At 51.1% G+C, this 121,896-nt stretch overlaps 2 protein-coding genes across 3 annotated transcripts in view; both read right to left on the bottom strand.

Moving 5' to 3' along the window:
- Positions 1-297: 297 nt before the first annotated feature.
- Positions 298-66,616, bottom strand: MGAT5B (alpha-1,6-mannosylglycoprotein 6-beta-N-acetylglucosaminyltransferase B). 2 transcript variants are annotated; one of them, XM_068530809.1, is made up of 18 exons: positions 66,549-66,616; positions 62,600-62,712; positions 53,709-53,856; positions 42,196-42,311; positions 41,587-41,660; positions 40,406-40,576; positions 39,383-39,547; positions 38,506-38,675; positions 22,310-22,441; positions 20,797-20,930; positions 16,334-16,464; positions 15,861-15,866; positions 8,362-8,517; positions 7,160-7,306; positions 6,855-6,971; positions 1,682-1,756; positions 1,025-1,281; positions 298-496 (listed from the first exon to the last, which is right to left on the bottom strand). In XM_068530809.1, the coding sequence occupies exons 1-18, from the start codon at positions 66,614-66,616 to the stop codon at positions 298-300; spliced, it is 2,379 nt and encodes a 792-aa protein (XP_068386910.1). The 2 variants fall into 2 exon arrangements, with proteins under 2 accessions (XP_068386910.1, XP_068386909.1); XM_068530808.1 differs by lacking the exon at positions 15,861-15,866.
- A 46,772-nt stretch (positions 66,617-113,388) lies between these two features.
- MFSD11 (major facilitator superfamily domain containing 11) overlaps positions 113,389-121,896 on the bottom strand; it is a 22,748-nt gene continuing 14,240 nt past the window's right edge. The window contains exons 10-14 of the mRNA XM_068530635.1: positions 121,425-121,490; positions 119,808-119,933; positions 115,565-115,739; positions 114,712-114,847; positions 113,389-114,037 (exon numbers count right to left, since the gene is read on the bottom strand). Of these exons, the coding sequence (XP_068386736.1) occupies positions 113,873-114,037; positions 114,712-114,847; positions 115,565-115,739; positions 119,808-119,933; positions 121,425-121,490 (668 nt within the window). The 3' untranslated portion in view covers positions 113,389-113,872. The remainder of the gene's footprint in view (positions 114,038-114,711; positions 114,848-115,564; positions 115,740-119,807; positions 119,934-121,424; positions 121,491-121,896) is intronic.

Here is a 121,896-nt window from a genome sequence, read left to right as displayed (position 1 = left end):
GGCCTCCAACCACCTGCTCCCGGGCCAGTGGGACCCTCTCACCAACCCCCAGCTGCTTGGCCACAACGCTGCCACGAGCCCTCGGGGTGAGAACGAGGAGCCTGCCTAGGGCGGGCACCAGGCACTCGGCAGAGTTGCCTCCCTCCCCAGACCTGCGCACCTATCGGCTCGGCCCACATCCCCGCCAAGAAAGGAGGATCCAGCCTGGGGGCGTTGAGCGGGTAGGGCGGGTCGCTGGAGCTCGGAATCTGCTGGTGCTTTCTCCTGCGGCGGGGAGGGCCAGCTGGGCGGGCACCCTCACAGACAGTCCTGGCACAAGGCCACCTGGCCCTTGCGGAAGTCTCGGCAGGGGCAGAGCCGGCGGTACTTGGTGCTGGAGCCGGCGCAGCTGAAGAGCAGAGGCTCTTTCTGCAGGAAGCACTCCTGGCCCGGCTGGGCAAAGGCCGGGTACAGGTGGTTCATCTCCGACTCGGTGCCATCACAGGGCACCTGCAGCCTGGGTGGGCACCAACGAGGTGGTCACTCAGCGTGCGGGGTGGGGGCCACTCCAGCCTGGCACTGCCCACTCCCTCTCCCTGGCCCATCCCATTCCAGACCCAGGGAGATGTCTCTAGGAGGCGCCAGGACAAACGCTGGGCTGCAGCTCCTTCTCCCCGCTGCTGTGAGAGAGGAGAGTGGGCAGGAGGGCGGGGCCCCAGGCTCACGCATCAGGAGGAACCTGGGGCAGCTTCTGTGGCCTGGACCTAGAGGATGCCCAGACAGGCTGGGCAGGGGGCTGAGGGAGGGATGAGGAGGTCAGGGACTGGGCAGGGAGCTTCCCCTAGTGGTCTGGGGCAGAGGCTTTGCCAAGAGTGGGCAGCTGTGCTGTGGATACCTGCCCGGAAGGTCCCTTCTGGACCCTTCCTGACTCACTGGAAAGCACTGCATGCCCCCACCGCTGGCAGGGCCGGGGGCAAGGCGGCCACGGGAGCAAAGGAGCTACAGGTGAGGTCAGCTGGACCGGGTCGGGCCAGGGCTCACTCACGTCTGGAAGGCGTCCTGGCTGTTGAGGAAGGGGAAGAAGGAGGGCTCGCAGATCAGCCCGTGGTCCAGGCAGGCGTCCGTGCAGGCCCTCCCAGCGGCGGCCAGCCAGGCCCGGAGGGAGTGCGCTGGGGGCCAGGCCCCGGGGGCCAAGCTGGCGTTGCGGGCCCACTTGAGGTGAGTGGCGTTGGGGGCCAGGATGAAGGGGCTCTCCGGGGCTCGGGCCCCTGGGGGGGCAGGGCCTGGGGCTGCACAGAAGTCCTGCCCAGAGGAAAGCAGTGTCAAGAGGGGAAATGGAATACCTCACTCCCAACTCATCCTGTGGGTAGGGGTTGCAGGGGGAGGGTCTTCCCTACTCCCCACTCACTCATTACTAAACTTCTAAACAACTTTGTAATAAAAATGAAAAATGAGTCTTTGTGTTTCTGTGCTGTGATATGGCGGTTGGGACTCGAGCTGGTGGCCCAGGGCAGGGGCGCCCCAGGCCTGGTCTCTGAGCAGTACTGCTTGCCCCCGCCCATCTCCAACCCCGCAGGGAAGGAAACAGACTGGAGAAGGACCTGGAGGTTAAAGCATGCTGCACCCTAGGCAGAGGTGGGTCCTCAGACACTGGAGCCAGCTCGGCCCCTAGAGAGAGACAGAGAGCAGGGGACCCACCTACCTGGTGCTGGATGTAGGCGTGGACCCGCTCCAGCATCCCCTCACACGTGTACTCGTAGGGCAGGTAGGGGTCCACCTGTGCGAGAGACAGGCAGACACATGGGGCAGGAGAAGCCCTGGGCCTCCCCAGACCTGGCTGCTCGGGCCTGGGCGCAGAGATCTGGGGGCTCTCACGGCCTGCACCCGGGAGCCGACCACCCTATCCACGCAGATGCCCGCTCCCCGGTGCGCCCTTCAGTGGCCCTCGGGGGGCTCACGATAGCTCATTCCCTCCCTGGCCCCCTCCCAGTTCCACGGAGCTTCTCCTCTTTCCGTAAAGCTCAGCATGCCATCCCCTCCTCGGCTGTGATGCTTGCTCTTCCCCAGCCAACCACCGGACGCACCCTCCCCTCTTAGACGTCACCTCCTCCAGGAAGCAGACCCAGAGCTCCACCCCCACTCCTGTTAAAGGACCACTTTCCTTTGCACCCACCCCAGACTTCCCCAGTAGAGAATTGGTGCCTGTGTCATCATTTCTGATTTATCCCTTGTCTCCCTCAGGTCATAAGCCCCATGGGCTGTGGGACCACGACTTGTTCACCATTGAATCCCTGGTGCCTGGCACAACGCCTGGTACACAGTGGTCACTGAGGAACTAGTCATGGAATGAAAAAGCATCCCCAGCTCTGCCTGTGTTCTGCCCAAGATGTGGAAGTTTCACGCAAAGCAACACAGGGCATCTCCCAGCCTGATGGAATGAGATGACATTTGTAAAGCTTCCTGCCCAGACCAGGCACCCGGCAGCTACATGAACTAGGTGCCCCCAAACGGAGGCCACATACCGTCAGTCTAAATATCAGAGTTACAGAACAGCGCACGCCGGGGCTGACGGGAGCATATGGATTTGGTAGCTGGGGCGCAAGGAGCAAGGGGGACGGAAGAGGTGATGAGGAGGCCGCCTCCCCAGCGCGGGGACCCCCACCTCCTCTCCACTCCTCTTACCTGGCCACCCCCTCCCTGTTCACAGCAACGCTCGGTGGCCCAGCACACAGCCTCCTTGGAGGAAACTGTCGGCCAGGTGGGCGGGAGGCGAGATCGTGGTGACATGGGAGATGGTCCATCTCAGACTCAGAGGAAGGTCTGTTTTAGCCTTTGACCCCACCTCCCACTCCCCAACATGTGTGTTGGCACCATACCCAGCCCAGCCGCCTCCTGTTAATGCCGTTTCCCTGCCAGCAGCTCCAGAAATCAGGCAGTTTTAGCCCAGGTAGTGAAATCTTGCTGGCCTGCCCAAGTCCTTTCTCCTCATCAGAGATGGGTGTGTCAGAACCCAATCAGGCTGCGCTGGGTCCTGCCTCCTGTAGACCCCAGCTCGAAGGGCTGGAGGCCCACCCTGGGCCCTCTGGCCAAGGGGACATCCCCGACTTCAAGCTGAGGAGGGTCTCAGGGAAGCAGCAGCTGCCACCAGGACCGATTCTCGGGACAAGGCCCCACCCATCTGACCTTGCCCCGGTTCTGACTTCACCTACACTGTGAGCAGGTGTCCTTAATGCTGGGGCAGTTCCGGGGTCCCAGAGAATCCCCAGGTCCACATCCAGCCACCACTTCACAGCCCATCAACCAGCACAGCCTTTCCAGCCCTGAGCTCCACACAGCCAATCCCAACCCCAGCGGATGGCCACCGAGGCCCCGGCCGCCGGCTGCTGCCCCAGGGGATCCCCAGTCACCTCGGGTCCAAGACTTCAAGTCCTGGTTATAAATAAACCCCCCAGAGAAGAGACTTCCCCTCCAAATATCACTCTGCCTGCTCCTGGCGGCAACCAGCGAGTTATCCCCGCGTGGTCTGAAGCCCGTCACGTGGTGATTCTAAGCCCCCCTTCACCCGTGCGAGGGAGGGGACCATTCGCAGCAGCCACCTGCCGTGGCTCTCCCACCGGAGGAGCCAGCCTGCCTGGAAATTACCCCCATTAGGTCTAATTACAGGTGTGCACGGTGATCCGTCTCGACAGAATAGCAGGTGCTGGTCCTGCCGGGATTGCTGGCCTGTGATAATGAGAGCGGAAGGGGGCGGGAGCAGGTGCTGGCATCCCTCCCCCCCCCCACCTCCTTCCTCTCACCTCGAATGGCCTCACCCTAGACCGAGGGCAAGCCCACCCCCACCTGGAGCCGCCTCGCTGCTTGCTGGGTGGGGGACAGCTGGGCTGGTGCCTCAGGTCTCTCTCACCCCCTCCTCCTCCCTCACCCCGCAAAAGGCCCCATGACTTGCAGCAGCTGCGTCCCCTGATGCTGGCCCTCATTCGCTCTCTCAGTTCCTGCCAGCTGTTTCTAAGTCAGTTTTCTAAAACAGGATGATCAGAGTTACCCACGGTGCTTGTTTAAAACGCAAACTCCAAGGCCGCACCGGTCCTTTTAAATCAGAAGCTGGGGATAGGCCCAGGAATCTGCATTTTAAACACCTCCCAGGCAATTCTTGGGTAAAGGGTTAACTGACCAAGAGTCAGGGTCGGGGGGGGCGGGGGATGGCTAAAGGCAGGGGGGACCACGGGCTGGTTTGGGGTCCAGCTGCAAGTCAGCCTGACGAATTTGCAATACCTTGGTTCCTGGGCCCTTTTGTTATTGATTTTTAATTAACTAACAATTAACAGATGTTCACGTTTTAAAAAATCAAGAGAAAACAAGGCAAAGTAAGTTCTCCTCTGACCCCAGATGCCCAGCCCCTTCCCCAGGGCAGGCACTGTTATCAGTTTCTCGTGTGTCCAACCAGAAACAACGGGTGAATAGATGATCATGCTCACACGCACGGACGCCCCCCAACATACACCCCTGTTTGGGTCTGCAGCGGGGAACGTGGCCCTCCACAGGGCTGGGATCTCGCTCACTCAGCCTCACAAGGGATCTTGAAGGTGGAGCCAGACCTGAGGCCTGGGGGTGGACAAAAGCCGTCCTGGTCCCCTTCCCATGCCGCCCCTGCCCCCCTGGGGTGGAAGCCCCAGAGGGCTGCTTTTGCAACGGGTGGGGAGAGGGAGCAGGAAGAGAGTGCAGGATGGGGGTCCCCCAGGGCAGCTTCCCACAGCGCCCTCCCCCGTACCGTCTGTCGGGGGCTGGGGGGCTTTCTCTAGCTTGCTCAGCTCAGTGTTGAGAGCTGACACCTGGCCCCCCCGGTTCAGCCTCAGCCAGCGATGGATGGAGCTGGGGGAAAAACACCCCGGTTTCCTCATTTCTCAGGACAATCCGGGATGCGAGTACCCCACCTCTCGGAGGTCCCCGCCGGCATTGAGCACCAGGTGCCTGAAGGCAGGGGTAACCTTCTTGATAACACACCCTGACTCACTGGCACCCCAGGACCTTCCTTCCTGAGATCACCCCCCAAATAAACTACCTGTGCTCAAATCCCTGCCTGGGGTCAGCTCCGGGAAGAACCCAATCTCAGTCCTGGACCCGGAGGAACTTCCAGCAGAGGAGGATTTGTTTAAGCGGATGCTTAAGAGGGGGTGGAGGGCTCTCCCTGCACCACTGGTGGAGGTTCACGGGTTCAGCCGCTTCGCGGGTCAACCTGGCCACATCTGCCACAACCAGAGATGCACCTAGGCTGTGACACAGCACTTTCCTTGGTACTTTCACTAGAGAAACACTCACACCCAGACAGGAGGGAAGGACGAGGGTGGGGTGGGTAGAGGAAGGGAGTGGGCAGGGTGGGCAGGGATTTTCTGGGGTCATTTGCTGAGGGGGTGGGCTAAGGCTGGGAGTGCTGAATGGGAGGGACTGATCCACGGGATGCAGGAGGGTGTTAAAAAGAAAAAAAAATGCAGGGACTTCCCTGGTGGCGCAGTGGTTAAGACTCTTGAGCTCCCAGTGCAGGGGGCCCGGGCTCAGTCCCTGGTCAGGGAACTAGATCCCACATGCCGCAACTAAGAGTTCGCATGCCACAACTAAGGAGTCAGCGAGCCGCAACTAAGGACCCCGCCTGCCGCAACTAAGACCTGGTGCAACCAAATAAATAAGTAAAATTTTAAAAAACAAAACTGGCAGTCCAGTGGTTAGGACTTGGCACTTTCACTGCCGGGGCCCGGATTCAATCCCTGATCAGGAAACTAAGATCCTGTAAGTTGCATGGCACGACCAAAAACATATTTAAAAAAATATGCAACCCTGTCTCACGGTCAGGACAACCAGGCAGGGCTCTGGACCCAAAGCTAAGCCCTTCGGACTGTATAGGGCATCGATGCGCGCTGGCCTCTGCCCCGAGCCCGGCAGTGTCCCCAGCTCCCCAGACAGCTGTGTGTCCTCCTGGGCAGGGCTCTCCCTTGTCGTGGCCCCTGCCCCAGCAGCCTAATGCTCTCTGACTCTGCCACAAGTCTGCCCAGAGCAGCACAATCACCCCCAGCCCCCTGCCAGGGAGGGCACGCTCGGTGACCTTGGTGACGGGCAGAGAAGGGGACCTGACAGGAGTGGGATTTTTTTGCTCAGCCTGGTGTCCGAGCGACAGCAAGAAATGGGTCCAGAGGGATCACGGCAAGCAGAGCCGCCCCTCCCCGTGCTCACACAGTCCGACCGCTTCTCAAAATGAAGGCCCCACAAGAGCGCACACGCACAGGGAGCCATCAGAAGCCACGGAGGTGCCCACCGAGGAGAGGAGCTGCACAAACCCCTCCTTGCCCTCCGCCCGCACCCACCAACACTTACACACTTGCTGGAGGAAACGCAGAACGCTCTATCCACTTGCTATGCAAAGGCGGCACCACCCAGACCTGGTTTGAAATGCAGAGCTTCAGCCCCACCCAACTTGCTGACTCTGAACCTGAGCTTTAACAAGATCCCCAGGTGATCTGTGTGCACATTATCGTCTGAGAGGTGCTGCTCAAAGACCACAGAGACAGCGGAGTTCGAAGAACCTTCACACATTCATCCTGAAAACATTTACTCAGCACTTAACCTGTGCTGGGAGTGCTCACAGGACCCGGCCCCCAGAGACGCGCTATAAATGATTCTGGATCCAGGGCTGCCGTGTAAGGTTGTGCAGGTTGCTCACGGCACAGAGGCAGGTTTTCCCCCCACTCCCTCAACAAACACACACGCATCCAAGTTGCCAACCCAGGCCTGCAAGTCTGAATTCACCGAGAGGAGCATCTTTTTCTAATTATAGCAAAGACCCAAAGTCTAGGATATTGGTGGTCCCGACTGGATCCGAGTCTCACCTGGGTTCTCATGATGGCCTTGATGGCCGCTTCAAGCTCCTCTGAGTTGTTGTAGTTGACGGTCCACACGTGGGGCTTGCCAATGAACTTCTCTGCGTAGGGATGCTGGGAGAACACCTAGCCAGGGCACAGAGACGGGACGCTTCTCCCTCTGCCTGCCAAGCTGGGCTGCGTGAAGAGCAGGAGCCCCCCCACCCACCTGTCCCATCTCTCCCTTCACCCCATGTCTCAGTCTCCCCCTTCCAGGAACTGCAGGGGTCCCATCTCGGACCCTCCCGATGTGGGACCAGGCCCTTCCCACTCACCTCTCTGGAGGTGGGTTTGCCCCGGAAGAACTCATGGTTGAGTGAGCTGTGGGGCGGGCTGAAGCGAGACTGCAGGAAGACGCAGCCGTTGGCGATGGCCTCTAGCGGGGCAGGGCCCTCATAGGGGAAGCCAAAGCCTATGAAGAGCTGCAGAACCGAGGCGGCACAATGGTCAGGGAAGGTTGGGTATCACAGCCCAGGAGCCCCAGGAAGCTGGGAGCGAGGCTGGGGTTGGGACATTCACAGGAGGCAGCTGGGGCAGCAGAGAGCCCAGAGCAGCTATGTGCCTCAGCCATTGTGAAATCAGGACGTCTAGTTAGGTCATATCAATGGCCTCCTCCTGCTCTAAAGGCTATGATTCTGGAGGGGAAAAGAACAAGGGTTCCCAAGCTTAGAAGGCTTCAGGCCACTCCTACAGCTGACCTCAAAGGACCTTTACTCATTCACCCAAAAAACATTCATTCAGTACCTGACTTGTACTAGGAGTGCTCATACGGTTGGCCCCTGAAAGGTGATCAATAAGTGATTCTGAATCTGGGGTTGCCATGTAGGGTTGTTCAGGTTGCTCACTGCACAAAGATACCCTCTCTCCACCCCGACACACACACACACACACACACACACACACACACACACACACACACATCCAAGAGGCCTGAAGAAATAAGTTATGGTGAGAACAGGGGAGGACCTGGCAGCTGGCTAGAGACCGTCCAGCCTTAGCTGATGCTTCAGGGCCCAACAGCAAGATCACGCTCCAGGGACACACCTCAGGGAATTCCCGAAGCAGTTTGTCAGAACTAGTGGCCCGATGGAACTCCAGCCATTTGCCCCCAGCCTGCCCTTCCACCCTCTCAGTGGCTCTGAAAGCCAGGTCCAGGAGTCAGCTGGGCTGGACTGGTGTTAAGGGAGGTGGGGGGGCAGGTGGGCAGCCCAACTCCTCTTCATCATCACTGAGCCCCACTCAGGTCCCTTTCACTGTGGGGCCTCCCCTGCCTGATGGGCATCCCCATCTCTGCCCCCAGATCTGACCAGCCCCTAAGAGGCCCGGACACGAGGCTCAGGGCAGCAGAGTGTCCTGCGCGTGTCCACACGTAAAGGGGGCCACAAGTGATGGTGGCAGGCATGGCAGGCACATATGGGCACCTCCTGGACATCTATGGCCGGGCTGGGGTGAGGATGGAGGACGGGGTGGGGCTCACTTTGGCCTTGCGCAGCAGCTGCTGGAACTCAGGCTGCGGCAAGAGGCCGTGGTTCTTCACGAAGGCCGGGACTTCGGGGGGCCGCTGGCTCTCGTAGTACACGGTGCCGTGGATCTCCATGTACTTGTTCAGGATGCTCAGGAACTTCTCCTTCCCCTGGAAGAGGAGGAGGAGGGGATGGGAGCCTTGCTCCAACCTCAGATGGCAGAGCCAGCTGAAGAGACACCCCTGGTCAGGAAGGCGGAAAACATGGGGCCAGTCTCAGGTCGGCCCCTAACCAGCTGTGTGACCCTGAGGAGGCCCCTGCCCTCTCTGGTCCTCAATTTCTTTATCTATGAGTTACAGAGGTTGGATTAAACCAGAGGCCTCCGGACTATTTTTAGCCATGGAACTGTTTTCTTTCCAAAGGTCTCCTATAGAGACCAACATTTAATTGTATCCAGCTGGAGCTACTTGGCCTCCCCTGAATCCCTGATGACCTCCAAGGACCTCTGAGGAGGCATGGAGCATAGGTGAATAGATAACACCTCAGCGTCTGGGCACCCATCTGACCCTACGGCCAGGGCCCTGAGCTGGGAGCTGTGGTCAGTGTAGGACCTCGACAGGAATAAGCATGGGATCGGCTGCCGGGTTCTATTTTTTAGAGCTTTTCTGAGGCTTGCAGAAGAGAGGGAGGGGAAAGTAGCTTCGAGATCACGGAGAAGGGTGGGGCGTGGGGCTCTCTTCAGGAAGGATTAGTTCCCAACAGGCCAATGGGTCAGAGGAAAAGAACTCATGGTTCCCCACGTCCCGCCGGCCAGCATGAGATCAGACCACCAGGAGATCCAGCCCAGGTTTACTTTACAAACCACAGCTCTTGAAGAATATTATCAATGGACATCAGAATAATTGTTAACAATTCACATTTTGAAACTCAAACTGTATACATTTTTCACAAGGAGGCCTTCCACTTTGGGTAATGCAGATCAGCCCTGCCTCTGAGAATGACCAGGAAAAACGGGAAAATGTAAAAAACATCTATGAAGGCCCTGAAAAATCTAACAGAGAATGAAGAATTACAAGGCCAAGACCTGGGAGAAGGAGGAAAAGAGATTGCTGAGGCCAGTGTTGGGGTTGGTTTTCCTCCTGGGGGCACCTGCTGATTCCAAGGGCAGCATCTAGGCAGCTAAGCAGACCTGGGAGACAGAAGTCAGAGTTCGGGGCCCGCCAAAGATGGGGAGCCCTGACGGAAATCCACACTTTGGGTTGGAACTCTGAGGAGTTACATCCTGGAAGAAAGGGCGGACCAGAACTAGAGCAGCTCTTGCAGGGGCTGAATCCTTTTAAAATTGTCTCAATCACTATCATTGGTTGAGGTGATCTGGGATTGCTAGGGCCCCAGCTGTAATCTAAGAATCAAAGTAAATCCTGGGGCTTCCCTGGCGGCGCAGTGGTTGGGAATATGCCTGCCAATGCAGGGGACACGGGTTCGAGCCCTGGTCTGGGAGGATCCCACATGCCGCGGAGCGGCTGGGCCCGTGAGCCACAATTACTGAGCCTGCGCGTCTGGAGCCTGTGCTCCGCGACAAGAGAGGCCGCGATAGTGAGAGGCCCGCGCACCGTGATGAAGAGTGGTCCCCACTTGCCACAACTAGAGAAAGCCCTCGCACAGAAACGAAGACCCAACACAGCCATAAATAAAATAAATAATTAAAAAAAAAAAAAAAGCTCTATGCAAAGGTCTTTAGGGGTTGCAGCCCACTTATTAAAAAAAAAAAAAAGAAAGTAAATCCTCTCTGGAAGAAGAGAGCATCATGCTTGACCTCAAATTATTTCTACAGTTTTTCATATTCACTTTCCAGAACTACCTAGAGGTAGTTTTTCTCAAAAAGAAAAAAAAAGAAAAGAAAAGAAAAAGGAACCAATAAAATCCCAATCAAAATCCCAGCAGGCTTTTTAAAATGGGAATTGACAAGCTAATTCTAAAATTCATTTGGAAATGCAAGGACCTAGAAGAGACAAAATAACTTTGAAAAAGAAGAAGTAATTGGGCAGACTTATATCACCTGATTTCAAGACTTATTATAAAGCTACAGTAATCAAGACAGTGTGATATTGGCACCGAGAGAGACAGATCAACAGAACAGAACAGACAGTCCAGAAATAGACCTACACATGTAGGGTCAATTGAATCCTGACAAAGATGCAAAGACATTTCAGTAGAGGAAGGATAGTCTTTTCAACAAACAGTCATGGATCACTCTATATGCAAAAAAAAAAAAAAAAAAGGAAAGGGAAGGGAAAAAAGGACTTCAACCTATACTTCATACCATATATAAAAGTTAATTCAAAATGGATCACAGACTTAAATGTGAACCTAAAACTATAAAACTCATAGGAGAAAAATCTTTGTGACCTGGGGTTAGACAAAGATTTCTTGGATACACCAAAAGCACAATCCATAAAAGAAAACACTGGACTTCATTAAAATTAAAAACTTTTGCTCTTTGAAAGATGCTGTTACGAGAAAGACAAGCCACAGCCTGGGAGAAAAGTTTTGCAAAGCATCTATTTGTTAAAGAACCTATATCCAGAATATGTAAAGAACTCTAACCACTCAATAATAAGAAAATAAACAACCCAATCTTTTAAATGGGCAACATTTTTGAAGGTATTTCACCAAAAAAGATAAATGGAAGACAAATAAGTACACAAAAACATCTTCAACATCATTAGTCATTAGAGAATTACAAATTAAACCCACAATAAGATACTACCACACACCTGTTAAAATGGCTAAATTTAGAAAGACTGACCATGCAAAGTATTGATGATTTTGTAAAGGAATTGGAACTCTCATACATTGCTGGCAGGATTGTAAAATGGCAAAACCACTTTTCTTAAAACGTTAAACATAGTTCTACAATATGACCCAGCCATCCACTCCTAGGTATTTACCCACAAGGAATGAAAGCATATGTGTGTACAAAGATTTGTACGTGAATGTTCAAACAGCTTTATTTGTAATAGCCAAATACTGGAAACAACCCAAATGTCCACTAAGAGGTGAATGGATAAATAAAGTGTAGTCCATCCATTCAATGGAATACTACTCAGCAATAAAAAGGAATGAACTATCGTTACATGCAACAGGATGAAGGAATCTCAAAATAATTACACTCAGTGAGAAAATCCAGACAAAAATGAGTATATACCATATGATTCCATTTATATAAAATTATATTAATAGAAAATGAAAACTAATCCATAGTGACAGAAAGCAGATCACTGGTTGCCTGGAGATGAGGAGGAGAGGAGAGATAGGAGGAAGAGATGCCAAAGGGAAGGAGGAAATTTCAGGGGTGGTGGATCTATTCTCTCTCATGATTGTGGTGATGGTTTCACATAAGTCAAAAGCCATAAAATTATACACTTTAAACAAGTTTAGTGTATTGCATGTCAATTTTCCCCAATAGAGCTATTAAAATAGATTTTTTAATTTAAAAATTTAAATACCTTGATTTTTTTAAAAAAATCACGTACATAAAGAGACAAGACTATATGATCAACACCCAAGAGAAACGACAATAAAAACAGATTCATACGAGATCTATATGCTGGAGTTACCAGGCACAGACTTTAAGATAAATATGCTGAATATAGTCTAGGAAATAGAAGATAAAATTTGAAATCAAATGGAAAAAAAAACCCACAGTGGCAGAAACTAAAGACTAAATGGATGGATTTAACAGCAGATTAAACACAGCTGAAGAGAAACTTCACTTACTGAAAGAACAAAAGAAAACATCCAGAATGAAGCATAGAGAAACTAAAGGATGGAAACTGCAGAAAAGAATGTTGGAGACAAGGGTATATAATGAAGATTTAATGTCTGTGTAATTGGCGTCCCAGAAGTACAGGAGAGAGATTGGGGCAGAAGCAACATTTAAAGAGAGAGTAGCTGAGAGTTTTCTAAAATTAGTGAAAGATCAAACCACAGACCCAAAGAGATCTACAAACTCCACTCAGGATAAAAACAGAACAAACAAGCAAAAAACCACACTGAGGCTTATCATAGTAAAGCTTCTGAAAACCAAACGGAAGCCTTAAAAGCAGGCAAAGGAAAACACAAAAAGGAAATTACCTTTAAAGGAACAATCAGACCTACACTGACTTCTCAACAGAAATGACAGAAGGCAGAGGACAAGCTAGAATTTGTACGTAATGAATATATCCTCTGAGACATTTTTAGAAAATCAAAAACAGCAGTCCCAGACTAAGCTGGTTTCTTCTGGAGACAGACAATGATTCCAAATGGAATCTCAGAGATGTAAGAAGGAACACAGAACAATACAAAGGGTAAATGTGGGTAAATGTAAATGAATATTGACTTCGCAAAACAACAGTAGCAACAACAACAATAATAATAATAATATATCGTGGGGTATAAAATATTTGGAGAGTATTAAAATACCATAAAACATATAAGTCGGGGCCGGATAGAAGTAAAACATTTTAAAGTTCTTTTATAACCCAATGAAACGTAAAAGTATTGGCTTAGACTTTGATAAGTCAAAGGTGCGTGTTATAACCTTTAGGGTAGCCTAAAGAGTATAAAAATATTAAGAAGATCAGAACGAAAAGAATATGCGAATAAAATTAGCTAAAGGAAGGTGGATTTTTAAAAATATATCAATGTAAAAAGATAAGAAATGAGCGGAAAAAGAACACGGAACAGGTTAAAAAAAAAAAAAAAGAAACCAACTAATAAAATGGTAGATTCAAAGCCAAATAATATCAGTAATCACACCAAAATTTTAAAAGGACTACTTATTATAAAACTGAATTATGGCCCTAGAAAAAAATCAAATCAAGGACGTAAAGTTTTTAGAAAATGTCTCCAAAGCCCCCATTCAACTTCCTGATCCCATTACCAGAGCAGCTATTATTAACAGTTTCTTGCGTGCCTTCCTCAGATCTTTTATGCATTATAAGCAGATGTACATTTTCTTTAAAACACACACATACATGCACAAATGGGTTCACGTTACATGCAATGTTGAGCAACTTTTTTTCACCTAATCATACACGTGTGTGTATTTATGTATGAAAACTTAAAGTTTTACAAAACAATAATTACTCTTAATACATGTAAAGTCCTCTGATATCCTTTTATTCTATTGTTTCTATATTATTCTGCTTCATCTAAAAGGCTAATCAAGACTCTCTGAGTTAAAAAAAGACAAATACTGCATGATCTCACTAATATGCAGAATTGAAAAGAGTCAAACACATAGAAAACAGTAGAATGGTGTGTGTCAAGGGCTGGGCGGGGGGGTGGGGTGGGGTGGGACATATGGGTTAAAGGGGACAAACTTTCAGTTTTAAGATAAATAAATTCAGGGATTTAAGGTCCAGCATGGTGATTATAGTTAATAAACCTATATTGTATACTTGAAATTTGCTAAGAGTCAATCTTAAATGTTCTCACCACACACACATGATAACTGAGGCGGTGGATGTGTTCATTAGCTTGATTGTGGCACTCGTTTCACAATATAAATGTTTATCAAGCCATCATGCTGTACACCTTAAATACATACAATTTCTCTTTGTCAATTATACCTCAGTAAACCTGAGGAGAAAAAAAAAAAAAGAAAAACAACCAGAGCCAAGTTGCAGTTTGAAAAGTCCACCTTAGCTCCCCCAGAAGCACGTCTGATGTCTGGAACCTTTCCTCCAACAGCGAGGCTGGGTTTGCTGCGTCCGGACAAGCAGCCTCTCTCGCACCCCTCACTCCCGCTCCCTGGGACAGGCTCTTCTAAAACAGCGGCATCTAAGCCCTAGCCTCCGGCTCTGGGGACCCAGGATAAGACAAGCCTCCTCGGCACAGCATTCACCAAAATCCTCTCCCTGATCCCGTCTGCCGCTCCCCTAAGGATGTGACGACCTCATACCCTCCTCCCTCCTCCGCTTCTCGCCACCTGGTCCCCTGAACTCTAGATGGCATTTGTCCCAGGATGCTGCTGTCATTCCTTTCTTCATCTGGCCACCTCTGCCTTCCTTGGGTCACAAAGACCAGAGCAAAGATGTCTTTTTTTGGAAGCAGCTGCTTTGAGGTCTCTTGCTGTACAGCGTTGCTCCTGGCTATCCCAGAAGCTCCTGAGCTAGAGATACAACTGTTCTCTTCCCGGTCCTCATAACCTCTCATTCTCTTGGGGCAGTTTCTTAACAGTATCTTCTGGTACAAGCAGACACCGTCTGTGCTCACTCCCTTCCTTGCCCAGCACCCCGGGCATCCTGGCAGCCAGCTCATTTGGCATCAAATGAGGATGACTCCTCGCCCCTCTCCCCACACCTGGCAGTGGGCACTGATGTCTCAGCCAGGGCTTGGACCCGTAGTCCAGCTTAATCCAGAGCTTCTCTCTGCCTCTATCCAAGGCATCATAACCGAGGAGGCTATGTAGAGTCGGAGTTAAGTGTTCTGGCTCTTAGATGTGGGTTCGAATCCCAGCCGCACCACTTAACTAGCTTGTCACTCTAACCTCGTAGTTGATGGTCAAGTGAGAAAATATATGCGAGCACCTGGCAATAGTAAGCTCTGGATGGACCAGTATTAGCCATGGCTATGACCTCATAGGGTTGTTGTGGCACAGACCATGAGATGTCCCATAATATCGCTTTCCTCCCCCTTCCTCAGTCACAGAACTCCAGGGCTGAGCTGGGCACCTGGTTGCCAGGGGCACAGCCACTTCCAGCATCCCCTGAGACTGGGCATGGCCATGGGACCGAGACCCAGCCACAGGGCCATATGAGGAAGAGATGCGCATAATGGTCAGGAGATGTCCCTAAACCTGACCTTCCCCTGCCCCTTCTTCTTCCCCCTCCTCCTCCTCCTCCCCCACCCCCTCCCAGCTGGAGGGCAGATGTAATGACTGTGCACTGTTTGTGGTCATCTTAAACGATGAGGCAAGACCAGGGTGGGAACTAAACAGGGCGGGTCAACCAGGGGAGAAGAGCCCCAGGTGTCAGGCCAGGACTGACACCTCCAGAGTTTGAAAACAGAAAAGAAGACATACTTCCATCTTGTCTCAATCACTATTATTCAGGGTTTTTCTGTGACAGCTGGACTTAATCCTAATCAACACAGCATGAGAATCATTAACTAAGGTGGTCATGTGACAGGCTTGACATGGGGTACAGGGGCTGCTCAATGTTCCCCACGATCGGCATCTTTATTCTTAACCTTTAGCCTCAGGCCGCCTGCCTTAGGTCAATAGCCCATCCCTAGGAGCTGCCCTGCGCCACGCGGAGCTGGACCCTGACCTCCAGGGCCTGCCTCCCCTCAGAGGGCCCCGGGAAGAGCCTGAGACCCCGCTGTCCCCATCACCCTCCTTCCACCTAGGTCTGGTCCATCCACAGGAGCCACAAACCCCGGAAAGCCCGCCTCGGGAGCACCCCCAGGGGAGACCCTATAGAGAGCAGAGGGGGGCAGGAGGCGAAGGGAACACGCGGCATACCTGGAGCTGCCTCGTTGCCAGGGGGGCAGAGAGAAAAGAGGAGAGAGAACAAGTCAGTGGCCGGGTGAGTGGGTACCCTCCCATGCTGGTGGTGCTTCTCGCGGGACCCCCGCCCTGAAGATGGGCTTCCAGCTCCTAGTCCTCTCCTGCTTCTCCACTGCCTCCCATCCCACAGAATCCCCACGTCTAGCCTAAACCCCCTTTGCGGGGTTAGAGTGTCTGTTGATCCATCCGAGGGAGGGTGCAAGGTTAAGCCATTTGAATTTGTTGCAAAGCGTGGGAGCAGGGAGAGGGGTGAGGCATGAGCCCCCCGGCTGGTATTTCCAAAGGCAGTTAGAGGCCTCTTTTCTGACCCATTAGTGGGGGCTGTTTTCCACCGTCGCCCAGTGCTGGGGGCGGTGGATGGGAGCCGAATCCTGGGGCTGGGAGCCCCGGGAGGCCGAGGGCTGGTGCTTGCGGTCAGCGGGGCTCACCTTCCAGATACTCGCCTCCTTGCCGTACACCACGGCCATGTTGCTGGCCTTGCCGCCTTTGATGAGCCGCTTCTCCGTCTCGTTGAGCTCCTCGGACACGAAGCCCATGAAGGAGTTGTCCGGGGTGTGAGCTGCAGCCAGACCACGGGGTCAGGAAGAGGGTTACCAGACAGCCAAGGGCACGCCCTGGGTCTACCCGGCCCAGTCCCATCGGAGGGCTCCCTGTTTGGCACGGATGGGGAAGGGGGCTGGGAGGTAAGGGGTCCGGTTTGGGGCGGGGAGAGCATCCACCCATCAGTGCCCTGGCCCCCTCCCACGGCATCTCTTACCACCTCCCCAGCCCTCTCTCCACGCAGCTCTTTGCTCACAAGGCCCTGCTGAGAGGTCTTTCCTGACCCCAATCCCACTCTGTCTCCTTTCCCTGCTTTATTTTTTGTCCCAGCACTCACTGACCAGATGCGATAGTATATATTGATTTGGTTGTGTATCATCATTAGAATCTAAGCCCCATGAGAGCAAAAGCTCTGTCTGTGTTCCCGGCACACGGCCGGCTGGCTCACAAACGCACAGAACATCTTCCCTTTCACACCTGCCAGCTTCTGCCCTGCCCTTCCCTCTGCCTGGAGCGCCCACCACCCTTTTCTAGGATGAGAAAATCCTATTCCGCTTCAGGGTCCCACTCACACGTCACCTCCTCTCCTCCCAGAAGCCTTCTCTGGGGCCCACGTGCCCTCCCTTGTGGCCCCATCCACTGCAGTTAGGTCTCCGGCAAAGCGCGGATCGCACCCTGCCTCACCTCCCAGAACCGAGCACACCAGGGGCAAGGAATGCGTTTCAGCTAGGGCTCCAATTCCTCGGCCACGCTGCAGGAATGTCACTGATTAGCTCTGTCTGCCGTGGCACAGGGTAGAGGTGTAGGCACAAGTGCCATCCATTTGCAAGTCACATGATCCCTCCCTTCAACGTACAGGACCTTGAATAGAATGCTTATGGAACCCAATTAAACCTACTCTACCTTCCCAGGTGGGAGAGGCTGCGGGGAGTAGGTTGGTTACAGCCATACACCCTTGATTTCCCAGAACAGCCCCGACGCCAAACACCCTATTTCTTCATTTCAGATGCACGTTTTTTCACATTTTAGCATGTCTGAAATTGGGATGCATACTTTAATCAAATGTGTAGATTTAACACAATATGTCTACCCATCCCTCTCAATACCCACAAAACTTATAATCAATATCTGGTGCACCTTAGAAGAGGTGGTGGTTTTCTGTCAAAGTGCCCCAGAAAGCTCACGGATTCTTGAGTCTGAAAATCCGACCACTATAAGGACGGGCTGCAGAACAAAATGATCTCTCCTCTAGGGCTTCAGAGGCATAAGTGTGGGGGGCGGGGGGCTCTGGAGGCCTGGAGTTGTTTCTGTGATGGTCAGAGCTCAGGCAGCTCTCCTGTCTCAGGAGGCTCTGCCAGGCCAGGGAGAGGCCCCAGGAGGGTAGACCAGACCCTCCCTGACCCAGTTTGCCTACCCAGCCCCACCCTGGCCTCTGTCCCTACCCTCTGGCTCTAGCTGGGGCTGCACCCAGGTCTCTCTCCCATTCGCCATTTCCTCCCTATTCTCAGAGATGGAGAAAATCTTATTCCACCAACTCCACCAGAAGGGACAGGTTTAGAACAATTTGCTAAACTAGTGGGCGTGGGACAGCGAAGTATTGCAACCAACTAAAATAACAGGGACCATTAAGCAAAGAGCTCCTGGGGGCAGGGCAAGGCAGGGAGAGGCAGCCAGTCTCCCAGTTAGCTCTTTGGGGAAATCAACCAGCTATCAATAGATGGGGAAAGAGGTCTGCTCATGAATTCCTTCCTGGACTTGGTATATCATTAAGACAGGCAAGTCTGTTTTTTGTTCTCTCTTTCTTTAATTGATTCAGTCAATTAACATTTTTCTGAGGACCTCGATAGGCTCCAGGGAAATAAAGATAAATCAGTCAGTGGCTCCTTTTTGAGTGATTCATACATAATCTATCAGTGGAAATAAATGTATAAGCAAATAACTCTATTTCAATGTATGCTTTAACAGAATTAGGTTTAAGAGTTATAAAAACATTCTGCCTGGAATAGATAAGGTGATCAGTGAAAGTGACAGTAAAAAGAAGAGACATTTGACATGGGGTTTTGGAGGATGAGTAGGAGTTTGCCAGGTTTGGAACTCTAGATCCAGTGGGTTTTACCCCAGGGCAACTCCTCATTTTCTCAGCGTAGATTATCGCAGAGGGCTCTTAACCCATCTCCTGCTTCCCCGTCCTCTACCACTGTCCCTTTGGCCATCTGCAGTCTGTCAGAACAATGTATCTCAAAAAATTTGTGGGGGGAATTCCCTGGAGGTCCAGTGGTTAGGACTCCGTGCTTTCATTGCCGAGGGCCTGGGTTCAATCCCTGGTCAGGGAACTAAGATCCCGCAAGCCGCCCGGCGTGACCAAAAAAAAAAAAAAAAAATTTCTCCATGATATTCCCTAGCTCAAGAACCTACAGTGAACCTCGAATTACCATATCCAATGTGAACTCAGGAGTCTTTGCTAAAAGACCCCACCCCTCTGCTGCCAGATCCTCGATGGTATTTTTTCTGCTCTGCTATCACATATGCTGTTTCCACAGCCTAGAGCATCACCACCACTCCCCACCCCCACTTCCTTTCCCTCCAGAAATCTCCTCAGGACCCATCCCACTCCAATCACTCTGCTGGGAGCACAACGCCACCAGATGACCCGTTAGGACAGTCACTCTTCTCTTGGAGAAGCCTCATACAACCTTGCAACGGGCTATGGGGAGGGAGTCTGGTCCCCACAGAGCCATGTGACCTCAGACAGGACATTCCACCTTTCTGGGCCTCAGTTTCCTCATCTGGGCTCCAAGGAAACTTCCCACCTTCCCAACCTTCTGGGATCCAATCAAGCCGTTACTCATGTATTATTCAGAAATCTTGTCTGCCTCTAATACAGCCTAGAGCCTGAAGAGTAATAAAAAAGCAGTCCCTAAGCACCCAAAAGGGATGCATTCATTTGACAGGCTCAGCAGAGATCAGCTACTTTACTTACGAGCAAGTTCCTCGGGACCCTGCTTGGAACCAAGCTCACTCTTAATTTAGAGACAATCCTAACGAGGGCGCTTATCCGGCTTTCTGACCCACAGCCTTCAAAGAGCCGCCAATTAGACATCCAAGATGCTGCTGGATGCAGATAGCTTGACGACGATTAAAAGTGACAGCTGACAGTCTCCCAAGTAGGAGAAAAGGCGCCACACCAAACAGCGACAGGAGAAGGGGCCACTCAGCAGGGGACGCGGCTCTGCACACCTCTGCCGGCCCTGCAGGGCAGGCCCCACACCAGAGAGATAGAGCATTGACCCTCAGTTGTCAAGAAAAGGTTAAATTATTTTCAGCACGCTGCATGTAAGAGGGGAGGTCAGTGTGTATATATTTTAAAGTCTCATTAAAAATCGCGAAAGCGGGCTTCCCTGGTGGCCCAGTGGTTAAGAATCCACCTGCCAATGCAGGGCACATGGGTTCAAGCCCTGGTCCGGGAAGATCCCACATGCCGCGGAGCAACTAAACCCGTGCGCCACAACTACTGAGCCTGCGCTCTAGAGCCCGCGAGCCACAACTACTGAGCCCACGGGCCACAACTACTGAAGCCCGCGCGCCTAGAGCCCGTGCTCCGCAACAAGAGAAGCCACCGCAATGAGAAGCCCACACAAGAGAGTAGCCCCCGCTCACTGCAACTAGAGAAAGCCCACGCGCAGCAACGAAGACCCAAAGCAGCCAAAAATAAATAAATTAAATAAATAAAATTTTTAAAAAATCGCGAAAGCTCAGCTCGAATGGCATCCCTTGCCCGAAGCCCGTCACCCACAGGGGCCCCAGCCACCCCACCCCCAGCCTTACTTCCCATCATCCCCAACGCTGGAGCCTCCCGGAGCATTTGCATTTCCAGAACCTTCCGTTCTTTCCATATCCATCTTCACTACGTCTGTTCCCTCTGCTTAGAAAGCCTCCCTATGCTGCCCCCTCGCCACTCACTGAAGTCTCCCTCCACGTTGGAATGTCTCTCTTTCTCAAAGGCCACGGAACCCTCTTTGTTCTGGAACCCTGTGCTGAGCCGCTCTCGAGGGCAAGAGAGCAACGTGTGCTCCAGGAGGACAAAGGCTGCGTCCTCCGGGTGTTGGAAAGGTCACCACGCTTCCCCCCGCACCCAGGCTGCCCCCTCCCTACACACCACCGGAGGCTTCCTCTGTGGCTCACACATTTGCAGAAAGGGGAACGAGGCTTTCCCGTCCGAGGGGACACGCCAAGGGGGTGTGTTCCCCTCCCCGCACAGGCCCCAAAAGGAAGGAGAGGAAGGAATGGGACCTGCCTCCTCCCGGGCCACCTCGGAGAGGCCCCCACCGCCGCCCAGCGGCCGGACACTCACGGAACATGGTCATGAACTGCTTAGGGTTGAGGTTCCAGTAGCCCCAGTTTGTCCGGTAGCCGTGCAGCGTGGCGTACTCCTCGTGGTTGTACGCAGGTTCTGTCCCGAAGGTGTCGATGACCCGGATGCGGCACCTGTCCACCCCCCCGGGATCAGGAACCAGGGTCACCAACCTCCCTGTGTCTCCCTGGGCTGGGATTGTGCCAGCCGTGGGCTCTGCAACCCGAAGGTGGCTGGTCAGGGTAGTGTGATGTGTGGTCAGGGCTTGGGCTCAGACACTAGCTGGCTGTGTGACCACGGGCAAGCGCCTTAACCTCTCTGGGTCAGCTTCCCCATCGGTCAAATGGGGATAACTGTCTCAGGGTCTTAGTGATACACCTGAACCAGGGACCACTAACTCAGAAACTGTTGTTTTTACAGCTGCCCCAAGGGAGCCTAGAAGGGGAGGCCCAGCCTGGAATGGGATCCCTCCCCACCGCCCCAGGGGTCACTTGTACGATTTCTACTTTCCTGGGCAGGGAGTCCACAGTCCCTCTGCCCAGGAGCCTGACACCCGCAGTATGTGCCTGGGTTATCTGGGCTGAGATGCAGAAGAGCAGGGCCCCAGGGGGACCAGCCACTGCCACGGGCCCATCGTGCCCATCGTGCCTCAAAGTCTCCTGCAAGTGTGGCCACTTCAGGTGGGCCTCCCAGCCGGTGGAGGCTGTGTCCCACCCTTTGGCCCATTGAGGCTGCTGTCAATGGGCCAAAGCCCGGAACCTCTCCCTCCATCTGGGCCACCCCGGAGTGGGCACCTGAAGAAAACCACTGAGACTCAGATGCCCTACAAGGCGTTCCCTCACCCAGAGTCCTTGCCGGTGACCCATAATTGTCCAGACTGCTGAGGTCGGCACTCCTCCCCCGGAAGAGGCGGGGATGGCAGGAAGAGGCCCCCAGTGCATGGAGAACATGCATTAATAATAAAAGTAATAACGCTGCCTGTCACTTTTTTTTTCCTAATAAAATCATGTGGGATAGTCAATGAGACTAGAGCAAACGTAATAAATAGCAGGGCTCTCTGTGCTAAATTAAACCCCGTACCCAGCTGGCTGCAGAGAGACAGAGCTATGGCATTGTCTTTCCTCCTGCCCTGGAGGGGGTGGGGTGGAGGAGGGAGTGGGGAGGGGGCTGCTGGGTCCCCACACACAGAGGTCACGCCCCGTTACCTGCCTTGTTCCCCTCCACCACTCCCTGCAATTCCTCTGCCCCCTCCATCTGGGTCAGCTCTGACCCTGCCCCCCAGCCTGTCCAGCAGCAGAGGGGCCTGGATCGCCTGGCTGTGGTTTATTAATTGTCATCTGAGTCAGCCTGAGTCAGGAGGCAGAGCTGTCAGAGAAGGAAGGCAGTGGGGGAGGGGGAGACTTCTCTCCACCGCGGAACCTGGGAAAGTGCAATCCCCCACCTTGGGGACCAGCCGGCAGCCAGACCCCAGGGGCTGCCATGGGCCATCACCACCATCCCGCTGCCCTCTCACCGGTACTTCTTGAAGGAGAGTCCCATGTGCTGCTTCATCTGCTGCAGGCCGTGGTAGTCGGTGTAGATGAGGTCGAAAGGCAGGGGCATGGTGAGCGGGCAGTTCCCCCGGCCTGGCGGCACCCCTAAGTTACTGAGAGAAGAACCCTTCAGAGTCTGAGCCCTGAGAGGGACCCACAGACAGCAAAAGCCCCTCTTCCCAAAAAGGCTTGCGTTGGGGGGACCTGGAGCCCACCCTGGTTCCTACAGCCCAGAATAAGTGGCGGGGAGAACACTGTAAAGGAAAGTGAGGTCAGTGCATGAATCCTGGCGAACTCTTGGAGAGGAAGCAAACAGGGCAGCCATGTACGGTTGTATAGGTTTTTTACTGCACAAGAGACTCCAACGAGGGGCAAATGGGACTGAGATCCAGCCCCGGCTAGCTTGCCAAGACTGTACCTGGCCTGGGCTGCCTGCCAGAAGGAAGGAGCACCTTCTGCTAATTTGCACAAACTTGATCCCTGCAGGGCTGTGTCCACCCAGAGGGGGTACCTTTACCCAATGTTCACAAAGTGCCATAAACACCCGCCGAGGTCCTCAGCACAGCTTCAGCATTTGTTAGGAGCTGAAGGGTCCCCAAACCTGTGCCCCAGAAGATATAATCCCGCTCTGCTGACTGGCTCCTGGCCCACGGAGATGCCTAGCCCTGCCCCACAGGCAGACCCTGCCTGCTGGGTCACACTCGCAGGCTTTCATATGGGAACAGGGCTGCCACTGGTGACCCAGGGTGGAGACTTTGGATCATCTCACTGGAGCCTGAAGGACACGGCCTCCCATCTGCCCAGTCCACCTCCCAGGAGGCAGGCTCAAAGCCCCCTGCCTGGTCCCCACAGTGCCAGCGTGAACTTTGTCCTGGATGCCCCTGCCCACCATCCGGGAGCCTTTGCTAAGCCTGACTACACACCCCCTGCAGAGGTGATGAGGCTTTTAGATCAATGACTCAGTAAGTCTGTACTGAGCGGCTGAGCCAGGCAGGGAGTAGTGTCGGCCCCCAGGGAAGCCCCCCCAGCAGCTGCCCACCTCCCCCATTCCCGCCTCCCTTGGATTCGTGGTCCAGATGCTGGAAGGCATCCACGAGACCTCCCAGGGAGCCCCTTCAGGGATCCACATGGCAAAAGGCCACGGTTATCATCAGTTCCCTGGGTCGCATCTCCGGCTCCTTGAGACAATTCAAGCCACGTGGAAAAGGAGCACCTGGACGCCTCTGCACTATCTCACTCGCATTCAGCAAGACACCCACAGAGGCTCGGTAAACACTGTCCCCTGAGCAAACTGCCCTAACGCGGCCTTTTCAGCGATGCTTATGATAACCTGATGACAAGGCCATGATGGAAAGATGTCAAGGGGAGCTTCGGGTGACGGGGATCAAGGCATCAGGGCTTGGCCTGTGGCCGGCAGAGAAGGGCATGCCCTCCCCCAGCCAGTGCACCCAGCCTCACTCATCTTCCCCATGCTGGCTCCCCCAGTGGTAGAACCTTTGCTGCTAAGTGGGGAGAGAGGAGTGCAAAAATCTTATAACCATTTTCTCCCCATTTCTTATCTATAAACTTAAAAATGGCCAAGCACCCCCACCCCCACCCCCATCTCCACCCGTCCAACCCTCCAGTGAGTCCCTCTTTCCAACCAGACGGCCACATAGGATTCTCAAACCCAGGGCTTCTAAGGCAGGGCGTGCTTCTTCAGCTTTTTTGCTGAATTACTCAGAAAGCAAAGGGGAATAAGCCCAGGACCCCAGGGGTCTGGAGCCATCACAGGAAACAGTTCCCACAACCTGGAGACTTCATGAAATATTTGGTGGTATTTTTAAGTGTCGAGCAGGTTTTACATTCTCCCCTGTAGGATCCCTGTTTTCTTTCCAGTGTGGCTGGACCCCAAAGTCCTCCAGTCAGATGGAGTATCGTTTTTGTCCTGGGCTATAGAAGCTCCGGGTTTAGGACAGACCCTGGTCCCCCTCCCCACTTCCTCCACTCAACTGAGAACCGCAAATAGAAAGACAAAGTGATGATTCCTCTTGCAGAAGTGAGGAAGGGGGTGGCGGCTCCTCCCTCATGGAATCTGGGTCTGGGAAAATTAAGACGATTCTGAAAATATAAACCGTAGGTGGGTCTAGTTGCTGCTACCTGCACCAGTCACATGCTTGATTTTCCCACACTGCTTTTCCAGCTGGTTACCAGGCAACATGTTGTCCCTCTGTGGCCATGGGTGGTGCCAACAAAGTCATGGGGGCTTCCTTTGGTTGCCTCAACCCTGACTACACCTCTGGCCCCAGCCCCAGACACCAGGGCCACTGAGAGGCCAGATGAGCAAGTCACAGCCCTCTCCTGGGAAAATGACCCCACACTGACTTCCTAGAGCCTGTGTCGTCTTCCTCACCTTCATGGCTACCATTTTGAACACAGGCACCATTCTACGTGCTTTCAACTCATCAATTCTTCAATTCCTTTCATCTGGGCAACTACCCTATGAGATCAGACCCATTCCCATCCTGCTCCCCTCTTTACAGATTAGGAAACAGAGAGGTTTAGTCATTTACCCAGGATCATACAGCCAGGAAGGCGTGGAGCTGGGATTGGAACCCAGGCAGTGGGCTCCAGCGCCCACACTCCTACCCACTGAGCTCTCCTTCCTCCCCAGGGCCACCGGGCATCAGACAGCACAATGGTGGGTCACTGGACCACAGTGACATCCTGAAATTGGAGCCCCAGGCTGCCAGCAGAGATTGGGCCCCAGTCCCAGTTTTGTTGCTAACTTTGGAGGGGCCATAAGTCTCTAGGGATTTCATTTTTCTCATCAGCAAAAGACAAATAAAAATGCCTACCTCACGGGGTTCCTGGTAGGATCAAGTGAGGCAAGGAGAGTGAAAGTTCCGTTGATTATTATTACTTTAGTCATCAGGTTCACCTTCTGAATTTCTGAGTCTGGCAACTCCTTACCCCATCCCCACCCCCAACACACACACCCCTCACTTAAGGTCCCGGTCATTTTTCAGCTAGAATCTTGAGATAATTTCCTCTCCATTCTGCCTCCCTCCTGTCTTGCCTGACTCTTTTCTAGAGAGATCTTTCCACGATGTCAACCTGGTCAGTCATCCCTGGCTCCATCTGATCCTTTCCAGAGACTTCTCACCTCCTGCTCCTGGACTCAAACCTTGCCTCCTCCTCCAGGAAGCCCTCCTTGGACCTCTGGTCAGAGTGAGACGCCCGTCTCCCTCAATCCCCCTGCCCCAGCATCCCACTCCCCTCCCTACCATCCCTCTGCACTGCCCTGAGTCACCTCCTCACAACCGGGGCCCCTCCAGGCCAGGGCCAGGTTATCTTTGAAAGCCCAGAGCTGGGACAGGATCTGACCCAATAAGTATTGTTGAGTTCATAAACGAATTAACAAGGTAATGAACCAGGGGAACCCGCCCTCCCCCCACCCCCGGAAGAACTGGTTTAAAGGTTGAAAACATGGTCAAGAAAAGCATGTTAGGAGAGAGGGGGTGGGTGAGTGAGAGGGGCCCAGAGCTGATGGGCGTCGCCGAGGGTTATTAGCTGAGTAGCCTCCTGGTCTGGACTGGATGCAAGTGGCCCCACGGGTCCCAAAAGGACATCACAACAGGAAGAAGAGGAGGAGAGACAAATTGGTCCAGAGATGGCAGGTCCCCTTCCCAGGAGGAGTTAACGAGGAGGCCCACGGTCCCCCCAGCCCTAGAAAACAAAGATTTTCAATTTACGGTGACTGCACTGGAAATGTATCTGAAGCTTCCTCATTCCTCTTGTCACAAGGAATCTGAGCTCGTCCCGAGGAGAGCAGAGAGGGTCAGCCGAGGGGAGAGGGGGCTGTGGTTTTATCACTTGTAATTTAAGTTCACTTTTATGGGCAATTTTACTCTAAGTGGTTGGTTGGAGCAGTGACATGAATTGAAAAACGCTGTCTCCTGACAACCTTCAGACAAAGGTGCCCAGGGAGGCTCAGCTGTACAATTCCACCTTCCGTGCTGATTCCTCAAAAGGCCCCTGTCCAGACATCTTCCTAATTCCAATGTCAAGTTCACTTCTCTTCCGACTCTTAGCCCAGGGCTGTGTCGGGAGGGGCTCACAGAGCCTCCCCACCCCCCTGGCCCTGGTGAGAGGGGCACAAGCAGCCTCTCAGCATGAGGGGACTTCAGATGCACCCACTTAGCCTCCCCTGCCCACCCACTACCACCCCCAACGCTTGGGAAGTTTCCGTGCAATTGCCAAATTGGGTGGTTGGAATGAATTTCCAAATGTCCCCAGGCCACCTGAGTGTGAGTCTAAATACAGATGAAGGGGGTGTGGGAAGGGGTGATCTAGGGAAAAAGAGCCTTTCTACAGGTCACTTGGTCATATGGTCCTGGTGCCCAACCCAGATTAATCCACCCTTGAAAGCCAACCTGTCAGGGGCAGTGGGGGATGGGGACCATTTCAGTTTGGGAAGAGGAAAAGGCTCTGGAGATGGATGGTGGGGATGGTTGTACAACCATGTGAATGTACCTAACGTCACTGAACCGCACACGGTTAAGATGGTATATTTTACATTGTATGTACTTTACTACAATTTTTTTTAAAGAGTCAAAACCAAACTGTCCACACTCATGGTGTCTGTGCCCAGACGCACAAGTGCACGCCCAGCACTCTGTCTCCCAAAGGCACCCATGTTCCCATCTTCTCCAGGGCCCCCCACAATGTAGGGGCTCAACAAATAGCCAGAGCAGGATGGCTGTTACTCTTTGCTAAAAGATCAAAAGGTGAATGGGTAAATGGGACAAGGCAGAGAAAAAATATAATCTACGCCCAAAAGAAAAAAAAAAAACCTCAGCTAGGAATCAAAATGCTGAGTTCTACACGGTGAAGAGCAACCCTGGGCGCCAGCTCCAGCACAAACTTGCTGGGTGACCTTGCACAGACACAGAATCGCTCTGGTGTCCACCTCCACTCCCATTCCATGACACATGGACAAATCTCCACGGTTCTAGGCTAAAAATTCTCCGGTTTTATTTCTCCCTGTGCCTTTGGTCTGTGGCTAGAAATAATCTCTCCAGGTAGTGCTCAAATTCTGGAACAAACTATTCTCTCTCCCTCTCTGTCTTCTCTGTGTGGGATGGACCTAATTAAAAAGAATCCTTACCAAGCGCTCAAAGATCTTTGCCTCCAGGCACTAAGTGCCCATGGGGAACTTCTGCTTCCCTGGATCCATCTCATTACTGGGAGCACCCCGCCTGGGCAGCCCAGGACCTTTGTCTCCTCTGGGGCCTGCTAGCCCTCTGAACCCGTCCGGTGCACACTCCCTGACCACTAAGGCACTGCCCCCGTCTCTCTCTCACGGCCATTGTTAGAGCGGCTGCCGCCCCTTCCCCAGAGCGTGAGGACCACAGAGAAATAAACCCAGAAAGTTAACTGGGCTTCTAACGAGCTGCTTTAGCAGGTAGGTTAGGATCACTAACAAGGAAGGAATTAAATTCTCCTGCAGGGTTTCCTTCTCTTGCCCAGCGTGAGCTGACCTTCCTGAGCCAACGAAAGCAGCCTTATGAAGCCCTCACGATGGGCTCACCCGCAGCTTCCGTCTCCCGAAAAGGCAGGTGTCCCAGTGCCCTCGGAGGGTCAGGGATCACAGCTAAAGAGAACGGTCAGGTCCCCAGTGGAGTCAGGGCTCAGAGGAAAAGGGAGTTCAAAGGAAAAGCCACTGCTCAGCCAAAACCCAAAGGAAACACAGGCAGAAGGATTCGGACATGGAACTGGGCGGCCTGCGTCGGGCCTGTGGTCCAAAGCCGACACTTTCTTCCCCAGCGTTCCCTCCTAGTAAGCAAACTCAGGGCTAAAAATATGGCTGCTGCTCCCAGGAGAGCTGGATGAAACGACAGACTCATTCTTCCAGCTCGCTGGGGGCCGCCGGGGCAGGGAACACATCCCTCTGGCTGTCCCCTGCCTCCTTCCCCCTTTCATGTAACAATGCACGTGAATGCGGAGCACGAATCAAGGCTTCTCTCATCCAAGCCAGGATTTCAGTGAAGGTGCATCTCAGGCCCGGGTGCAGGTTAGGGTCACCGAAGCCCGTGTTGGCTCTTGATGGCCAGGTCGGTCCCAGAGGTGCCACCTCTTCGCTCTGCCACTGGGATGTTGGTTTTCAGTTTTTCCGGGGATTCTCAGGTCCTAGGGGCTCTCGCTGTTCTATCCAGTTCCACAAACCTTTGTGAGGAACCAACCCGTGGAGGAAACAAAGATGGGTGAGACTCTGCTCTCAATCCCACTGGAACAAGCCCTGTGGGGGACTTGGGTTAAAGGAGAGACACAGCCCTGGAGTGCCGCCACGAACCGTAGGGTAATCTGGGTCCGTTCCAGAACAGCCAAGGAAAGAACAGTCTGGCTTCCAAGATCTTGACCAGAGCCCTTTTATGATTTCAGGGAAGTCAGAGGAGTGCTAGGGGTTATTTGTACCATCCTATGCTTCTGCCAGCTTCACTAGGAATAAAAAGAGTCCCAGGCCAGCCCTGCCCCTGCTCTGAGCCCAGAGCAATGGAGTTTTATCCCTCCTGTGGGGGGCACTTCAGTCTCCAGGAAGTTCATCCCACCGTCTGCCTTCCTCCTCTCCAGCCGCCATGGGACAAGACCTCCTCTTGCTCAGGACCCCACCTCTGTTTACAAGAACCCATGGCTCCTGAGATTTGAAGATGTACTGATGCATCCCTCCCGCCACCCCCCGGAAGGAATCCCACCTCCTTACCCTTCCTTCAAAAGCCTTCAGAAGCCAGCCCTCCTCTTCATTTCTTCTCTGACTCCCCCCAAGTTCTCCCCACCCCACTTGGGTTGCACGGACCTTTCCTGAGGGCCTGTGATTTCTTTTAAATCGCTCTTCCTTTGCAACCTCCCAGCCCCAATGTGGACCAGGCCAGAGCTGGAAAAGGCGCCTAGGCCACTACATCCGTGAGGTCACACTTACGGGCCAAGGTCAAGCCTTAGGGGCCTTGATTTGCAAGAGACAGACTCCCACTCTTTGTGGCTCAGAGCAGCATGGAGCGGGAGGTGCAGGGAATCATCCCTCCTGGATCCCGGGGAAGGATGAAGGGCAGGGACCAGCGAGGCTCTGGGCCCCCAGCAGCAGAGGCCCTCATCTTCCTCGGTGTTCAGCTACACCGAACATGATCCTGCTACGCGGATTTAAATGCCTCCTTGGAACCCAAGGAGGAAGAAGGCAAAAGAAGGGAGAGGCGGGAATTCCCTGGCGGTCCAGTGGTTAGGACTTCACGCTTCCATTGCAGGAGGCACGGGTTCGATCCCTGGTTGGGGAACTAGGATCCTGCAAGCCACATGGCACAGCCAAACAAACAAACAAACAAACAAACCAGAAGGGAGAGGGGATGCAGTGTTTTAGTGTTAATTAGTCATTTGCCTCTCATGCCTCCTCTGGGAATAGGTGGGGGAGAAAGAACCACTGTGTACAGGGTCTGCTAAGTGCCAAGCAGATGCTGGATGCAGCTCTTCCTCCCCTGTTCTAATTGAACAATAAAGTATTTCGAGCATCCAGAAAGTTACAGAAAATAATACAATGATAATAATGAATACCTGTGCTCCCACTTCCCAGCCTTGTCATAAGATTTTGCCATATTTGGTTCAAACCTCTTTGCTAAGGGCTAACACATCACAAATCCGGGGCGGCCTTCAGGGTGTTCTGGTCTCATCCACTCTCCTCACACCTCCCGCCCCCTCCACCTCACTCCCAGCAGATGGTCATCCCTCCTACATCAAAGATAAAATAAAAAGCATCAGTGGGCATGCTCCAAGCCCTGCCTCCATCCCTGTAGCCCCATCAGTACCCCCACCACATCCCGCCCTCTTCTCCTTCCTCCTGGGGGCCATCCTCTCGGGCCACCATGCATGATACTATCTTCCCTCCTGTGGCTTCAACTCCTCCTTTTTCTGGTTCCTTCACACCAGCATTTAAACACGCTTACAACTCTCCCATCTTGAAAAATAAACATGCAAACCTCTGTTATGGGTTGAATTGTATTGTCCCCAAAAGATGTTGAAGTCCTAACCCCAGTATCTGGGATGTGACTCATTTGGAAATGGTCTTTGCAGATGGTCAAGTTAAGGTGAGGTCATTAGTGCCCTCACAAGAAGGGGAAATTGGACACAGAGACAGACACAATAGAAGGAAGATGGTGTGAAGACCCTGGGAGAAGACAGACATCTACAAGCCGAGGAAAGCCTGAGGCTCCCAGCATCTAGAAGAGGCATGGAACAGTCTTCCACCAGCCTCAGGAGGAACCAACCCTGCCGACACCTTGATTTCGGACTTCTGGCCTCCAGAACTGGAAGACAATAATCCCCCAGTTTGTGGTGCTTTGTTTCAGCAGCCCCAAGAAACTCACACACCATCTACGGCTCCACTGTCCCCCCACTTCTCTTTCTCTCTCCTCCCGCTCACGGCTGAACTCCTTGGAGAAGAACCTAACTCGCTGCTGGTTTCCTCAGCAGCCCCCTCATTCCACAACCCACAGATTTCTGGCTTCTGTCCCCACAAATCAACCAAAATGGCTCTTTCTAGGGTCAACAGTGACGCCCATGTGACCAAATGCTTTGGACATTTTTCAGTCTCCTTCTTAGTTTTTGTGAGCATGTGACATCATTGGCCACACCCTCCTTCTAGAAGCATCTTCTCCATGGGTGCCCACTCCTTCTCAGTCCCCTCTGCCAGCACCTCTCTCCCCAAGAAGCCTTTCAGTGTTGCTGTTTCTTAAGGCTTTGCTCTCAGGCCTTTTCCCCTATCACTTGGCAGTTTTATTCATGCTTGTGTTCAGTTACCAGTGGCTGCCGAGACGCTGTCTCCATTCTGAGCCCCCACGGCCCATCACTCAGCTGCCTCCACATGGGCACCTCTAATTCAACGTGTCTAAACCCAAATTCAAGGTCTTCCCCGTGTGTCCCCCCAAATCAGTGCTTTTCTCTTCTCTCCCCTCCCGCCACTCCAGAGAATGGCAGCACCATCCCCCCAGTGGCTGCCTTAAGCTGGCTAGTTCAGGCCAGTTTGAGCCAGTCACAGACAGATCTGAATGGGTTCAAACACTGAGGCTTTCCTGGACTGGCTCTTCAGAGGGTTTACTGGCTGCAGCTTGGTCAAGCTGGGCTGAGCAAGAGGGACAGGATGTGGTCCCTGCCTTGGTCATTCTCCGGGGACCCTCCCCAGTATTTCCCTTGAACAAACACTGAACAGACAAAAAGGCCAGGAGACCGATTTCCACAGGGGTCGGGGCCGAGCTTCCCCTCCTCGTCCTCCTTATTTAAACATTCTCTTCTCAAACTTTCATTATTTCCCAGTTAAGTCAACTAATTTTCTCCTAAACCCAGTTTCACTCATGGAGGGAGGAAGAGCTTGGTAATTTCTCCTCATGCCAATGTACTATTAAAGATGCTTGAAATTATGCAAATAAAATGGGTGAGCACAGTCGATTCTGGGCAGGCAGGAAGGGAAAGGCTTCACTTTAGAATGCCCACCGTGGATCCGGGCATCCATGAGGATGTCTCAGATGCAGCTGACGGGAGCTCTGGCTTCATCATCTCTCCTCCCGTCTCACGCGCAGGGCACGGGCGAGACTGTCTGACATGCCCGAGCTGCAGTCTGATCAGGGCCCATTGTCCCTGCACGCCACCGCTCTCACCCCGGAAACAACTTGCAGCAGCAAAGCCAGATGTAGATTCTGTGCATTGCCCCAAACATCACTCCAGTGAGTCGGTTAATTAAAACACCAAAACATGAGGAGCAGAGAAAAGCGGCTCATCCGTCCAGCCTCGTTGTTGAGTCAGTGGCCAAGACATCTGCCGTGAACATCTGTGAATAAACTACAACAAATGTACAGGCGGCGTCTTTGTCCTGCTGTCTTCCCCACGCGGGGCATTTTGCCAGCCCAGGGAGACGTTCTATGGCAGGAGCCAAGCTGCGACTCTCAGAATTCGGATTATCTTCACATCCCGTTGACCTGTTTTCACGTTACCCTGGTGCCACCTGCATGGAACAGCTTGACAAGGCTGGGAGATGGGGCCCCCGGATGATCCCACCTCCCGCAGAACCCATGGCAGTGCCATGCCTGTATTCAATGGTATCTCTGCCCACAACCCCTTTCTAGGCTCAAATGGTCACCATCTTGTTATGGGTTGCATTGTGCACCCCCCGCCAATCATATTTTGGAGTCCTAACCCCCAAAACCTCAGAATGTGACCTTACTTGGAGGTAGAGCTTTTACAAAGGTGACCAAGTTGAAATAAGGTCATTAGTGTAGGTCCTGATCTGATATGACTGGTGTCCTTATAAGAAGGGGAAAATTGGACCCAGACACATACACAGAGAGAATGCCATGTGCAGGTAAAGGCAAAGATAGAGGTGATGCTTCCACAAGCCAACCAACGCCAAAGATCACCAACAACCGCCAGAAGCTACGGGAGAGGCCTGAGACAGATCCTCCTTCACACCCTCAGAACCAACCAACCCTGCCAACACCTTGATCTCGGCCTCCAGAACTAGGAGACAATACGCTTCTGTTGTTTAAACCCCCCCCCACCCCAGTCTGTGGTACTTTGTTATGGCGACTTTAGCAAACTAAATCACATCTGTGTTTTAATCTCCACTCAAGGAAAGGCCTGCATTTATGCAGCGTCCGGGTGGTCCCAGCAAAGAATCAGTTTGAGCAGCTCATAGCCCCAGCCGACAGCTGTCACCAGGAAAAAGTACATCCAGGAAAGGGCGTGGCATGAAGTACATTCCAGGGCAGAGGTTCGCACGGATGTCCTGGGCGGGCTGCGAGAGGCCTCGCTACCTGGGCCACCTCCAAGGAGTGCCTGCCTGGCCTGCCCCTCCACTTGACCCCGACCCTGCAACCAAGGGTAACATTGGCACTTCTGAGTGTGCAAATGCAGGCTCGGGAGGAATCCACACATCTTTAAGGCCTTGAGCCCTTACCCCAGGCCCCTAATCCTGCTCCTGGGGCCCGTGCACACATTCTGCAATGTCCTAACCCCACAGCTATCCTGCTACCCAGACTGGGCGGGGGCGGGGGGTGGGGTGGCGTTGAAAAGCCACAGCCTCAACTTTTCTACTTCCCAACGGTCACTGCTCATTAGATCATAGATTGCCTGGGGGAGCTTTGAAGACTTGATACCCGGTGCCACCCCAGATCAATTAAATCAGAGACGCCAAGAATGGGGCCCAAAGGTCGGTATATTTCTAAGGCGGTTTGGCTACAGCCAGGGTTAAGAATTCCCACCTGAAACGAATTTCAACACAGCGGGTGCTGTTAATTTTATAGATATAAGTGTGTTATGTCTCCTGGGGAAGGTGGTTTTCTTTTTTTAAATTTTTATTCGTTTAGTTGTTTTAAATTGTACCTGCTAACAGATTTAGAAAGAGCCTTCCTGAGACTGTTTCCTGAGGTGACTGAGTTGTTTACACAGTTCTGCCCTGTCTGAGCAAGAGTCTTTGCTTGCACCTACACCCCACAGGGAGCCAAGGGCAGAGCTGTCTGGGCACAGCCTTGGGCCTGCCCCTTTAACACACTGCAAAGCGGAGGTGGGGCGACCTCTCCCTAGAGCCCCTGCTTCTGGGAATTTCAGGTCCGTACAGGCTTGGCAGGAAGTGGCACACTGGTGGAAAGATATGGATTCTCTGTGGGGTGTGTGTGTGAGTGTGTGCATTGGGGGTGTGCCTGTGTGCACGTGTGTGCATGAGTGTGCCATGGGCTGCATGTCATGCACAGGGGTATGTGCATGTCCATGTGCAAGGGTGTGTGTTTGCGTGTGTGTGGAGGCGTGCACCTGTGTGCAGGGGTGTGCATGTGTGTGCATGCATGGGGTGTGCACATACAAGGGTGTGCATGTGTGGTTGTGTACAGGGGCATGCATGCACGCATGTGGGTGCATGTGTGGAGTGAAAGAAATGGCAGCAGGGGCATATTTCAGATTCTGGCATTTTCACCAGGGCCTCGCTTTCAGGGCCTCCCAAGTGCAGTGACCCCCATCTTCACTGCTCTGGCCCTGCGATGGGCAAAAGCAACCTCACTGACCACAGGCTCAGCTCCAGCCGGGCCCAGAGTGGCCAGAGGAAGAGGAAGCACTCTGGGCAGGTAAGGACTCAGGGTCCAGGTTGGAAGAGGAGACGCCCCAGCACAGGCTGAGAAGCAGAACAACTGAGTTAAATTCCTGCCTCTTAGGGAGACTTGTCATAACCTGCTCTCTCACGGAAGGACGGTTCTCTAAGTGTGATGTTGGGCTGTCACAAATGCATGGGATCCTTCCCATTCCCTGAGGGAGCAGTAAAGGAAGGAAGTTCTCACCTCTCTGGCCCCAGAAGATGCACGGTCAGAAGGGAGGAATCCAGCTCAGCGCTGTTTGGTAAACGTGAATTTATCTAACCCTTGAGGTGGAGCTAGGTCCGTGGTGTTGATAGAAGGATGCTTCACACTGACAGAGAACTTGTATGCGGCAGAGCCTGGGATGAGGGCTCTGGACAGTCCCCACCCCCAGGATTCTTCCCACTGCATCTTGGGGTCTCTGGTGACCCAGGGGACAAGGGTCCCCCGACCCTTGCCTGCTGTTCTGCCTGAGGCAGGTCTGGCTTCTCACAGCACTGGCTGTGCCATCCTAAGTTGCCTAAGACTTCTTTGGCTTCCCACACCTCGGGTCCCTTTTCTCCTCCCTCCTCCTCCACCACCACCACCCCATCTGAGTTTCCTGTAGGAAGCTTTGAGGCCAGGGCGAGACACCTCTTTTCATTATTTGCGAATGTTAGCTGCCTCTGCAGTGTTCTGCTCCACACACAGTGTGGACACATCTCCTGAGCTCTCTGTTCGGAGGGAGCAGGGGCGGGCACAGCTCAGCGAGCAGCAGTGCGTGCTGGTGGGCAGGGAGAGGGCACACCGCTCTGCAGTGGCCCGCACAATGGGAACAGCTTGTCTGACAACAAAATGCCACAGGGTGAGAGCCAGCGTGAGGGACGTGCCGGTTCCCTCTCCCAGCACCGGGTAGCTAGTTTGAGGGTTCAGCACCGGCATACGGGGACAGCTCCCAGCCTAGGTCCTTCCCACTCTGGTGACATTCAAACAGATGGGGCAGAGGTGCTATTTCAAGGTGGCACCTCCTCCCCCAGAACCTTTTGCCCCCCCAGCTGGGATGGGCTTCGCAACACTGCCACAACCATGCAGCCCCTTCGTCAGTCCCTGTCGCCTTCTCCCCCTTCAAAGCGGACCCTCTTCCACATCCACACTTACATGTTCCATTCCCCTCTGAAGACACTTTCCGTCTTTACTAGGCCTACTGGAGACAAGCGCATCAACTTAAAAGGATGACTCCAGAGGGCTGAATTTCAAGCCATGGGGATGTAAACCTTCAAAGCACACCCCAGTCTCAGCCTCCTTCTCCCCCTACTCTCTCTCCGACTGAGGCCACAAGAAGTTCTACCTGAGTCACTGGCAGACTTTAAGCCGCAGGGGAAAACTGCAGAGGCTGATTAGCTGCCCGAGGCCAGTGCTGCCTGGGCCCTGTCGACCTAGGATTGTCGATGGCTCTGTCCCCATCGGCATCCTCCTCTCTCCAACACGTCCACGCTACACAGCATCAGCACTCGTGGTCGGGACAAAATGCCAATCAGAAAAAGAGAACGACTTCTAGAACAAACAGACCATCCAGCTGGTGGGAGGGCTCTGGAGAGGAATCACATTCTAGCTTGAAAAACCACCTGAGAGTAAGTTAATGGGCTGATGGAGAAAAGTTCATTTGCAGGCAAACAACTCAGAGGCCTTCCTTAGTTATGCCCTGGCACAAAGTTAAGACAATCTTATCCCAATGCCAGTGAAAGGAATAGGAATTCACCAAGCACAAAATCGCAGGCCGTAAAGAAAATACTTGATAACTTTGACTACATTAAAATTAAGACCTTCTGTTCCTTAAAACAAAAGACCATAAAGAAATTACAAAGACAAGCCACAAATTAGCCTTAGAAGATTTTAAAACACATATAACATACACAGGATTTATACCCATCATATATAAAGAACTCCTCCAACTCAATATGGAAAAGATAAACAACACGGCAGAAAAGTGAGCAAATGACATGAAGTGGCATTTCATCAAGAGGAAAGAAGGAGGGCCAAAAATATAACAAACTGCTCAGCCTCATCAGTTGCCAGGGAATACAAGTTAAGACCATAACAAGATATTCTACCACTCCACACCCCTAATGAGAAAGTCCGATAACACTAAATGCGGGTAAGAATGTATCCCACTGGGAACCTACACACGGTAGGACTGGACTGGTACAGTCACTTAGGAAAACAGTTGCCATTTTCTTGTCAAGCTGAATTTTCAGACACGCTAAGTCCCAGCAACTGTGCACCAAAGTCTATACCAAAGAAAAAACTCAGTCTATACCCAAGAGAAACTCTGACCCAGGGACACCAGGTGACATGTACAAAATGTCCACCACAGCATCATTCAGAATAACTTGTAAAGGACTCCCCTGGTGGTGCAGCAGTTAAGAATCCACCTGCCAATGCAGGGGACACGGGTTCGATCCCTGGTCTGGGAAGATCGCACATGAAGCGGAGCAACTAAGCCCGTGCGCCACAACTACTGAGCCTGCGCTCTAGAGCCCGCATGCTGCAACTACTGAGCCCATGTGCTGCAGCTACTGAAGCCCACATGCCTAGAGCCTGTGCTCCACAACAAGAGAAGCCACCGTAGTGAGAAGCCTGTGCACCACAATGAAGAGCAGCCCCCGCTCGCCACAACTAGAGAAAGACCGCACAACAAAAGACCCAATGCAGACAAAAAAATAAATAAAATTAAAAAAAATCATAACTTGTAAAAACAGGGGAAAATGTCCACACAGGAAAAAGTGATAAATAATTATGGTACATTCGCACAATGGAATATCATACAGCACTGAACATGAATGAAATAGAGCTACAGGCAGCAATGTGGAGAAATCTTTAAAACCTAATAACGGGTGGAGAAAACAAGTCTTAGAGGTTACAGACAGCAGATGTCATTTTTACAGAGCTCAAACCAAACGAAAATAAAACTAAACAATATATTGTTTATTGATACGTGAATTTGTAAAAAAAAAAACTAATTTTTTTTTAAAAAAGCAGAAGAGGGACTTCCCTGGCTGTCCAGTGGTTAGGACTCCGAGCTTCCACTGCGAGGGGCAGGGGTTTGATCCCTGGTCAGGGAACTGAGATCCCACATGCTGCACGGCCAGCCAAAATACATAAATAAATAAATAATAAAAAGCAAAAGAATGATAAACACAAAATCCAAGTTCCAGGTTTCCTCCAGGGTCGGGGCGGGGGGGTGGGGGGCGGCGGGCAGGACAGAGGGATGGGCAAGAGGAGTCCCCAGGCGAACATGAGAGCCCTGGTAATATTCTCACTCTAAAGGTGGATGGCAGAATCATGGGCGATCACTCCATTCTTGTACTTCATGACATACGGTACGTATATTTTTGTATGTATCAAATATCATAGAATAAATATTAATAAATAAAAGAAGAAAAATCTTACATATTTCTACATCCCACAGATACAGCGGTTAAAATAAACCCCATCATACACACACACACACACACACACACACACACACACACACACAAAATCCTACCCAGTCTAATCACTAGTCTCCCACCTCCAACAATATCAGAGGGACCCTGGAAAGCAAGCACTGGAAGGGGTAGGCATTGCTGGCCCACCTCACCACCCTCCAGGTCTTCCTGGCCCCCAACCCCCAGAACAGGCCCAGGAAGGAGCCCCGTTCCAGAAGGGGACTCCTGAGGCTGCAGCAAGTCCACCAGGACAGCAGGCAGAGGGGACCCCATCTGCATGACGTGGCTCAACTCCACAAGCCAGTAGTGGTCAGTCCCTGAGCACAGACACTAGGACCCCTGTCAGCCCTGAGATGGGGAACAGGACCCTGTTTGAACAGCACTATGCAAATACACGCCCTTGGTGCATCCCCCAAAATGACTAGGCATCAGCGCTGAGGACGGAAGGGCAGGAGGCAGACTGAGCAGCTGGAGGAGGGAATTAGGAATGTCACCATCCGACAACAGCAGGAGCCCAGAGCTCCTGGGTGACGAGGGACTCCCCTTCCTCCCCTCCCCTCCCCCGGCACTCACCTCTGCAGCTCCTTCAGGGACACTGTGATCCGGAGGCCGTGGCCCAGGACGTAGAGAGCAGCCAGGATGTCTGCCCACTGCACCATCTCCCCCAGAGGCCCGCCCTTCAGCACCCGCGGGCTGAACACGTCCCCAGACTCCTCGGTCAGGAAGCCGATGTGGACAAGGATCTGGGGGTGGGGGGGGACACAGAGGGTCGGCACAGAGGAGCAACAGCCCTCAGCCCTGCCACCCCCAGGGAGACCCGGCCAGCAGAAGACACTGTCTCCAGGCTGTGCCTGGAAGGGCGCTTTCTGGCACCAGAGCACAGCGGAGGGACCAAGAGGCAGAGTGACCTCGCTGGAGACACAGGTGAACAAGATGGTCACATCCTGCCCTCTAGGCGCTTAGGTTCCAGATGGAAGAGGTAGACAACAGTAAACACAGACAAGAGATAATTTCATGAAATGATAAGGACTCTGAAAGAAATAAACAGGGTGATGAGAGAGTCAGGTAAATATTTATTGCATGGACGGATGGATGGACAGACAGATGGACGAACCAATGAACCAAGGAACTTCCCCCAAACAGGCTACATTATTCCCAACATTCCAGGCAAATGCCATGACTCTTCTGCCTGACAAGAACAAGATGTCTACAGACTGCAGGACTCTTAAGGCAGAGGGGGTATCACTCTGCCCCAGACGTGAAAAGGGCCAGGGCTACCACATGCATCTATCCAGACTCTGCCTCCCCATGCCCGCGGCTCAAATTCAAATAAATGCAATAAAACTTTTGTAAGGGTAGACCCCGTGTCCACTTGGCAGCCTGAGGCCCTGAGCTCCCTTCCTAAGCTCTCTGAGCTCAGCTGCTTCAATGCACGTAGAGGATAAGGTACCTGCTTCTGGTCCCTCCGGACGCCCCCCAGCTTCTGCGCCAGGCGCTGGGCAGCCAGTGCCCACTGGGCCGTGAGCCGCTTGGTACGTTTCTTCATGAAGATTAGAGACTCCTTCCCGCTGCCCATCAGCTCCAGGAGGTGGGATAGATTGCTCCGGAAAACTGCCTGGAGGAGGGTCCAGACCTCAGTTCTCTAATCCTCCACCCAGCAGCCACGACACCGCCATCACCCACTGCCCTGGGCACAGGGGCTGGCACCTTCCCCGTGAGGCTGGGCCTGTTCTAGCTTCTCCAACTTTTTCTGTTTTCTTGTTTTTTGTTTTTATTTTTTGGCTGCGACCGCCCGGCATGTGGGATCTTAGTTCCCTGACCAGGGATCGAACCCGCACCCCCTGCGTTGGAAGCGCGGAGTCTTAACCACTGGACCACCAGGGAAGTCCCTCCCACTTTTTCTAAGACGCCCACCAGTTCCCACAGTCAGGGAGCCCAGGTCTCCTCCCCGCAACACTCACTCCCCAGCCACATCGGTCTGTCCCGGTCCAGCTCCAGCCACCTGTCCCAAGCCCTTCGTGAGGGGGTCAGCTATGACAGTTCCCAGGATCCCAGCTGCGACAAGGAAGCAGTAGGTAGTGGTCGGAGCCGGGGCTCCAAGGGCAGGGAAGCCAGGCCGCCTTTCAGTGGAGCCAGAGTAACTATATGCCTCGAAGAAGTTAACTCAGCTCTCCAGACCTCAGATCCATCATCTCTTAAATGCGATTGCATAAGGACTGCTGGGAGATTTAAGTACAAATAAAGTGTCTGGCACACAGGAAGCCCTCAATGAGTGACAGCTATTATTACCATTATTCCAGTGCATTAAGGGGGCACCTCCAGGGCCCCAGCCGGCCCCTTAAGCAGTCTCAGCTTTGCAGCATCCTGCAGAAGTTGGGACGGGCACCCGCAGGCTGGCAGGCTGGGACCAGCCCACCCACCTGGCAGAGCTGGCTGGCAGCCCCGTGCCGGCCCACTCACCTCCCACACCTACCTGGACTTTGGGGAGGGGCTTGCGGGCTCTCTGGGTGGCCGTCTGGTTCCTCCAGGGCAGCGGGGGGCAGAACCACTCGACCTCACTGAGGTAGATGAGGAAGGAGCACTCGGTGCCATCCACCCCGAAGAAGGCGTAGCAGGGGTCAGAGGTCCAGCGGGCACGCATCCACTGTGGAGAGGGCCAGCCTGGGCCAAGGAGCCAGCGCCAGCCCCATGTGCACCCTCGGTGAGCCCCCTGCATGCATGTCCCTGGGGACCCCGAGGTCTCTGGGGCCCACCCTAAAGATGCAGCAAGGCTAGAAGCAGAGAAGAGAGACTGGACCAGGGCCCTAGGTCCCAGCCCTGTGTCCTGGCTGCTGAGAACCTCAGGGAAGGCCAGACAGGACCACCATCCCCCAGGCCCAGAAAGAGAAGGACCCTGGGGGAATGAGGCCAGTCCAGGACACATGCGGCCAAGGTTCCAGGGGCAACAGTGGAGGTGCAGCAGCTCAGGGCCTGGCTGGCCCCTCTTCCTTTGTCCTCCACCCGTAACCAAGAGCAGGGTTCAGCTGAAGCCAAGGTCAGGGAGCAGCCTCTGAGGGAGGCCAGGGCTGCGGCCAGGGCAGGACTCATCCACAGTGACCCCCACCTGGTCCCCAAGGAAGGGGTCTGCAATGCCAACAGCCCACGCTCTTAGGGATTTCAGCACCAGTGAGGGGGCTGGCTTTTATGCCTGTGGACTGGCTCCCCGGATGGACAGACTTCAGGCAGCCAGAGGTAGGACCCTGGAGGTGGGGACAGGGAGGGGCTCTCTCCATCCAGCTGGTCAGCTGGGCCGGGAGGGAGGGGTAGAGAGAATGAGGTCCACACCTTGTCTGAATTTGTTGGGAATCAGGCTGCTGGTGGTGCCATATGTATACTTAATAGTTCGTCTGCTGTAAGAAAGTACTGAAAACCCTGCAACATGACCCATCCTGGGACATTTGGGTTGGTGCCCCAGGCAGATGGCCCAAGCAGAGAAGTGGTTTCCCTGAGGTGGGCCTCTGCCAGCTAGTGCCAGGTTCAGGGTCCAGAGGTCAGGCAGAGAGGCCCTTGATGGTGGATATCCCTGCCAGGAGCAGAATCCCAGAGCTAATCCGGGGTATGGCCTCCGTGGAGGAGGGGCCCCTGGTCATCCCCACCCTCAGGCCCAGGCCTCACCTCTACCTTTCCTGAGCAGTCAGGGAACTTGGGGTCACTGGGTGCCTCACACTGGTCCCGCCGGCCTTCAGACACTGCAGGGAGAAAAGGTCACCTTGCTGAGGACCTGGGTCCAAGGAGGAGCCCGGTAAAGAAAGCGTGAGGCAGGTGGGCTGGTCTGGGGGGGGGGGGCAGTGCAGGAGCCCACTCTGCCCTTGGCCTGAGTTTTCTCCCCTGAAAGGCCACCACCAGGGGGTCCCTGTGCCTGGGGTGTCCCCTCTTCCAACACGCCCACCCTCCTTAGGGGGTGCAGAACCAGTGCGGAGCTGGTCTGAACAGCTATGAACCAGCTCTCTGGACGGGCAGACCTCGGGCATCCACCCAAATGTACTCCTGACTTTTGGATGGGCGCAGAGGTAGGGCCTCCCAGCCTGATGCCCCCATATCAAGAGGAATGGAAGGAGCCACCTAGGGACGGTGGGGGGGAACCCTGAGGTACCCCACTGAGAGCCCGACGCAGGGCCCCCGGGAGCCAGGGCAGCTGCCGTGAGGAGAAATCAGGGCCCCACCCCGGACGTCCCACCCTGTACTCTGGCCTCCTGGGAGTAGAAGGGTGCCCCCGGCCCCCACCCTTGCTGTGCAGGAGCAGGCTGTGGCGCAGGAGCTGGTCCACCTTCACGGCGATGTCCGAGACGTTCTGGGCTATGGCCTGGATCCGCTCCATGAGGCCGGCCCCGGGGGGTAGCCTAAGTGCGAGAAGCCAAGGTGAGCCTGCCACGGTCTCCTTCCCGGGCAGGGCAGGCCTCAGCCTGCCAGCAAAGGCAGCGGGACTGCAGGGCCCCCGGCACCCAGACACCGCCCCGCGCCAAACGGAAAGGTAGCGATGGGTAAAGTCAGGCCAGGAAACGGAGCCGCTGCTGCCCCAGCCCGGGCTGGAGGGGCTCGCTAACCATCAACGCACCCACGTGGCATGCATCTGGGAAAGCCCACATCTGCAGGTGCCAGGCGTGTCTGCACACGTGTGAAGGACAGTGCCTGAGGCTGACATGGGCAGAGGAATTCCATTCAAGAGCCTGGTCAAGATCTGTCTAGGGATCTCCAGGTGACGGAGGCCCTTTTCCTGAGCACAGCCGGCTGCCCTGAGTCTGTTTCTCTATTTTCTCCCAGAGGAGTTGTATCTTGCCAAAGTAAATTCCACCCAGAGCAGCCTGGGGACTTGCCAACTATTAAACCTCTAGTAAATTATTGTTGGGTTCCCGAGAATGAATTCTTCCCAGGATCTTAAATGAGTTTAGTGCCATAAACTTCACAGCCCTCCACCCCATCATCAATACTCGTGCTGCCTTTATTTTTGGAGAATTTATTTCCTGGTGTTGATTACTACTCCCCTCTCAGAGAAGTTTATTAGACATCAGATGCAGTATTTATCTCATTGCAAAAACTTCTATTGAGACAGATCCCACTCGGCTGGCACGTGGGTCTCAGAGCAAGGAAGGCTCTGGAGGCCCTTTTCCGGGAAGCTGCTTACTTTTTCTGAAGACAATAATTCCATTTCCTTTGATTTTCACCACCTCCTCTGGCTTCGCAGGCCCCGTTTAAGCTCCATTTATCCCTTTACAAGGACTTTATTGTAAGGTCTTTATTGCCGCACATAATGAGAATTATACGAAGGAGGATTTTTCCAACCTGGGCTCCTCTGGGGTCTGTAAACCCCACCTCTCACCAGAGGAGGCACAGTGGTGCCCCTCGGGCCGCCCCCCCGCCTCCCCCCACCTCTACTTTCTGTAAGGAGAGGAAGGGCGTGGCCCCATCCACAGAGAAAGGCAACTGGTATGGGAGACATGGAGATGGGGGTGGGGACAGAAGGCAGAGGTGACAGGAAGGGGGTGACAGACGAGCCCTCCACACACACATACACACATGTGTACACACATGTGCACACACATATACACACGCGGACACACATATACACACGTGCGCACACATACACATGTGCACACACATACACACGTGCACACACATATACATACACACATTGCACACACATGTGCACACACAGTCCAGTCCACCCTCTCCAAACTCTAATGGAAAATGGCATTGCCTTTTATTCACTTCCTGCTGTAACAAATGACCACATACTGGGGGGGCTTAAAGCAACACAAATGTCTTCTCTCACACTTCTGGATGCCAGAAGTCTGAAATCAAGGTGTCGACAGCGTTGGTTCCTCCTGGAGGCTCTGAGGGAGCATCTGTCCCAGCTTCTGGCTGGGACCAGCGGTCCTCCGCGTTCCCGGGCTAGTAGATGCATTACTCCAGTCTCCGCCTCTGTCTTCACTGTCTTCACTTGGCCTTCCTCCGTGTGTATCCGAATTTCCTCTTCTTATAGGGACACCAGTCATTGGAGCAGGGCCTACCCTGATCCAGTATGACCTCCTCTTAATTTGATTACATCTGCCAAGACCCTATTTCCAAATAAGATCATATTCATAGGTACCGGAGGTTAGAAGGTCAACATATCCCTTTGGAAGATACAATTCAACCTTCAACAACCTTCTATGAAATTACAAATAAGAATGAGCAAAGACATATAAGATGATGTTTCCTTTGCTCAAAAAAGTCCTCAGGCAGGAAGTAGCAATATTTCTCCTTGGTCTTCAGATTGTCAAGGAATGCTGTAGGGAAGAGGACAATCAGCTCATCTCCATTTTACAGTAACACACAAGGAAGTGAGCTGAAGCTCTGCCTCTCATGAGCTGTGTGACCCTGGGCAAGTCACTCAGCCTCTCTGTGCCTCCAGCTCTCATCTTTTAAAACGGAGGAGAAAGGAACTTCTCTGGTGGTCCAGTGGTTAGGGCTCCGCACTTTCACTGCAGGGGGCCCGGGTTCGATCTCTGGTCAGGGAACTAAGATCCTGCAAGCCGTGCACACGGCCAAAAAAATAATAAAAATTTAAAAATAAATAAAAAATCAAATAAAATGGAGGAGATAGTGGCACCTCCCTCATTGCACTGGGGGACTCAGTGAGGAAAGGTGTAAGGCACACAGAACAGCGGTGCCTGCGTGAAAACAGCCCCGTCTGTGTTAGCGATCATTATTGCGGAGGTGGGGTTGGAGCTGCAGCAGAAGGGATTTGGGCTGGACCATTGTTTCTCAACCTTTTCTCATTATCACTCCCTTAAGGAGCCTCTTTAGACATTGTTTCCCCTTCTCAGCCTCCCCCCTTGAAATGTCAACTCCACGGATATTCTGCAGATCTGTTTACACACTGTAGCCTGTGGAGGGCCACAAACCATTGTAGTAGCTAAAATTACAAGAGCCAATTTTCACCCTTTAGGGGGTGATACGCACCCACTGACAACGCCTGGGCTGCAGCAGAGAAGGAATGTGATGACCTTGATGTCCCCTGGGCTCTGAAATAATTTCTGAATGAGGGTCGTGGAATGCTTTCCCCACTGACCTCCAGGGACAGGATGGACACGGCACCGCCTGGAAGGAGCATTCTGGTGATGGAGGGAGGCGGCCACAGGGCAGAAGGCCAGACCTGACAGCTGCTGGGTCAGGGCTGGCCCAGAGCACGGGCGGCCGAGGCCCAACAGGAGGGGCTCCCAGGTGGAGAAGGACTGACTGCGTGCCCTCCAGCTTCTAATCAGAGAACTTAGGGCACAAGTAACCCCTGTCTGGGACCAGTGGGGGTCCTGCCAGGTCCCTGGAAACTTTGGAAGGGACTCCACCTCACTTCAAGCCTTCCTGACGGCACCTCTCCGTCCAGGCTCTGCTCCATCCACCTCTCTGAGCACCCCCATGCCTGGGGGTGGTTATGGGTGGCTGGTTTAAAACCCCCAAAGGAGTCCTGCGCCTTCAAGAACAGGGATTTGCTTTCATAAGTGGAGCCTGGTACTGCCCCACACGGGCCACATGCCCAGAGCTCCATCACTGTGCTGGGTTGAATAGTGTCCCCCCAAAATTCACATCTACCTGGAACCTCAGGATGTGACCTTATTTGGAAACAGGGTCACTGCAGAGGTAATTAGTTAAGATGAGGTCACACTGGAGGAGGGTGGCCCTAAGTTCAGTTACTGGTGCCCTTATAAGAAGGCCGTGTGGAGACACCCAGGGAGAAGGAGGCCACGTGACGATGGAAGCAGAGACTGGAGTGACGTGTCTACAAGCCAGGGACACGTGAAGCCACCAGAAGCTGGAAGAGGCAAGGAAGGATCCTCCCCCGGAGACTTCAGAAGGGGTGAGGCCCTACTGATACCTAGATTGTGGACTTCCAGCCTCCAGAATGGAGAGAAAATAAATCTCTGTTGTTTTAAGACGCCTGGTTTGTGGTCAGTTTTTACGGCAGCCCTAGGAAACGAACACAATCACCATCTGCAGAATTGAGGGGAAACGGTTTTTAATCCATTACAGAAAAAGAGCCCAGGTTCTCCTGCCACCCTGCTGTCAGGAACGTCTTATCTCCCACCCATCCTCCTCTTGCAGAAGTCCAGCCCCCATCCTGCTGCTCCTTTCATGGGAGATGAAGAGCAACGGGGGGCGGGGGAGCCCTTGACTCCTCACACTTCTAGGTCCATGACTCTCCACATTATTCGGAGACTTATTGGACCAAGAAAGGGCCCCAGAGTCTGAGGTCCTGGATTCAAATCCTGGTTCCACTGGAGAGCTGTGTGACCTTGGGCAAGTTATCTAACCTCTCTGAACCCCAGGGTTAGCTCATATAAAATCTGAATAATCTCAACTACCTCACAGAGTGATTAATTGCAAGGATTAAACATGAAGCTGACTGTCAAGTGCTCAGCATACAGTAAGTGCTCAATAAATGCTTGAGATGCTTTCACTCCCTACCTATAGTGGTCACCCCATCCCTGAGAGGAAGTCTCATGAGTCTAACTACGGAGCAAAGCAATTTACTTTTGGGGAGATTCAGCAATTTTCATCTGATAAGCATTTCTTGCATAAAACATATCACCAGCCCCGGCTTTAAAACAGTGCAGATGGCATCTGTCTGATTTAACAAGTTCAACTTGTTCAAAACAGAATTACTTGGCGTCACTATTATTATACTGGACTTAGCATTTGCACAGCACTTTCTATTTTCAAATAATATAGGATTAGGCTTCTCTCCCTGGGAAGCTTTTTTTAAAATGACAATCAAAGTAGATGTCGCGACACCTCAAACCACAGCACATCTATGACTTGGGAAATGCTTCCGTGGAAAAGAAAAAGGGGGGATGGATTGGGGAGACGGTATGCAGCTGCCTGCAGCTAACAGTGTTGTCACCATGGGGTCAGGGTGGTGGCAGGGGTGGCTTCTCCATCAGGCCCAGGCAGTTCAGTACCAGGGCCCATAGTGATTTTAGGGGTCTGCGGAAGTGTTTCCATTTCTTTAAACATCGGGAAACAATTGTAGGTCAAAGAAAAGGTTTTAATATGTAATGTTACTATATGCATCTTTATGCCAATGCAGTCATAAAATATTATTTTGCTATTGGTTAAACTGGGTCCCCCCCGGTCCCACCCAAGTTTGCCCAGGGGATCAGCCTTGCGCTGTCCCCCGCCAGGCCCGGGACTCTGTAGGTGCCTGGGCTCCAGGCTGAGGCAGGTTTGGCCCAGGCCTTGCACTTCCTCCAGTAGCAAAAGGTTCTTCCTGAGCCAGTGTGGGAGGGGCCCCACGAGCACCCCAGCAAGAGAAGTGAGGTTCTCTGGCCCCAACCTGTAATCTGTAGGTGCCAGGCAGGGGCAGAAAAGCTGGGGACATTCTGCATTATCACGCCAGCCCTAAGGGTCCCGCCATCCTCTCAGCCGGGGGAAGATTCCACCTCGCACCCCTCCCCCACCAATGTGATAGCCACGTGGTTGCACGGCTCTCAGCACCACGGGGCAATGCAGACAAGGCAGGCAGGCTCAGCCCCCTCCAGCCCTAAGACCTGGGCCAGTCCTTTTCCTGTCTGAGCCCAGTTCCCTCAGATCTGTCAAATGCAGACCTGAATAGGATCTTCCTCATTGGGCCGCTGGCCAAGGTCAAAGTTCATAATATGTACCCAGTAGGGGGTAGCCGCTTTTATTATTCTCATCATTAATCATTATTACTGCTACTTCAGTCAGCTCTGAAATTGGCCCAGAGAAGGTAAGATGATTTCCCAGGGTTGCACTGCAGGCTGGGGACGGGGCGGAGGCTCAGACACTGGTGCTCTGTGCCAGCCCTGCTCCCTCCCACTGTATTTGCAAAATAACTAAACATGCTCAGACTGTGAGCCCTGGGCCTCTGTGCACACATACTAAGTACCAGGCATTCCACCAAAATGATCAATTCTTACTTGGAAAGTAAAAGAAGGCCAAGACAGGCCCCTGGTCACCCGCCCACCCCACCCCTCAGCCCCAGGGAACCCCGCTGGGGTATTCGAAGCATTCATGGTTCTCTAAAGCCTCGAACACCTGTCTGAGCATCCCTCACTCACGCTGACAGACTGGCCACCAGCCCCTCCTACTCGGGCGTAAGTGGCTTCCTGGAGCCAGCCAGCCTCCAAGGTGCAGCCAGCCTCGCAGCACTGGCCCAGGGTCCCCTGAAGAAGCAACCAACACCACAGGCCACCCAGTGGCCTCAGGAGACTCTACTCCCTCCACCACCCAGGGCCAGGTGCCAGGGCCCAGAGCCAAGCCGGGAGCTCTGGCTCCAGCTGGTAGCCAGTGGCCACCTCCCCCCAGGACACCAGCTCCAGGCATCACCTCCCGTCAGGCCAGGCCCCCAAAAGGCCCCCTTGAGGCTCGGCCCCCTCCTCCCAGCCCCACGAGGCCATCGCTGATTCCAGCCCTCAGTCCCCTGGCCCTGAGCGCGAACTCTCCAGGAAGCCGCGGGAAGGAGGTTTAATTTCGAGTTCCTCCCGTGATTTATGAGGGTTGCATTCAATTAATGAGATATTGATTTCTGCGCACCCAGCCAGCATGCTTGCTGGGAGTTGTTATTTTATTATGAAACTGATCGCTTTCCTTTTAAAACACAGAGACTCACGCTCACAGGTGCCCGCAGACACACGTACCAAGACACAAACACTACAGCCAGAAACACAAGCACCACAGACAGGACATGTGTGCTTTCTGGGTTTGTCTGTCTGTCTGTCTATCTGTCTACCTCTCACGCATACCACACAGGACACAGGAAACCCCCAGCCTGGTGTCCAGCCTTCCCTGCATTTTTACTGCTCTCCTCTGCTTCAGCCCCTTCCTCATTCCCATCAGAGGTCCTGATGCTGTGACTGCTCCCAAGAGATGACTAAGGACCTGCCTGCCCCTCCCCAAGTTAAGAGCAGGGAGGACTCCTTCTCTCCTGCACCAAGAAATATATGTACACGTACGTGTACACATATATATTTATATTAGATAGACAGATGTAGATAGAGAGATGTCTTCCCACTATTGATAGGAAGAGAGCTGGAGTTGGACTGCGTGTGGTTTCATCACTTGGGGAAGGGAGTGGTACCCCATGGGCGGGGCAAATCCGGACTATGGGGGACGGAGCCCCCACTCACACCCCAGGGCCCAGACTTCCCCTGGAGGATTTTCCTTTTTAACATCTCATATGTTTATTCTATTTAAGACACATTGAGATCCTGCTATATACGCCTTGTATCTTGCCTCTTTTACTTAGACTGTATGAATAAATACGTTGCCAGTCAGTAAATATGTTTTAAAACATATTTTTTAGTGGTTACATTTTATTCCATCATGGATAGCCCTACTGTACTGGCCCTTTTCCTATTGTCTTCTTAACAGTAGTACTTTTAAGTCTCTTCAAAGTTCATGTGTCTATTTGGCTGCACCCTCAAGGATAAAAGTCTTATAATTAAAACATTCTTGTCAGTTTGATAAGTTAAACCATTTCTTAAGGGTGGGATTTTTATTATTAGTGAGGCTGAATTCTTTGTCCTGTTGAACGTTCTTCTGCTTCAAATTCTGCTTTGTTTGCTATAAACATTGCCATCGAAACTTTCTTTCCGTTTGTGTGTCCTGGATACCTTTCCTTTTATTCTTAGTTTCTGAGTCATTTGTTTTTAGGCCTGTCTTACAAATGGCATATAATTGGCTGTTGAGAACCTCTGTCTTTGTTAGGGATGTTTAACCCTTCACACTTATGTCACATTTGACAGGTGTCTGCCCTGGAGTGACCTTCTCACTCAGCCGACAACCACCCCCCACCCCCACCAGTCTGACCTCTCCCCAGCCCAGGAGCCAGACACGCTCCCAGATTTGTCCTGTTAGGAAGGGGCAAATCCAGAGGCTGGGCCCAGCACAGGGCCTGAGAGAAGTGAGGCATATCTTTCAAAACTGAGCCCGAAGTCATCTTAAGCGGTAGTGTCTCCCCACCCTCACACACAGAACCCCAGGGAAGCTACGTTCCCCGGCACCTGGCCCCGCCAGCACAGAGACGGCCAGGAATGTCTAGAAGCGTTTTTGAGTTTTTAAATAAAGCTATAAAAAAATTGGGAAAAAAAACCTCAACTCCTTACCCACAGACAGGAATTTTGATGTATCTTCCTTCCTGCCGTCTCCTCTGCACAGGGACAGGGTGCTGGCTCCCTCTCCCTAAGAGGCTCGGACACTCTTTGAGGACAGAGCTCTGACTTCTGTCTCCTGGGTCTTCTCCACTCATTCCTGACGCTCCAGCCCAGACCCCGCACACAGTAGGCACTCAACAAATACGGACTGGCTTGAGCGCAGACAGCCTCAAATCCCGGCCGTATTTGCCGCTGCAGAGAAGCCTTATGGAAAATTCAGAGATCACTACTATTTGGTTTTAGGATACATAATATGATGCCATTTGCAACAGATCTGCAAATAATCCCAAATTTTGTTTTCCTAGGCTAAAAAAGGCAAATTTGTTTTCCCTGAGGATAAACCAGCCATGAGTGGGAGGCACAGCCCAGAAGCTTCCAAAGGGCAGAAGGAGGGCAGTGGAGGTTGTTCTTTTTTTAAGCCACAGATAATTGTAAAGTGAGAAATCCAAGTGCAGGTCACTGAAGAGTTTGCTAGAAACACAGCAGGGTGCGTGTCTGCAGGATTCTCGCCCGCCAGCTCCATGTTGACAGCCCGGAAGGGGATAAGCTGGGGAGGGGGCTCCGGTGTTTGTGCACATAGGAAGTGGGAGCAAGCAGCCTCAGCGTGCCCTGGACACACCCACTGCTTCTCGCCCTGAAACCAGAAGCAACAGTGTCCCTGAAATTTATGGCTCTGCCCTTGGGGTTTGATGGGCTCTGCTGGTCATGATAGATTGTTGCTATTTCCTGGGATGGAGCTGGAGGGGGTGGAGATGAAGGGCAGAGCATGGGAGGGAGGGAAGGCCAGGACTGGAAGAAACCAGAGACACTGAATATGCTGGCAGGAGCACTCCCAGCCCAAGGAGGCAGGCCCGGACCCTCTGCCCTCACCCTGATGAACAGACCTGTGGACAGAGGCTGGATCCGCAGCCCAGACAGGTGGGAACACAGCTGGGGCAGCCGGGAAAGTGGAAAGGATGAGAGGGGGGCGAGGGGCTGAATCAGAGGGGACACAGCAGCATGGGAGAGAATCGCCCTGTGCACGTGGAGAAGAAGCAGTCTCACGCCTCCGGGGTGGGGGGGTCCAGGGGAGCCCAGGAGCTTTGCCTCCATCTCCTGTCTCTGCCACTGGCCCCTCTGCTTCCCCTCTTCCCACCCCGCTAATCCAGAGACTCCCCGCAGCTCTAAGAATAGTGTCCCAATGCTACTCACCACAGCTGACCCCTCCCAGACCCCACCACGCTCTGCCAGGTTGGCCTTCACACTGGTTCCTCTCCTCCAACACACCAAGCTTGCTCCTACCCCAGGGCCTTTGCACTTGCTGCTCTCTCTACCTCAAATTCTCTGCCTCCCAGCTCCTCACGTGGCTGGCTCCTTCCCATCGTGCAGAATTGAGCTCAAATATCACCAACCCCCAAGGGCCTTGCCAGACCGCCCTGTTTGAATAGCCCCTTTCCCAGTCACCCACTGCCTCATCCTTAGAACATGGCTCAGTATCTGACTTTACCTCATTTCTTTCTTTTTCTCAGTTACTGTCTGTCTTCCCCGCAGGAATGAGGACAAGGCTCATCACGGTGTCCCCAGCACCGGGAGCAGTGCCTGGTGCTTAGTAGGTGCCAAGACGTATTTCATGAGCAGACAGATCCCTTTAGTTTCTTCTGTCAGATGCTCAGTCCCTGGAGGGTGAGAGCATTTAACCGGGGACCCAGCACACAGCAGCACAGCCCACCCAGGGGCCCCGACTTCCTACGGGTGAAGAGCTCCCACCTGGAGCCAGGCACTGAGGTGGGCTCCTCACACCCACAACTGCATTTAATCCCAGGCTCCAGGACTGTAATTTTAGTGCCTACATTTTCCAAAACAAAAAAGTCAGAGCAAAGGTCTAACAAAGGATTTGTTTCCCCTGAGCTGTGAATTAATTGATAAGAAAAGTCTTGCAAAGGGATAAAAATGAACCCCTACGTAGCCGCATATTTAATGAACGGCCATCAAGAGCACACTGGTTAGAAAGGTGGAGCTCTGGGGCCATCTGACCTGGGCCCCAGCTCCTCAGCAGCTGTGCAACTTGGAGCAGGTTCATGAACATCTCTGTGCCTCAGTTTCCTCCTCTACGCAACGGGGATTAAAGCCCCCCATAAGGTGGCTGTGGGATTGACAGGATCACGGAGGTAACTCAATAAGGTGAGCTTTCAGTAAATGGCGCCCATTATGAGGACAGGGAGGCTGACATCGGCTGACCTGACTGGGCATCCAGAACATTCGATCAGCAAGGCCTGTTTGAGTTGGGACCCACGGCCAGTAGTCCAGCCCAGGCAGCCTATGGGGCAAAGGATCCCCCACTAGACCAAAGAGGTGGGCTGTGCTTCAGGATCCACCCAGCCAGGGCCCCTCAATGACCAGGACTCACCACCATCACTTTCTTTGATTTTGCCCAACACCGAACTTCAGAAATACCTGGAACTTTGGCTTTTACATCACACACACTGGCTGAGGTATAGCTTTCCCATAAATTGTCTAAAAGTGTGGATTTCAAACATATTTTTCAGCAATAGAACACTTCTAGCAAATCACCCTGGCCGAGGTATAGCTTTTCCCAAATTGTGCAGAAGTGTGGGTTTCAAACTAATTTTTCAGCAGTTAGAACACACTGAGTAATTCCATCTCATCAAGAACCTCAACATATAAAAGGTCAGGTGCAGAGTGCCTCCCTGGGATGGGTGGGGTCCAAGCCTCCTCCCTCCACATCCAAGTCTGGGGGCCAGGACTCCCAGCTGGGACGGCCCTGACTTCACGCCCCCTCATTCTCTGGGATTCAGGAGAACCCGACACTTAAGATGCACCACCTGGGTCCCTGGGGCTGCACAGAGGCACGTGGGGCTGCAGCACAAAACCTTGGGGAACTTTGCACATTCTGGCCTCAGTGGGGGAATATTTAGAATGAATAAACCAGGAAATTCTTCTTGCAAAGATGGCCCATGTCGGGGCTTCCCTGGTGGTGCAGTGGTTAAGAATCTGCCTGCCAATGCAGGGGACATGGGTTCGAGCCCTGGTCCGGGAAGATCCCACATGCCGCGGAGCAACTAAGCCCGTGCGCCATAACTACTGAGCCTGAGCTCTAGAGCCCACGAGCCACAACTACTGAGCCCATGTGCCACAACTACTGAGACCACACGCCTAGAGCCCGTGCTCCACGACAAGAGAAGCCACTGCAATGAGAAGCCCTCGCACCACAACAAAGAGTAGCCCCTGCTCGCTGCAACTACAGAAAAAGCCTGCGCGCAGCAACAAAGACCCAATGCAGTCAAAAATTAATAAATAGATTTTAAAAAAGACAGCCCATGTCCACGGGAGGAGGACAGATGATCACTATGGCCATCACAACCAAGTGCATATCCACACATGCCCATCGACATGGACAGAGCTCAAAATCACCACCGTGAGTGAAAAAAGCAAGGGCAACATATGTACAATGGGAAGCCACTTAGGGAAGATTTATAAAAACCACACAGTATGCATTTTGGGTGTGTGTGTGTATAAAATGCATTTTGAGGCCAAATCCCCAGCCCAGCACACAGTGGGGTGCCCCTCTCCCTCCCGGGGCCCCCTCACCTGTCCACAGGGAAGTGCCTGTCGCCGGCAGCCCGGTGCAGCTCACTGCTGTTCTCCAGTCTGGCCAGCGTGTCCATGCGTTTCACCATCAGCTCCAACAGGTCACTCATCTTGCGGAGGACACCACGGGACTCCGGCCCACCCATCACTGCAGGAAGAGTGTGGGTGCAGTCAGGCAAGGCCCAAGCAGTCCGGAGGCCATCTGAGACCACCTGGTGTCTGGCGGGGTGGCTCAGACCCCGGCCCCACCCCCATCTTCTCGGGAAGGGGAGGGGTCAGGATAGTGAGCCCCCCCACCCCTCCCCCCTGCAGGACAGGAATCCAGAGAGGCCTGGGCCCACCCTGCTCCCTACCAGCTGTGTGACATTGGGATGAACTTTTAACCTCTCTGGGCCTCAGTTTTTGTCACCAGCAAAATCTGGCTTTAGACATAATCTCAGGTCTGTGAGAAGACAGGGAAGGCCCAGTAGTGGGAGAGGAACCCCAAAACCCCCCAACAGCAACTTCCAGACAGAACCTGTAAAACAGGGTTTCTAAAAGTGTGGTCAACCATCCACCTGCACCTGAATCTCCTGGCCAGGCTGATAAAGTCCAGATTCCTGGGCCCTCGCTGTCTAGATCTGCCAATTCAGATCTCTAGGGCATGGGGCCCAGGACCCTGCATTCTGCTTGCTCTTCACGTGGCTCGGATGCACAGGCTGTGAGCCTGTGTTCAAGGGGTTCGGGGCCCCAGCCACCTCCCGTCCCCACCCACTCCCCCAGCCACCACTCTAGAAAACCCACTGTGAATTTGTCCTGACTCTCAACCGGGTCTTTGGGTTCCCAGAGATCAACTCCAGGGTTGAGGGGCCGGGAGACCTTGTGAAGAATAAAATTAAATGAAAACGAGGTGCTTCAACCAAGATCCCATTAACCAGCCCGAGATTTTCCACAATTTCCTTTCTAATTACTCCCGATCATTAGCACCGCACGTGCCAGTGTGGGAGAGCAGCTCTTGCCTTCCTTTTTAATTAAATTTTGTGACGGTTTTAAGCAGCCCCTCCAAACCATCCACAGGTGCTTGGTTCCAGGCACTACAAGCCCCAACCAGGCTGCCTGCAAACCCCAGGGGCCAAGCTCTGAGCCACTCTTAATAAATGAGCTGAATCCATGGGGACACAGGGACTCCCCAGGCTGCTGGAGGGCCGGGGGTGTCCGGGGGTGCCTTGGGTGGGGCTCCCCAGAATCAGACCCTGAGACAAGGGTTTGAGGGCAAGTCGTTATTTGGGAGGTGAAGGGAAGTGGGGAGGTGACCCAGGGACGGGGAGGCCGCCCAGAGAGGGCATGTCATCAACCTGGGGAAACCAGCAGGTGTAGAACCGGCCTCAGAGTTCTCCCCAAGGGGGCGAGGGGGCCAGGCATGTGCACACCACCTCCCGCCAGTCACTGCTTAAGGGCTGCTCCCAAGGACGGCCATGTTCTGGTACTTTCCACCTGCCGTGGGGTGGCAGAGCCGTCTCCAGCACGTGACAGGAATCGTGAGGGCTGAGGATGTGAACACCAACAGCATCTGCTTCTCAGGAAGGGTCAGGGCCCAGCAGACTGAGAGGGGCTACAGTGGACACCTGGCCTCTCACCTGCCTCCGCCAGCACCCCCTGCATGGCCACATGGCCAAGGGAGTCGTCACACTGCTCTCAGCCTCAGTGTCCCAAACCCAAGGCAATTAACACCAGGCCCTGTCTGCAACCCAATGTCAAGGTGCCAGGAGCGGGGCAGGAGAGACCACGGCTGGCCACTGAGACCCAGAAGCAGAGACGGGGGTGGGGGGGGAGAAGTGGGGAGGGGGGCAGGAGGGGGCCGGTCTCCTCTGCTCCATGCTTGGGACCGAGCCAAGGAGGGGGGCCTAGAGAGGTTGCACGTCACCAGGGCTGCTTGTGACATTTCTGCTTTGCTTGTCCCCCATATCCCCTGGCACCAGGCCCGTTCCAGTGACTGCCACCGCTTTCTCACACCAAGTCACCTCCTGGCTGGGTTCCCCTGCCAGCTGAGCCCACCTGAGGTCAGATGGGAGGCCATGGGGAGCGGGCGGGGGGAACCCAGCCAGGCATCAAATCCAGAGTAGGGAGGAGTTGCAGGTTCCTCAAAGAGCCTGGATCCCTGGTTCCGAAGAAAAGAATGGGCATGAATGGGGGGGTGGGTAGGGGCCAAGGGTGGGGAGAGCAGAGGAAGCGGAGGAGAGACACAGGGTGGGGTTGGGTACTGGAGAAACTGGGCATCAGAAGGAAGGAAGGAAAGAAACTGTCTCCAACCCCTCCCACCCGAGTAGTTGAAAGAGCTAATGGTCTTCCCACTTTCCCCTCAGAAAACTGGATGGATTTTTCAGTTGGGATCAGGAAATTTCCCCATACTGTTAAATGAAGCAAAACTGAGGTCTCTCCCACCACTCGGCCCCTCCCGACTCACTCATGGCCTCAATCCGTTAGTCAATCAAAAAGCAAGATATAAATAGCTCCTTCTCTCTTTCAACTCCACAGAGCTGGGGACAACAGTTGACTCTTTCAAATCACTCTCATCCTGAGGACACCCCCCAAAGCCCGTCATCCAAACACAATACCTTGCTTTCAACCAGTGCTTGGAGCACAGAGTAAAACAAGAGGGGAGTTCCCTTCATTTCAGCTAGAAAAATAGGAGCCCATCAGATGATCTGGCCTGGCAGCACTTTGCACAGCCCCAGGGGAGCCGCTCATGCTGTGGGCCACCTGACGGATGTCCTGGAGTTGTGCAGTGCACAGCCTGGCCGGCCTCCCTGGGCTGCCCTGATCGCTCGTAGCTCAGGCTGGGGTGGCCCCTTCCCCAAAGGAGTGGGATGAAAAACAGAGTGAGGCATGGCTGGGAACATCCTCAGGCCAGAGCCTGAGAGGCCCCCCAGCCACGCACTCAGGCCCAGCTGGACCACAGAGCCTGGGCGGCAGCTGGAACTTGAGACACAGCACTCCAGCAGTGCTGAGCCACATCACTGCTCCTGGGGCGGCGCTGCGTTCCCACGATGCCTCAGGCCTGGCACCTGCCCTGACGCACGGCTGCCCTCTCTCCGGGCTCATCCCAAGCTCCCTTCTTCCCCTCTGAGCTCACTGCCCACGCCCCTCCCAAGATCTCACTGACAACCATACCCCACCCCCACTCCCATCCCCATCCCATTTCAAAAACTGCAAAATAGCTGATGGAGCCAGTAACTGCAAGATCTGGCCTAGAGCTACGGTGGCCCCAAGAGCCAGACAGAGCCTGGGGGCGAGTGGGAGTCAGGAAGCCTCGACTCCAGACCTGCTCTGCCCCCACTAGATGGGGGAAGGGGCATGTCACTTTCCTTCTCTGGGCCTCAGCGTCCCTGTCCCCTCCGGTAGAATGCGAGGGTTTGACTTACTGAGCCCCAAGGGTCTATAGCCCGGGACTCCGGTTTCTGCTCTTCCCCTAATTGCCCCCAGAGATCAGGGTAGTAGAAAAGGAAAGAAGTGTTCCTATAAAAGCCGTCAGAATCTCCTTAGGGAGAGAGCTCTGTTTTGTTTTGCTAAAACCCCTGGGTGGGCCAGAGCATCATCTAGAAGCCCGGAGCAATGAGACAGAGAGAAACCTAAATGACGCTGCATATTCAGCTAGGAAGACTGGAGTTTCCCAGCCCAGCCTAGGGAGACCAGGAGAGAGGACAAGGCCTGCGGACATGGGCAGGGGGCAGGACAACGACCCAGAGGGGCTAAGCAGGATGGGGGAAGCTCCGCTGCCATAGGGATGACCTGTGGGGAAGCGTGGGGGGCGGGTGCTGTGAAAGGCAAGGGTAAAAGAGAGAATTGTCATCTGTTTGCTGTGCTGAGCAGTGGTCCGAGCCCCCACCCCTGTGGAGGGTTTAGGGAGGAAGGGGTGTCCTTCCCACTAGGTCAGTGTAGGGGACACAGAGGAGGCAGGAGGGGAGACATCCAGTAGGATAATTCAATAGAAGCAGGGGATCAGAGCCAGAGGTGACCAGGGAAACATAAGCCCCCTAGAGTATTTGGAGATATCTGGGGGTTCTGGATTGCCCTTCATACAAGGGATGAAGCCAATTCTTTAAGAATGTCAACAGAGGGACTTCCCTGGCAGTCCAGTGGTTAGGACTCCGAGCTTCCACTGCAGGGGGCACGGGTTTGATCTCTGGTCGGGGAATTAAGATCCCGCGTGCCACATGGTGTGGCCAAAAAGAAAAAAAATAAAGTCAACAGAAAGAGGGACCCCAGAAGACCTGGGGCTTATAGACTGGGGCTAAGGAGACAGATCTCAGATGGGTCTGTAAGGCCACCTCCATCAGACTGGACGAAGGCCACAAGATACCCTCCCAGCACCTGGGGCTCGGGGGCCACTCCCATTATCTGCAGATGGTGCAGGACTCCAGGAGCTCCTGAGACCTCAGGCCCCCATCAACCCTCCGCCCCCATCACTTCCTGAGGAGCTCCAGGACACTAGGCACATCTTCTGCCCTGGACGTGGGTCCCGGGAGGGAAGCAGGCCACACACAGCCAGTCCAGCCGCTCAGCCGCATGATGGCTCCCTGGATGCCACCGCCGGCCAGGACCATCAGCAGAGCAGCCTCCTGACGTGGCCTGCCCTGAGTCACCGCACCGCTCTCAGCGGCGGCTAAACTGAAATGTATTTAACGTGAGGCCCCAGTGACACATCTCAGAAGTCACACAGGTTCCCTCCATATTTCCATATAAATAAGGAAAGCTGGGATGCTGAGAGATACAAATGGTCCTCACATATATCGACAGCGGTGCTTTATCACCCACCGAGGCCCCATCCCCTCCCCAGACGTGCTCTCTGTTTCTCTCTCCCGTCTGCTCTTGTCCCCTTTCTTGTCCCCACCCGCCACCCGTTCCCACTGGTTCCTGGAAACTGAAGGAGCCCCCACCTTGCCAGACAGAAGAGACCTCCCCGGCACTTGAGAGGGGGCTGGGACTCGGTGTTTGCACAGCTGGAGGAGCGCATACTTGTCTCTGCACACGGCCAACGCGGGAACCAGCTGAGGCCACGGGAGCTCTGGGCAGCGTGGGAGACAAGGCCAGGCCCTGGCTCACCCATCCCCTGCCAGCCTCTGAGAAGAAAAGCCCCCTGAGCACCGAGATCCAGGGCCAGAGCCAACCACAGAGCAAGGAACTACGTCTCTGATATTCCCCAGGTTCCAAGGCTGGCCAGGGTCCGGGATGCCCAGCAGGGCCAGTCCACGGGGGAACCTCAGGGCGGACACAAGCAGCTGAAGCAAGGACCTGTGGCCTGCAGCCCTCTCCCCAGAGACAGCCTCTGACCTCTACTTCAAGACAAGACAGAGAGCCAGGAACAGCCACACAGGCTCTGGGGGATCTGCGGGGACCCCAGGAAAGAGGCCTCAGACGTAAGTTCAAGTCCCCTCTCATTAGGAGGGAAGCAAGTTCCTCTTAGGACAAGAGCAGGAAAGCAGAGGCAGGAGGCAAGGAGGAGGGACTGGGGTGGGGAGGGAGGACTGGAGAGGGAGCATATATAAAAAAAAAATCCTCCCCCAAGGCCCAAGCTGGGCCCAACTGCAGCAGGAGGGACTTAGGTTAGCCGTCCTCCCACTTATGATTCTCTGCTCAGTCTCCTGCTCTCCTGAATCTTAAGATGAGTGTGCAGAATATACAATGAGATGTCTGTCACATTTTTATCCCCAAACTAGAGAACTTTATCACAAAATAGGAACCGGCCCACAGGGGAAACCAGAGCCTCCCCCGGGAGACCACAGTCTGAAAGAGGCTGTGGAAGGCTCTCCGCTTTTTAGAGAAAACCTTCACCCTGCCCCTCCCCTCCAAGCCATGTCCTTCACGTCCTCACAGGCTTGACAGGCAAGGAGAGGAGAGGTTATTTCCCTATTTGTACTCAGACAGTTTTATAGACCAATGGAGGATTTTTCTTTCTAAATCTTTTTTCTAACCCTTAGTGGGTTTCCTTCTCCTGGTTCTGCCTTGGGGCTTCACAGACCCCCCAGAAGAAACATTATCCAACATCCAACCCCCACTGTGACCTCCAGTATCGCTCCCCAGACCCCTTCACAACCGCCCCCCACTTTCAACCCCATCCTTCCCTGGGCGGCTCCTAGGTAGAAATGCTGGCACCTCCTAGGTTGTCTGCAGGGCCACCCCAGGTCCGGGGTGGGGTTCTCATTTGAGGGGTCATCTGTTACAGGATCAGGATTCTAAACCCACAGAGTCAACTTAGGACTTTTCCAAGTCTCTGCTTTGGGTCTGTCCAAGCAAATCAACTTAATCCAAGGGCATGAAAAAAATTGAGGGGACAGTGGGACCTGGGATGTGAACCGAATTGGGGTCAGTTCCCAGGGGCTCTCAGAGGGCTCCCTCCTTGTCTAGCTCCTCCTCCTGGCCTTGACTTCCATATTCCAGGCACGAAGCTTCCAGCACAGGGGCCTGGGAGGTGTGAAAAGACTTGAAAACACTTGGTCTGAGAACTAATGTCACAACACACAGGAGACCCGGCAACTCCACCCCAAGGTGCACCCAACAGAAACGCCCACATGTGTCCACCACAGACATGTGCTGGAATGTTCACAGCAGCACAATTCACAAACGCCCCAAACTGGAAACAGCCCAATGTCCGCCCCAGGGCAGAGTGGATAAATATATTGTGACGTATCTGCACAATGAATGCTGTGCAGCAGTGAAAACAAACGTCTGCAACACACACCACGAGACGGATGAATCTCACAAATGTACTGTCGAGAGAAAGGGGGGCACGCAATGGAACACCTGCCATAGGATTCCATTCTCATAAATTCAGAGAACCAGGCAACATTCCTCTGTGCTATTAGAAGTCAGGGTCCCGGAGTCCTTGGGGAAGGAGTGAGTGGAAGGAGGCCTGAGGGCACTTCTGGGGATGGATCACGCTGTTTCTTGATCCAGGTTGCTGGTGCATGGATGGGTTCAGTTTCTGGATACTATACTCCGACAGGAAGCTTAGCCACGTGCACGTGCGCGCGCGCGCGCACACACACACACACACACACACACGCCTCTAGTCTAACTGCATGACCCTGGGCAAGTCCTCTGCCCTCTATGGCTCTGCCCACCCCTTAGACACAACATCTAGGTTGGAGTTGGACCCTTTCTCCCTCTTCCAGGCAAAACTGCACAGCGCAGAGCATGGCAGGACCCCCACAAGCCCCCGGTCCTCTGGGCACTGGGACCACCCCCTGCCAGGATGGGGCCCCCATCCCCCGCCTCCGCAGGCAGATGAGCAGAAGAAACAGAGCCCAGCCATACCCCCCTCCTCCCCCAGTCCCTGATTCCCACCTCCTGGGGCCCTGACCTTGCGGAAGGTCAGCTTGCCCAAGCCCCCTGCAGCAGCCCACCCAGACAGACACGCCCCCTTGCCAGGGGTGGCACCCAGGTAGCCTGAGCATCGCTCCCTATACCCCCTCCCCCACTCTCCACCTCCCTCCGCACCTCCGCAAGCTTCCCCTCAAGTGCACCTTCACAGCCGCACCCCCACCCCCATCCTCAGGAGTCTTCCACGTAGAGACAGACGCCGGTACCTCCTTGGTCCTCTTTTCCCTAAACATCCTTTCCGGCAATGCCCCCATCTCAGACTCACCACATCCAGTAAATGTTTACAGAGCTCACAGTATTTGCCAGAAGCTGCTCGAGACCCTTCATATACGTTATCTTCACACCCCCTCATGACAATCCTGGGGAAGAGGGTATTGTTAGCCCCGTTTACCAGAGGAGAAAACGGAGGCTCCGAGAGACCGAGGGATCTCTGGGAGTCAGAGAGGGGATAGATTCGTTTACATTCAGGCTAGAATGTCTAATAAATGTGAAATTCCTGCTGGGAGCTGTTGCAAATTTAAAGAAGTGCGTGTTAAACCAAAGGCATGAATCTAAGGAGACACCAGATGGCAGAGTAAGTGCCCCTCGGAGCACCGACCCTAGATGACAACCCATCCTACTGGAGGGTTTATCCGTTGCTGGGAAGAGGGGAGCCGGATGAGGCCTGCGGGTTTGAGAAGGTGGACTTCAAACGGAGACTCCCCCAGAGGGGCAGGGGAAAGCCCACAGAGCAGCCCCCTGAACAGTTCCAGAAACCCCCTTTGCCCCAGTTTCCCCACTATGTGTCTCCTTCCCACGGTTACTGGGAGACCCCCATGACACACTGAGCAGTTCTGAACTGTTCTCCATTCTTCCTTGAGTAGGATGAGGGGGGAGCGGGACCCACCTTCAGGAGGAGGTCTCCCAGGCCACCACCCCATCACAACCCCATGCCACGTGAGCCCGTTTAATCCAGCCCCTGAAAACGGTCACTGCTTTCCTTCTCTGAAGGTGAGTTAAGTGATGTGGCCAATGGCACACAGCTAGTAAATGATGAACCAGGGTACAAAGGTCCATGTGGTCCCCACAGCCCATGCTCTGAACCTCCATTCCACTGCCTTGTAAGTATCACGTGGGCAAGAATGAAGGACCAGAGAGCTTGGAGATAAGACACGTGAGCCCATGGCAGGCCTGCCCTCTCCCCTGTGCCTGGGCCGAAGGTACAGAATACGTGTATCTCAGAGAGACAGGTGTCATATCCAGAAACCTCAAACCACCCAACTAGAGAAGCAACACAGGCAGCCTCTTCTGATGCCTGGGAGACCCTGGCTCAAAGGCCCTTCCTGGCCTGAGAGGCCTGATTACCACAGCCAGGACAAGAGCCAAAGCAGTGTGCAAGGCCCCCACCATTCACACATCCACCAACGAGGTGGCCAGATGCCCAAGACAGAGCCCCAGAAAGCCTCTTGCAGGGTTAGGTTCAAAGGCTTCCCTCTCCTCTGACCCCCAAACCCCTGCACCCCTTTCTGACTCCCCTTTCCCCACCAACATACCTTCTGTGTGGACAGTGAAGGGGGAGTCCCCCGGGCGCCGGGCTGAGAACTGGCCTCCCAGAGACGTCATCAGGAAGCAGAGTGAGAAGAAGCCGATGCCCAGGACAAAAAGCCTGCGGAGAGCAATAGGGCAGGTCAGGGTTAGGTCAGCACATGCACCCCTATCCTGTAAGGGCTCCCTACGAATAAATGAGTGAGGAAGGGATGGATGGATGGAGGAACAAAAGACCAGGGGGTTGAGCTCCCAGACCAGTAGGTCTCCCATCACACAGGATAAAGAGAGCTGGACTACAAGGAAGTGGCCACACGCAAAACCATGCAGGGCAGTGAGGTATCCTTAAGGTACAAGGTTGGGCAAGTTCTAGCCTCCAGACGGAAGCTGGCTCATTGACAGCAGAGGTCCTCAGCGTGTGGTCCCCAGACCAGCGGCACCAGCATCACCTTGGACATATCAGAAATGCTCGTTCTTGGGCCCTAGTCCCAGGCTTACGGAATCACACACTCTGGGGGTGGGATAAGCAGTGCATTTTAACAAGCTCTCCAGGTAACCCTGATACACGCTCAAGTCTGAGAACAACTGGTATAGATGGAAACAGCAGGACCTGGTGCCAGCCAGAGGGCAAGTGATTGGTCCAGACAAAACCCACCTGGAGCCCATCAATCACCTGGGCCCTGATCAGCACTTGTGTACACAGGCCTTGCTGCAGCAACCAGCTTGAACACATCCTGGTCATGTTCAGGGCAGGGGGTGGGGAAGGGCTCCCATCACTACCAGATGGTAAGATCTAGAAGGGCAGGGTCCTGTGGCTGCCTTCTGTGTCCAGACTCCCCCTATCCACATCTTCACCAGGCAGGCACACGGTAGATTACACCACGGCTCAGAGCGAGCCAACACCTGTGCATGGGGTGTCATACAAGTGTGTGCCGTCACAGCGGTCAGGGGAGTTGGCCAAAACACGACTGTTTATACTTCAACACCTAGTTTTTGATTACATCCCAAGTGCCAAGAACTAAGGTATCCCCAGGGGGACAGCAGGGAACCCACCCTCAAGTCTGGCCCCAGGCTCCTGCTGCTTCTGTACTAGATTCTGGGCCAGCACAGCCTTAGGGCAGCAGAGGTGGCGGCTGTTCTGGGATTCTGAATCTACCCGAGGACTTGATGAACTGGCAGAGCTGAAAGGGGAGCCCCCCCAGGTCAGGGTGAGGAACCCCATCCCTGGTGGAGCCAGGCTCACCATGGGGGGCCCCCCCAAATCATGCCAGAGACCTCCAGCCTTCCCACCTCCACCTCCATCCTCAAACCCCACATTTGTTTGTATCTCTATGCAAGACTTGTTTATGCATTTTAATCTTCATTATTTGAAACTGGCAGAGCACTATTTAATTAAAATTTGATTCATTAAAGAAAACACATAATTGTAGAAGAAAATAAAAGCACAACAAAATTCCCAACCCATATTTAAAGGAAGCTGTTAGAGATTAAATCAGAGAGGGGGGCAGAACCCCAAAGCAGAGATGGCACTGGGAGCTTCTCCCAGGAGATGGCACAAGGAACACTGCTCCCTCACCTCCCAGGGACCCCTCACTGAATTCCACCAAGCCTGGGGGTGGGACTCTAGCCCTGGGATCCCCAAGATAAAGTCAGGCTGGTCTCAGGCTAGCAGCCAGAAGGACAGTGTAGGGGGAGGGTGGTCACACATCCAGGAAGATCCTGGGGGAAATCAGCAGTTTGTCCCCCCAGCCTGAGAACAAGGATGGGTCTCTCCAAGTTTCTCGTCCCCACTCCCTCTCCCCTTCCCCAGCTATGGGGTACTTGTATTTAGAGCTGGGGACCTGAGCTGCCAGTGTCCAAAAACCTGCTGCGAGAAAGATATCTAGGCCTTTGGCCCAGAACCTGAAGCCCCAAACACCTCATCTGCGTCTCTGTCTGCCAGACCCAATCCTGGGGCCATTTACAGTAGATTCAAGTTAAAATGGTTTCGTCCACCCATGCATCCATTCAAGCAACATTCCAGAAGCAATTATGGAATAAGGACCCTGCCAGAGGCTCTGGGAAAACCATCGGGAATAGGGCTCCCAGCTGCCCTTGAGGATTAACAAGGGCAGCTGGGAGTAGGGCTGATATGGTTGGAGGTCGTAAACACCCCCCCTCCAATCTGAAGGGGACTTGAAGACTTCACTGGTGGCTGTGGGTCTCTGGGAAGCCTAGGGATACCCTGAGAGGAAGTTACATAACCTGGGGGTGGGGAGGGGAACCTATGCAACCCCACCTCTGCATCCTGCTTTCAGAAAAGAGCCTGAAAGTGCCACAGGGGCAGGACCCAAAAGGAAGGAGCGCTAGGGAGCTGGCGCTGTCCATGGTGCTGGCGCCAGCCACTACCTCCAATTGCGCCGGGAAATGTCCAGCCAAGCTGGGGTCAGAGGCTGGGCTTCCCACGGCCTGGAGGGAGGGGTCAACACTGGGTGGGAGAGACAGGGCTGACGACGGTCTCGGTTGGCTAGGGATCTGAGGATTTCCCCTGAAGAACAAGGCCCTTTCCAGAGATGCTAGCTTCCCACCTGCTTCCCATGGGAACTTTAGGGCGTGGGGGCTCCTGACACCCCCAATCACCTGCCCAAGGCTCTATTCTGGGGACCCCCGGGTCTATTCTGGGGACCCCCAGCTCTATGGTCGTCCCGAATCCTCTGGACATTGGTGGTCCAGCTTGACCCCTGCCGTCCTAAAGGTTGTCTCAACTCTGCACCCTACGCAGGAGGATCCAATAGCTGGAGGCAATGGCGGGGCGGCAGCCACGTGAGCCACGGTCTTTCCATCAGAAGGAAAACCAGCGGGGGGCATGGAAGAGGCCGGGTCTCCGCCTCAGGTCTGGAGGGGAGGGCCTCAAATCTGGCCCCTCCCGCCCCCCAAACTTCGGGCACCTATGCCTGTACAGCTCCTGCCCTCCCGCGCCCGGACCCCACCTGTGGCCGCATCCCGAGTGCGGCCCACCCCCGTCCCCCGCTCCGGGCCCCGCCGCCCCCTCGGCGCCCTCCGCCGCTCAGCCCCTGGGCGAGGTGGCATCCTGACTCCGCTGGGCACACATCGCTTAGCGCCCCTCCCCAACCCCGGCTGCAGGCCCGGCTCCGACGGCGCTTGGGAGGAGCGGGAGCTGCCCCGGAACCGCCGGGCTCTGGGGGCCCCTGGGGTGGGACTAGCAGAGCCCAGGCAGACCCCGACGGCCGTAGCCCTGCCTGGCCTTGACCGCCGAGGTTGGGGTGGGGGGATCGGTCTTCGCTTCCATCCCGCCTCCACGCCCTCGTCGCCCTTCCGCCCCACAGCGTCGCCCCTGCCCCAGCCTCTCCAAGGCCCGTGATCGGGGATCGAACTCCCATCAGAGGAGGTCCTTGCCGCAATCTCGGGGACCCTCCCGTTGGACAGAGGCCCGCACCCCGCGGAGAGGAGTGCGCGCAGAAGGCGGGGTCAGAGGGGGTGGGACAGGCAGAGGGGGTGGGCGGGCCGACTCAGGGCTCCACTGGCCCGCCAGGTGGGGGTACCGCCCCGCACAGAGCGCTAACTTTGCCGCGGGGGTTGGGCCGTCCGCGAGGTGGGGAAGGACCGGAGGGGCAGGGAAGGGGCACCCTGGCTGGGGCGACTTCCAGGGCCCAGGACCACAACATAGGTGACTTCTGTCCCCATTCCCACCTTCGCACCCCGAGTCCTCTCCAACCTAGACCAAACTCGGTACCCGTCCCAGAGTTACACACCCTCCCCACCCGAACCGGAACCCCAGCTCCATCCCTCTCCCAGCCCCACTAGCCACCACCAAGGGTTGAAGCACAAACCGCCCCCTCTGCTAACGGGACAGGCAGCCTTGGGACAGACACTCTCTCCGGGGCTGACCTCGCCCACCCCAACCCACGCCCCCTTGGAGAAAAAGACCTCCCCGCGCCAACCGGGAAACAACTTTACCGAAAGGGTCTCAGGGTGACCAGGCATCTTCTGACCATTATCTTCCCATCGGGGTTGACTGTGATCATTGTTCAAACTTGTCTGGGCGAGGAGCCGCGGGCGAGGCCGGACGCACCGTCCCGGGCCCTGCTCCTACCACGTCCGGGCCACGAACCCGCTGCGGGCCGAAGCCGGGTCCGAGCGACGCGGGGGACGCGGGGGCTCGGCGGCTTCGCTGCCCGGGCCGCGGCCCGCGGAGTCGGCGCGGCCTCGGCGGGCAGGGGAAGGGGAGCGCGGCGCGGCTGCCGGAGGGCGGCGAGGGCGCCCGGCCGGGCCGTCTCTGCGTCTCCGCCCTCCCCGCTTCACATTCTGGGGGCCGGGAGGCGGCGCGCCCCCAGACCGCCGGCCGCGCGTCTGCCTGCTCGGGCTCGCTCTCTGGGCGGGACGGCGCCGCGGCGCGCAGACGGGCTCCCCGCCGCGGTCGCCCTCATCCCCGGGCCCGCGCCCTCGGTGCCGGCTAGAGGCGGACCCGGGCCCGTGCCCCGGCCCCCCGCGCCTCCGGGCCGCGCCGCTCCCGGGCCCCGCGCCGCGCCGCGCCCATGGCTCCGGGCAAGGGCGCCCCGCGCCCGCCCTGCCTCCCGCTCGCTCGTCTACCCGCGCTCGGGTGTCCGGCGTCCGGCCCCGCGCCGCGTTACGCCCGGAGGCGCCGCATTGTTTCCTCGGAGGAGGCGGCCAAGCAGCGGCTGCGGCGGCCCAGGAGCGGCCGCCGCGCTTCCTCGGCGCGCAGGCGCCACCTCGTGGCTGCGGCCCAGCAGCGCGCTCTCCCGGCCCGGGGCGGGGCGCCGGGGGCGGTGGGCGGGCGGCGCGGTGGGCGGGGGTCCTTGAGCCTCCCTCCAGCTGTGCAACTTCCCCGGGCTGGATTTCGGAAGCATCCCGGGTGCCACCAGCTCTGAGGGCCGAGGGCTGCTTCGGCTCCTGCAGAGCACAGAGGAGGTCGGCCCTGGGAGGAGAGCCCCCCTTCCGCCCGGTGCCAGGGCCCTCCCTCCGGTCGCCGCCGCTGCCTCTGCCGCCGCAGTGGGCTTCTGCAATGGCCCCTTCACACCCACAGTGATTTCGCTTTGCAACCTTCGCCCATCCTCTGGCCCTCTCTGAACAGAAACTGCAGCAGCTCCCCTTTGCTTTCTGGTTTCAAACTCGGCCTGTGACACTGAGGCTCTTCCACTGATCCCAGAAGCAGTGGCGCGCTCTGTGGTCTGGGTTCTAGTTTCAGACCCTCCCTTGACCAGTGGGTGATGCCTGAGAGTCAGGGGGACTCCCAGGCCTCGGTCTCTCTGCTATGAAATGAGAGTGATCCGAGGTTCACTAATGCTCCTTCCAACTCTATAAAGCATGCACGTCCCCCCTTCACCCCCACCCCACCCTCCCTCCACTTCTTGACTCTGGAGAGGTGTTTGCCACTGCAGAGAGGGGTCAGCGGCCCCTGTGAGCAGCCAAGGCAGGGCAGCTCCCAGAGCCAGGCCTGGATCTGAGGGTGCTGCTCAGTCAGGAAGAGCACTTGCCAGACCAGCTTGGCCAGGCACAGACGGAAGGCCCAGGCTGGGAAGAGCCCAAGGCCTCAGGCCACGTGTAAAATGACATGGATGGCACAGTGGTTGAGAATCTGCCTGCCAATGCAGGGGACACGGGTTCGAGCCCTGGTCTGGGAAGATCCCACATGCCGCGGAGCAACTGGGCCCATGAGCCACAACTACTGAGCCTGTGAGCCACAACTACTGAGCCTGCGCGTCTGGAGCCCGCGCTCCGCAACGAGAGAGGCCGCGACAGTGAGAGGCCCGCGCACCGTGATGAAGAGTGGCCCCCGCTCGCCGCAACTAGCGAAGGCCCTTGCACAGAAACGAAGACCCAACACAGCCAAAAATAATTAATTAATTAATTAATTAAAATGACATGGATGATGCTGAGAGTCTTTCCACAAGACAAAACCTTTCTTCTGGTCCATCTGGTCCTTGCCTGGTCCAACTAGGCCCCCGGCCCCCAGCCCCTTCGCTGCCCGCCTAGCCCACCTCCCAGCCCCTTCTGAGCCATTTCTCACCAGCTGTGACTCTTGTTCGGCTTTTCCTGCTCGTTCCTCATCAAAATTCACCTGCCCCACGTTCCATTACCTCATCGCCTTGCTCTCCGCTGATATGAAAACCGATGGTGAATGGGTGTTGGCGGATTAATATGTTAACTCCAGCTAAGTAGCCAATTTACATTGAACAAGGACACGCTGACCAGGCCTTCGTGCCGAAGAGTGACAAATGGTGATGGGTAATTTGGGCATCACGGCAGGCTGGCCAAGGAGATCTCTGAGGGCAGGGGGGGTCTCTGCTGGGGTCCCACTTGTCCCTGGGCACCTACATCTGCTACACACTCAGGCAATAACTGAAGCCTTGGATGTCAGGGCAAAAGCCACATCTACACTCGGGCATGAAATGCCCCTTCCCATTGTGTGCACCTCTCCCGTAAGTTCAGGGGGTCACATTTGCTCCTGGTTGGCATTTAGGCCAAAAGGGAAGGGAGAAGATGGGGGTCTCCCCAAAGGCACAGCCATGTCTGGTGTGGCGGCCTTCTCTCGGCCGAAGCCAGATTTCAGAAGGTGGGAGAGGGTACCCCATTGCAGGCTCGAGCCAGGCAGGGAGGCTTGGGGCATACAGTGGAAGACATTGAACCAGACCACCCTGCTTTCTCTTCCTTTCAGAGTCCATTTCCCCTTTGTCAGCCTCTTGTCTGGGGCGAAATTCAGTGCATGTGGCCCTGCTTGCTCTCCGCTGTGCTGCAGACATTAGGAGAGAACTTGTGAATTGCCGGTCATGAATTGCCTGGCACCTTGGAGCCCTCCCAGCAGGTGGTTATGATTTTTCTTGCTATCGTCCACCTGTAGCAGCCGCTGCTGGTGCCTCGTCCTACTCCCCGGGCATTCACCTCTACATGCCAGCAGGCAGGCCACTGAGAATACATGCAACGCTGCCTGAGGCTTTTTGCCTGGCTGTGAGAATATGCTCGAACATGCAGGGGCAAGATAGAAGTATCAGGGAGTTCATGCCCTGGAAGCAGCCCTCAAGGGCTCCCTCTCCCTCAGGTGGGATACTCGGTTCCCAGAGTTCCCTGAGCTCCCTCTGCCCACAGTGGGAACCGGCTCTGTCATGTACCCCATGTTGGCTTCCTTCCTTCCCTGCCTCATCCCCCACTCCTCCATCCATGTTCCTGAGGCCACCTCCCAAATAAACTACTGGCACTTGAACCCTTGTCTCAGAATCTATTTCTGGGGAACCCAAACCAAGACCCTGGCCTATAGGCCACTGGTTCTCAGCCCTGACTCACAGCAGAATCACCTGCAGAATGCAGTCCTTATTTTGATTCGGTACCTAAGACGGGCCCTGGGCATTTTTTTTTTTGGCCATGTTGTGTGGCTTATAGAATCTTAGTTCCCCGACCAGGGATTGAACCCGGGCCCTCGGCAGTGAAAGCACAGAGTCCTAACCACTGGACCGCCAGGGAATTCCTGGCACATTTGGGGGGTTTTTTGGGGTTGTTTTGTTTTGTTTTTTAACATCTTTATTGGAATATAATTGCTTTACAATGTCACATTTGTTTTTTAATGCCACAGGTTATGCCCACATAGCTGGCCAGGGTGGAGAACCATTGGAGAAACACCCACATTCTAGATACGTACCCACAGCCTTCAGATAAGAAGCAGAGTGACCCTAAACAAATGAGAGGAGAATAGGGGCCACTTCTGCTGGGGGGCACTTTCAAGGACCCAGGATGCCGGGTCACACCAGATTCCCAAACCCTCCCCTTTCTACTGTTTTTCTCTTTTAAGGCTATAAACAGAACCACAAGCTAGCCCAACGTGGGGGTCGGGTGAAGACCCTGCATCAGCCTGGGTGCTCTAAATGTGGCACTTCCTGGCTCTCTCCCACTGCCCTCTGCATGACCTGATGGTCTGGCTAGAGGGGTCAGGAGAAGCTCAGCACCAGCAGGAGGCCCTGGCCAGGCAGGGGAGGGCCTCTGTCCGAAAGGGGAGCAGGGCCCCAGGGAAGGAATTTGGGGAAAGTGGGTGATGTACTACTGCTCAGGGGCATCGTACTCAAAATACCTAGCTGGTGGGCCATGCAAAGAAGGGAGGGGAGCTACAGTAGTCTCCTAGGGATGCTGTCACAAGCGACCACAGACTGGGGGGACTTCAAACCATAGAAATGTATTATCGGGACTTCCCTGGCGGTCCAGTGTTTAGGACTCGGCGCTTCCACTGCAGGGGGCCTGGGTTCGATCACTGGTTAGGGAGCTAAGATCCGGCATGCCGTGCAATGTGGCAAAAAAAGAAAAAGAAATTTTTTCTCTCACAGGTCTGGAAGCCAGAAGTCCTAAATCAAGGTGCTGGTAGAGTCAGTTCCTTCTAGAAGCCCAGAAGGAGACTGTCACGTGCTCCTCTGCTGGCTTCGGGCGGGGCCCAGCACTCCTTGGCATCCTCGGCCTGTAACTGCATCTCTCCAGTCTCTGCCCCCGTCTCCGTGTGACCTTCTCTGTGTGTGTCTCTCTGTGTCCTCTCCTCTTCTTATAAGGACCCCAGTCATTGGATTCGGGTTCACACTAATCCCGAATGACCTCATCGTAACTAATTACATCTGCAAAGACTTTGTTTCCAAATAAGGTTATGTTCTCAGGTTCCCGATGGACATGAATTGGGGGGGGTCAGGCACTGTTCAACCTACTTCAGGCACCGGTAGAAAGGGGCTGGAGTGATCAGAGAATGCCAAAGACTGGAGGTCCCTGAGGGGACGTGCCGCCATTGCTTTGTGTGACTCTGGGCCCAGTTATTTCAAGGGAGTCAGAAAACTGGGCTTCTCACGTGTGGCCACAGAATTTTAAAATGCAGACTCAATATTTTTAGAACACTGCAAGACCGATAAAATCCGTTGGAGGTCTGCCATCTGGGCCCTCCTGCAGATGTCACCCAAGGGCAGAGCAGGGAGCCCACCAGCCCTGCCCACGCAGCAAGTCCAGCTTCCCTGAGGCCAGGTCCCCCTCCCCGCAGCAAAGACACAGTGCTGCCCCCAGGAAGGTCAAGACTCCTAGGGGCTCCCTGGGGACCTCCCTGCCCCCTCGAGGGCCCCCCTGGAGTCTCCTGGGGCATCACAGCTTTGAGTACACACCCACCTGCCCAAGGCTTCAAGGTTGCTTCTGGAGCTCACAGCGGCCTGGGGTGGGAAGAGGAGAGGAAGAAACGTGGTTTACGGTGTTTGAAATCCCCATTTAATGTGCTCCGACTGCCGCAGCAGACAGCACATTAAGAGGCAATAGGCCATTGTCCTTTGTCGGAGAGCGGAGCATTAATAATGTCATAACAGCGTTTACTGACACTGTGCACAAATCATCAGCAACCTCGCTGGGCGGGAACAAGCAGCCGCACGCAGCCTAGAGCCGGGCAGGGCAGCTGAGAAGTGGGGAGAGCTATTGCTCCAATTCATCTTTCATGCTTTCTGTTTCACAGTTAGGCTAATCCTCCGATTGAAAAGCAGCGTCTGGGGTTTATTTTTATTTATGACAGAAGGCCATTCTGCCGCACAGCTTGTGAGAGCAGGGAACACAGCCATTGTACTTCCCTGTTCTACAGGGAAGTTAGCTGCTATGGCTGTGTCTGTGTCTGTGCGTGTGTGTGGACAGGCAGGGAAGCCCAGGACAGACTAGACAGGGGACCCTCCCAAGTGGACCCCATCCCAGTGCTGGAGACAAAGGCAAGCTCTTCATTTAACATGACCTTGAGACTCCATTTATTGAGCACCTACCAGGTGCCCAGAAATGACTCAAGGATTCTAAATATGTCACCACAGCTATATGGCTATTTTATTTAAATTTTCTTTAGCAGGGCAACTTGAAAAAAATGACCCCCAGGACTTCCCTGGTCGCAGGGGGCACGGGTTCGATCCCTGGTCGGGGAACTAATAAATAATAAAAATTTTTAAAAAAAGACCCCCTTTCTTTCTGGGCAGTTTCTCCGGTTGCATCACAGGTCACTGCAGGAGTACGGGAGCAGCCATCTGGGGTGAGCAGAATCGTGGTCTCCCAGAGATGACCATGTCCCAATCCCCATAATCTGTGAATATGTTATGTAACATTGCAAAAGGAGATTAAGGCTGCAAGTGGAATTAAGGTTGTAAATCGGCTGACCTTAAAATAGGGAGATCATCCTGGATTATCTGGGTTGGCCTAATGTAATCACAAGGGTCCTTAAATATGGAAGAAGGAAGCAGCATGAAAAAGACTCAACCGGCCACATCTGACTGTGAAGATGGAGAAAGAGGCCACAAGCCAAGGAATGCAGGTGGCCTCCGGAAGCTGATTCTCCCCAGAGCCTCCAGGAAGAACACAGCCCTGCTGTCACCTTGACTTTAGCCCCAGGAGATGCATTTTGGACTCCTGATCTCCAGAACAGCAAAATGATTGATACATTTGTGTGGTTTTAAGTCATTACGCGTGTGTGGTTATTTGTCATAGCAGCAATAGAAAACTGACATACCGTTTTTTAGAGCCACCACTGCCAGGCACTGCAAAGGTTGATGCTCCCCGCACACAAGCTCATATCTACACTTCACAGATGAGGAAACAGAGGTTCACAGAGGTGAAGCATCTTGCTCAAGGGATCACTGCAGATCCAGCCTCCAATCTCAAGCCCAGCAGACCTCAGAACCTATGTCACACATTGTGTTCAAAACCCTGGTCCAGGGGTCCTGGGGGGCAGGCATGAGCAGCTGTCCTCCAAAGAGTTCAGCCCCCAGGAAGAAAGCTCCCTCTCTCCAAGAGCTGCTGGTGGACATGGGAAGCCGCCCAGCTGCCTCGGTTTCCCCCTTCTTCTCCCCAAATACCTCTGGATCATCTCAAAAGAGCAACTGCCCAAAGGCTCCCCTCTCTGGTTTCCATTCAGGCAAGGGTGAGGCAGGATTTCAAGTTTCGCTGGGTTGTGTCTCAGACCACCTTGGAATCTGTCCCTTTTTAGCAAGATCTCCTGGCATCCAACCCCATGTGGACCCATCCCCTACTGAGAGGCAAGGACTTCCCAACACCCGGCAGGTGTGGAAAGTGGTCCCTCTCCCCTTCATCAGTCCCACTCTGCCTCTGCTTCCCATGCCCCAGCTTGTGGTGGGAGAGCCGTGATCCCTTCTAGGTCACTTGAGAGGTTTGAGGAGGAGGCAGATGAGGGAGCGTGAAGATGCACTCCCCCAGCTAGGAGAAGGATTTTTATCTCTTGTTTACCGATGTGCCCCAAATGTCCTGGACAGTATCTGACACAAGCTACATCCAGTAGAGAAGTTTGGGCAGGGAAAAGTAGAAGGGCTGATTCTAAGGACCCCCGTTTCTAAGCCCAGTCTGACATGTCGTCAGCTGGGGCCATTTCTCACTTTGCCTTCTGCACCCCACTTCTACTTCGCAGGCCCCCTCCTCTCATGAAGTATTCACTCCCACGCCATCCAAAGAGTTCTTGCCCCAAACCTTCCCTACTTTCCACTGTCACCAAATCTGGTTCCTTTGTGCAAATCCCCATTCACTCTGAGTATCACCCCCAAGGTCAGCCTCCCCGTGCTATTCCTGGCTTTTTGGGGTGTATATACACATAGCTCCCAGGGCATGGCCTGACCCCTGCCCTGCATGCTCACCTGTGCACCTGAAGGGCAGCAATGTCTGCAGGGTAGGGGGTGGGGGTCTTCTCAGCCCCAGATCGAAGCTGCCTCATTCTGGGAATTCCCTGGTGGTCCAGTGGTTAGGACTCAGCTCTTTCCCTGCCGTGGCCCGGGTTCAATCCCTGGTTGGGGAGCTAAGATCCTACAAGCCACTGCCTCACTCACTGCAGGAGTCTGGAGTTCGAGGGGCCTGTGCTCCAATCCTGCCGCCCCATCCCTGCGTTAATCGGGCAAATTACTCTCAGAGCCTCAGTTTCCTCATCTCTAAAGTAAAGATTGCACCTACTGTATAGCACAGGGAAATATACCGAATATCTTGTAATAACCTATAACGGAAAAGAATCTGAAAAAGAATATATATATATATATAATCCTACTGAAAACCTGAATGAACTTTTGGCCAACCCAATATGTGTGTATGTATAACTGAATCACTTTGCTATAAAACTTGAAATTAACACAACACTAAGTTATCTATACTTCAATTTTTTAAATGGTTAAATAAATAAATAAAGAGTGAGGATTGCACCTAAGGACTTCTCACGGGGCCTGATACATAGTAAGTGCTGATTTTTGTCTGTCTCATTTTCCTACTAAATTATAAGCTCCTCAAGGACTAGATTCAGGCACAGAGAAAGATAAAATCATTGTTATTATTAGCTCCCATTTCTTGAGCACCCACCTTGCACCAGGTACGTGTCTCATCAATTTACACTAAGCCTGCAAGGTCACAATTACTATTTCACGAACAAACACTGAGACTCAAAGGATGAAGTAATTTCATTCCTAGGTCTGTTCCCAAGAGAAACAAGAGCACACAGCCAGACACAAGCCAGTACACATGGCTTGTGTACTGCCAGCATGATTCAGAATAGCCAAGAAGTGTAAAAACCCCAAGTTGCTCATTGATGGATGAATGCATAAACTGTGGTGTGTCCTTATGATGGAATGCTATTTATTCAGCCTTAAGAAGGAATGATCCTCAAAAATTAAAATAGAATCACCATATGATCCAGCAATTCCACCTCTGGGTATATACCCCAAAGAATTGAAAGCAGGGTCTCAAGAGCAGTGTTATTCACAACTGCCAATAGGTGGAAGCATCCCGAATGTCCACTAACAGAAGAAGGAAAAAATAAAATGTGGTCCATCCATACAATGGAACGTTATTCAGCCTTGAAAAGGAAGGAAGTTCTGACACACTACAACATGGATGGACCTTGAGAACATTATGCTAAGTAAAATAAGCCAGTCACATATTGTATTATCCCATTTATAAGAAAAGTACAGAACAGGCAAATCTATAGAGACGGAAAGTAGATTAATGATTACTATGGGCTTGGGGGAGGGGAATGGGAGTGGCTGCTTATGGGCAGGGGGTTTCTTTCTGAGGTGATGAAAATATATAAGACTGGATAGTGGTGATATTTGCACAGTCTTACGAATATACTAAACCACTGAATTGTACACTCAAAAGGGGTGAATTTTATGTGAATTATATCTCAATTTTTAATAAATGAAATAACTTGCCCACAAGTACACAGTTAGTAAGGGGGAGAACCGAGATTTGAACCCAGATTCCGTCTCCAAGCCCGAGCTCCCTGGTTGCTCTGTGCTCTTGTGTATCTGCAGACACAGCACAGAGGGCGCTGTGGACCAGACACCAAATAAATGCTGCTCTGACTGGCAAATGCTTAAGAAGTGAAGGACGGGGACCAGGCCCCAGGATTCCCAGCGTGAAGACAGCCCTTGTTCCCGGCCTGTGACCCACCAAGCCCCCCCACCGAGGGTCTCCAGCATGTTATTGCAAGTACTTAAAACTTTCCTCCTAGAATATGGGTCACAAGCCCTGTCTCCCCGCCATCTTCTCTTCTCCAACTGATGAGAAAGAATCTTAATTAAGTGCCCCTTGGCTGCTGGTTTAATTCCATAAATATAAAATTGAAGCAAGCTAATAAAGCCATCAGTCATCCCAAATCCCAGCAGTTCTCTGAGCTGAGGGCTTTTTTTTTTAATAAATCCATTTTTAAGATGATAATGAATTGAGTCTTGTTTGGAGTATCCGAGAAAGCTGTGGCCCAGTGAGGTGACACTGGGGAAAAGGGACTTGTCACCCCTGCATGAAATCTCTCACAGGACCCCAGAGGGCACACACCCCTTCCCACCCCCTGTGAGGCCAGGCCGCCACCTCTCCACGGGGCCCCATCCCCGCAGCCTATTCCTTCTTGCTTCTGCCCAGGGCGGCTGGGGCCCGGGGTGGGGTGGGATGTAGAGGGTGAGGGTGGAGGGGTGTGGGGAGATGGGGGGCTAGAAGTGCGCCCCCTCCTGGTCCCAGTCTCTCACTTCATGGAAGTCAGAGGTATTTTGTGTGACTTTCCAGGAACACGATGAGATGTCTCAGATGTCTCAGAGAATCCTGCCCTGCTCCTGAGCTGTACTCAGTCCCACCTGTCGGCACCTGTCCCACAGGTGTGGTCAGCCCAATCTTAGACTTGCCCTCAGGTGGAAAGGGGGGAGCTCAACGAACCCAGATGGTGAAATTTTTCGGTTTTGTCCTTCAAGACAGCTCTTGACTTGAAGAAAGAATGGAGCCAACACAGGTAGCTACCACCCAGACACAGGGGAGCTGACCCCGAACTCCCCATTTTGAGCTACCCAGGCCTCTGACAGCCTCTGACATCTGGCTCCCCAAGACCCCTTGCTGGCCCAGAACCATTCTCTTCCAAAAGGCCTTCACTGGCTTTTTGATGATTCACGTGGGATGTTTGAAATGTATGGAAATTCCACCTGCACATGGTTGGGGGAGGGGTCACCATCCTCACGCTGACCTAACCCTGAACTCCCAGCATCATGTCGTTTGTAAAGCTGAGATTCTGAGTCAACAAACCCTGGGTCCAGATCCTGGCGCTGCCACTTGCCGGCTGTGAGGACCAGAGCACGCCCCCCGCCCAGCTGAGCTCTGGTCCCCTCCACCACGTGAGAGGGTGTCCTGAGAGGCCGGCGCGGGGGGGTTGGGGGAGAGGGGACGAGAGTCGATGCGGGTCAGGGGCTCAGTGCGGGGCCTGGCACCTCCAGTCAGTCCTCAGGGAATGAGTGTTACCATCTCCCAGGGAGGCCCCAAGGCCCTGGTGCCGTCTCTCCCCAAACAGCTAGGACCCCAACCCTGATGGCAGGAAACCTTACCCCAGCTGGCAGGCTCTGTCCCTGGGTGCTGATGCCCCTGTCCTAATATGGTTGGTTTCTCAACCAGGCCCGGTGTGGTCCTCCAGCCTCACAGATGCAGATGAACATGATCTTTCTTCCTGTCTCCTAAGGACGCAGGCGCGGAGCCAGGGGCTCGTGGTAGGCTGGACTCACCAGACTCCTCCGTTAGCCCTTTCCATCTGCCAGCTGCCCAGCCTGGAGATGCTGCAGGCCTGAAGTTAACAGCAGATTTTGTCATTTCCTTGTGCATTTTGAAAACACAGTTATTTGCAGGGTACTGGTCGGAGTTTGCCCCTAAGTGCCATTTTTGTTGATTGCTAGCTGGGTCTGTATGTGGTGCATCATTGCACTTAACCTGCACAGTAGAGATGTACTGTTCATGTACTCCCACTTCGCCTGTGGCACCCGGGAGAGCCAGATGCAGAACAGGTAATGAGAGGCACGGGACACAGAGGGCACTCAGCCGGGCCCCAGGATCCCGTCCCTCCAGAACCTACAGTATATGGACAGAGTCTTTCCTGCTGAGCAGAATCTTCCTGGCATATATTCTATTTTTTTTAATCAAAGTGAAATTCATATAATACAAAATTAACCATTTTCAAATACACAATTCAGTGGCATTTCGTACATTCAGTTCATTGTGCAATCACCATCTCTATCTTGTTCCAAAACATTTTATCTCCCCAAAAGAAACCCCACATCCACTAAGCCTTATTCCCTATTCTTCCCTCCCTCCCATCCTTGGGAATCACTGATCTGCTTTCTGTCTTTATGGATTTGCCTTGTCTGGATATTTTATACAAGTGGAATCATACAATATCTGTGTGGTCTTTCGTGTCTGGCTTCTTTCACTTAGTATAACGTTTTCAAGGTTCATCCATATTGTAGCATATAGTATCAGAATTTTCTTCCTTTTTATGTCTGAATAATATCCCACTATATGGAGGGACCACACTGTGTTTATCCATTCACCTGTCGATGGACATTTGTGTTGTTTCCACCTTTCAGCTCTTGTGAATAGTGCTGCTGTGGTCTTTCTTCTCCTTCTCCTTCCCCTTCTTCTCCTTCTCCTTCTCCTCCTTCTCTTTTTCGTTGTAGTTAAATTTTGCATGAAAAAGTAATCCTTGCATATAGTACAAAATTGTAAAGGATCTCCAAGCATATAAAGTGCCTTGTCTCCCTTCTGCCCTTCCCCCCACCCCAGCTACCCTGTCCACTCCAATGGAGACAATCAAGGGTACCAATTTCTTGCATCTCCTTCCATCTTGTGCACTGTTTGTAACACACAGTCATAGATAAGTACACAGGCACTTCCGGCTCTGTCCACTGAAGGTTCGTGGAAAGCATCTGGAAGAGGTATTCAGCCAGAAGGGGGTCATTCTCTCACAGGCTAGAACCCCCCTCAAGGAAGATGCCAAACCATCAAAGTTGAGACCCCCTCATGGAGGTATGAGTTAGAAAAATCTATCCAGTGTGGTAGAAATGGTTTGAATATGGCTCTAAGTTAACAGTCGGCAGTGAAGATGGAAGAATAACTAGTGTGTATTGGGTTGCGGGTGGTGCTTTTCAAAGCAGAAGCTGCAATGCCCGTTCAACATCTGATGTACAATGGAGGTTCCACAGCAGGGAGCCAGGAAACTGGGGTCACAGCTGATGGCAGAGGAGAGGAGCTGAGAGTACAGCCATTCCGAGGTACAGTTGTTTGTTTATAGGGAGAAGTTAGCCACCTGAGAGGGCCTGACTAGGTCCTGGCCACTGTCTCTAGAACAGCTTGCTTGCAAAGTTGGTTCTGATACATGCACCCCAATGTTCACAGCGGTGCTATTTACAATAGCCAAGACATGGAAGCAACCTAAGTATCCATCAACAGATGAATGGATAAAGAAGATGTGGTATATATATACAATGCAATATTACTCAGCCATAAAAAGGAAAGAAATAATGCCATTTGCGGAAACATGGGTGGATCTAGAGATTATCATACTAAGTGAAGTAAGTCTGAGAAAAACGAATATCATATGATATCACATGTAGAATCTAAAAAAAATGATACAAATGAACTTACATAAAAAATAGAAATAGATCCACAGACATAGTAAACAAACTTATGGTTACCAAAGGGGAATTGGTGCTGGTGCGGGGCGGGGTCGGGGGGGATAAATTAGGAGCTTAGGAAGATATACACACTACTATATACAAAATAGATAACTGGCTACTTCCCTGGAAGTCCAATGGTTAAGACTCCAAGCCTTCAATGCAGGGGGCATGGGTTCAATCCCTGGTAGGGGTACTAATATCCCACATGTGGGGGCTTCCTTGGTGGCACAGTGGTTAAGAATCCGCCTGCCAATGCAGGGGACACAGGTTTGAGTCCTGGTCTGGGAAGATCCCACATGCCGCAGAGCAACCAAGCCCGTGGGCCACAACTACTGAGCCTGCGCTCTGGAGCCCACGAGCCACAACTACTGAAGCCCACGCGCCTAGAGACCGTGCTCTGCAACAGGAGAAGCCACCGCAGTGAGAAGCCCATGCACTGCAACGAAGAGTAGACCCCCCTCGTCGCAACTAGAGAAAGCCCGCGTGCAGCAACGAAGACCCAACACAGCCAAAAATTAATTAATTAATTTTAAAAAAAAAAGATCCCACATGTGGTGCGGTGCAGCCAAAAAATAAAATACATAAATAAATAAAATTTAAAAATAGATAGCCAACAAGGGCCTACTGTATAGCACAAGGAACTATATTCAGTATCTTGTAACAACCTATAATGGAAAAGAATCTGAAAAAGAATAGATTGAAACTAACACAACATTGTAAATCAACTATACTTCAATTAAAAAAAAGAAAACTTTGAGTGAATAAAAACCCCATTTATTTTACTCTAAAAAAAAAAGTTGGTTCAGGGCTGGCATCTGGTCATTTTGCGCTTGAACCGTCCCTCCCTTCCCTTGTTAATCAGGCAGGTTCGCCGTGCCTGCACTGCTTGTCCAAACGATGTGGTTTATGATGAGGGTCTGTCGTGCTGAGAGGACTCTGGAACTTTGAAGGTTGCTCAGCATAGATGTCCCCGTGAGAAGCCCCCAGTGAAAACCCTGGGAGCTGAGTCTGCAATGGGCGTCCCAGGGCAGACACACAGTACACGTGTAAGTGCATTTCCGTTGTTGAGGAAGGAGCACACTCCGTGCCCCCTCACGGGAGGCAGTGGGGATGGGCTTCAGAAGCCTGTGCACAGATTTCTCCTGACTCCGCCTGCATCTTTTTCCCTTGGTGATCCTACTGTGTGTCCTTTCGCTGTAATAAACCTTAGTCTTAGGTACAACTCTGTGTTGAGACCTGTGAGTCCTAGTGAATCACCAAATGTGGCGGCAGCCTCAGGAACCCCAGACACAGGGGAACCAAAGAGAAAGATGGGGACTAAGTGGAAATCCAATAAAAACTGTCTCCATCCAAAACAGGAATCAGTGTGTGCTATATTGATGGGTTACCTTGGCTACAAATAATCTGAAAACCCAGAACTCCTTCAGCATAACAGTCACAGAAGACTGGAAGGGGCTGGCCTGGGTGAGGGTTGCAGTGCTGAATGGGATCCCGGAGAGGCGTTGTAGGGAGTCAAACCCTCAGAGAACTGCCCAACATCCCAGGAGACAGGCACGGCCTCCACAGTCTGCTGGTGATGGGCCACCCAGAATGGTTAGGATAGGGGTGCCCCAGGGCAGAAATCCTGCTCCCCACCCGTAGTAAACTGGACAGCTCCAGGCCCTGGGGCCCTGACCACACCCACCCTCTCCAGGCCTTGCCAGCTCAAGTCACACCCTTTTCCAGGGCTATAGATGCCAATCTGTCCCAAGGGAGGCCTTCCTGGTGACTTGTCTCCACTTCCATCCCCCATCCTTCCTCCCCGTAATACATTTAGGCACCCATGATTCCTCCTGAGGGTGTCTACTGGGCCATGCACTGTCCAAGGGGAAGACTCACCTCTCTTCTCACCTTGACCCACAATGCAGTTAGGGCATCAGGATTTGGCAGCGACCTTCAGAAGTTCTCCAACAATGAGAGCTGCCGGCAGGCATGACTGGGACACAGGGAGCTGAGTGGCAACAGCATGACTCAGAGTCCCAGCGAGCGCCTTGGCCTGAGGGTGTTGGAAGCCATCCATCAGCTCCACACCAGCGCTGCTCCTGTTTCTCTCATCTCAGAACAGATGATCCAGGACAGCCACGCTCAAGGGAACAGGAGCCAAGCTTGGCTGCTCCTGCCCTGACCGGACACTGATTGATATTCTGACAACCTCGTAGAAACGGCATGCTGCAAAGGGGACGAAAGAGAAAATAAAGTGGGGTGACATTAATCTAAAAAGCTTCTACATAAAGAAAAAAGAAAGCTTCTACGCAGCAAAGGAAACCATCAACCATCAAATAAATAAATAAATATTTTTTAAAATAGCATGAAAAGGCAACCTATGAGATGGGAGAACATATTTGCAAACCCTGTATCCAATAAGGAGTTAATAACCAAAAATAACAAGAAATGCATACAACATAATAGCTAAAAAAGGGACTTCCCTGGTGGTCCAGTGGCTAAAACTCTGCACTCGCAATGCAGGGGGCCAGGGTTTGGTCCCTTGTCAGGGAACTAGATCCAACGTGCTGCAGCTAAGATCCTGTGTGCTGCAACTAAGACCCGGCACAGCTTAAATAAATAAATAAATATTTTTTTAAATAGCAAAAAACCCCCAAATAACCCAATTTTAAAATGGGCAGGGCTTCCCTGGTGGCGCAGTGGTTGAGAATCTGCCTGCCAATGCAGGGAACACGGGTTCGAGCCCTGGTCTGGGAAGATCCCACATGCCGCGGAGCAACTAGGCCCGTGAGCCACAACTACTGAGCCTGCGTGTCTGGAGCCTGTGCTCCGCAACAAGAGAGGCCGCGATAGTGAGAGGCCCGCGCACCGCAATGAAGAGTGGCCCCCACTCGCCAAAACTAGAGAAAAGCCCTCGGCACAGAAACGAAGACCCAACACAGCCAAAAATAAATTAATTTATTTATTAATTTAAAAAAAAAATGGGCAAAGGAAAAAAAAATGGGCAAAGGACCTAAATAGACATTTTCCCAAAGAAGACATACAAATGGCCAACAGGTACATGAAAAGAAGCTCAACATCACTAATCATCAGGGAAACGGAAAAACAAACCCACAATGAGATATCACCTCATACCTGTTAGAATGTCTAGCATCAAAAAAGGCAAGAGATAGTGTTGGTGAGGATGTGGGGAAAGAGAGCTTTTGTGCACTGTTGGTGGGAATGTAAGCAGGTGCAGCCACTATGGGAAACAGTATGGAGGTTCCTTAAAAAATTAAAAATTTCCATGTGATTACCATATGATCCAGCAATCCCACTTTTGGGTATATACATGAAGGAAACGAAATCGCTATCTTGAGGAATTATCTGCACTTCCACGTCCCTTGCAGCCTTATTTGCAATAGCTAAGGTATGGAAACAACCTAAGTGTCTATCGACAGATGAAGGATAAAGAAAAAATATATGGGGACTTCCCTGGTGGCGCAGTGGTTAAGAATCCGTCTGCCAATGCAGGGGACATGGGTTCAAGCCCTGGTCCGGGAAGATCCCACATGCCGCAGAGCAACTAAGCCCGTGTGCCACAGCTACTGAAGCCTGCATGCCTAGAGCCCGTGCTCCGCAACGAGAAGCTACCGCAATGAGAAGCCCACGCACAGCAACGAAGAGTAGACCCCACTCACCACAACTAGAGAAAGTCCGCGCGCAGCAACGAAGACCCAACGCAGCCAAAAAAAAAAATAGAAATGAGGTTTTTTTCCTCTCTTGATAACCAGGAAAAGTAAGGAAACAATGAATAGGCTGAGGAAACAACATAAACAGGCCTGAAAGAGTTAAGCAATCTTGGTTATTCTTTAGTTGTTACTACTAACAAACACTTGTAGCTAGACTTGTCCTTCACAAAGCTGATGACTCTCTGACTCCATACAAATTACCCTTTGCACCTGGCATTTCTTCTCCCCCTACAGTCCCTTGTAGCACTCATCATTTCAGAAAGAAGGTCACGGGCCGATAACTTCAGGAACACCAGACCCGGTTGATGAGCCACCTGATGCCAGCTTTGGCCATGAATTTACAGAAGAAAAGAAATGCAAGGCCTCCACTACTTTTGATACTTTATCACATGCCCCGGACTGCGAGCCCCACATATAAAATCTTCTGCATTTCCCCAAGGAGGGGGCACAGTTCTTGAGGTGTTAGCCTACTGTGTCTTCCCTTTGCCTGGCAAAGAAAATAAAAAGCCTCTCTATTTCTTCTCTTCCAATTCTCTGTCTCCGTATTGTTATTCGGCATAGATGCACAGGGAGCCAGATTTGGCAACAAGCTCAAGGGTGATACCAGGAGGCGGGAAGGATGCTGAGGTCCATGTCCTCATTAAGGCGGAGGGGCGGGGCCTTCAGGCCTGGGCACCACTGGTAATGCTCGGCGGCCACTCACGGAGCTGCCTGACTGCGCCTTCTCCAGGGTGTCCCTGAGACGTGGAGCCCAGAGGACGGAGCACAGGCCCGGAGTCAGCAAGGGGAGGGGGCACCCTGTCCCACCTCTGGGCTCACTCCCTGGATGGTGTGCTGAGCGGCACTTTGCTGTCTTGCTTCTTCTTCTCGGTACAGGTTTCACTGGCGCTGGCCCACCTCCAAGGCCAGGCCTGAGCTCTTCTTCGGTGGGTCCGGGCCAGCGGGGTCCTTTCTGCCAGGTCAGATCCACGGAAGCAGACGTCTGTGCCTGGAAGGGTCTGAGCTGCTTCCCCACCCCGTGAGCTCGGGGTGAAGGAGGCGGCCCCAGCCTGAGGCAGGCCAAGCGGAGCCCCAGGATGCCGGGCCTGGGAGGGGCTCACAGGCCCAGTCTCTGCTGCTTCTCGTGGGTTCGTGCCCCTCACCCTGCAGATCCCCCTCGTGGGAAACAGCCTGGGTCGTCTGAAGGTCCCACCCAACTCGTGCTCCTGTTCCCAAAGAGAGAATAAGACACAGTGTGCTAGTTTGCTCAGGCTACCACAACAAAGTACTGCAGACGGTGGGCTTAAACAACAGAAATGGATTTCCTCACAGTTCTGGAGGCTGAAAGTCCAAGGTCAAGGTGTCGGGGGTCTGGTCTCTCCTGAGGCCTCTCTCCTTGGCTGCACATGCTGCCTTCTTGCTGGGTCCTCACAGGGTCTCCTCCGAGCACACGCATCCCTGGCGTCTCTCCGTGTCCACACTTCCCCTTCCTGTGAGGGCACAGTCACACTGGTCTGGGCCCATCCTAATGGCCTTGTTTTAACTTAATCACCTCTTAAAGGCCCTGTCTCCAAACATAGTCACAGCCTGAGGCCCTGGGGTTGAAGGGACACAATTCAGCCTGTAACACACAGTCTACAGGACCTATTCCTGGACACTCTATTTATTTATTTATTTTAATTTATTATTTTTATTTTTTTGGCCTTGCTGCACAGCTTGTGGGAATCTTAGTTCCCCGACCAGGGATTGAACCCAGGCCCTCAACAGTGAAAGCACTGAGTCCTAACCACTGGACCGCCAGGGAATTCCCTGGACACTCTCAAAACAGGAGGAGACAAAGGCAGAAGCCACCTCCTCAACGCAGCTGCCCACCACTGCCTCCAAGAGACACAACCTCAGCTTGTCGCTATGACCCACCTCTGGGTTCAAATCCTACACAGACGGTAATGATCCAAATTATGTAAATTAAGTTTGGGGACAGGGACTTCCCCGGTGGCGCAGTGATTAAGAATTTGCCTGCCAATGCAGGGGACACGGGTTCGATCCCTGGTCTGGGGAGATCCCACATGCCACGGAGCAACTAAGCCCATGTGCCACAACTACTGAGCCTGCGCTCTAGAGCCCGCGAGCCACAACCACTGAGCCCACGTGCCACAACTACTGAAGCCCACGCGCCTAGAGCCCGTGCTCCGCAACAAGAGAAGCCACTGCAATGAGAAGCCTGCACACGTCAACAAAAAGTAGCCCCCCACTCGCCGCAACTAGAGAAAGCCCACGCACCACAATGAAGACCCAACACAGCCAAAAATAAATTTAAAAAAAAAATAAATTTATTTTTTAAAAGAAGTTTGGGGACAAAGGAAATATTCCAAAATATTGAATGGCAGACTTATGATGGGTTAAATTTTTTTATCTTCCAGTTTTTTTTTTCAGTTAGTATGTATTAACTATTGCTTTTAATGAAGTATTTTTTTCCAATCCTAATTCAGCCACTTTACTGTGAAACCTTGGGTAAATAACTTGTCAGAGGCTTAACTTCTCCATCTGTGAAATGGGGATAATACTGCTTCCCTTAAGAGTGGTTGGAGAATTAAATGATGTCACTTACGTCAGCGGTTCCCAATTTTTTTGTCCCAGAATTCCTTTACCTTCTTAAAAATTACTGAAGATCCCAGAGAACTTTTGTTTACATGCATGGTTGATCAATATTTACAATATTAGAAATTAAAACTGAGAAATCTCAATTTTAATCTATTAACTCACTTAAAAAATAGCAATAGGGTGGGGACTTTCCTGGCAGTCCAGTGGTTAAGACTCCGTGCTTCCAGGGGCTTCCCTGGGGGCTCAGTGGTTAAGAATCCGCCTGCCAATCCACGGCACACGGGTTCGAGCCCTGGTCCAGGAGGATCCCACATGCTGCGGAGTAACTAAGCCCGTGCGCCACAACTACTGAGCCTGTGCTCTAGAGCCCACGAGCTGCAACTACTGAGCCCACGCCTGCGAGCCGCAACTACTGAGCCCACGTGCCACAACTACTGAAGCCCGCGCGCCTAGAGCCCATGCTCTGCAACAAGAGAAGCCACCACAATGAGAAGCCCGCACACTGCAATGAAGAGTAGCCCCCGCTCACCTCAATTAGAGGAAGCCCACGCACAGCAACAAAGACCCAACACAGCCAAAAAATAAATAAATAAAATAAATAAACTTATTTAAAAAAAAAAAGACTCCGTGTTTCCAGTGCAGGGGCTGCAAGTTCGATCCCTGGTCAGGGAACTAAGATCCCCGCATGTGGAGAGGCGCAGCGAGAAAAAAAAAATAAAAGCAATAATAGGGAATTCCCTGGTGGTCCAGTAGTTGCTTTCCCTGCAGGGCCCCACGTTCAATCCCTGGTCAGGGAACTAGGATCCTGCAAACCGCGCAGCATGGCCAAGAAAAAAAAGCAATGACATGTTAGCATAAATAACATTTTTTAATGAAAAAAACTCCAGTTTCCAAAACAACACAATTTCTGTGCAAAGAAAGGCATCATTTTACAATAGTGCAGATCTCTTTAAGGTCTGGCTTAACCCAAGCCAGCTGGATTCTCATGTCTGTTTCTGCATTTGGTCAGCTTGTGTAAAGAAAAATTCCTGGAGATTTGTGAGGACCCCACTTTGAGAACGGGTGACTTAAATGAAGCCCTTGGTCCCTAGTCTCTGGTACAAACAAGAGCTCGATAAACGTGCATCCCCTTCCCTGGGCACAGGGCTGGGCGGCGCCCCTGGGTTCCCTGGGGACACTGTCAGGCTTGCGCCATTGATCCTGTAGTTAATTCAGCAACACTGGAGTGGCCTCGTACCAGGTCCTAGAGGCAATGGGAAGTGACAAGATTGGATACCACAGGTTGGAAGGTGGTGATGAGCCAGGACAGAATTGACCCAGAAAAGCAAACTTTGATGTGCTAAAAATATCCATCAGTTAGGCAACCCCCCCTCCGCCCCGCCCCCCCCCCCATCTCTCCAGATTCAAATCCAGGAAATGCCAAATGCAAGACGCCAAGCCAGGATTGAGATCAAGCAATTAGACCATTTAAGACAAACTTTCAAAGCTCAGACCCCCAGACATTTAAATCTCACAAAGAAAATGTGCATTCCATGGACACAATGAGAGCAAATCAGTTTCCCTTTTTTGTTCCCTTCTCCGCCCCTGCTCAGAGGCAAGCGATGGAAGAAAATAAGCATAATTGGGCACAGACAAGGCAAAAATAAATTTAGCAACAAAGGGAACATCTCTGGGGGAGGTGCAGAGCTGATGTGGCCGTGTGGGAGTGGGGAGTGATGTCCCCCAGGGCTCAGCAGGCTGAGGCCCTGGGATGACAGGGGCTGGGCAGAGAGACCACTCTCTGGGGGTCCTTGCTGAAGCCACAGGGATCAGTGATGAGGGCAGGCCCCCAGGCTGGGGAGGACTTCTCTTCCATCCAAGATGGGTGGCTGTCCTCCCTGACGGAGCCCCCAAGAGGCTCTCAAGTTCTCTGCAGGAACAGAACTTGCAGCTGGCCGTTGGAAGAACATAATCCAATCGCTGCCCAAAGACTCCTATTTAGCCTCGCCCTGGCTCAGAATCGACCTTTGTGCCCTTCTCTCAATCATGGGAGGCCACCAAATGTCAAGGACTACGACCCAATCAGATACTGTCCTTCACCCCCGACCTCTGCTGAACGACAAGCAACCTCTTGCTAAGAAGGATGCATTCTCATCCATCCAAGGGTCCCAGCCTCCAACAGATGACATCCTGTAACTACACTGAGCTGCCACCGGGCAAGGCAGAAGCTTCCAGAGGGGCAGTTTGGAAGGCTCTCTCTTCAGCTGCCATAACAAAACGCCATAGACTTGGGGGCTTCAACAACAGAAATTTATATTCTCACAGACCTGGAGGCTGGAAGTCCAAGATCAGGGTGCCAGCATGGTCGGGGTCTGGTGAGAGCTCCTTTCCTGGCTTGTAGACAGCCGCCTTCTTGCTGTGTCTTCACACGGTGGAGAGAGAGAGCGAGCTCTGATGTCTCTGCCTGTAAGAGCACCAACCCCGTCATGGGAACTCCATCTACGTGACTTCGTCTAACGCTAATTACCTCCCAAAGGCCCCCTCTCCCATTATCATCACACTGGGGGCTGGGGCTTCAACCTGTGAGTTTGGGGACAGGGATGTTCAGTCCGTAACACTCTTAAGGCTCCTTCGCCACTGTCCCCCCGCAAGGGACCAGGGAGGCTGCTTGGGGCCGCCACCAGGGAGGGGGCTCCATCAATGCCCTGCATCCCTACCATCATCACTCGCAAGGAGACACTCCTGGAATGAAATGCGAATCAGAGCAGCACTCTGTCCTTTCCATCCCCGTGAGCTACCCTCCCAACCTCGCCAACACATACACATTCTTCCACTCCCCACACTTGCCGCACAAAAGGAATGCCCCTCCACAGCAAGCCCACATAAACAGTCAGCATTCCATATCAGAAGAAAAGCTCTGGTTTTCTTGTTTTGTCGTGGGGGATGGGAGGAGAGAGGAGGAGTCCAATACTTCACGTGACTGTGATATGTCTGTAATTCTGCCAACCTCTTGCATAGATGATTTAATCCTCATCCCGCCTTACGAAGTAGGTGGTATTATCCCCACTTTATAGACGGGAAAACTGAGGTCTGACAGCTGGGAAGTCGTGAGGCCAGGATCCTGAAGGGTCTGTCCTGTCCCACATCCATGCACTTTCTAATACATCACACGCCCGGAAGAGCCAGGTGGAGTGGGGCTCCCCACAAATGGCAGTAGATCATGGGAGGAGGAAGAGATAAAGAAGCAGAAGTAGGACCTGGCCGAAGGTCCCGATCAGAAGTAGTCATTCCAGGGCCCCCTTTAGTTGAATGGAATGGGACCACGTGCCCTGTAATTTCCTAGGATTCTAAGCTGCTTTAAAATATGTCCTTGTTCAGGAAAGGGAAGAGAGCGTCCTGATTCCTGCTCACCCTCCCCCAGTTCTCTGCCTAGTGGCCTAAGGAGCTGGCCTGGCCCATTCGGTGGGGTGGTCCCCTCTAGCCAGAGCTGAGCCTTGCCGAGTCATTTCTACCAGAAGTGGCAATGGAGAGAAACCGCTGTCTAGGACCTTGATTTCTCCAGGGTAAGCACGATCCTGTGACTGCATTAACGTGGGTCTGGCCAAGCTCCCCTAGAGGATGAAGTCTCACCCTGCCCATTTTTCAGGCAGAGCCCCAATCTGCAAACCTACAACTGTTGACAGCCAACTTTTCATGCTGACATTTGAGAGCTGGCATTTTCTTTTTCTTTTCTTTAATATTTATTTACTTATTTATTTGTCTACACCGGGTCTTAGTTGCAGCATGTGGGATCTACTTCCCCGAATAGGGATTGAACCTGGGCCCCTTGCATTGTGAGCTCAGAGTCTTAACCACTGGACCACCAGGGAAGTCCCTGGCATTTTCTTATACATGCAGCTACCTGCTCTTACACAGATCTGTAATTTGTGGATTTTAACTGGATGCTCTATCATAGACAGAAGCAAAGTGGTTTGCAAAGTGTACAATATGATAAAGTCAAATAAATTAATGGGCCACCGAGTGGGCCTGTCTCTTCCAGATAGCCAGAAAGAGGATGCTTCTGACCTATAAATCTGTGGGTGTTCATAGCTCCCACGGAACCAAAATCACACTCGCCTGACACATATTCGTTCCCACAGGCAGTGAACTGGTAGGCAGACTCCACGATGGCCCCAAGGTCCTCACCTCTGTGTCCCTGTGGAATCTTCTTTGCTGGAGTGTGGGCTGGACCGAAGGACCTGCTTCTAACAAGTAGAAAACACAAAAGTGATGGGATGTCCAAGATTAGGTTACACGAATTCTGTGGCTTCTGTCTTGCCTGCTCCTTTCTTGCTCTCTCTGGCGGAAGCTGCCCTGGAGGACGGCCCTCGTCTTTGGAAAAAAAAGAAAGAAATGTGAGGCTGTCCACGGTGCACGGGGGGGATCTTTCTAAAGCGTCCCCCTGCAGACTTCCCCCATGAAGGCACTTCCCTTCTGGCGTTAAGGATTAACACCGCACCTCTGGTGAGATAGGGAGTATCCCAGAGTCTTCCTGAGATGAAGCCAATCAAAGCCTTTGAGGCAACCGGCTTCTCCCCCACTATAAACCCCCAGGCTGGGACTTCCCTGGTGGTCCAGTGGTTAGGACTCTGAGCTTCCAATGTCCGGGGCCCGGCTTCAGTCCCTGGCAGGGAACTAAGATCCCGAAAGCCGCGCAGTCTGGCCAAAAGGGAAAAAAAAAAACCTAGGCTGGGAGCATGTTCCCCCACCACCACCAAAAAAGAGGCTCTGGTACCTCCGCGACAAGATCCAACAATGAAATGCTTTCCCCCATTTTAATTAATCCACGTAGAATTTCATCAGCAGAGCTGCGCCCTCTCTCCAGCCAGGAAACAGCAGGTGTGGGGCCTCGTTCCCCAGCGCTTGCCAGCCGGGCCCTTCCAGGTTGCTGACGGAGATTCCCAGGAAGAAACCTCAGCCATACTGAAAGGACAAGGCTGTGCTGAGCAAGAGGTCCCGGGGCTTCAGAAACCCTGGGCCTCATTCCCCACCCCGCTGTCTCACCCTCAGAGCAGAGTTGGGAGAGAAGGGAAGTCCTGCTCACCTTCCCCTGGAGGAGCCCCGAGCCATGGAAGTCATCGCGCGCCTGCCGATTGGTCCTGTTCAACCTCCACCATCCGATGGCCTCCACGGCCAGCTAAGCCCCCAAGGCCCAGAGCAGAGGTGCCTTGCTCAAAATCAACAGGCAGCTAGTGAGGGGTCGAGCTGAGACCCACTCTCCACTGGCACGGACCCCTGGTTGGCCCACGTGTCCCCAGTTGGGAGCTGTTACAGAGCCAGCGGGAGAGTAAGGCTCCAACCCAGGAAACGTGGTAAAGAGATGGAGGATCCCAGGGGCTCCATCCAGCAGCCACGGTCATGGTCACAGGAGCCCCTCCGGAGACAGGCCCAGATTCAGAACGTGCAGAGCCCGGCGGGAGGCCCACGGTGTGAGACCTGGAACATGGACTGTTTTTATGGGCCGTCTGGGAGCTGAGGAAAATGGGATGAATGGAGTTCCAGGGACGGTGGTCTTGAGAAAAAGGGTCTTCAGTTTGTTTTGTGTTCAAGACTGGGAGCGGTTTACAAGGTGAGGAAAATATGCTGGGGGTGGAGGGAGAGCCTGCAGATGTGAGAGAGAGGCCGTCAGACAGTCCACCTTTCAGAGAGTCCTGGGGGGGAAGGACGGCTCAGAAACACAGCTGCAGCTGCACCCCAAAGCACACTCACTCTCCAAACGGTGGCCCCCCAAAATATTTGTCCACTTCCCGGAACCTGTGCGAGTGACCTTATTTGGAAAAAGACTCTATGCAGATGTCATTAAATCAAGGGTCTCATGATAAGATTATCCTGAATTATCAGGTTGGGCTTAAATCCAATGACAACTGTCCTTATAAGGGAAAGGCAGGGGGATTCCCTGGCGGTGCAGTGGTTAGGACTCCCCGCTTTCACTGCCAAGGGTGTGGGTTCAATCCCTGGTCAGGGAACTAAGATCCTGCCAGCCTGCAGTGCAGCCAAAAGAAAAAAAAAAGAGAAAGAGAGAGAGAAAGGTAGAGGGAGATTTGGGAGGCAGAGATTGAGTGATGTGGCCACAAGCCAAGAAACACCTGGAGCCCCCAGAAGCTGGGGGAGGTGAGGAAGGACCTTTCCCTAGAGTCTTCGGAGGGCGCACGCTCTGCTGACACCTTGGTTTTGATGTCTGCCTTCCAGAGCAGTGAGCAGATAAACTTCTGTCGTTTTATACCTACACACAATGGAATACGACTCAGCCAAAAAGGGGAATGAAATTTTGCCATTTGCAACAACGTGGATGGACTTGGAGGGTATTATGGTAAGTGAAATAAGTCAGACAGAGAAAGACAAACACTATGATCTCACTTATATATGGAATCTAAAAATACAACAAACTAGTGAATATAACAAAAAAGAAACAGACTCACAGGGACTTCCCTGGTGGTGCAGTGGTTAAGAATCCACCTGCCAATGCAGGGCACACGGGTTCGAGCCCTGGTCCGGGAAGATCCCACATGCCACCAAGCAACTAAGCCCGTGCGCCACAACTACTGAGCCTGCGCTCTAGAGCCCACGAGCCACAACTACTGAACCCGCGTGCCACAACTACTGAAGCCCACGCGCCTAAAGCCCGTGCTCCACGATAAGAGAAGCCACCGCAATGAGAAGCCCGCGCACCGCAACAAAGAGTAGCCCCCGCTCACAGCAACTAGAGAAAGCCCGCACGCAGCAACAAAGACCCAACGCAGCCAAAAATAAAAATAAATAAAATAAATAAATTAAAAAAAAAAAAGGTAGTCTATTTTCAGGAAAGCAACAGAGAAGAGAGGACAAAGCAGGAGAAAACATCATTAGCCTTCTGAGACTCTTTTCAGCTAATGACTTACGCCACTGGGCCTCAGAACATAAGCAGCCCGCCCAGGTGAAGGTGAGACAAAAGGCACCCAGTCGGCCCCACCAGTGGTCAGCAAAGCGAACCTGGTGGGAAAGCTGGCTGAAGTCAGGGAGGAGACTTTGTACCCATGAGGTTTACCATGGCCCAAAGCAGAGGGGCCCAGAAGAGAGAAGTCCTGAAACGTAAATTATTCAAAAACACGGGATGGTTTAACTGAGAATCAAAAATGAGAGGCAGCCGCAACTAAGGAGCCCGCCTGCCACAACTAAAGACCCAGCACAACCTAATTAATTATTTAAAAAATAAGAGGCAGCCATCACACACCCTTGTTGAAACGGTCAGGGCTTGGGGAGGAGGTGTATTAATCTCCTGGGACCACCATAACGAGTTACCCCAAACCGCGGGGTCTAAAACGACAGAAATTTCTTCTCTCCCAGTTCTGGAGGCTGAAAGTCTGAAATCAAGGTATCGGCAGAGTTGGTTCCTTCGGAGCCTCTGAGGGAGGAGCTCTCCCAGGCCTGTCTCCTAGTTTCTGGGAGTTTCTTGCGCTCCTTGGTGTCCTTGGTTTGCAGCTGTATCACTCCAGTCTCTGCCTCCATCTTCCCATTCCTTCCCATTCCTTCCCACTTCACCTTTCCTTCTGTGGGTCTCCATTCCCCCTCTCCTTTCTCTTATCAGGACACCAGCCATCGGATTCAGGGCCCATCCCAAATCCAGGATGATCTCGAGATCCTCACCTTAATCACATCTGCAAAGACTCTATTTCCAGGTAAGGTCACATTCACAGCCCCCAGGGGTTAGGATATGGACAGGCATATCTTTTGGTGGGGACACTATTTAACCCACTACAGGAGGGTAACTAGCTCATCCGGAAAAATAAACAGGGAAATTCACCTAAGTCCCGGTAAGGGCAGCGGATGTTAGACAGCAGCTGTGTGTTTCTGACAGCAAGTGTTGAGGGATGCTATGACAGGTGTCCCCTGGATGTGGGAGGGAGGGACAAATGACCCCTGGAGCCAGCCTAAGAGTTCCATACTGTGCTCACGGAGGAAGGCACAGGGGACCACAGAGAGCATAGAGGGCTGGGAAAACGGCACTGCATCCGCCCCCCTCTCCCCCACAGCTGTAACTGCGCCGCAGTAAGGAAGTCCCGTGACAACGGGTTAGGGCCCCTCCTCTGTGGCACCATTCGGCCCCTACCCTCCTCATGGCAACCTGCAGTGGTATTAAATGGCTCTAAGGCTATATATATATATATATATATATATATATATATATATATATATATATATATATATATATATATATATTCTACTGTACTTTTTTTTTTTTTTTTTTTTTGGCCATGCCACATGGCATGTGGGATCTTAGTTCCCCCACCAGGGATCGAACCCATGCCCCCTGCAGTGGAAGCAAGGAGTCTTAACCACTGGACTGCCAGGGAAGTCCCTCTACTATACTTTCTAGGAATTCTAGAGCTTGGTTAGAAATGAATTTATACGTGGGTTTTAACTGTTACTTCACAGTTTTCCTGTTTGTGTTTTCTTCTTAGGTCAAGGGCAACAGGAACCAAATGAATCACTCCTCCTGGACCTTGTATGTTACGTTTTTAGGCAAAACCGCTTTCAAAAGAGTAATATCTGTAAAGTGGTTTTGCCTAAAAACGTAACATACAAGGTCCAGGAGGAGTGGACCTCATTTTCCACAAATTGAGTTCTCAGTGCCTTTCAAAGAGGAAATGAAAGATAGGGACAATTTATGAACTCGGGGGTTTAAATAGGAACATCAGAATGTAGGCCACAGGCCACGGGACAAGGACAGATGTCTCCACATCAGCCAGAGGAGAAAGGCACAAGTGTGGAAGTCAGAACAGTGCAGCAGAAGCTTCGTTTGAGGGGCCGAGTCCAAGTTTAAATTGCATCGGAAGTTACTATGTCAGTTCCATTCCTCTTCCACCCCAGCCCTGGGCCTCAGCCACACGAAAAGGAGGCAACTACCTACAGGACGCACGCAGGCCAACTGCAAGAGCAGGACGCCCTCTGCAGGGCACAAGAGGACACAGCCCGATTTCCTGGACGTTTCTTTCCTGCAAGACTCCAAAACCAGCACAGTAATTCCTACTCACCCCCTAGCTAGAAAGAGATGCATTCCACCTGGAACTTGTTGATCTGGCAAGCAGTGCAGGACTAGAGGACCACAGGGCCGTGGCTGAAACTTCTGCCCAAGCATTTGGAATTCATCTGAAGCTCTAGCTAAGGATTGGTGGTATCTGACTGACCAGGACATGGAAACAAACAGAGGTGGACCTGGTCTAGCAGGGCCCCATCCACGTGAGAATCAGTCTGTCCTGGCTAATAGAAATCCCAGAGGCCATCGTGTCCAAACCTTTCTTTTCAGATGAGCAAACTCAATTTGAGAGAGCCCATGGCCAACCAAAAGACCCACAGCAGGGACCAGAACCTGGGTTTCTCATTTGTCAACTTCCTCACCCACCCATAGGAGTGAGCAAAAATCCCAGGAGGGACAGAAGGAAGCTTGGCAGGGGTCATTTACCCCGTGGTCTGGCGTCTGAAGCTTTGCCTGGACTGGCTTGTTGTAGGGCCTGCTAGGACCTACAAGCCAACTCCATCCTTTCCTAAGAAAGTTCTGTTGTATTATCTGGGCAAATCCTGTCTTATTCCTCATCTGTAGTTAACAGATTTGCCAAGCTCCCTAAACAACCCTGTGTAGGCTGGAAACTGTAGGAGGACCAAGCTGTGTGGCTTTTGCTCCCTAATGTATGGTAGCGGGTGCTTGGTATTTGCTGAATGTATCTCAGTAAGTGAGCATGACTTAAACATTTTCCATGCAGTTGGGAGGATTTTACACTGACCTGGCAGCACTCTCTCACCTGCTCTTCCTCATAACAAACAATATACGTTTAATATATAACTGGCCAAAGTTATAAGTGCCCAGTGAAGCTACATAGGAATTACACCGAGCATCTACTGAGCAAGCTGATCCTGACACGCAAAGTATTTCCCATGGTCTGCAATCTGCATTAAAAGGAAAACCGCAAAACTGCTCTGTGTGTTACTATAGTGGTGGACACACGCCACTGTACATTTGTCCGAATCCATAGAAGGTACACCACCAAGAGTGAACCCTGATGTAAACCGTGGACTTTGGGGGATAACGATGTGTCAGCGTCGGTTCATTAATTGTAACAAATGTCCCACTCTGGTGGGGATGCTGATGGTGAGGAAGGTTGTACGTGTGAAGAGGCAGAGGGTATACGGGAAATCTCTGTACTTTCCACTCAATTTTGCTGTCAACTAAAACTGCTCTACAAAATTAGGTCTGTTAAAAAATCTTTAAAAAAAAATTTCTAAGTGAAACAATGAATTTATGAAATCGGTCAGTTTTTGCACAACCCGACTCCCCACGGTAAATGGGAAAAAGACCCCCAAATTTGCACTGTTCAACCTGCATTTCACAGACACCCCCCGGGTGCCAACTCTCAAGAAGAAAAGTCCGCGGGGCTCCCAGTGGGACGCTGGCTGATGGATGTGCGTGACTGAGGTGCCACGGAGAGATGAGGGTTCAAGACGGACTTCCCGGGTCCAGGCCGGGTCTGCACTACTTCCCAGCTTGACTTCCAGCAGGCAATCATCCCAGCTGATGGGTTAGGGGTTACCTCGATGCCCAGGCCATCAGCTCCCGTGAGCCCCTGCGGGAAAGAGGAGGACTTAACCTCATCTCAAAGTTTATGGAAAACACTGTTTCCAACTCCCCTCGCCAGCAAAAAGCACTGTGCTGTGGGAGTGCAGGAAACAGTGTGCTGCTCCCTTTCTCTGGAGACTTGTCTAGCTGAGGAAAAACAACCAATGCCCACTGCGTTCGTTTCTTAGTCCCTTCAAACACCATACATTTATTATTTTACAGCTCTGGAGGTCAGAAGTCCGAAACAGGTCTCACTGCGTGTCAACAGGGCTGAGACAGGCTGGGACCTGAGACCCTTGGCTGCATTGCTTACACCTGAACAAACGTCTCCGCAACAACAGAATACAAAGAAACTACAAGGGGCTAAAAACAACTGCAGTGCATGCGCAGTTGGGGCAATTAGGAACAATAAGGTACAAAAAGGCCACAAACCCACTGCCATTTCTGAGGTGCCGGGTGCAAAAGCAGGGTCCTCTGCATGATCCCTGCATACGGCACCACCAAGGGGACGGACAGGCCACCTAAGCCCCCCTCCAGCCCGACCCACCAATCCACCCCTGCCCTCACCCCATTTAAGGGACCAGCTCACCCACCCCCAGGAGCACGCAAGGGCACCTGTTACTTGTTTTCACTCCCTCGCGCTGCAGCACAAGTCCCAGTAAAGCTTTGCCTGAATTCCTTGTCAGGTTTCTTATCAGTTTCTATTCATTAAGGAGTCCAAGGACCCGAGTCAGTAACAGGGCTGCGTTCCTTCTGGAGGCTCTGGGGAGAGTCCATTTCCTTGCCTTTTCCAGTTTCTAGAGGCATGTCTTGGCTCGTGGCCCCTTCCTGCACCTTCAAGGCCAGCGTCTTCAATCTCTCTCCCACCTCTGCTTCTGACATCACCTCTCCTTCCCTGTCTCTGACCCTCCTGCCTCCCGCTCGCAAGGACCCTGTGATTACACGGGAGCCACACAGAGCATGGGGGAAAATCTCCCATCTCAAGATCCTTAACTTCATTACAGCTGCAGAATCCCTTTTGCTGTGCGAGGTGACATTTTCACAAATTCGGGGGATTAGGATGGGGACATCTTTGAGTGGCCATTATTCTGTCTACTGCAACAACCACAGCATTAAGTGGTCATTTATATGGAGCTGATTTTACTCCAAGAGGTCAATTTGACCCATTCTGAGCAAGGCAGTCCCTTTCAATGCCTCAGAAGTCTTCAGACTCAGCTAATTTTTGCCACCTCCTAGAATAGAGATTCTCTACAGGAGTGGGTGGGGATGATTTTGCCCCCTCGGGGACATTTGGCAATGTCTGGAGATTTGTTTTGTTGTTTCTTTTGTTTGTTTGTTTTGGCTGCGCTGCACGGGGTGGCATGGGGTATCTTAGTTCCCTGACCAGGGATCGAACCTTCACCCCCTGCAGTGGAAGCTCGGGGTCTTAACCACTGGACCGCCAGGGAAGTCCTGGAGATATTTTTGGTTGGCAGAACTGGAGGAGGGGAGTGCTGCGGGCACCCTGGGGGTAGAGGCCACGGACGCTCAACATTGTGTCATGCACAGGACACCCCACGAGAGAAATGACTGGGCCCAAATGTCAAAGGGGTCAGGGCTAAGAAACCCACTCTAGAAATCTAAAAAAGGGTAAGGTCGAGAGCAAGCTGGGCCACAAAAGAGGGAAATAGGCAGAATAAAAGAGACATGCTTTCAGATCACCCAGGAGACTGGAAAACATGGCGACAGGGCTGAGGCCCCCGGCGACTCGGAGGCACTCCCCCCTCCCCCACCTGGAAGACAGTGAATCCCTATGACTCCCACCTCACAAATGGCCGGTCACTGAAGTCCTCCACATTGCACAGACCCTGTTCCATTCTGTGATTTTTCCCAATACCTGTGACTCTGGTTTATTTGCCCAGTGCAGGCACTTGAAGGTACTTTATTGCCTTGAAATATTTTTAATCTCGTTTTTCTTTGCATGGAATGAAATTCACTCTGCCACCCCCACAGGCCATTTTTCATCTCTTCACCCCCAGTGACACTGGTAAACAGTGCGATGAGACCTTCCTGCAGCAGGCTCTATCATTTTCCCCATTTTCGAGCATAAGTGTTAATGCTTGCAGACTCTACTGGGTTTGAATTGGCTTTACTGTGGATACCTTGCCGTTTCCAATAACACAGAGAGACAAGTGGTGAGAAATCTGCACGGAGGAGCATAATATTGGAGAGAGAGACAAATGAGACAGTCAGCAAGAGCTGGGACCCCCAGGCCCACTTTACCCACTTAGCAACTCAGCCCTGTGCTTCAATTTCAGAGGCACATGGGATATTTAAACAATTTACTCCCTCCTAGAGGCCTCTGAGATCTTCCTAACCCACTCTCCTCACCTGGTAATAAATATCCCAAACACTACTGGAACTTCAATAAACCCAGGCTGCACAATGGGACATATTATTCCCCATGTCCTGATTAAGCAATGCTTCCACAAGCTGCTCCGATGCACTAACTAAATTCTCTTAGACTGGATCAAAGAAAAAAGATGCCATATGCTCTTAATTCAGTTTGTAGAATTCTAGTTAATCCAACTGTTGCAGGAAGAGGGACCCCTTCCAGGGACCGAGAGTGGGTTCTTGTCTAACGCTCGGAAATGAATTGTGCGAGGAGACACACGTGCTGACAAAGCAAGAGACTTTATTGGGAAGGGGCGCCCAGGCGAAGAGCAGGAGGGTAAGGGAACCCAGGAGAACTGCTCTGCCACGTGGCTCGCAGTCTCGGGTTTTATGGTAATGGGGTTAGTTTCCGGGTTGTCTCTGGCCAATCATCTTGCTTGGCCCATAGTCTGACTCAGGGTCCTTCCTGGTGGCACGTGCATCGCTCAGCCAAGATGGATTCTAGCGAGAAGGATTCTGGGAGGTTGGTAGGACATATGGACTGGAGTCTCCTCTCTCCTTTTGACCTTTCCTGAATTCTTCTGGTTGGTGGTAGCTTGTTAGTTCCGTGTTCCTTACCAGGACCTCCTTTTAAAGATAACTCATGCAAGTGGTTACTACGGTACCTGGCCAGGGCAATGGTTCCCCTAACACAACTAGAATTTAGTGAGCAACTGGGCAAAGGCTCTGTTGAGAGGCAGTGGGGTCAAGTGCAGTTGTAAGGAGCCTGTTCTGAGCTGGCCATGCCACCTCCCTGCCCTCCTGGGAGGGCAGTTCTGAGCTCAGTTGTAAGCCACAATATGGGGATGTTGACCCCTCTCTCCTAACTTCTGTACTGAGTTCTTGGGAGTCTCCATTAAGAAGTACTTGATGGACTTAGAGATTATCATACTAAGTGAAGTCAGACGGAGAAAGACAAATATATCACTTATAGGTGGAATCTAAAATCACTTATAGGTGGAATCTAAATGAACTTATCATCAAAAGAGAAACAGACTCACAGACATAAAGAACAGACTTGTGGTTGCCAAGGAGGGTGGGTTGGGGGAGGGATGGATTGGGACTTTAGGATTAGCAGATGCAAACTATTATACATAGGATGAATAAACAACAAGGTCCTGCTGTATAGCACAGGGAACTATATTCAATATCCTGTGATAAAAAATGGAGAAGAATATAAAAAAGAATGTATACATATGTATAACTGAATCACTTTGCTATACAGCAGAAACTAACACAACATTGTGAATCAAGTATACCTCAATTTTTAAAAAAATTTTAATAGCTAAATAAATAAAAGAAGTCCTTGCAAGGGCTCTGCAAAATCAGGTTATATAAATGTGAAGTCTTATTCTAGAGGTAAGGCTGCAGGAGAATTATTTTCATTCAAAAGCACAGGCAGTGGGAACTCCCTGGCGGTCCAGGGGTTAAAACTCCACGATTCCACTGTAGCGGGCCCGGGTTCAATCCCTGGCTGGAGAACTAAGATCCCACAAGCCTGGAGGCGCGGCCAAAAAAACAAAAACAAACACACAAAAAAGCACAGGCAACAGAAACGGCTTCAGGGCCTACCCACAGAGAACTCGAGGGAAAGGACATAGCCCACACCTGAACTTGACAGAGCTGGCCTGAGTCCTAACTGCAGTTTTGCTGACTGGCTCTTGACGGTTGAGTATTTGCATCCACACATGATAACAGGAATAAGATTTGCTCCTTGCAGTTGGGGTGAGGCACCTTGAGCTTCAGCAAGGATGAAACACTGTGTCAGTGTACATCCCTCAGATCTGACCTAGTTAAAACCAAGTCCTGCTTGACCCCGTCCTGTGGGTGTGTGATGCTCGCTCTGTAAATGTGAGCACTGCCTAAGTATCCCTTCATTGCCAGTGTCGACCTGAGTCAGACTTGACGCCCAAGTTTTCCCCAGGTTACTCTTGGCTTAGATCAGGAATTGATGCATGCTTACAGGCCTGGCCGAAGAAAGGAAAATAAGCCTGAAGATATCAACAAAGGCAGGAGAGACCCAAGATCTTGAAAACAAATCCGATCTGCATACTGAGATAAATACTTAATGGCCCAGCACGAATTGCATCAATAGATACCCGTGTTCATTCACTCCCCACTGTGCTCTTTGAAACAGATCTTCTCTTGGTGCCCTGAATCCCATTTCCCGTAAATATTCTAACCAAAAGGACAGATGAGTACTTGTGCAGAGCAGTCTATCCGAGGCAATCGTGAGAAGTATCTCAAAGTATCTAAGTTCATTTCTTTTGCACATAGATATCCAATTAATTGTCCCAGCACCACTTGTTGAAAAGACTATTGAACTGTCTTGGTACCTTTGTCAAAAATCTGATGACCATAAAAATGTAAGGATTTCTGGACTCTCAATTGCTTTCCATTGATCTAGCCTCATGCCAACAGTCTCCGTCTTGATGACTGTTTCATCACAGTAAGTTTGAAATTAAAAAGTGAAAGTACCTCCAGCTTTTTCTTTTTCAAAATTGTTTTGCCAATTCCAGGTCCTTTGTATTTCCCTATAGATTTTAAAGTCAACTTGTCGATTTCCCCATACACAAAAAAATCCAGCTGGGATTTTGATAGAGATTGCATTGATTTTATAATCAGTGAGGTGAGAATTGCCATCTTGACAATACTGAGTCTTCCAACCCATGACCATGGAACTTCCCTCCATTTATTTAGAACTTTAATTTCTCTCAGCAACGCTTTATAAAGTTTCCAGCAAACAAAAATTGCATTTTTTGGTTAAATCTATTACTAAATATTTTATTCCTTTTGGTGCTATTGTGAATGGAATTGTATTAATTTTATTTGCAGATTGCTCAGTACTAGTATATAGAAATACAACTGATTTCTGTATGTTGAGCTTGTGTCTTGCCACTTTGCTTAACCTGTTAGTTCTAGTAGGTTTGTGTGTGTATTCTTGGGATTATTTACATCCAAGATCATGTCATCTGTGATTGACAGTTTTATTTTTTATCAATCTGGATGACTTTTTTTTTTGTCTTACTACAGAAGTGGCTGAAGTGTACGTTTTGCCTTTCTTTTGCTCCTGATCTGAGGGAAAGAACATTCATTTTTTCACCACTAAGCACGTTAGCTGTGGGCTTTTCCATAGATGCTCCTGTTACGTTGAAGAAGTTCTCTGTTCCTACTTTAATGAGAGGTGTTTATATTTTTGTTTGTTTGTTTTCTTTTTTTTTTTTTTTTTTTTTTTTGGTCTTACCACTCGGCTTGCGGGATCTTAGTTCCCCCACCAGGGATCGAACCCGAGGCCCCTGCAGTGAAAGCACAGAGTCCTAACCACTGGGCCACCAGGGAATTCTGTTTCTTTACAATCATGAATGGTGTTGGATTTTGTCAGGGGCCTTTTCTGCGACGTGAGTGATCATATAGCTTTGTCCTTTATTCTATTAATATGATGCATTACTGCGGTATAATAATATATATACACACACCTGGTCTTTGTCCTGGATTCCTGGCACAGAGCTCCTAAAATCCTTGGAATTTCCTGAGTGCTAGGAGTGTCTTTATTCTTAATGAGTCCCTTTGGACCCTACCTGAGTTTATGCTAATGAGGTGATTCTTGGGGCCCCTAAATAGCTTCAGGATGGGGGCTGGTTGCCAGAGGAACCAAGCATGTAATTAGACAGTTAGAACTTCAGCCCCCGCTCCGGGAGGGGTGAGGAACTGGAAACTGAATCAATCACTAATGCCAGTGATTTGATCAACCATGCTTACATAACTAAATCTTTTCTTTTTTTTTAAATAAATTTATTTATTTATTTTTGGCTGCGTTGGGTCTTCGTTGCCGCGCACAGGCTTTTTCTAGTTGCGGCGAGCGGGGGCTGCTCTTCATCACGGTGTGCAGGCTTCTCATTGCAGTGGCTTCTCTTGTTGTGGCACACAGGCTCTAGGCACGCGGGCTTCAGTAGTTGTGGCACGTGGGCTCAATAGTTGTGGCTCGCGGGCTTAGTTGCTCCACGGCACGTGGGATCTTCCCGGACCAGGGCTCAAACCCGTGTCCCCTAATTGGCAGGCGGATTCTTAACCACTGCACCACGAGGGAAGTCCTACATAACTAAATCTTGATTAAAAACTCTTGAACAGGGTTCAGGGAGCTTCCATGGTGGTGAACATCTCAGTGTGCTGGGAGAGTGGCATATTCGGATGGGACATGGAAGCTCTGTGCCCCACTCCACCTTGCCCTGTGCATCTCTTCCATTTGGCTGTTCCTGGGTTGCATCCTTTATAATAAAGCTACTAAAGTATGTATAGTGCTTTTCTGATTCTGTGAGTTGTTCTAGAGAATTATCAAATCTGAAGGAGGAATGTGGGAGCCCCTGAATTTGTGGTCAGCCAGTCAGAAGTGCCAGAGCCTTGGGGAGAGCCGAGATTTGTGGCTGGCAACAGAACTGAGGGCTGTCTTGTGAGACAGCCTTCAAATTAAGGGGTCTGTGCTAACTCTGGGTAATTAGTGTCAGAATTGAATTTACTTGTAGGACAACCAGTAGGTGTTGAAGAGTTACTGGTGCTGGAAAATGACACAATTACATTAATTGATTTTTGGATGTTAAACTGTGAAAGGAAAATCAAAATTCAGTTGGTATTGCTAAGAGAGCACTCTTAAATGGAGCCGGGAGACTATTAAGGAAGTGTGACTTATGCACGTCTCAGGCTGGATGGAATCTAACCTTTGACCTGATGGAGTCATCCAGAATGCCTGCCAGAAACTCGAAATACTTATCGGACACTTACCCTAAAATAACTCATGACAGCATATCTACTAATTAGACCCCTACCCTAAAACAACTTGTGATTCCTTAAGGACAAATATTTTCTGACTTGGTCAGAGTGAATCACAATTCTCGCCAGGCAACTTTTAACAACTTCATGGCTTTTTGTCTTCATAAGTCCCTGACTCCTTCTGTTCCCTGGAACACTCTTTCCAGATTACCTGAATCTGTGTCTCCCGAACTGCAATTCCTTTTTTTTTTTTTTCTTTTAAATAAATTTATTTATTTTATTTTTGGCTGCTTTGGGCCTTCATGGCTGCGTGTGGGCTTTCTCTAGTTGTGGCGAGCAGGGGCTACCCTTTGTTGCCGTGCACGGGCTTCTCATTGCGGTGGCTTCTCTTGTTGCATAGCATGGGCTCTAGGCTAATGGGCTTCAGTAGTTGTGGCTTGCGGGCTCTAGAGCGCAGGCTCAGTAGTTGTGGCGCACGGGCTTAGTTGCTCCGCGGCGTGTGGGATCTTCCTGGACCAGGGCTCGAACCCATGTCCCTTGCATTGGCAGGCAGATTCTTAACCACTGAGCCACCAGGAAAGCCCCCGAACTACAATTCTTAAGACCCCTCCCCCAAATAAACTCTTTTCTTATTTGCAGCCTCCTGCATAATTTTTTGGTTGACAAAACTGATCCCATTCCTGGGATAAATCCTGCTGGGTCATGGTGTATCATCCTTTTTATATGTTTGTTTTCTCTAGATTCAGTTTCCTAATATTTTGGCCTCTATGTTGACTGTGGTTTTCTTTTCTGTGATGTCTTTGACTTTGGTATCAGAGTCATACTGGCCTAATGGAATGAGTTGGAAAGTGTTTCTCTCCTTCTCTATTTTCTGAAAGAATTTGTGAAGGATAAGTATTATTTCTTCTTTAAATATTTGATAAAATTCACCAGTGAAGCCATTTGGGCCTGGATTTGTTTGTGGGGGGAGGGAAGATTTTAAATTACTAATTAAATTTTTTATTTGTTATAGGTCTTTCCAGATTTTCTATCTCTTCTTGAGTCAGTTTCAGTGTCTTCCTAGAACAGTGTCTTCCTGTCATTTTCACCTGAGTAGTTTAATTCTCTTCCTTTTGAGGTTAACTTTCACTTATATGGAATGTATTTAATGTTGGAAGAGGCAATATTTCCTTATTTATTCTTACTCACCACTAAGTTTAAACTCATAATTCTCATTGGTCGTTGCACAGCATGACCATACCCATCATCCTATCATACATTAGAGGTGGGGATGGTATTTATACAGGTACAAATGCAGGAGATTCTAAGTATGAGTACGTTCTGCTCTGACGCATAGAACACATCTCAGGTTCTTTCACTGCAGCCAATCAGTCCGGTAGCGTTAAGGGAAGCATAGAGACAACTGTGCACTGCGTTCATTGTTCTGCGGCCAGAAAACAAATAATGATGTCCCAGTAAGGGGCTTTTTCAAACAGGTTATTATGCGTGTGATTTTCTTTCTTAAAAAAAAGATTAATAGCAGCAACAGTCCATTGAGAGCTGGCTATTACCCACAGATGAATGACCTGGCCAATTTAAAGACCACAGCACAGAGGAGAAGGCTGTTTAATTGGAGAGAATTTCCTAAAGACCATTTATGGCATTTATGGCATTATTAAGGCAATTCTTCCCTCTCTATGCCAGAATAAGTGATGTCTTACTGGACACATAAGCCAGCTTTTGAACTTTTTACCTCCTTTAAGGATACTACCTCAGTACTTTGACTCCAAGAAAAGCCTTTTAGCCAGATATGTATTAAAAAGAGAAAACAAAACTTAAGGCTACAGGAGTGGCTAGAAAAGCAAGAAGGAAAGCAAGAAAAATCATGGGGGAAGATTTTGGTGATTTTTAAGCTTTGGACAGACAGGTTTGAGGTGGGATAAGTTTACACCAAAATTTAGGACACAGAGGTGTGGTTCTATGCTCTAATTGGAAATGATGAAGACTTTTATATTCTGTATCCGTGTTCTAGGTTTTAAATATTCTCTGAGGTTCCTTCCATGTCCAAACCTTAAGATCTCAGGGCTGCCAGTCTGAATCTATTATGTTTTCATATTTTCAAAATCATACCAGAGCAATAATTATTTACTTGCTACCTACTTCCCAAGGGTCACCATGTAGCTCAGACCTATACTGGCTGTGACATAATAAGAAATATAGGGCTTCCCTGGTGGAAGCCCGCGTGCAGCAACGTAGACCCAACACAGCCAAAAAATAAATAAAATAAAGAAATAGAAAAAAAAATTAAAAAAAAAGTAATAATCATCATGCCCTGTATTGGGCTCTTCACTTTTTTGCTAGTTTCAATGATTACACTGATCCAGAAAGGAATAAGATGATAGAGCTGATCTCTCGGGAAGGAAAACTGACTGTATACCAAACACAATCTACCTTATCCTGCAAAATTATGGGACAAGCCAAAAAAAATGGACAAAGAATGTGGCCATCAAGCCATCAGCCACGGCAGACACCCCATGGTGCACCCTGAGGGGAACTCAGGATGGAGATAAACAGGATACTGGCCCAGATAGTTAAGGTGTATATCAAAGGAAAAATTGCAATAAGCCCAGACTCTCGCATCTTCCCATATATAGAAAAGTGCTAAATTCATTAACTTGAGATGTCTGGTTCTCTTTAATTAACAGTCATCTTTTGATGTTCTGACAACCTGCGTTTTTTTGCAAAAACTCCTATGTATGCTGGCTCCTCCCTGACCTCTTCAGAACCGTCCCTCAGTTCTATCTGAGAGGCTGCATCCCAGGATTAAGACCTGAGTAAGTCCACCAAATAAAACATAATTCTCAACTTTTAGGTTGTACATTTCTTTTTCAGTCAACACTAAGTCAAAGTGAAATGGAGCGGGACCCTGCAGGGCCCTTCTGGGTACAAAGGCCTTTCTGTGTCCCCCGTTTCTTATTTGTAGAAAAAGGCTTTAGTCTCCTGGGCCTTTCCCGAGTTCCAAAGAGCACATTCAAGCATTTACTAATTAGGGAAGTGAGGAAATGCAGGAATAAAGGAAAAGCAGTCAAGAAACAATAGCTCAGGGGTTTCCCTGGTGGGCGCAGTAGTTAAGAATCCGCCTGCCAATGCAGGGGACACGGGTTCAAGCCCTGGTCCGGGAAGATCCCACATGCCGCGGAGCAACTAAGCCCGTGCGCCACAACTACTGAGCCTGCGCTCTAGAGCCCGCCAGCCACAACTACTGAAGCTCGCACGCCACAATTACTGAAGCCTGCAGCCTAGAGCCCGTGGTCTGCAACAAGAGAAGCCACCGCAATGAGAAGCCCACGCACCGCAACGAAGAGTAGCCCCTGCTCGCTGCAACCAGAGAAAGCCCTCGCGCAGCAATGAAGACCCAATGCAGCCAAAAATGAATGAATGAATGAATTTTAAAAATAAATAAAGTTCTGGACACAAAACAAATCATTTCCTGCAGAGTCGGGCACACACAGCATAGTTATAGGTGCAACCACCTGCAGGAGGAGACCCACCTGCAGGAGGAGACCCAGCCCAGACCCCCAGCGCGGCTCTCTCTGACGGCAGCATCTATCAGACAGTCCCCTTACCCAACACACTGACTGAAAAGATTTACTGGCTCCTTTCTTATTTGAATGGTTGTAACCACCCAAAATAAGTAGAGGAAAAAAAAATCTGCTTTTTCCCTCCCAGTGTCTGCGAGATGCGTCATCCAAAGACTTTGCTTTTCAGTTCATGTGACAGTTACCCCAAAAGATCCCTTTTAAAATGTAAAATAGAACAAAACCAATTTTAAAAAGAAGTCAAACAGGCTTAGAATATAAACAAAGAAGATTGAAGAATTGGGAATATCTGACAATGTTTTAAGGAAGAAAAGAAAAAAGGAAGACCAAAGAATTGAAACGAAGTCAAAAAAGAAATGCCCAAATGAGCCTCTTTTGGATGTGACAGCTCTAAAATGGCGATCAGGTTTTCCTTTAAATTATCCATCTCAGCTCACACATAATTAGGGCAGAACTACTCGTGATAAAAACAACACACCTTCCAGATTCAATAGCAGTTCAGAAAACCAACAGTCACAACCAGATGCACCAGGGAAGAGCTGATGGCATATTCAGACCATTTGTACACAAAGTTGAAAATAGTCTCAAGTTTGAAAGCCACTATGAAACGTAGTTTCTTGGCTTACCAGCTTAACGAAAATATACTTCGTAATGTACTTGGTAATTAAAATTTAGTATATTATGGATCAACAAAAAGAAATCACACTCAAGAGAGTGAGAAGATAAGCCACGGGCTGGGAGAAAATATTTGCAAAAGGTACATCTGATAAAGGACTGTTATCCAAAATATAAAAAGAATAAGGAATTTAACAGACACCTCAGCAACAAAGGTGGCAAATAAGTACGTAAAAAGATGCTCCGCATCATATGTCATCAAGGAAATGCAACTGTGAAATAAAATTCATATTTTATGGCAAGACGAGAAAAATTTAAACATAAAAAATTTCCTCTGCCCTTGGGCCTCCTCTTTCCCCACTACTGTGCGTTGTGTATCTGCATTAGGCCTCGAGCAAACCTCCCCCAGCAGCAGAAATACCTGCTCAATCAAAAAAAGCAGCATTCTCCTAGCATCAGCAAGGCAATTGCTTAAAAGATAACATTCCATCTTTATCTTGTAAGAGGCCACATGACCCACCGCCATGATGACACTCAGATCTGGATTGTGTAAACTGTCAACAATATGTCATTAAATGTACAGCTCTCTTGTCTCATTAAATGTACAGCTCTCTTGTCTCAAAAAACTCATATACCTGTGCCTGGACTTCTAACAGGCAGAACTGTTCTCAGAGCTTTCTGAGATGCTCTTTTAAAAAAAAGAAAAGAGGGCTTCCCTGGTGGCACAGTAGTTGGGAATCTTCCTGCCAATGCGGGGGACGCCGGTTCGAGCCCTGGTCTGGGAGGATCGATCCCACGTGCCGCGGAGCAACTAGGCCCGTGAGCCACGATTACTGAGCCTGCGCGTCTGAAGCCTGTGCTCCGCAACAAGAGAGGCCGCGATAGTGGGAGGCCCGCCCCCGCTTGCCGCAACGGGAGAAAGCCCTGGCACAGAAATGAAGACTCAACACAGCCATAAATAAATAAATAATTTAAAAAAAAAAAAGAATTGTAAAATCATTCTTAAAAAAAAAATACATGAAAATTTTATCCATAAAATTTACCATCTTAACCATTTTTAAGTGTATGGTTCAGTGGCATTAAGTACATTCACATTGTTGTGCAACCATCACCACCATCCATCTCCAGAACTCTTTCATCTTCCAAAACTGACACTCTACTCCCACTAAACAATACCTCTCTTTCCCCCCAGCCCCCCAGGCCCTGGCAACCACCATTCTACTTTCTGTCTCTATGAGTCTGGCTCTTCTAGGGATCTCACATAAGTGAAATCATACAGTATTTGTCCTTTTGTGACTGGCTGATTTCACTTAGCATAATGTCCTCAAGGCTCATCCATGTTGTAGTGTTATCGAACCGAGTCCCCAAGTCCGTGTGCCTGATGCACGGTGAGGCCAAACAATATCAAAACGCTGGAGTTTGGAGCAGAGAAAGGAGACGGGTGAATCATGCCTTAAAAAAACTCCCCACTTGGGAGTTCCCTGGCAGTCCAGTGGTTAGGACTTGGCGCTTTCACTGCGGTGGCCCAGGTTGGATCCCTGGTCAAGGAACTAAGATGTTGCAAGCTGTGCGGGGCGGGCAAAAACAAACAAAAGAACCACCCCAACCCCCCAAAAGCTTTCAGCAAAGCCCTTTTATAGGAAAGGTGAGGGAGGGGCGTGGTTAGTTGTTGCAGACTTCTTGGTGTCAGATCCTTTGTTCTTGAGGTCAGGTCATGGTCAGATCACGATGTTCCTGTAACCCTCCACCAAAACAAATGTTATTCTCTGTCCTGACAAGAAAGGGCACGGTCCCAAGGCTCAACTTTCACCCTCTGAGGTCCAGGCCCTGGCTGAGAGGAGGGGGTCCCTGTGCAGGCCGGTCACCCTGCCTGGGAGCATTCGTCCAGCACCCCAGTCTGGGTCCTCCCCCCAGTGCCCAGGCCCGGCTGAGGAGGCAGATCTGGCAGTGCCCTCAGGACCAGGTCCCCAGACCCTGCCCAGCCGTCATCACTGAGGGAGCCAGGGGCCCAGGACCCAGCCAGACTCAGGCTTCTCATTTAAACTGGAGGGAATCAGTTGTATAGGATCGATAGGAATACATGTTGCAGCAAATACCCATCAGGTGAAGTCCCAGCTCACAAACAATCGCCCTTCTTTGAGAATAGCCCCAGCCACAGAGGTGGACCTGAAGTAATGATGTGCAGTGTCCTTGCAACTTAATCCTGACCTCTGGCCACCTCCTAGCGGGAGACATCGGATCTAAGCTGGACCAGTTTTTGAAACTTGAACTGAGAGACTGAAGCTGGTTGAAGCTGTTACCTTTTTTTTTTTTCTGGCCGCACAGAGCGGCTTGCGGGATCTTAGTTCCCCAACCAGGGATCCAACCTGGGCCACCGCAGTGAAAGCGCCAAGTGCTAACCACTGGACCACCAGGGAATTCCCTGAAGCTGTTACCTTAATGGCAATGTCCATATACTCCAGGTGCTGAGGCCTCCATGGTGTGACCCACGGAGACTGCCGCCGCCGTCAGGTCGCCGAGGCACAGATGGGGGAGAGGTTCGCTGCTGCCTCAAGGCCTGGTCTCAGCCAGCAGGCAGCCGAGGGGAGGGCTCTGGAGCTCCGTGGGACCCAGCCCTCAGCCCGTCCTCGGGCCCCCACCTCACCCGCCCATCCCAAGGCCGGACGGCCCCAGGGAGAAGGCCTCCATCAGCTCTCGTCGTACTCTCTGCTTGAGGACCCCAACGAGGCTGACTGAGCGTGACCTCTAACCCTGGTCTCGCACTCAGGGTCTCGCGCTAACTGCCGCGTGCTAAGTGTGCGCCGGCTCTGCCCCTATTAAGTAGCACGCAGCAGACTATTGTTATGTATGGACCACACCTTGTTTACCCATTCATCTACCGATGGACACTTGGGTTGTTTCCACCTTTTGGCCATTGTGAATAATGCTGCTACAAGCATGATTGTACAAATATCTCTTCAAGTCCCTGTTTTCATTCTTTGGGGTATATACCCAAACGTGGAATTGATGGATCGTATGGTGATTCTAGTTCTAGTTTTTTGAGGAACTACTATGCTGTTTTCCATAAAGGCTGCACCATTTTATATTCCTACCTACCAAGGATTCCAATTTCTCTATATCCTCACCAACACTTTTTTTTCTGTTTAATTGGCAACTTTTCTGTATTTTGAGAACTTAAAAATTTCCAAGGGATTTTTCTGTATTATAAATCAACAACCAACCAACCAGCCAAAACTCCCAGAGGAAAGAAACCCTCGGTATAAACAGCCAAAGCCTAGGTTTTAAGGTTTTCAAGCCTTTGGGTACGGGAAGAAAATAGGGGATGGGAGGGGAACCTCTTCACACAGAGAAAAACATCTGTGACTCAATAAAGGTTGCTCAAGGGCTAAGCCAAATTTCAATACATACCATATGAAATCTGCAGTAAAAGAGCAGCACACCCATATTTACGCACACACACACACCCATGTGAGACAAAGTGAAGACTTTTACTTACCTAGAGGCATGAAGATAAATTATTTGACAGAGTACATAAGATGAGCATAAAAATTAAACTCTTTATTTCATCATATTTCATTTTAAACTCAAATAATGATACAAATTTAAAAGATGAGCTTACTGTTACCAGTCAAATAAAGAGCTCACCAAGGTCAACACTATTTATAGACACAAAAACTGAGTCAAAGACAAAACAAAACCCTCAAAACACAAAATGTGAGTACAGAACTTACAGTGAATACCATCACACACAGCAATGGGAGGGAGGCAGCCCGGAAGTTGTGTTCCTGACGGACTCACCTCACTCCATTTCATTTCCCTTTTGACAAGTTACCAGGAATCCTACCAGTGGTGGTAAGAGGCTACAGCTGCCCTGGGTGAATGTACTCAGTGGCATTGACAGAGGCTATTTAACCTCTGCCGCCTAGATTTGCAGATCCATCATGAGCAAAGGGAGCCCGAGCCTGGGAGAATGAGCAACATGGGACTGCAGGACCCAGTTCCCAGCCGACACGTGAGATGGGCAGCCTTGTGAGATGGTGCTGGGGATCCACTACTGGTCCTACTCACTCCCCGGTGTAACCCCCGCCCCCTCCCTTGAGGGTGGCCAGGAACTAGTGACTTGCATCTAGTAAAGAGAATACAGCAAAAGTGATGAGATGTCACTTTCAAGATTGTTATAAAAGATGGTGACTTCTGACTTGCTGGCACTTGCCTTTGGCTTTTCTCACTTGCTTTCTTTGTTGAGGACAGCTGCCTGAGGACAGCCATGAGAAACTAAGACCCTTAGTCCAACAGGCTGCGAGGGAGGAACTGCCTCCTGTCCAGGACCACACGAGTGAGCTGAGAAGCAGGTCCTCCCCCCTGGGGGAACCCAGCCAACACCTTGACCTCAGCCTTGTGACAGACCCTGAGCTGGAGGACTTGGCTCAGCCACGCCCAGATTCCAGACCCACAGAAACTGTGAGAAAATACATAGGTGCTGTTTTAAGTGGCTAAGTTTTGGGGTGATTTGTCATATGGTGGTGACAGAAAACTAACACACCTGGGTACACAATAATGTGCTTAAGGAGATAATAAAATCATTTGTTATTAATTCTGAAATAGCATTTACAAGTTATTTATATAAAATCAACTAACAACTGAGTTTATCTCAACTTCAAGAAAGAAAACCAAAACTTTACAACTTGGGGCAAAAGAGTTTAGTGTTCCATACAAATGAAATTTCTCTAAGGGTTCCAGCTAACTACAGAGTTTTCCGACTCCCCGCAATTGCCATCAAGTCTGAAAATCACACTCCATAAAATTTCTAAGCAGCTTTTTAAAAACAATGGAAAACAAAATATTGTCTGTCTTCTTGGTTAAATTTACTTTGCCATCAAAGTCTTCATTTGTACAGTTAGGCATGACTTTTAAAAGTGAGCTTTCCCATTTATATGAAATGTCCAGGATAGGCAAATCCATAGAGATAGAAAGTAGATTAGTGAGTGCCAGGCCAGAGAATGGGGAATGACTAGTAACAGGCACGGGGCTTCTTTTTGGGATGATGAAAATGTTCGGAAAAGATAATGGTGACAGTTGTACCACCTTGTGAATGTACTAAAAAGACACTAAACTGTATACTTTACAATGGTGAATTTTATGGTGTCTGAATTATACCTCAATTAAAATAATTGTTTTAAGCTCTTATGGATTAAAGTTAAAATTTCCATTTAGACATATCCCCAAATAGTTACATTCTATTCCCAGACACGCTTATGGAATGGTGTTTGCTGTAAGAAGATACATAAGTGACGGCAGCCTGCCACCATAGCTTAGACCTCACTACATGTTTTGGGGTTTGTTTGTTTTTTTTTAATGCATTGCATCCTCCAGGAAAATTACTAGCAAAATCCTCCCCCAGTAAATGTGTTTTTGTTCATCTACAAATGTTAGATTCCTGTTTTTAAAACTTAAGACAATTTTTACCTCATTTCATAATACTTGATTAGCGCCCCCCCCCCCTTGCTATGAACTACAAGGTAAAAAAACTTTATCAAACAAAAACATTTAAAGAGAAAGAATGTGCAAATCTTTTCAAAGATTCCATTTCAGCATCACGATTTATTTAAATGTCATTCCCAGACACGCGTGGGGTGGCATATGCTCCCTTTTATTACATAGTAACACATACGCCATACCCAGCAAGAGTCTTTATATGACATATGGCCTAGTAGTTTCAATCAAAGCATGATCATTCAAAGAGAACAGGGGGAGAAGAAAACACTTACACATTTATAACATGATCACAAGGAACGCGAGACAGACGAACTGAAAAACAACATCTCTGAACAATCATAATCGACAGTACAAGTCTCCCTTATTCCACCAGTTTTAAACAACTAACATCTGTAAACTTGAATACCAACTCTGGCAGATTTAGCAGTCTTAAATCTCTGATTTTCCATCCTAAACATCCTCCAATGTACTATGAAGACGAGAGCGGGCCTCCTGCACCGCGCCCTACCGCCCAGCCGAGCTGTCTGAGGAGGCAGCCTCCTCTCGTGGGCACCCTTCATCAAATACTTCGGTAGTCAGAGCCCCGGGCTACAATGGCAGCAGCTTCCCATTCCACAGTGAAGAAGGAAACAGTTCCAAAAAACCCAAACATCACCATGACCAGGAGTTGCCAGTGAAGGAGAAGGTAGTTACTGTAGAAAAATGCCACGGCTGCGCAAATGGACTAAAAATAAACAAGACAAAACAGATCACAAAATGCACACAGGTGACCCAGCTGCTCCACAAAGAGCCCCACCGCTCTCTGACCCCAGGCTTCCTGTGCCTTGCACTGCTTCCTGCTCTTTCTGCATCGAGACAGCACTTCCTTGGTCACTAGCTCACAAACATGCACCACAAACTCCTGCTGAGAGCTGGGAACAATCAAGTAAGCTATTATTCAAAATAGTATTTTGTAAAAAACAGGAGTTACAAAATAATGTGCATGAACAGTGAGAAACACTCTTGTTATATGTGTATACTATGAATTCTGGTATCTAAGGAAGTCTGAGCCACAGAGAAACCAGAACATAAAATCTCTTATACAAGTGACGGGGCAAAAAAGATCACACTACTCATTGCTTCCTAACTCTAATCACAAATCCTTTTATATTTTTTTTTTTTAATTTTTTTTTTTTTGGCCGCGCCATGCAGCATGTGGGACCTTAGTTCCTTGACCAGGGATCAGACCTGCGCCCCCTGCATTGTTAGTGCAGAGTCTTAACCACTGGACCTCCAGGGAAGTCCCACAAATCCTTTTAAAGGTTGTCCTTGACTTTCATTTAAGAAACATTAAGAAAACAAAGTTAAAGCACTAAAAAAATAGACCCTGCTTTAAACACAATCTGAAGAAGAGGTTACCTGCACAAATTTAAAGACTGCAAAGGCTGGTGCACTGTCTTCAGAATAGAGAAAACCTAGAATACTAAGCAGCTGGGTATTGAAGCAGCTGTCTCCAAGACCCAACAGGAAGCTGCAGAAGATGGCAACTTCTTTGCTGAATAAAACAAAATTAATTTAGAGTGAGCATTAACAATACTTGTTAGAGTTGATTAAAATATAAAAACTCACCCACAAAAGCATTTTACTTTCAAGTTTTAAACACTATGAAACAAGTATGAATAAATATTGGAATTTACAAAGTCAGAATTTACGCTCAAACGCACTCACCTTCGCAGTCTAGCAAACACTGGTCTACTAACTATTGGGGAAGCAAACACTGTGTGTGGGGCAGAGCTGCTCTTGGACTGTGAATCTAGACATAAACACTCACATCTACAATGACTTTTGAGAGTTGAGTGCAATAAAATGACACCCTCAAAACTCCTGTGGACACTGTGAGAGAACTGGGTGGCCGGCCCAGCGGGCAGATCACCCCTTGCTCCTCCTTGCTCTTCCTCGGGGCCCAAACTTCTAGAGATTTCACTGGTTGAAAGGCAGAGATATAAAGTTCAAATCAGATACTTATGTGCTCCTTCACAGATCAAGAAAAAGATTTAGTGGGGAGAAAGGTTAAAACCAGCAATTAGAAACATAACTTGGGATTCTCTATGGATTCCTATTTAAACTCATTCTGGCTCCATTAACACTTGACAGATGACCTTATAAAGATAACAGACTTGCAGAAAAGGAGTAACTGCTCCATTCTAAATTCCTAGCCATCTTCTACCTCCTGCCCTTCCTTAAATTACTAGAAAAAGGAGAGTCACTGTACCTGGGTTTGATGTAAGCACTGCTATCAGTTCCTTCAACAGGAGCAATAGGGGCATCCCCAGGCATGTTGAGAAATATTAAATAAAAAGCTATAAAATGCACCAGGATGCCCAACAGCACAACCGGATTCCTACCAAAACGATTATTCTTGCTCAGCAGGCCAAAGAGGCTTCCACCTATAAAATCAATGAAGTAGAGAACAGAAAAACCCAAGGCCAAGTTAATGTATCAAAATCTTAGTTCTTTGAAAAAATAAACTAAACGGACAAACCAATAGCTAATTTAATCAAAAAAGAAAGAAAGAAAGAAGGCACAAATATAGAAAATAGGAAATAACTGTTGAAACAGAGTTATTAACAGAGCCCCGGGCTACAATGGCAACAGCTTCCCACTCCACAGTGAAGAAGGAAACAGTTCCAAAAAACCCAAACATCACCATGACCAGGAGTTGCCAATGAAGGAGAAGGTAGTTACTGTAGAAAAATGCCACGGCTGTGCAAATGGACTAAAAATAAACAAGACAAAACAGATCACAAAATGCACACAGGTGACCCACCCCACCCCCCCAACCCCCCCCGCCAAAAAAAAGTACCAAAAATATGACACAATGGTTTTGAAGATGCAGATTATCAGGCGACAAAGGGCAGTGATCTTTGAGAGACAGGAAACAAATGAGGTGAGGCCCACACCTGCCCCAGCTGACTGAGAGGCTGTGGGCTGCAGGGAGGGAGAGGGAGAAGAGGAGGGAAGGCAGGTGGAGGCCCGCAGCCTCCCTGAGTTGAGGAGACAGAGCTGAGAGCCTGGGGAGATAAGATGCCTGAGTTCCCAAGACAGAGTATAAGAAAGGACAGCTGATCAGCACAGGACGTGAGTAAATTAGCAGAGGCCTGGAAAGAAACTTCCAAGAGGATTAGAGGTATTAGTGCCCTGCCCTGGGCAGGGAAGAGTGCCTGGTCCCACCAGCCAGACTGGAAATCTTATTATTCACAGGCACTGGGTGTACACAGAAGGGTCTTCCCTCAGGGGTGAGGGATAATTAGCCCTAGTCTGAGCACTACTCTGATCCCGTGCAACAAATTTTAAAAGCAAGACCTAAAAAAAATCATACTGTTTCCAAGTAAATGAACCACATCCAAGAACAAAGCTCAAGAACATTAACAGGAATACAAAAAACATCCTGCACCCAACAAGGTACAGTTCACAATGGCTAGTATCCACAACATTACCAGGCATGCAAAGAAACAGGAAAATAGGACCCATCATAAGTAGACAAATCAGTCAAACACAGAGTTATCACATGACCCAGCAATTCTAGTCCTGGGTTTACATACAAGAGAAATGAAAACATAAGCTCACACAAAAAGTATACACAAATGTTCACAGCAGCATTATTCATAACGGCCAAAAAGCAAAAACAACCCAAATGTCTGTGACATGATAAATGGATAAATAAAATGTAGTAGATCCATACAACTAAATATTATTTGGTAATAAAAAAGAATGAAGTAAAAAAGAAAGAAAGAAAAAGAAAAAGAAATGAAGTACTGATACATGCTACACCATGGAAAAATCTTGAAAACACTGTGCTAAGTGAAAGAAGCCAGACACAAGAGACCATATATATTGTATGATTCCATTTACACAAGATGTCCAGAATAAACAAATCTATAGAGAAAGTAGATTAGCAGTTTCCTGGAGAAGGGTGATGAAAATGTTCTATAATTAGATTACAGTGATGGCTGTACAACCCTGTGAATATACTAAAAAACACTGATCTGTATACTTTAAATGGGTGAACTATACGTCATGTGAATTATATCTCGATAAAGTTGTAAAGAAAAAAAAACAACACTACTACCCCAGAACAGTTGCAGACGTCAGAATGAGCAAAGACATTAAAATAATTACTGTAACTGTATTAACATGCTCAAATACACACACACACACATGCCAGGTGTTGGCCATAAATTAGGGGAGGGGTACCGGTGCCGTTAGGAACCGGGCCCCACAGCAGGAGGGGAGCAGCAGGCCAGCCACTTCATCTGTATTTACAGCCGCTCCCCACAGCTCGCATTACTGCCTGAGCTCCGCCTCCTGTCAGGTCAGCGGCAGCATTAGATTCTCATAGGAGCATGAGCCCTACCGTGAACTGCGCATTCGAGGGATCTGGGTTGCGTGCTCCTTATGAGAATCTAATGCCTGATGATCTGAGGTGGAGCTGAGGTGGCGATGCTAGCGCTGGGGAGCGGCTGCAAATCCAGATCATCATTAGCAGAGAGGTCTGTCTGCACAGAGACCATAATATATCAGTTGCTTGAAGACTCATATCAAAACCCTATCAGTGAGTGGCACGTGACAATTAAGCTGCATCTTACGGAGTAGACTGGACATAAGCAACACACGTCAGGTACCACTGTCTCCCGTCACCCCCAATGGGACCATCGAGTTGCAGGAAAACAAGCTCAGGGCTCCCACTGATTCTGCATTATGGTGAGTTGTATAATTATTTCATTATATATTACAAGGTAATAATAATAGAAATAAAGTGCACAGTAAATGTAATGTGCTTGAATTATCCCGAAACCATCCCCCCACCCCCCCATCCATGGAAAAATTGTCTTCCACGAAACTGGTTCTTGGTGCCAAAAAGGTTGGGGACTGCTGAATTAGGGAACAAAAATACATCAAAGTCTGCTTTCTCCATAGTGTTTATCACTGTCTGACATTTTAAGTTTCCGATGTTTTTTATTGTCTGTGTTCTTCCCCAAGAATATAAGCTCCATGTTTTGTTCATACAATGGATTCACAACAAATATTTGTTGAATTGGTAAGTTCCTCATATGTGACACAACACCCAATATACTGCAAGTATTGAACGGACCATTGCTGAATAAGGAATACCTGGTGGTATAATAAAAAGAGATTTGGTCTTTGCCTTGTCCTCTTCTCCTCTCCACTTTCTGGCATGGAGCTCTTAAAACCCTAGGAATTTCTCAGTGAAAGGAATGTCTCTAGTTATCTTAACTAATCCCTTCCAACGACACCAGAGTTTATGATGATGAGGTGATCCTTGAGGGGGTCTGGAGGTGGCCCTAGATAGTCAAGATGGGGGCTGGTTGTCAGAAGGACTCAGCCTTGATTAGAGGGTTGGAACTTTCAGCCCCACCCCCCAATCTCTGGGGAGGGGAGAGGGGGTAGAAACTGAGTCCAATCACCAATGGTGGATGATTTAATCAACCATGTGACATAATGAGATCTCCATAAATCCCTACAAAACAGGTTTGGGAGAGCTTCCTGGTGATGACTGCATACACATGATGGGAGGGTGCCACACCCAGACTCCATGGGGACAGAGCTCCCTACACTAGGGGCCCTTCTGGACTTTGCCCTATGTACCTCTTCATCCGGCTGTTCATTTGCATCTTTTATAATAAACTTTAACAGTAAGTATAGCATTTTCCAGGGGTGTTGTGGGACTCCTTGAATGTGTAGCCAAGCTGGACAGAAGGGAAGGCAGCCTGGGACCCAGGACTTAACGACTGATGTCTCAAGTGAGGTTGGTCTTGCAGGACCGCACCCTTGAACCTGTGAAGTCCGATGCTAACCCCAGGAGTGTCAGAATTGAACTGTATTGTTGCACATCCAACTGGTGTCAGAGATTCAGAGAATAAGAAATTCAGGAATTCTAAAGATGCAGATGTAGAGAATGGACTTGAGGACACGGGGAGTGGGAAGGGAAAGCTGGGATAAAGTGAGAGAGTGGCATGAACATATATACACTACCAAATGTAAGACAGATAGCTAGTGGGAAGCAGCCGCATAGCACAGAGATCAGCTCCGTGCTTTGTGACCACCTAGAGGGGTAGGATAGGGAGGGTGGGAGGGAGACGCAAGAGGGAGGAGATATGGGGATATATGTATAGCTGATTCACTTTGTTATAAAGCAGAAACTAACACACTAAAAAAAAAAAATTCAGGAATTCTAACACACCTTCGTTAAGTATTTTAAGAGGAAAAGCTGGGAGAAACCATATGTTTTCTTACTTATGGTTTTGTCTTGAATTATTTGGCAAATGTTTTGTAATTTAGTTTTAGAACAGTGATAATAAAAAAAAACAAAAACAAAGACATACCCATTTGTATAAAAGCAAGGAAACAGAAATTCAAGGACAGAGAGGTGAAGTACATTTAAAATTTCTATAACAAACTGATTTAGTGCAAGAACTTTTTTTTTTTAAACCAACCTAAAATTTCTCCAATGCCAATGAAAATGCCAGAAAGTCCAATGAGGCTTTTCTCTTCTGTTCCAAATTTATTTATAGCGCCGATACAGGTTCCGTATACACCAGAGAAGAAAGTCAATTCCAGACCTTTAGAAAAAAGTGAGATTTAAATTACAGTTGTCCCTAGGTATCAGAATCCATAGATGCTCAAGTCTATCCATAGTCAGCCCCCATATCCAAGACTCTGCAGCCTCAGATTCAACCAACCATGGATTGGGAAGCACTGGATTTAGTATTGAAAAAAATGCACAGTCTCCCTTTCCTGGTTTTTCTTCATGTCTAGTGGTATTTGAGCTATACATGCATAAAACAAAATTCACACAGGCTGAAATGTTACTCCCCAAGCACAGCATAATTTTACGTGACATAACTGATGACATGGAATTAGCCACAAGATGGCAGTTGTCACATATTTCAGATAAAAGCATACAACTCAAATAAGTGAAGACATCCTTATGTTAAAAATGGTCACTCTGCGCAGACAGGGGATGAACAGAGAACATAATTAACATAAACTTGTAACAGCGAAACTAAAGTGTCCATTATCCTTATTAATAGCTTCCCAAGGGAACAGGGATATACATTTGTAAGACCAATACCTACTATCCACTTTTGCTTAAAGTCAAAAGTTTTAATTAAACACATTGTCCTAGGAAAAGAAATTCAAAAAATTCGGGTAGAAAATTAGAGCAAATGAGTAGAAGACCTGATTCCTTAATGCTACAAAACCTTAACTGAATTTTGAGGATGTTTAATATTTATTCCGTTTGACCTAAAAATAAGACGTTTATACCGATGAGGCACACACAGTTGAACCTTGGACAACATGGGTTTGAACTGTGTGGGTCCATATAGACTACAGGATCCACAGCTGGTTCAATCTGCAGATGAGGAAGCACGGACACAAAGGGCTGACTAAAGTTATATGAAGATTTTAACTGCGGGGGAGGTCAGCACCCCTAATCCATCCCTTCACTGTTCAAGGGTGAAGTGTAAAGGCAAAAGTAATAATTGGCACATTAGAGCAATTTTTACAAGGAAACAGATTTCCTTAAGACCTAAGAGTATTCCAGCTATTATCACATCACATTATCACTGTAAGCCACAGAACTCATTCCATTTCATTAAAAATTATCTTAATTCATGCCAAGTTACACAGATTGACTCATGATTATTTTCTGTAGTGTTCTGTTTTGCCCTAAAATCACTGGTTGGGATGAACCAGGCCTCCCAGTTTTCAAACTCTTGTGTAGAATCCTCCCACACTGAATTTGGGCTGGTCCTATGATTTGCTTTCACCAATGTGGGAGGGGTTCACATAGCTGCTGAGACACAAGGAGAAATCTGAGACCCAGCTAGCATCAGACCCCTTCAGACACGCAAATGAAACTTCCTTGGAAGTTTTAGCCTCAGCCACCCTTTAACAGAAGCCACAAGAGACCCCGAGACCATCAGAAAAACCATTTAGCTGAGACCAGTCAATGCACAGAATTGTGAGAAAGTAACACAGTTGCTGTTTTCAACCCTTGCTGTAATTATGCAGCCACAGAAAACCAAAACCATAATTAATCCCATTACCTGTATAAGCAGTTGTAACGCTAAGAAGGAGCATCTCCTTGGTGACACATAACTTAAGAGACTTTTCTATAAAAAAGGAAAAAAAAAATTTAGGAGTACTTAACTAGATTTTAAATCAGTCCAACAAAAATTCTAAAACATTCATTCAACCAAAACACCTCGTCAATAATGCCAATAAACAAATACATTGGGACAGAGGTTAATGATTCAGATTAAAATGGTTAAGGTATGAACTAAATCTGCCCTATAAAAAAAATGTTGATTTCAACTGTGTAAATATAGTCTAGAGTTGTGTTTTCTCTAACACATTCTTCAGCTCTCATGAAAACAAACAAAACATGAAACAGAGAAAAGAAATAGAACCAAACAAAACAACAGAATATTCCAACAGATTGATTAAAGGCTAGGCTATTAAGAGTCAGCAGTTGGCAAAGTGCTGACTTCCCTAAGGAACTGTCACAGGGCAGCTTTA

Source organism: Eschrichtius robustus, chromosome 20, assembly GCF_028021215.1.
Source record: "Eschrichtius robustus isolate mEscRob2 chromosome 20, mEscRob2.pri, whole genome shotgun sequence".
Classification (NCBI taxonomy): Eukaryota; Metazoa; Chordata; class Mammalia; order Artiodactyla; family Eschrichtiidae; genus Eschrichtius; species Eschrichtius robustus.
This window is presented reverse-complemented; position numbering and strand designations above follow the sequence as displayed.

Coding starts and splice junctions, on each gene's coding strand:
- MGAT5B (XM_068530809.1), bottom strand. CDS start 66,616: ATGATCACAGTCAACCCCGATGGGAAGATAATGGTCAGAAGATGCCTG. Junction 38,676..39,382: donor TCCGGAGGGACCAGAAGCAG/GTACCTTATCCT, acceptor CCCCACCCCCAG/ATCCTTGTCCACATCGGCTT. Junction 497..1,024: donor AGCCAGGACGCCTTCCAGAC/GTGAGTGAGCCC, acceptor GTGCCCACCCAG/GCTGCAGGTGCCCTGTGATG.